The 144,179-nt window shown below is 47.7% G+C and overlaps 1 protein-coding gene and 1 long non-coding RNA gene across 3 annotated transcripts; one reads left to right on the top strand and one right to left on the bottom strand.

The window, feature by feature from the left end:
• Window positions 1-28,186: 28,186 nt before the first annotated feature.
• LOC120977977 lies at window positions 28,187-44,186 on the top strand. The gene is made up of 3 exons (XR_005774021.1): window positions 28,187-28,199; window positions 30,414-30,416; window positions 44,057-44,186. It is a non-coding gene; the product is annotated as an uncharacterized LOC120977977 (long non-coding RNA).
• Window positions 35,709-138,095, bottom strand: RBM27 (RNA binding motif protein 27). Of its 2 annotated transcripts, XM_040406166.1 has the most exons (23): window positions 137,794-138,095; window positions 129,804-129,922; window positions 114,767-114,903; window positions 111,141-111,229; window positions 110,736-110,771; window positions 109,437-109,609; window positions 97,241-97,504; window positions 95,981-96,205; window positions 94,775-94,912; window positions 93,125-93,274; window positions 92,851-92,995; window positions 90,499-90,501; window positions 82,013-82,166; window positions 73,685-73,933; window positions 72,272-72,406; window positions 69,898-70,011; window positions 69,479-69,553; window positions 68,067-68,222; window positions 58,149-58,253; window positions 55,091-55,282; window positions 45,809-45,895; window positions 38,071-38,181; window positions 35,709-37,873 (listed from the first exon to the last, which is right to left on the bottom strand). In XM_040406166.1, the coding sequence occupies exons 1-23, from the start codon at window positions 137,850-137,852 to the stop codon at window positions 37,790-37,792; spliced, it is 3,000 nt and encodes a 999-aa protein (XP_040262100.1). In that variant the 5' UTR covers window positions 137,853-138,095; the 3' UTR covers window positions 35,709-37,789. The 2 variants fall into 2 exon arrangements, with proteins under 2 accessions (XP_040262100.1, XP_040262107.1); XM_040406173.1 differs by lacking the exon at window positions 90,499-90,501.
• Window positions 138,096-144,179: the final 6,084 nt, after the last annotated feature.

The raw sequence follows: 144,179 nt of genomic DNA, 5'->3' as shown, positions 1-144,179 counted from the left end.
TACTGCCAATATTTGTGACCCAAGGCTATGACATTCTGCTCTTACATAGAAACCAAAAGAGGAATAAACTGTTGTCTGATGTATTCTCAGCCACAGGAGACCCTGCTGTGGTGCATTATAGTAAGATGTCTCCAAATAATTTTCACATGAATTACTAAAGTGCAAAATATGTATAATTTATTGGAATTTAAATAAATCACAGGGACAGAGTTTTGAGGTTATTGGCATAAGGTGCTCAGAATATTAAATTATAATTACATCAAACGGACAACAACCCAAGTTACATTACAATGACAATCTGAGCGAAAGAGCCCATCTTGAAAGAACTTAAAGGGGTTCTGCACTTTCATTTAACTGATGATCTATCCTCTGGATAGATCATCAGCTTCTGATCGGCGGAGGTCCGACACCAGGGACCCCCGCCGATCAGCTGTTTGAGAAGGCAGCGGCGCTCCAGCAGCGCCGCGGCCTTCTCACTGTTTAACGCCGGCCCACTGACGTCACGACTAGTATCAACTAGCGTGGGCGGGGCTAAGCTCCATTCAAGTGAACAGAGCTTAGCCCCGCCCACGCTAGTTTATACTAGTCGTGACGTCAGTGGGCCGGCGGTAAACAGTGAGAAGGCCGCGCGCTGCTGGAGCGCCACTGCCTTCTCAAACAGCTGATCGGCGGGGGTCCCGGGTGTCGGACCCCCGCCAATCAGAAGCTGATGATCTATCCAGAGAATAGATCATCAGTTAAAACAAAGTGCAGAACCCCTTTAATGTAGCACAATTTTGCTCCTTTTTATTGCACTTAATGAACCATAATTTTGCTCTTGTTTTATTGTTGACTACCCGTTCTTCATTAAATTTGTACATGGGGTAATTCAGTTAATATTAAAAGATAATACTGTGTATTTGTGGTTATATAGCTTTTTGACTAACCTATATATTCATGCACACATGTATATTAAATAGCTGATAAAACTATAAAACTCAAACCCTTCTAGACCAGTGTGCTTTATAGACTAACGATATCTAGAAATATCTATAGCACAACCTTTATTCAAACAAGCCATTGCAGATTGATGGGTGTACTAGACCATCCCCAACATCAGTCCAAAACAGAGGAAACCAAGGATGGAGGCAAGATGCAAATGAAGAATTTATTCCAGCATATCAAACATACAAATATGTAATACAGGCAATATTTTGACCATGCCAGATATTTCTCAAGCCCTCCCTGGGACTCCTATTATTTTTATTTATTTGAAAGTACCATTAATTCCATGGCACTGTACATCTAGGAGGGGGTATACATAAATAATGTAAAACACAAGTACAATAAGCATGAAGCTTATTAACAGACTAGTACATAGGGTGCAAGGACCCTGCCCGAGAGAGCTTACCGTCTACAAAGGAAAGGGGACACATCAGGTGAGGGTAAAAGCTGCTCATCTGGCTGTGTGGTGGCAGCATGCTCATAGCAGGTTGTAGACCTTCCTGAAGAAGTGAGCTTTCAGGTTCCTTTTGAAGGATTAGATGTTGGGGGAAGAGTCTGATGTACTGGGGTAGCGAATTCCAGAGATGTGAGCAATCTTGTAGAAAACTGTTCTCCTCTTCTGTTCATCGCACAAAGGCCTCATGCACACGACCATTGTTCGGGTCCGCATCCGAGCCACAGTTTTTGCGGCTCAGGGGCGGACCCATTCACTTCAATGGGGCCGCAAAAGATGCAGACAGCACTCAGTGTGCTGTCCACATCCGTTGCTCCGTTCCATGGCCCCGCAAAACAAATATAGTATGTCCTATTCTTGTCCATTTTGCAGACAAGAATAGGAATTTCTACAATGGGCCGCCCGTTCCGTTCCGCAAATTGCGGAAGGCACATGGGCGGGTTCCGTTTTTTGCAGACCGCAAAAAACTGAACAGTCGTGTGCATGAGGCCAAAGAAGGAGGTCCTGTGAGGATTGAAGATTACGAGTGGGGATGCATCTGGAAAGCAGGTCAGAGATGTATGGAGAGGACAGGTTGCGGACAGCCTTATATGGAGTTGTTAGTATTTTAAACTGAATTTGCTGAGAAATTGGGAGCCAGTGAAGGAATTGGCAGAAGGGGAGAGGCAGAAGACAAACAAGGGGAAAGGTGACATACCCGGACAGCAGAGTAAAGGATAGATTGGAGGGGTGTGATAATGCTAGATGGGAGGCCACACAGGATGATGCTGCAGTAGTCCAGGCAGGAGATAACGAGGCCATGCACTAGCATTTTAGTTGACTCAGGGATGAGGAAGGAGCAAACACAAGAGATGTTCTTAAGTTGAAAGCAGCAGGTGGCGGTAAGTGTAAGGCCGAATGCACACGGCTGTGAGCGGTCCGTGGTATCCCGGCCTGGCATCCTGCTGACAGCAGGAGCGCACGGCGTCATTGGTTGCTATGACCCCATGCGCTTCATGCCGCCGCTGCACTACAGTAATACACTCGTATAGATCATACCAGTGTATTACTGTAGTTCAGCGGCGGTCGTGTGCATTCAGCCTTACATGCAAACGACAGCTGTTTTTTGCGATCCGCAAATAGCGGATCCGTGTTCCTCTTTTTTTTACACCCACATCCGCTCTGCTTGTCCGCAAATTTTGTAGGTTGTGTTCCCGTGTGTCTTCATTTTTTTTTGCGGTCCGCAAAAAAAACCCTGAAGGCTTTAATTCTTGAAATTTTATATATACAGGTTTCCCAGCAACCATCTGCAAAAAAAAGGATGACATACATATGGCTTCTGTTGGTCATCCGCATATTTTGTGGACCCACTGACTTCAATGGGTCCGCAAAACGTTTATTGCAGACAAGAATAGGACATGCAATACTTTTTTTGCGGACAGGAAACACGGACAGCGGACGCGGAAAACAAATGGTTGACTACACCGCAATTTTAACGGCTCCATAGAAATGCATGGGTAACCATCCGATCAGCCAAAAAAAACAGAACGGACGCAGAGAAAAACAACTGTTGTGTGCATGTAGCCTTATAATAATGAAAAATTTTGCGCATTATTTTAGACAGTTTTAGCAATCCATGGTATATGATTCATACATTATTCTCCTATGGGGGAGAGAACTGTCAGGTAAATATTGTAGATATTTATTTTTTATGTTTCAAATTTTTTCCTTGAGGCTGCCATATTTGAAGAATACATTTCCTTCCTGTATTACCTGTATAAACAGTGTGCACTTTATGGCAGATGCAATAAGTCAATTGACAGAAAAAAATGCCATAAGCTATTACGCTATTCCGAATGTGTAGGAGTAAAGTCCTCTGCTCCAGTGACCAAAGTTGGGAAATACCCACTAAAACACCAATACCACAAAATCACCACTAATTGCGAAACACAAAAACGGGGCTGTCCTTATCTTCGTATAAGGTAGATAACCTCCATGTCCAGCAAATGGTCCCACAGAACATAGGTATTATCATAGATGAAAAGAATGGCACACTTACCCTGAGATCACTGAATGGTCACTGTATTGCTGAGCATGGGTTCCCTGCCTCCAATGGTAAGTTCAGGATGAAGCCTGGGTGCATTCTTCAGTAGCTGCAGAAAGCAGTGGTTAGAAGTCCCTGGAATGCCCTGAAACACAGATGAAGAGACCAATTAAGCCTTTACTAACACAGAGCACCCTTCCCCCACAACAATTGCGACCCCATCCAGAATGGGTACAGAGTTAGGGAATGACCAGGGCTAGTAAGTCTGAATTGGGTCAGATGCCCTTGTCAAAGTGGTTGCTCTGTGCTAGAAAGATAGGGCTTAATAGGTACCTTCACCTGTATTTCAGGTTATACCAGGGACTTCTATCCACTACCTACTGCAACTACCGGAATGAAAGGTCCTCCGAACTTGTCCTGAACTTACCACTGGAAGCAGGAAACCCATGCTCAGCGATACAGTGAACATCCAGTGATCTTAGGATAAGATTGTTCCATTCTTTTCATCTATGACAATACCCATGTCCTATGGGACTAATTGCTCGACCTTGAAGTTATCTACTTTATACAAGGACACCCCTGCTTTTGTGTTTCATGATTAGTGGTGATTTCGCGGTGTTGGTGTTTTAGTGTGTAATATTCACAGTTTTTTAGAGACATCAGTAAAAGTTAAGTTTTAAGAATTCCTGTCTCCAGCATGTACCAATTTTATGAGAATATAGTCTGGAGAGTATTTTGAGCACTATATCATACCAAGGGTACCTTGTATTTGTGTCTTATAGCCTAAGGGCTCTTTCACACTTGCGTTGTCCGGATCCGTCGTGCACTCCATTTGCCGGAGGTGCCCGCCGGATCCGTAACAACGCAAGTGAACTGAAAGCATTTGAAGACGGATCCGTCTTCAAAATGCGTTCAGTGTTACTATGGCACCCAGGGCGCTATTAAAGTCCTGGCTGCCATAGTAGTAGTGGGGAGCGGGGGAGCAGTATACTTACAGTCCGTGCGGCTCCCGGGGCGCTCCAGAATGACGTCAGAGCGCCCCATGCGCATGGATGACGTGATCCATGCGACACGTCATACATGAGCGTGGGGCGCCCTGACGTCACTCTGAAGCGCCCCGGGAGCCTCATGGACTGTAAGTATACTGCTCCCCACTACACTTTACCATGGCAACCAGGACTTTAGCGTCCTGGAAGCCATGGTAACCATTCAGAAAAAATCTAAACGTCGGATCCGGTAATGCGCCGAAACGACGTTTAGCTTAAGGCCGGATCCGGATTAATGCCTTTCAATGGGCATTAATTCCGGATCCGGCCTTGCGGCAGGTGTTCAGGATTTTTGGCCGGAGCAAAAGGCGCAGCATGCTGCGGTATTTTCTCCGGCCAAAAAACGTTCCAGTCCGGAACTGAAGACATCCTGAACGGAGTTCACTCCATTCAGAATGCATTAGGATAATCCTGATCAGGATTCTTCCGGCATAGAGCCCCGACGACGGAACTCTATGCCGGAACACAACAACGCAAGTGTGAAAGAGCCCTTAAACATTAAGCATTCTGTATGTACTGTATCATGTACAAATCTCCATCCCCACTGCAAAGTCTAAAGCCACTCATAGGGATCAGTGCCATAAAATGAAATAAAGATCCAGTGGGTAATGTCACCATGTATTCTTCATCAATACTTTGTATAAGCAACAAAAATTGCATTTTTTGAGGCTGCAGACAAGGTCACCATGTTTTCCACAAAATATTATGTTGCAAATGAAACAAATATGTTACACTCATAAGATTTGATGTTCTGTATGTCAAATCTCACAAAATGTACATTTACCAGGTCAGAAGAAATATTGGCAGAAAATATATTTATCTGTAAATTAACATAACTAAACAGTTTTAGATGCGGGTTCAATATAGACAATACAGATGAGATACACTTCTGTGAAATCCCATGGGAAGTAAATTACGAGGAGAACAGAGACGGGATTGGAGAATGCTGACATTTGATGGACACAAATAAAAAGCTTTAGCAAACAGTGACATCTCAGCTTGAGAACTGCATGGCTGCAATAACTGGAGCGGATATGCAGAAAATTGGAACGTCTGGTAAAGGAGTATGGGGGAAGGGATTCATCACAATATGAACACTGAAGCAGTAGACATTACAATCTTCAATTTTATCAACTACTATCAATGCACGATTACAGGTTGACTCGCTTCCATAGAGAGTGACCTTAAAAGGGGGTTTTAGCGGTCTTTGGGGGGGGGGGGGGCGGGGACAAAATATTAATATATATAAAAATTTATATTAAAAAAAAATGCTTACCTAAGGCTACGTCTACACGACAACATTTGTTGCGCGACAGATAGGGCACAACTACACTGCAACATTTGTAGCGCAACATTCTGTTGCACTAATGTCGCGCGACTATTTTTATAATGGCAGTCTATGGTGTCGCACTGCAACATGCAACATGCTGCGACTGCGACGCAACAGTCGCAGAAAAATCCATCTTGAATGGATTTTCTGCGACTGTTGCGTTGCATTTGCAGCATGTTGCATGTTGCAGTGCGACACCATAGACTGCCATTATAAAAATTTCACGCGACATTAGTGCAACAAAATGTCGTGCGACAAATGACGTCGTGTAGACATAGCCTAAATACTGCGCCAATGGTTTACATGCAAAATATGATTAATATCATTGTCACATCATCTGGCTGTATACAGAAAGAACAGGAACAGATAGGGAGCAGCATGACTTGTGCAGAATAAGGCCTTGTTCACATGTCAGTGTTTGGTCAGTGATTTCCATCAGTGATTTGTGAGCCAAAACCATGTGCAGGTCAAAACCACAGAACAGGTCCAGATCTTTCCATTATATCATATCTCTGTGTAGGTTTCACTTCAGGTTTTGGCTCACAAATCACTGAAGTTTGGACAAGACCTAAAAGTGGGTTATCAAGACTTTTAAACCTTAGGAGGGGCCATCAACATTAGATTGCTAGGGGCATCCTTCCAGATCAGCTGTATGAAGTGGCTAAGGTGCTCATGCAAGCAGTACAGCCTCTTGTTTACATGAGGCTTTATATTGGTTTGTGCTGCACATGCCAAACTTTTTGTAGCAGAGATGCTTGAGATTGCAGCTTCAGCACTCGACTCCCACTAGTCTAAAATTGATGGCCTATCAAAAAGATACGCCATCATTTTCTAAAACTTGGATGAACCATTTAAGAGCTGTCAATATCTATAGCTATAACTAATCAAACATGATATGAGACATATGGCCAGTCATAAGGAAAACACCTCTAAAGTCTATGTACACCTTCGGGGGTATTTTTTTAGGATTTCATTTTACTAATTTGTGGCTAAAATCATTTTATGAATGTCTTTATTAAAAATGTTCAGCCGTTTCTGAGATACAATGGTTAAAAATCCATCTGTAAGCCGTCATGTTTTCTTTGAATCCCGTCATCAGACAGCTCATGTGTAGCTATAAATGCCTAACCTCAAACACTTATTTAAGCTATATTCCTATTGGTTTGATAAGAATTTGAACTATAATGGGTGTTTATTAGCTCAGGAGGTCAGAGCTAGACATGAGCTGTCAGATGACGGGATTTAAAGAAAACAACCCGACAGCTTGCAAACTGACTAATTTTTAGAGACTGATGGAGTAAAAAAAACTAAAAAAAAATTTAAAAAAAATCACCAAAACTCATCTATTATCCTAGATGTTGAATGTCTATAATTGCTCAAATGGGAAATTTTTTATTCCCTCTAAAAACAAAAAATTGTATGTTCTATGAAAACATTATATTTAATGACCACTAGAACAGACATAGAGTTGTCACGTTTTCTTTATAGGGTGTGCAAGTTTATGACTGCTCAGTTATCGTGCTGCAGCTCTAAGATGAGGGAGATAAGTAACATTATACAACAATGGTAAGTACAGTATTCCAGAACTATAATTTATCACGATTGTCTGACAATCCACTCCAATTCAGCTGTCATAAGGCAAGAAGTGTGTGCCTGAACTATGACAGCTCTCAGGTAAGATTATAAAGAAGGGGTTCTCCTAGATTTATCACTTGATGACCTATCCCTAAGATAGATCAACATCAGGTAGATGGGAGGAAGATTGTCTCAGGAGGAAGAAAACTGGCAAAAGTAACAAAATGGAATAGACTGCCCCAGCAGTCTAAACTTGGGGAATGAGGGCTCTTATCACAGGAAATCTCAGAAATGATTTCATCTACCTGCTGCCAAACATTAGTACTGTGTAAAGGGTAAACAAGACAAGGTAAAAGTTGCATAAGCCTTGTCATCAGCAACAGACATTTGTGAATCACCACAATTACCTACTGCTTGAGAGGAGCACCTGGACAACTCCAGAGATACAGAACAGAAATATTTTTAGTCACGGTAATGTGGATAACATTGTCCACTCTTTCTTCTGACAGAGCCCCAGTGGGGGTCCCCTGCTTGAGCTGTTGTGGAGACAGCTTTGTAAAACCAAGTGTGTGAGAAATCTGGGTTGAGAGTTGATCAGACTATATACAAAGAGATAAAAATCCTCCTTAACCGCCTCCGGACCACCTAACGCAGGATCGTGTTCCGGAGGCGGCAGCTGCAGGCACAGTCACACATATATGCGTCATCTCGCGAGACGCGAGATTTCCTGTGAGCGTTCACAGGATCGGAAGGTAAGCGAGTGGATCTCCAGCCTGCCAGCGGCGATCGTTCGCTGGCAGGCTGGAGATGCGATTTTTTTTAACCCCTAACAGGTATATTAGACGCTGTTTTGATAACAGCGTCTAATATACCTGCTACCTGGTCCCTTTTGCTTGGATTGACCACCAGAGGACACAGGCAGCTCAGTAATAAGTAACACCAAACACCACTACACTACACCCCCCCTGTCACTTATTAACCCCTTATTAACCCCTGATCACCCCCCTGTCATTGATCACCCCCCTGTCATTGATCACCCCCTTGTAAGGCTCCATTCAGACGTCCATATGTTTTTTACGGATCCACGGATACATGGATCGGATCCGCAAAACACATACGGACGTCTGAATGGAGCCTTACAGGGGGGTGATCAATGACAGGGGGGTGATCACCCCATATAGACTCCCTGATCACCCCTCTGTCATTGATCACCCCCCTGTAAGGCTCCATTCAGACGTCCATATGTTTTTTACAGATCCACGGATACATGGATCGGATCCGCAAAACACATACGGACGTCTGAATGGAGCCTTACAGGGGGGTGATCACCCCATATAGACTCCCTGATCACCCCCCTGTCATTGATCACCCACCTGTAAGGCTCCATTCAGACGTCCATATGTTTTTTTCGGATCCGCAAAACACATACGGACGTCTGAATGGAGCCTTACAGGGGGGTGATCAATGACAGGGGGGTGATCACCCCATATAGACTCCCTGATCACCCCCCTGTCATTGATCACCCCCCTGTAAGGCTCCATTCAGACGTCCGTATGTGTTTTGCGGATCCGTGGATCCGCAAAACACTGACACCGCGAATCCGCAAAACACATACGGACGTCTGAATGGAGCCTTACAGGGGGGTGATCAATGACAGGGGGGTGATAACCCCATATACACTCCCTGATCACCCCCCTGTCATTGATCACCCCCCTGTAAGGCTCCATTCAGACATTTTTTTGGCCCAAGTTAGCGGAAATTATTATTATTATTTTTTTCTTACAAAGTCTCATATTCCACTAACTTGTGACAAAAAATTAAATCTCACATGAACTCACCATACCCCTCACGGAATCCAAATGCGTAAAATCTTTTAGACATTTATATTCCAGACTTCTTCTCACGCTTTAGGGCCGCTAAAATGCCAGGGCAGTATAAATACCCCACATGTGACCCCATTTCGGAAAGAAGACACCCCAAGGTATTCCGTGAGGGGCATATTGAGTCCATGAAAGATTGAAATTTTTGTCCCAAGTTAGCGGAAAGGGAGAGTTTGTGAGAAAAAAAAATTAAAAATCAAATTCCGCTAACTTGTGCCAAAAAAAAAAAATTCTATGAACTCGCCATGCCCCTCATTGAATACCTTGGGGTGTCTTCTTTCCTAAATGGGGTCACATGTGGGGTATTTATACTGCCCTGGCATTTTAGGGGCCCTAAAGCGTGAGAAGAAGTCTGGGATCCAAATGTCTAAAAATGGAATTTGGGCCCCTTTGCGCATCTAGGCTGCAAAAAAGTGTCACACATCTGGTATCGCTGTACTCAGGAGAAGTTGGGCAATGTGTTTTGGGGTGTCATTTTACATATACCCATGCTGGGTGAGATAAATATCTTGGTCAAATGCCAACTTTGTATAAAAAAAATGGGAAAAGTTGTCTTTTGCCGAGATATTTCTCTCACCCAGCATGGGTATATGTAAAATGACACCCAAAAACACATTGCCCAACTTCTCCTGAGTACGGCGATACCAGATGTGTGACACTTTTTTGCAGCCTAGGTGGGCAAAGGGGCCCACGTTCCAAAGAGCACCTTTAGGATTTCACAGGGCATTTTTTACAGATTTTGATTTCAAACTACTTACCACACATTAGGGCCCCTAGAATGCCAGGGCAGTATAACTACCCCACAAGTGACCCCATTTTGGAAAGAAGACACCCCAAGGTTTAAGCCCCCATAGCTTAAACACCCTGAAAGACCAGGCCACTTTTTACACTTCTGACCTACACTACTTTCACCGTTTATTGCTCGGTCATACAGCTTACCACCCAAATGAATTTTACCTCCTTTTCTTCTCACTAATAGAGCTTTCATTTGGTGGTATTTCATTGCTGCTGACATTTTTACTTTTTTTGTTATTATTCGAAATTTAACGATTTTTTTGCAAAAAATGACATTTTTCACTTTCAGTTGTAAAATTTTGCAAAAAAAACGACATCCATATATAAATTTTGCTCTAAATTTATTGTTCTACATGTCTTTGATAAAAAAAAAATGTTTGGGTAAAAAAAAATGGTTTGGGTAAAAGTTATAGCGTTTACAAACTATGGTACAAAAATGTGAATTTCCGCTTTTTGAAGCAGCTCTGACTTTCTGAGCACCTGTCATGTTTCCTGAGGTTCTACAATGGCCAGACAGTACAAACACCCCACAAATGACCCCATTTCGGAAAGTAGACACCCTAAGGTATTTGTTGATGGGCATAGTGAGTTCATAGAAGTTTTTATTTTTTGTCACAAGTTAGCGGAAAATGATGATTTTTATTTTATTTTTTTCTTACAAAGTCTCATATTCCACTAACTTGTGACAAAAAATAAAAACTTCCATGAACTCACTATGCCCATCAGCGAATACCTTGGGGTGTCTTCTTTCCAAAATGGGGTCACTTGTGGGGTAGTTATACTGCCCTGGCATTCTAGGGTCCCAAATGTGTGGTAAGGAGTTTGAAATCAAATTCTGTAAAAAATGGCCGGTGAAATCCGAAAGGTGCTCTTTGGAATGTGGGCCCCTTTGCCCACCTAGGCTGCAAAAAAGTGTCACACATGTGGTATCTCCGTATTCAGGAGAAGTTGGGGAATGTTTTTTGGGGTGTCATTTTACATATACCCATGCTGGGTGAGAGAAATATCTTGGCAAAAGACAACTTTGTATAAAAAAATGGGAAAAGTTGTCTTTTGCCAAGATATTTCTCTCACCCAGCATGGGTATATGTAAAATGACACCCCAAAACACATTCCCCAACTTCTCCTGAATACAGAGATACCAGATGTGTGACACTTTTTTGCAGCCTAGGTGGGCAAAGGGGCCCATATTCCAAAGAGCACCTTTCGGATTTCACAGGTCATTTTTTACAGAATTTGATTTCAAACTCCTTACCACACATTTGGGCCCCTAGAATGCCAGGGCAGTATAACTACCCCACAAGTGACCCATTTTGGAACGAAGACACCCCAAGGTATTCGCTGATGGGCATAGTGAGTTCATGGAAGTTTTTATTTTTTGTCACAAGTTAGTGAAATATGAGACTTTGTAAGAAAAAAAAAAAAATCATCATTTTCCACTAACTTGTGACAAAAAATAAAAAATTCTAGGAACTCGCCATGCCCCTCACGGAATACCTTGGGGTGTCTTCTTTCCGGAATGGGGTCACATGTGGGGTATTTATACTGCCCTGGCATTCTAGGGGCCCTAAAGCGTGAGAAGAAGTCTGGAATATAAATGTCTAAAAAATTTTACGCATTTGGATTCCGTGAGGGGTATGGTGAGTTCATGTGAGATTTTATTTTTTGACACAAGTTAGTGGAATATGAAACTTTGTAAGAAAAAAAATAATAATTTCCGCTAACTTGGGCCAAAAAAATGTCTGAATAGAGCTTTACAGGGGGGGGTGATCAATGACAGGGGGGTGATCAATGACAGGGGGGTGATCAGAGAGTCTATATGGGGTGATCACCCCCCTGTCATTGATCACCCCCCTATAAGGCTCCATTCAGACGTCCGTATGCGTTTTGCGGATCCGATCCATCTATCTATCAGTGGATCCGTAAAAATCATGCGGACGTCTGAATGGAGCTTTACAGGGGTGTGATCAATGACAGGGGGGTGATCAATGACAGGGGGGTAATCAATGACAGGGGGGTAATCAATGACAGGGGGGTAATCAGGGAGTCTATATGGGGTGATCACCACAGTCATTGATCACGCCCCTGTAAGGCTCCATTCAGACGTCCGTATGCGTTTTGCGGATCCGATCCATCTATCAGTGGATCCGTAAAAATCATGCGGACGTCTGAATGGAGCTTTACAGGGGTGTGATCAATGACAGGGGGGTAATCAATGACAGGGGGGTAATCAATGACAGGGGGGTAATCAATGACAGGGGGGTGATCAATGACAGGGGGGTGATCAATGACAGGGGGGTGATCAATGACAGGGGGGTGATCAATGACAGGGGGGTGATCAGGGAGTCTATATGGGGTGATCACCACAGTCATTGATCACGCCCCTGTAAGGCTCCATTCAGACGTCCGTATGCGTTTTGCGGATCCGATCCATCTATCAGTGGATCCGTAAAAATCATGCGGACGTCTGAATGGAGCTTTACAGGGGGGTGATCAATGACAGGGGGGTAATCAATGACAGGGGGGTGATCAGGGAGTCTATATGGGGTGATCACCACAGTCATTGATCACACCCCTGTAAGGCTCCATTCAGACGTCCGTATGCGTTTTGCGGATCCGATCCATCTATCAGTGGATCCGTAAAAATCATGCGGACGTCTGAATGGAGCTTTACAGGGGGGTGATCAATGACAGGGGGGTAATCAATGACAGGGGGGTGATCAGGGAGTCTATATGGGGTGATCACCACAGTCATTGATCACACCCCTGTAAGGCTCCATTCAGACGTCCGTATGCGTTTTGCGGATCCGATCCATCTATCAGTGGATCCGTAAAAATTATGCGGACGTCTAAATGGAGCTTTACAGGGGGGTGATCAATGACAGGGGGGTAATCAATGACAGGGGGGTGATCAGGGAGTCTATATGGAGTGATCACCACAGTCATTGATCACGCCCCTGTAAGGCTCCATTCAGACGTCCGTATGCGTTTTGCGGATCCGATCCATCTATCAGTGGATCCGTAAAAATCATGCGGACATCTGAATGGAGCTTTACAGGGGGGTAATCAATGACAGGGGGGTGATCAGGGAGTCTATATGGGGTGATCACCACCATCATTGATCACGCCCCTGTAAGGCTCCATTCAGACGTCCGTATGCGTTTTGCGGATCCGATCCATCTATCAGTGGATCCGTAAAAATCATGCGGATGTTTGAATGGAGCTTTACAGGGGGGTGATCAATGACAGGGGGGTAATCAATGACAGGGGGGTGATCAGGGAGTCTATATGGGGTGATCAGGGGCTAATAAGGGGTTAATAAGTGACAGGGGGGGTTTAGTGTAGTGTAGTGTGGTGCTTGGTGCTACATATTGCTGAGCTAGGGGTTAAAAAAAATTACATCTCCAGCCTGCCAGCGAACGATCGCCGCTGGCAGGCTGGAGATCCACTCGCTTACCTTCCGATCCTGTGTGCGCGCGTTCACAGGAAATCTTGCGTCTCGCGAGAGGACGCGCCGGCGCGTCCAGGCGGAATCAATCAACCACCTCCAGGACGCGTCGCTGTGTACGGCGGTCCGGAGGTGGTTAAAGGGCTTCTGTCAGCCCCCTATAGTCATTTTTTTTTTTTGGGCTCCTTAAAATCCTTATGCTGGAATTTATCAATATATAGGGCTCTTACTCATTTTCGTTCAGTAGTTTCTTAAAAAAACGGACTTTTATAATATGTAAATTACCTCTCTACCAGCAAGTAGCGCGGCTACTTGCTGGTAGCAGCCGCATCCTCCTTTCATAATGATGCCCCCTCCTCATGTTGATTGACAGGGCCAGTGAGCGCTCTCGTCCTCTGGCTGGCACGGTCTGCGTTTTAAATCCCGCGCCTTCGCTGTACCGGTCTTCAGTCGGCGCAGGCACACTGATAGGAAGACGCTCGCTCGGCCGCTCCTTCCTGATGTGACGTCGGCCGCTCCTTCCTGATGTGTAGATGTGACGTCATCGGCGCAGGCGCATTGAGGAAGGAGCAGCCGAGCGAGCGTCCTCCTCTCAGTGCGCCTGCGCCGACTGAAGACCGGTACAGCGCAGGCGCGAGATTTTGAACGCTGACAGGGCCAGCCAGAGGACGAGCGCGTTCGCTGGCCCTGTCAATCAACATGAGGGGGCGTCTTTATGAAAGGAGGATGCGGCTGCTACCAGCAAGTAGCCGTCCTACTTGCTGGTAGAGAGGTAATTTACATATTATAAAAGTCTGTTTTTTGAAGAAACTACTGAACGAAAATGATATATATTGATAAATCGCAGCATAAGGATTTTAAGGAGCCCAAAAAAAAATATATGACTATAGGGGGGTGACAGAAGCCCTTTAAGTGGGGGTATATTCACCCACTCTTCATTTAAAGTTCCTGAGGCCTCACTGCATAACACCATGTTGTGGTACTTGGGCAGGCAGTAATAACAGCTAGCGCAGGGTTGGCCAAGCCAAACATTGCTAATCAGTTTTATCTTGGTGTCACTAGAAGCTATAATTTTTAGTTCTAGTTTAGGTTTTCTTTGTTTTAGGTTGGGGAAGCAGGAAGGGTCCCTTCATTCATAAACTTCCAGGCCACAACTCAGGAATTGATCAATTCTGACTGCCCCTTAACCTTATTGGAGATGATGCTCTAGCTCAGGGATGGCGAACCTGCGGCTCTCCAGCTGTTGCAAAACTACAACTCCCACCATGCCCTGTTATAGGCAGTCTGGGCATGCTGGGAGTTGTAGTTTTGCAACAGCTGGAGAGCCGCAGGTTCGCCATCCCTGAGCTAGAGCATCATCTCCAATAAGGTTAAGGGGCAGTCAGAATTGATCAATTCCTGAGTTGTGGCCTGGAAGTTTATGAATGAAGGGACCCTTCCTGCTTCCCCAACCTAAAACAAAGAAAACCTAAACTAGAACTAAAAATTATAGCTTCTAGTGACACCAAGATAAAACTGATTAGCAATGTTTATATGCAAAGCCCTCATACTTAGTATCAGCCTCCCAGTGGCAAGGCCTACAGGTGCATCTAAATAAATTAGAATATCATTGAAAAGTTACTTTGAGTAGTTGAATTCAAAAGGTGATACTCATATGGATGCATTGCACACAGAGTAATCTATTTCAAGTGTTTATTAATGTTAATGGTTATGGCTTAGAGCTAATGAAAACCCAAAAGTCTGTATCTCAGAAAATCAGATTATATAAAACCAATTAGAAAAATTTTGCATGAATTACTGCATGAATACGGAAGGGCATGGAGGCGATCAGCCTGTGGCACTGCTGAGGTGTTATGGAAGCCCAGGTTGCTTTGATAGGGGCCTTCAGCTCTTGACAATACCCCATAGATTCCCTATGGGGTCTACGTCAGGGGTGTTTGCTGGCCAATCAAGCACAGCGATTAAGTGGTTATTAAACCAGGTACTGGTACTTTTGGCAGTGTGGGTTGGTGCCAAGTCCTGCTGGAAAATAAAATCAGCATGTCCATAACGCTTGTCAGCCACGGGAAGCATGATGTGCTATAAAGTTTCCTGGTAGACAGTTGCACTGAGGGCATGGCACACTAAACCACTACTGTGTAAACTTTACACTGGACCTGAAGCAACTTAGATTGTGTACCTATCCACTCTTCCTCCAAACTAAGGGACATTGATTTCCAAATGAAATACACGATTTACTTTCATCTGAAAACAGAAAATGCGGACAAGAATAGGACATGTTCTATTTTTTTGCAGAGCCGTGGCCTGGAAGTTCAGGGCAGAAGCCCGGAAGTTCGCGGCCACGCTCCAGAAATGCGGATGCAGAGAGCACATAGTGTGCTCTCCGCATCCTGTTCTGCCCTATTGAGAATGAATGGGTGCACGCTCGTTCCCGATATTACGGAACGGATGCGGACGTCTGAATGGAGCCTAAGTCTGTATCTGGTGGCCCTTGAAGCACTGACTCCAGCGGAAGTCCACTGCTTGTAAATATTCTTAATTGGCCTTTTCTTGACAATCCTTTCAAGGCTGTGGTTATCCCAATTCAATAAAATATCACAAATTGAAGGAAAAAAAGCGTGGTAGAAAAAGGTGCACAAGCAAGCACCTTTTTCTACCACGCTTTTTTTCCTTCAATTTGTGATATTTTATTGAATATTCGTTATATTCTACATTCTTTTTATTTTACTCGAAAATCGGCAAGATAATGACCACATAATATGCAAATATTACACGATTAATACAGGCGTGGGTCAAAAATGAATGAATAGCACTATAGAATATAGTGCTATATATTTGTTTTTAGAATATTCGGCATTTTTTCCATCTGAACACATGATTCCCCCCTGCTTCTTGCTTGTGGGCCAATGAGTCATTGGCCCACAAGCAACTTAAGCAGGGAGGAATCATGACTTCAGATGGAAAAAAAAATGATGAATATTCAAAAGTACGAATATATACAAACCGGATTCCAAAAAAGTTTGGACACTAAACAAATTGTGAATAAAAACTGAATGCAATGATGTGGAGATGGCAAATGTCAATATTTTATTTGTAATAGAACGTAGATGACAGATCAAACGTTTAATCCGAGTAAATGTATCATTTTAAAGGAAAAATACGTTGATTCCAATTTTCACGGTGTCAACAAATCCCATAAAAGTTGGGACAAGTAGCAATAAGAGGCTGGAAAAAGTAAATTTGAGCATAACGAAGAGCTGGAATACCAATTAACACTAATTAGGTCAATTGGCAACATGATTGGGTATAAAAAGAGCTTCTCAGAGTGGCAGTGTCTCTCAGAAGCCAAGATGGGTAGAGGATCACCAATTCCCACAATGTTGCGCAGAAAGATAGTGGAGCAATATCAGAAAGGTGTTACCCAGCGAAAAATTGCAAAGACTTTGCATCTATCATCATCAACTGTGCATAACATCATCCGAAGATTCAGAGAATCTGGAACATTCTCTGTGCTTAAGAGTCAAGGCCGTAAAACCATACTGGATGCCCGTGGTCTCCGGGCCCTTAAACGACACTGCACCACAAACAGGAATGCTACTGTAAAGGAAATCACAGAATGGGCTCAGGAATACTTCCAGAAACCATTGTCAGTGAACACAATCCACCGTGCCATCCGCCGTTGCCAGCTGAAACTCTACAGTGCAAAGAAGAAGCCATTTCTAAGCAAGATCCACAAGCTCAGGCGTTTTCACTGGGCCAGGGATCATTTAAAATGGAGTGTGGCAAAATGGAAGACTGTTCTGTGGTCAGACGACTCACGATTCGAAGTTCTTTTTGGAAATCTGGGACGCCATGTCATCCGGACCAAAGAGGACAAGGACAACCCAAGTTGTTATCAACGCTCAGTTCAGAAGCCTGCATCTCTGATGGTATGGGGTTGCATGAGTGCGTGTGGCATGGGCAGCTTGCATGTCTGGAAAGGCACCATCAATGCAGAAAAATATATTCAGGTTCTAGAACAACATATGCTCCCATCCAGACGTCATCTCTTTCAGGGAAGACCCTGCATTTTTCAACAAGATAATGCCAGACCACATTCTGCATCAATCACAACATCATGGCTGCGTAGGAGAAGGATCCGGGTACTGAAATGGCCAGTCTGCAGTCCAGATCTTTCACCTATAGAGAACATTTGGCGCATCTTAAAGAGGAAGGTGCAACAAAGAAGGCCCAAGACGATTGAACAGTTAGAGGCCTGTATTAGACAAGAATGGGAGAGCATTCCTATTTCTAAACTTGAGAAACTGGTCTCCTCGGTCCCCAGACGTCTGTTGAGTGTTGTAAGAAGAAGGGGAGATGCCACACAGTGGTGAAAATGGCCTTGTCCCAACTTTTTGGGGATTTGTTGACACCATGAAATTCTGATTCAACATTTTTTTCCCTTAAAATGGTACATTTTCTCAGTTTAAACTTTTGTTCCGTGATTTATGTTCTATTCTGAATAAAATATTAGAAGTTGGCACCTCCACATCATTGCATTCAGTTTTTATTCACAATTTGTATAGTGTCCCAACTTTTTTGGAATTCGGTTTGTAGCACTATATTGAATACAGTGCTATATATTTGTTTTTTAGAATAATCATAATTTTTTTCCATCTGAAGTGAACAGTGTTCACTTCAGATGGAAAAAAAATACGAAATAAATATTCGTGAATTCTCGAAGTGCCAATATTCACGGAAAAAATTTGATTTTTCGAATATTCGCATTCAACACTAGTTAAAAGTACAATTATTCTGCCGTTTATGAAGTTACAGACATGTCAGATACAGTATCAAGCGACCACATAATTACTCCTTCATGAAAGTAGCTAAACAGTAGGTCTGATGCATGCATAAGCATGACAGATACAGCATCCTTTGGAAGGAGTCATGTATTTGCCTGCAACTAGCCATACCATCATTATCTTATTAGATGCTGAATGCAGCATCAGGACAATTACACCCCCCCCATTACTGGGGAAAACAAGATTTTTGTGGACTCGCCTGCAAAATATCTTTCTTGCAGAGTTCATTGGGGAGCACAGGTCCGTGGGTATAGCTGCTGCTACTAGGAGGTGACACTAACCTAGAAAAAGTGTTAGCTCCTTCTGCCAGCTATACCCCGTCCACCCTGGAGAGAGTTGATCAGTTTGTGCAATAGCAGTAGCAGAAGAATCAAAAAATTATATAACAGAACAACCAGGAGGTCCGAACCTAGAACGGAGGACCCAACCAGCCGCCGCCTCAATGGCAAAACCGGAGAAAACACAATGAGTGGGAGCTGTGTCCTAATTAATATAACAAAACAATAACAAGGACAGGTGCACTCTGCAGTCTCACTAAACCCTCAAACTGATTTTAAAATTGAGAGATTAGTCAACATGTCCTACGGTGTAGGACATGTCTAAGCCCGGGCATCCTCCACCGTATGCATTTTGCTGGGGATTGCCATTAGCAACGGGCCACAAGTGCAGGATTTGCTCCCCTATATATATGCAGGGCTGTGGAGTCGGTAGATAAATGTTCCGACTCAGACTCCTCAGTTTTATGTACTTCCGACTCCTCTGTATTAATATGCGAATGTATTTTATACATTCCTTGAGGGAAAGAAACGCAACCTACAACAGGACTACTGGCTGGGAAGCTGCTTTCTCCTTTGTGTGCTGATCTTCTGCTGAAGATAGGGCAGTGGGAGGATCCAGGAAGGGGCATTTATTCTAAAACATGATTTTCCTAGGAGAATCCCATAGTCATGTTTAAAGTTTAAGCTAACAATCAGAGTTTACAAGTTTTTATAGCCTTAGCTAAATGACAGCAGTTTTTCCAATGGTTTACAGCTTCAGTCTTGAACTATTGGCCCTCCATTCCCTTCACTTATACAAGTGTCTCACTCTCTAGTCCTGCAAAAAACATATTTTTTTAATCCCTTATCAGTGAGAGGCTAGGTTACACATGGACGCTGCGTTCCCTGTAAAAGCAGAACACAACACTATGGAAAGTATAAGTATTGCAGCTCCTAATTGTGCGTTGCGTGCCATATAGTGAAGCACATGAAAAGCATGCTTCTTCACGGTCACTTAACGTGTTCGTTTTGCAGTTACGTGAGGCACTGCATGCATTGGTCTTTATTCTTACAGTAGAGAAGTCATTAATTATAACTTTTTGTGAATTGGGACATTTAAACTTGCTTTTTTTTTTTTTATTCCAATCTAAATTTAGTAGGAGTAGGAGTCGGAGTCGGTGCATTGTTTGCCGACTCCAGGTACCCAAAATTTCCCCCGACTCCACAGCCCTGTATATATGCACAACTGCATGTGGGTTTGAGCACATCCTGCTAATGCCAACCTGTCTTCTTAGTTTGTATATATAGATTCCTGGAGGTGTATAAACTCCAATTTAAATGTGCCTGTTTTCCATCTACAGGCCACATTTAGGTGCACCTGTGAGGCCTGGGACATATCAGCCAGTCTTGAGTGGGACTCGCAGACTCCTCCCTCCTCCCAGTGCAAGCATGGCTACATGCTGGAGGTAACTGGTGAGCTGTTTGTGAGTCGGCCTTATGCTCCTATAATTTGCCCACTGGCTCCTGGTATTGCCCATACGGCTCAGGTAGGAGAGTGTTAGGTCCCGGGCTACTTGAGAAACCTTGGCGTGGTGCCCGGGCTTAGACATGTTCTACACCGTAGGACATGTTGACTAATCTCTCAATTTTAAAATCAGTTTGAGGGTTTAGTGAGACTGCAGAGTGCACCTGTCCTTGTTATTGTTTTGTTATATTAATTATGACATCCGCACTTGTTACCTTGTGTAGGATGTCTATTGTGGTACTTGTGGTTCGCCGCGGGCATCCTCCACCGTATGCATTTTGCTGGGGATTGCCATTAGCAACGGGCCACAAGTGCAGGATTTGCTCCCCTATATATATGCACAACTGCATGTGGGTTTGAGCACATCCTGCTAATGCCAACCTGTCTTTCTTAGTTTGTATATGGGAGCTGTGTCCGCCAATGAACTCTGCGAGAGAGATATTTTACAGGGGAGTCCACAAAAATCTAATTTTCTTGCTCATATCATTGGGGGACACAGGACCGTGGGACGTTTCAAAGCAGTCCACGGGAAGGGAAAGAAGTCACATGCCCACGGAAGTCACAGTCTCTGGAGCCTAGCAAACCGCAGCCCGCAAAACCTTGTGACCCAGAGCAGCATCAGCTGACACAAAGGTATGCACCCGGTAGAATTTGGTAAACATGTGCAACGAAGACCAGGTAGCTGCCTTGCATAACTGAAAGCGGAAGCCTGGTGAAAACGGGCCCAAGAAAAGCTCATCTCCATGGTCGAGTGAGCCGTGATACAGAGAGGTAGTGCCCTGCCCAGGGAACGATATGCCTCTGCTATGGCTAAACGAATCCACCTGGCAATCGTAACCTTGGAGGCTGCCAGACCGTTGCGAGGACCCTTAGGAATGACAAACTGAGTAAGTACGTTGAAATGACTCCGAAGCGAACAAGTAAATCCGCAGGGCACAAACTACGTCTAGCCGGTGGAGGTCCCATTCCCTAGGATGCGAAGGTGAGGGAGAGAAAAAGGGGAGGATAATGTTTTCGTTGATATGGAAGGCGGAGACCACCTTTAGAAGAAAGGAGGGCAGTGGGCGAAGCTCAGCCTTAAGAAAAAGCTCCCTGCAGGAGAGAGCCACCAATTCCGAAACGCGTCTGCTGGATGATTGCCACAAGGAAGACCACTTTTCAGGAAAGAAGGCAGAGAGAAACAGCATCAAGTGGCTCAAATGGTGCTGACTGAAGAGAGCAAAGCACAAGATTCAAAGCACAAGAAGGTAAAATGGGGTGATAAGGAGGTAGGGTACCCCTTTGAGAAAGGTCTTTAACAGAGCCTTTTGCACCAGAGGCCACTGGAAAAAGATTGACAGTGCTAACACCTGCCCTTTTAGGGAACTAAGGCCGAGACCCAAATCCAGACCCATTTGTAAGGACAGGATTGTGGGAAGGGAAAATCGGAGTGGAGGGAGGTGACGGTCCGCAAAGAAACAAAGGAAAGACTTCCAGGTCCTATGATATATCTTAGATGACGCCAGCTTCCTGGCCTTCATCATGGTGCAGATGACTGTCAGAGAATCCCTGCCGCTTCAGAATGGCAGTCTCAATAGCCACACCATCAAACATAGCGACTCTAAACGCTAGTGGAAGACAGGTCCCTGAGAAAGAAGGTTGTCCCTGAGTGGAAGAGGTCACAGAGTGTCTTCTAGTAGAAGAATGAGATCTGTGTACCAGGCACAACAAGGCCAATCCGGGGCGATGAGAAACGTCTGAATGCCCTCTCTCTTGATTCTGCGCAGGATCTGGGGCAGAAGAGGAAGAGAAGACATACAGGAGGGAGAAGCCGTCCCATGGGGCTACCAGCGCATGCCCAGGGGTCTCGTGTCCGAAAGATGAAGGTGGGAAGCTTGTGGTTCATTCTGGACACCATCAGGTCCACATCCAGATATTCCCAACAGAGACAGATTGAGTTGCACACCTATGGGTGCAGGGCACAATCGCCTGTGTCCACGGTCTCCCGGCTGAGGAAGTCTGTTGTCCAATTCTCTACTCCCGGAATGTGGACTGCCGATACAGGTGGAACATGTTCCTCCACCCACTGTAGAATCTTGGATGACTCCGCCATCACCGCCGGACTGCGGGTTTTCCCCTGATGATTGAGGCAGGCCACCGCTGTGGCACTTTCAGACTGGATCCGGACCAGCAGGCTACTCAGGAGAGTCCAGTGAAGCAGGGACAAATAGATGGCACAAAGGTCCAGGATGTTGATGGGCAGTCTGGGTTCCAACGGAGACCATTTGCCCTGGACTATCTGAGGTGGTAAGACTCCACCCCTTCCATGGAGGCTGGCGTCAGTGGTGATGACTGTCAATGAGACCGGGAGAAAGGATTTGCTGGAGACCAAGGCTAGTGTGGAGAGCCACCACATGAAGGCCGACCGTACTCGTGAAGGAAGGATGATGGCACGGTTCAAGGAACCCAGCTTCTTGTCAGGATCACTCGCTGGAGAAAGCAAGTGTGAAATTTAGCAAATGGAAGAGACCATCATCCCCAACACCCACATGCAAAAATGGATCGATGAATGCCTCCGCCGTAGATGATGACAAACTGATCGCTGAAGGGATAGGCGCTTGTCCAGAGGGAGAAGGACTTTTGCCGAGGCAGTGTCGAGGACCATGCAGAGGAAGGTAATCCGCATGCTAGAATGCAGGGATGACTTCTGGAAGTTCTCCAGCCAGCCAAAATGTGTCAGGGCATCCAGGGTGATGTGCAGACTGTCCTCGTTCTGAGAAGGTCGGAGCCTTGACCAGGATATTGTCCAGATAGGGAATCAGAGTGATGCCCCTGAAATGAAGAAGGGCAAGGAGGGGAACGAGTACTTTTGTGAAGACGCGTGGTGCTGTGTCCAGTTCAAAGGGCAGGGCAACAAACTGGCAGTGGTGAGACGCTACTGCAAAGCGAAGAAAACGCTGGTGTGCGGGAGCAATGGGAACATGCAGGTACGCGTCCCGAATGTCCACCGTGTAAAAGGAACTCACTACATAAAAGAGAGGCAACCACTGAGCGGAGGGACTCCATCCTGAAACATTGGACCCTGATGAATCGGTTCAGCAACTTTAGGTCCAGAATCGGGCAACCTCCTTCTTGGGTATAACAAACAGGTTTGAATAGAAACCTGTGAAATGCTCTGAAAGGGGAACCAGGGAGATCACCCTCTGAGAAAAGGCGGTGGCCCGAAGTCGATTCCTTGGAGGCTGGGAAAGGAAGAAACGATCCAGCAGAGTGGAGGCTAACTAGATCTTGTAACCTGAGGTTATGATCTTGAGTACCCAGGAGGAGTCGACCCCCCACCCAAAAGAGCGGGGATACCCCTTAATGCAGAAGATTGGCTATTGGCTGGGGCACAGGCAGGCTGGGCCCGTGGGTGCCAGGCCAGCTGGGGTTTGAAGGAAGTTTTTTTTCTTTTGCTCTTGTGTGGAGGCCCTGGGTGGTGCCCCTGCGGATGGGCATGTGCCAGAGAAGAGTCAAAAGGACTGGAAACGGGAGTTTGAGGTCTTAGAACGAAATGAGCACCTGGGGTTGTTCTGTGGGAAGTGAGTACTTTTGCCGTCCATGGCCTCGGAAATCATCTCGTCCAACCTGGAACTGAACTGACGAGGACTCAAAAAGGGCAGGCCCATAAGAAAGCACTTGAAGGTAGAGTCCGCAGCCCAGACTTTGAGCAAAACCTCACGCCCTAAGTGCGGATGAGCAGGCAACAATAGCACCCGCATCCAAAGCAGCCTCACAAAGGTACTTTTCCGCCTGAGAGATTTGCAGGGCCAAGGACTGCTGGTCAGCCGGAGGAAGATCAGTCGCAATGTCCTGATGCAGATAAAGGGCCCATTCGGACGCAGCGCAGAGCCACCTGCCGCAAAGGCGGACTTGGCAAATGACTCCAGGCGAAAATCCACAGGGTCCTGAAAGGAAGCACCATCGGCCACGGGGATGGCGGTATGCATGGCGAGACGCGACCGGAGGGTCCACTTTGGGTGGGGATGACCATTTTGCAACCAAGTCCGCCAGGAAGGGATACAGAAGATCGAGGCGCTTGGAAGCAACGATCTGGATGGACCACGACCAAAAAAATCGGCATGCAAGGGAAAAGCATTAGGGGTTTTCCTGGAGCAGAGGAAAGACACCCCCATAGCTCCCCCCCCCCAATGAACTCAGCGAGAAAGAGATTTTACAGGAGAGTCCACAAAAATCTCCTTTTCCTCAGTCGTCTCCATGACACCACATCCTGAGACTGACTTCCTCTGATAGGACAGGAAAAAAACACAGGTTTAAAAACCCCACCCCTTCCCTCCATCACCAGTGTTTTTTCCTGTCCCATCAGGATAGGAAGCAGGAGAGGTGCATGGAGGCTCTATACGGGCCCCCCTGTAAAGCGATTCTTCAGGCCTAGGTCAGATCCGCAAGTTCAGCTCTCCCTCCTCCCCTCATGGCCTGAGCACGGACGCAAACAGTTGCACTCCCTGTGAAGATTCCCCTCTGCATGAAATCCCCCTGGACCGCCGCAGAGGGTAAAAAAAAAAAAGATGGCGGCCAGAGCAGCACGGTGATGTGTTCCCTCCGGTCGCCGGCACATGATGTCAGACGCTGGGGGTGGAGATGGACGTCATCCCTGAGCGCCGCAGATCCTGGTAGGGCAAAGGAGAATATAAAAACTCACAGGACCTGCACAATGGCGTCCAATCAGAGTCTCTCTCTTGCCTGATTGCACAGATTGGGAATCTATCTCCAGAGTGGACAACCCAGTAGCAAAGGTTTCAAAACATACTGCCCTACCCTTTGAAGACTCGGCACAACTCAAGGACCCCATGGACAGGAAGGCCGAAAGCCTTCTAAGAAAAAGCTGTGAGGCTACAGCGGCCCTTCTTAAACCTGGGGTGGCCTCAACATGCGTAGCTAGAAACCTAAATTTATGGTTAGAGCAACTAGAAATGCACCTAGTCAATAAAACAGAGCGGGATCAAATCCTTGAGAGTATTCCCCTGTTAAAAATGGCAACCAGTTTTCTAGTGGACGTGGCTGCGGAATCCGTGAAACTCTCAGCCTGTACGGCAGCCTTATCCAACACGGCAAAGCAGGCTTTATGGCTTAAGGCTTGGTCTGGGGATATGTCCTCCAAAAACAAGCTTATTTCCCTTCCTTTCCACAGCCAATATGTCTTTGGACCAGATCTAGACAAAATTTTAGATGTTGCCACTAATAAAAAGAAAGGTTTCCCAGAAGAAAAATATAGGCCAAAAAGACAAAATTTTCGTGACAGACAGTATCAAACGGAAAATAAGAGGAAAACCGGGATATGGAGTTACGTGAAAGGGGGTAGAGGAAGGAATTTTCTTTTCAACCCTAACAGAGGAGAAACCTCCTCTACTAACCACAAACAATGACGCCAGGCAGTTAGGGGGGAGACTCAGCTCCTTTCTAAAAACATGGGCGCAAGTAACATCAAAAACATGGCTACTAGACATCATAAAAGAGGGTTACAGGATAGAGTTAGATTCTTCCTCTCCACAAAAATTTGTCATCACCACCCTTCCAGCTATGTACCTTAACCACTTCAGCCCCCCCTAGCTTAAACACCCTTAATGACCAGGCCACTTTTTAAACGTCGGCACTACACTACTTTCACTGTTTATTGCTCGGTCATGCAACTTACCACCCAAATGAATTTTACCTCCTTTTCTTCTCACTAATAGAGCTTTCATTTGGTGGTATTTCATTGCTGCTGACATTTTTACTTTTTTTGTTATTATTCGAAATTTTTTGCAAAAAAATGACATTTTTCACTTTCAGTTGTAAAATTTTGCAAAAAAACGACATCCATATATAATTTTTTCTCTAAATTTATTGTTCTACATGTCTTTGATAAAAAAAAATGTTTGAGTAAAAGTTATAGCGTTTACAAACTATGGTACAAAAATGTGAATTTCCGCTTTTTGAAGCAGCTCTGACTTTCTGAGCACCTGTCATGTTTCCTGAGGTTCTACAATGCCCAGACAGTAGAAAACCCCCACAAATAACCCCATTTAGGAAAGTAGACACCCTAAGGTATTCGCTGATGGGCATAGTGAGTTCATAGAACTTTTTATTTTTTGTCACAAGTTAGCGGAAAATGATGATTTTATTTTTTTTCTTACAAAGTCTCATATTCCACTAACTTGTGACAAAAAATAAAAACTTCCATGAACTCACTATGCCCATGACGAAATACCTTGGGGTGTCTTCTTTCCAAAATGGGGTCACTTGTGGGGTAGTTATACTGCCCTGGCATTTTAGGGGCCCGAATGCGTGAGAAGTAGTTTGAAATCAAAATCTGTAAAAAATGGCCGGTGAAATCCGAAAGGTGCTCTTTGGAATGTGGGCCCCTTTGCCCACCTAGGCTGCAAAAAAGTGTCACACATCTGGTATTGCTGTACTCAGGAGAAGTTGGGCAATGTGTTTTGGGGATGTCATTTTACATATACCCATGCTGGGTGAGATAAATATCTTGGTCAAATGCCAACTTTGTATAAAAAAAATGGGAAAAGTTGTCTTTTGCCAAGATATTTCTCTCACCCAGCATGGGTATATGTAAAATGACACCCCAAAACACATTGCCCAACTTCTCCCGAGTACAGCAATACCACATGTGTGACACTTTTTTGCAGTCTAGGTGGGCAAAGGGGCCCACATTCCAAAGAGCACCTTTCGGATTTCACCGGCCATTTTTTACACATTTTGATTTCAAACCACTTCTCACGCATTCGGGCCCCTAAAATGCCAGGGCAGTATAACTACCCCACAAGTGACCCCATTTTGGAAAGAAGACACCCCCAGGTATTTCGTGATGGGCATAGTGAGTTCATGGAAGTTTTTATTTTTTGTCACAAGTTAGTGGAATTTGAGACTTTGTAAGAAAAAAAAAAAAAGAAATCATCATTTTCCGCTAACTTGTGACAAAAAATAAAAAATTCTAGGAACTCGCCATTCCCCTCACGGAATACCTTGGGGTGTCTTCATTCCAAAATGGGGTCACTTGTGGGGTAGTTATACTGCCCTGGTATTCTAGGGGCCCTAATGTGTGGTAAGTAGGTAAATGACCTGTGAAATCCTAAAGGTGCTCTTTGGAATGTGGGCCCCTTTGCCCACCTAGGCTGCAAAAAAGTGTCACACATTTGGTATCGCCGTATTTAGGAGAAGTTGGGCAATGTGTTTTGGGGTGTCTTTTTACATATACTCATGCTGGGTGAGAGAAATATCTCGGCAAAAGACAACTTTTCCCATTTTTTTATACAAAGTTGGCATTTGACCAAGATATTTATCTCACCCAGCATGGGTATATGTAAAATGACACGCCAAAACACATTGCCCAACTTCTCCTGAGTACGGCGATACCACATGTGTGACACTTTTTTGCAGCCTAGATGCGCAAAGGGGCCCACATTCCTTTTATGAGGGCATTTTTAGACATTTGGATCCCAGACGACTTCTCACGCTTTAGGGCCCCTAAAATGCCAGGGCAGTATAAATACCCCACATGTGACCCCATTTTGGAAAGAAGACACCCCAAAGTATTCAATGAGGGGCATGGCGAGTTCATAAAATTTATTTATTTTTTGGCACAAGTTAGCGGAAATTGATTTATTATTTTTTTTTCTCACAGTCTCCCTTTCCGCTAACTTGGGACAAAAATTTCAAGGACTCAATATGCCCCTCACGGAATACCTTGGGGTGTCTTCTTTCCGAAATGGGGTCACATGTGGGGTATTTATACTGCCCTGGCATTCTAGGGGCCCTAAAGCCTGAGAATAAGTCTGGAATATAAAGGTCTAAAAAAATTTATGCATTTGGATTCCGTGAGGGGTATGGTGAGTTCATGTGAGATTTTATTTTTTGACACAAGTTAGTGGAATATGAGACTATGTAAGAAAAAAATAAATAAAAATTTCCGCTAACTTGGGCCAAAAAAAAAGTCTGAATGGAGCCTTACAGGGGGGTGATCAATGACAGGGGGGGGGGGGGGGTGATCAATTACAGGGGGGTGATCAGGGAGTCTATATGGGGTGATCACCCCCTGTCATTGATCACCCCCCTATAAGGCTCAATTCAGATGTCCGTATGTGTTTTGCCGATCCGATCCATAAAAAACATACGGACATCTGAATGGAGCCTTACAGGGGGGTAAACAATGACAGGGGGGTGATCAGGGGTGAATAAGTGACGGGGGGGGGGGGGGGGTGTAGTGTAGTGGTGTTTGGTGCTACATATTACGGAGCTGCCTGTGTCCTCTGGTGGTCGATCCAAACAAAAGGGACCACCAGAGGACCAGGTAGCAGGTATATTAGACGCTGTTATCAAAACCGCGTCTAATATACCTGTCAAGGGTTAAAAAAAAAATCGCATCTCCAGCCTGCCAGCGAACGATCGCCGCTGGCAGGCTGGAGATCCACTCGCTTACCTTCCGATCCTGTGAAATCTCGCGCCTCGCGAGATGACGCATTTATGCGTGACTCTGCGCAGGGCTGCCGCCTCCGGAACGCGATCCTGCGTTAGGCGGTCCGGAGGCAGTTTAAAGACGACATAAAAGATTTACTAAACTTAGCCGCAATAGAACCTGTCCCAGAAAATAAGCTAGGACAGGGCCATTACTTCCGTCTATTCATAGTAAAAAAAAAAAAAAAAAAAAAAACACAAACGGAATTCACGGGTCATAATAAATTTAAAACCCTTGAACAAATACGTCACGTATCAAAGATACAAGATGGAAACTCTAAGATCGGCAGTAAAATTAATAAAAAAGGATGCAGTAATGGCCTCGATCAATTTAAGAGATGCGTACTTAAGCCTGGTAGTGATGAATTGTCAGTTGCTTGAAAAAGACAGTCTAGGTCGAAACGTCACATGTATTTGATGGAATAAAGGAATTAATGAGACAAGAGAGTGCTGCGGTTCTACTACTTTTTCGGTTGCCAGCCTTCAGCGTTGGGGAGCTGTAACTCAACACGAAACCTACCAGGGAAAATGAACAGTTTCCATAAGACAGCAATCCTCAAATTTCAGGGAATTGCAAGCAATTTGGGAGGCGCTGAAGGAAACACATCTGTCAACACATAGTCACGCCCGAGTTTACTCGGACAACTCAACAGCAGTGTCCTTCATTCAGCACCAGGGAGGGACGAGACATCGCTTACTTCAAAATCTGTCAAACAAAATATTTTCGTGGGCAGAGAAAAATATACAGTCAATATCAGCAGTTCGCCTAAAAGGTTCATTAAACATAAAAGCAGACTGAGCCGTCATACTCTAGATCCGGGGGAATGGAGACTATGCCCGGAGATTTTCCAGGTGATAACACAAAAGTGGGGCAGGCTGTCAATAGATCTTTTTGCATCACGAGAAAAATCACCAAGTGAATCCATTCTTTTCTCTCAACCCGAGGGATTTCCCAACAGCAGGGGACGCATTCCATCAAGACTGGACAACACACCTAGTCTATGCGTTGCCACCCATTCCTCTAATTCCCAGGGTCCTTCAAAAATTCCTGAAAGAGAAACGCACCCTGATCTTGGAGGCCCCCTTCTAGCCCAAAAGGAGCTGGTTTGCATTAATGAAGTCGCTCAGCCTAGAAGCCCCTTTTCTTTTACCTCTGAGATCGGCTCTACTACACCAAAGGCCCCATTCCTCATCCAAAAATATATAACATGTCCTATTCTTGTCCGTTTTGCCGAAAATAGGCATTTCTACAATGGGCTGCCTGTTCCATTCCGCAAATTGCGGAAGGCACACGGGCGGCTTCCGTGTTTTGCGGATCCGCATTTTGCAGACCGCAGAAACGGAACGGTCGTGTGCATGAGGCCTTAGATCCAACCTTTTTACCAAAGGTGGTTTCTACCTTTCATAGGTCACAGGATATCGTACTTCCCTCCTTTTGTGCCAAACCCCAAAACGACCAAGAGGCTACCTTCCATACCTTAGACGTTAGGCGAGCTGTCCTAATATACCTAGAAACAACTAAGGAGTGGAGAGTCAACAAGAATCTCTTTATCCAATTTTCCGGGCCAAATAAAGGAAAAGGGGCAGCGAAAAGTTCTATTTCCAGATGGATAAGAACAACCATCTCAGAAGCCTACAAAATCAAAGGAAAAGAAGCCCCCCTTCTTCCCTTAGAGCGCATTCGACAAGAGGCATGGCCGCTTCTTGGGTGGAAAAGTCATCAGCCTCCCTACAACAAATTTGTAGAGTGGCAACTTGGAAGAGGGTCTACACCTTTACCAAACAGTACAAGCTAGATATTTTTTCTAGCAAAGACATGGCTTTCGGACGCAAAGTCCATTGTGCCGTTGTCCCCCCCTAATATTTTCTTTGTTATTTCTCAGGATGTGGTGTCATGGAGATGACTGGGGAAATGAGTCCACATGACACCACATGCTTCCCACGCATTTATTTTAGTATGTGGATTGATTATTGTTTTCCATTAATAAAAACTACATTATCCCTTCATCCTGGGGTTGTCTCGTTAAAATACACTGGTGATGGAGGGAAGGGGTGGGGTTTTTAAACCTCTCTGTTTTTTTCCCTGTCATATCAGAGGAAGTCAGTCTCAGGATGTGGTGTCATGGAGACTTCCAGGAAACCGGATTACCGGTGAGTGTAATACTCATTTCTCGCTCATATCATTGGGGGACACAGGACTGTGGGACGTCCCAAAGCAGTCCATGAAGAGGAAAAACCAAAACTCACCCATGTAAAAACTGCCCTTGCAGACGCTCAGGACACAGCTGCCTGCAAGACTTTATGGCCCAGGGCAGCATCTGCCGACTCCGGGGAGTGCACCTGGTAGAATTTCACGAACATGTGTAAGAAAGACCACGTTGCCGCCTTACACAACTGGACAGCTGATGCATGATGGAAGCGGGCCCAGGAAGCGCCAACTGCTCTGGTTGAGTAGGCCGTGATTCCAGAAGGTGGAGTCCTGCCCCGGGAACGGTATGCCTCGGTGATTGCTAAGCGTATCCACCTGGCAATCGTCACCTTAGAAGCGGCGCATCCCTTTACGAGGACCATCAGGAAGCACGAATAACGCATCCATGCGGCGAAAAGAGCTAGAGATTGACAGATTCTCAGAGCTCGAACCCCGCCAAGCTTGTGAAGAGAATGCTCCCTAGGATGCGACGGAGCTGGGCAAAATGAAGGAAGGACAATGTCCTCGTTAACATGGAAGGCCGAGACTACCTTCGGTTGAAAGGCAGGTATGGGACGGAGCACCGCCTTATCCTGAAGAAGGATTAAAAAAAAGGTGCCAACTCGTAGACACGCCTGATGGACATGACAGCCACCAGGAATGCAACCTTCCAGGAAAGATAGCAGAGGGACACTGTCCTTAGCAGTTCAAACGGAGCAGATTGGAGTGAACTCAGCACGAGGTTCAGATCCCAAGACGACAAGCGGGGGCCAATAGGGGGGAATAATATGAGCCACCCCTTGGAGGAAGATTTTAACCAGGCCTTTCAAAGTCAAAGTCAAAGGTCGCTATAGCAAAACTGACAGCGCCGACACTTGACCCTTTAAGGAGCTAAGGGCAAGTCCAAATTCTAAACCAGATTGCAGAAAAGAGAGAATAGTGGAAAGAGAGAAGCGTAGTGGAGGGAGATTACGTTTCTCACAGAAGCCCAGATAGGACCTCCAAGTCCTGTAGTAAATTTTGGATGAGGCTGGTTTCCTGACTCTGATCATGGTGTGAATACCCTATCAGGGAAACATCACTGTTTTAAAATGGCAGTTTTAACAGCCACGCCGTCAAACGTAGCGACTCTAGATGCTGGTGGAAAGCAGGTCCACGAGAGAGCAAATCGGCCCTGAGTGGAAGGGGCCACAGAGCGTCCCCTAGGAGGAGGACGACGTCGGAGTACCACACCTGACGGGGACAGTCCGGGGCGATGAGGATCGTCTGGACACCCTCCGTCCTGATCCTGCGTAGAACACACGGCAGGAAAGAGGCGGGAACACATACACTAGAGAAAACCAGTCCCACGGTGCTACCAGAGAGTCTGCGGCACATGCCTTGGGATCTCTTGTGTGAGAGAAGGTGGGAAGTTTGTGGTTTAACCTGGACGCCATCAAGTCCACCTCCGGACGACCCCACCGGAGACAGATCTGTTCGAACACCTCCATCCGGCAGAACCAGCAGGGTCACCCCTTCAGCCACTGGCACCTAGGTGGCAGGAAGCTAAAACAGAGGGCTTGGAGATATGGGTGACCCTTAGGCGGGGGGGAGGGGATGGTCGGTGAGGGAATCCGACACCGTTTTATAAACCCCGGGAAAACAGAGGCTAGGCGACTGTTTCACATCCTAAGGAGAAAGAAAAAAGCAAATAAATAAATGAGAATTAAATAAATAAAAAAGGGAGGTCTGCCTCATATGACACCAAGCTAAAAACTGATATGCTCTCTCCTGGCTGGGGAGGAGCTATCACTTTCTTGCCAAATGTCGCCTCCAAGCAGCTATACCCACGGTCCTGTGTCCCCCAATGAGCGAGAAATAAAAGCCAAAATCAATCAAAACACAACCCGTCCCAAAGTAATCTCGCACACATACACAGACACACGAAAACTGAATAAAAAAGTGTGACACAACAACATGTTTAGCTGTAAACTTTCTGGAGTGGTTCAGAGTTATTCCAAATTCAGAGAATGTGTAATATATGTTTGTGACAATTTTTTTCTTTTTCAGTCTTTTTTTGTTTTTCATTGTCTTTGTTTTGAACCACTGAACCATGTTTCTTTATTGCAAAAGTGAACATGCTTTAAGAAATTCAGCTTGGAAAAAAAAAAAAAGTTAATAAAACAAACATTACATAGGATGATTCTTAAATGTATAAACAATTAGAAATTCAACAATATTGTCTATCATACTATAACACAAGAACACAATATTGTAAAAACTATAATACAAGTATACTGTACATCAGAAGAACCAAACCTACCCACGCAATCTTTTACACAACCTCTCCGAGGCTGGTTTCACAGAAGCATAATACAGGCACATTGTTTGCCCCCCATATTATGGGCCTCACTAATGTCATCGATATCCATAAGGCTACCTGCACACGGGTGCAGGTCAACATGCAGAAGATCCTCACAAATTTTCACACGGATTTCTGCACCCAAACAGCATTTCTTACACTTTATTAGAAAAGGGTAAAATCCGTAAACATAATTGGCATGCTGCGGATTTCTAAACCCACAGGTCAGGTCAATTTCCGCATGGGAAACATCCGCAAAGTGTACATGAAATTTTATTAATCTGGTGCTGTACTACATTGTGGTTTTCCCGCACAGGAATCCGTGCTGAAAAACAGTTTATTCCGCTATGTGTGCAGGTAGCCTAATTAGTCAGAAGGTAATGCCACCATATTACCCTTGTGTGAAAGCAGCCTAAGAGTTTTTTTTGCCCAATGTGCACCTGAACGGTGTTTGAATTCAAATTAAAAAAGCAGGGGGTAAAGTCCCATTTTAATAAATGCCCTTGTTTTATTAAGCTGGAACAATATTTTCTGCCATCAAGAAAGCAGGACACAAGGATATCACACACAGTGGGCAAACTTCTAAGTTGTTTATGACTGTCCATTTTTATAAAAAATCTAGTGATAAAACATACAGTAATTAAAGAGCAAAAACATGTTTTTCTAACACCCAGACCTCTTTACAGCACAAAACTGGCAAGTATGAATACACGCTAACAGAGTATCATGAGCTGAGAAAACGTAAAACAGGTTTGATAAGAATTCGGACCAAACAGTTGGAATTAATCATTTTAGTGCCATAGGCATAAGGTGGAGTTATCAAAAAACAGTATAGAGGAAGAATGTCCTAAGCTAATCCTAAGTGTTTTCTTTTTTTCACACTGGATTTACATACACATGTAGTGTTTGATGAAGTTGCGATCTGTTTTTGTCAAAGCTCCCCCCCCCCCCCCCCCCCCAAAAAATTTTTTTAAGTCAGTCATACCCTTATACATATCCACCTTTTAGGATCCATGCATGCTTCTGGCTGAGAAAAAAAAAATGTACCAAAAACTGGATGTGTGAGCCAAATTTTTTTAATCTATTCATCTATAATCAGGAAAAGCATTTCCTTTTTTTTTTTTATAAAGAAAGGCTTTCTTGAAATTCATTGACTTTAGATTGAAATATTTGGCTCACACACAGTACCACAGCAATCTGAATTGGGTCTTAGTCACTTCACGGCATGCACATGATAATCTCAGCAGTCGATGTCTGCATGTATTTTATCAACTGTACTAATTGATGCAATAAAAGGGAAGACTAGACGGCATCTTACCTATGAAGGTAACCGTTTTTACTTGGTCCCCCCTAATTTACAGAAAGTGTAACTTTCACATTGGCCAAAGTTTACACTAGAACTGGTATAGGGTGATTTTTAAAGGGGTTCTTTGGGAATTAAAAAAAATGAAAAATACTTAATTACTTCATTTTAAATATATTCCCAAATACCTTACATTAGTTATAATAGCTTGTTTTGTCTAGGGAGCAATCATTAGGAGAAACAAAATGTCCACTGTCCTATTAGTACACACAGAACCTGTCCTAATCACACAGGAGGACAAGTTACTTCACATCACTGAGATAAAGAGCTGCCTCATCCTCCTCTCTGCTTGTCAAGGTTTATGATCCTGAATACAGTTTAATATGATCTTCATCTGAATCTCTATAGGAATGGAGTTCATGAGCAGATGTGGCTAATGAGCAGCAGCACTTGTATGCAGTCTCCATTACCACAGTCTGTCCTGTCCGTCCTCTCTGTACTTTGTCTCCTCATGAACTCCATTCTAACAGAGATTCAGCTGAAGATCTTCTCATCTGTATTCAGGATCATAATCCCTGACATGCAGAGCAGAGAGGAGGATGAGGCAGCTCTTTAGCTCAGTGTTGTGAGGTAACTTGTCCTGCTGTGTTATTAGGACAGGTTTTGTGTGTACTAATAGGGCAGCGACCATTTTGTTTCCCCTAATCATTGCTCCCTAGACAAAATAAACCATTATAACTAATTAAAGATATTTGGGAATATATTTATAATTAAGTAATATTTATGTATTTTCATTTTCTTAATTCCCAGAGAACCCCTTTAATGTAAGGCACTCTACGTTGCAACTGTGGCAGTGGTCTGTGTGCATACATACAAACATACATATTGCCCTCTGGCTTAAAAAGGCCAAGAAACAGTTGCTGCCCACACAATGAAGTAGCACTTCCATGCTAGTGATAGGCCCCTTTCAGACGAGCAAGTGTCACATTCCGGAATCGCAGAGTGTGTCAGGGAAAGCAAATGTCCTGAACTCCGGAGCACTGCCGGGGTCATATATCATCATATTGATTTATGATGCTATGTAACCCTTACAGTTCTGGAATGTGCTCTCCCTGACACTGAGTCCGATGCGTAGGACTTGCTTGTGTGAAAGGGGCCATAAAGTACCAATATACCTAACAAACCAGTAGCAGTCTGTTTCAATAGTAAAATTCAAATTTTTTAAAGGCAACTAATCTTTAAAGAAATGTAGAATAAATGACAGTAAGACATTTCAATAAAGCTCCATCTAAGAGGGTTGAGGACTTGACATGGGTCCTTATGTTAACTCCTCAAACATGCCACAGTTTAGCAACACATTATCCTGAAAAACCATACAATGAGTTGGTTTACCCTAGTTTACAGTATAATCTTCCAAACATGACCACTAAACAGGAAGAAAGCTGTAAAAGTGTACACTTAAGTGAAAACTATAGGATAATATGTCACAGGTTGATGCAGCTGTGGACACAGTAGAACTTGCTGCTTTCAGTCAATTATTTGGTTGGTCTTCACTCTCCCTATTGCTGGTAGAAAAATAAAACTTTTAGGGCATCTATTCAACTCTATCTTCGTACACAGAAAGAAGAAAGTTCTGTACAAAATTATACATCTTAAGAAAAGATCTGTACATAATATATAAATCTCTTGTCCCATTCCTTTGCCCTGTGTCATATATAAAGATCTCGGCATTGCCATTGAGGGCCTGGCAGTGACCGTGGTTTAAAAAAAAACAAAAAAAAAAACAAGCTTCCTAAAAGCAATAGGTTTTTTAACACATGAAATGTAGTAGAAACAAAAAAAAAAAAAAAAAAAAAAAAGAGAAAAAAGCAGCCAATCATATCACAGCTTTGATTTACCAACTTGTACTATAAGAGCACTAGGCACATGACTTGGATTGGACCTGGCTACATTTCTAGAGATCCCCTAAGTGAATTGGTTACTTTATATGCTCTTTCCATCTCCTGATAAATACATTCTAGAAGTGAAGGGAGAATTTGCAATGTTTTCCTCTGCTAATTTTTGCCATGGTGGGTCTATCAGAGTAGAGGAATCAGTCACACAGGCTCAGCCTCTGTGCCGCTTATCACTTTGTCATGGGCTGTAAAAGTGGTGTGCAATCTAATATTTGTTGTATTTTCAAAAATATCACACCAGCCTTCAAGTTTATACCTCGACCTTAGCTCCCTTAAAATGGTGACAGTCAAAGCATTTTCAAGTACAAGGTATAAACCACCCAAAAACCATGCAAAAGGCCAATCTTTCATCATTAAAAAGACACTTAAGGCCCTTAAACACAGTCTGAGGATTAGGGCAATTATTGGAAATATGTATGAATGCTCATCCCTGTGTGCTGCCTATCGAGTAAACACCATTTGTCAGGTGGTCGCATATTGTATACAACTGGACCTGGTCTAGATCATACTTGCTTCCTATGAGATGCCTGACAAGCTGGTTCAGGTTTCCTAGATGATAAAGATCTGTATTAAATAGTAAATGCTTTGCCATAGCACTCATATTAAAAGAACTATCTGCTTCACTTATTTACTCTCAATTATGGAAAAAATTATCCTTTGGCAGATACGTACCCAAAAAATGTAGTAAATTTTTTTTTGGACTAGAGTAATACACTCCGATCCAAAAAGGCTTTCTATCCTCTCACAGGTAGCAAATCCAACAACTCTAGCTCAAAGTATTGCAGAAAGCCAAGTCTGGCAGAAGTTGTCAGGTTATTGGTTTTCACTCCAAAGTCTTAGGTGCAAGTGGTGGCAATGATGCGGTTGAATATTATAAAAGGGTATTACTGAATGTTAACCAGGTCATTTTTGCACATCACCAAAATTTTAATTTGCAGACTATAGTTGAAAGAAAGATTGCACTTTAGGGGATGCATGGCATAAATACTTAGGTTACTGAGAATCTGCTCAAAGTAGGTAGACCTTTAGCAATTTAAAAAATAAAACTATAAAGACTTCCAAAAATATTTCTCACTCTACTCTCCATGTAGGACCATGTATATTAAAATAAAATACAAAACAACAAAAACACAAACAGTCTCTAGCCTTTGGCTTTCATAGAAAAGCATTCAATTGGATGATTTACACAATCAATGTATTTACTTCCTATGAAAAGGAGAAAATAATTGGCTCATTTGGGTTCAACACATTCTTTCTTCCTTTCTCATGTCACTATAGTAAAAATGTCAGTACACACGTCTTAAAAAAAATTAAATTTTATGTACATTTTTCTTTTTTATTATTGGTGCTTTCATCTTCTCCAGGAACGAGACTCATCTTCATCTTCATCCTCATCATCATCTTCATGTAGTAATGTATCTGAAGTCTCTACTTCCTGGTTAAAAAAAAAAAAAAAAAAAAAAAAAAGAAATGTGGGAGGTTAGATGCAAGACTTTACTTTAGTACAATTTTGTATAGGGCCCATTCTGAGAATGCTAGAGTCTACCAACTATTGTGTTAGAAACCCAATAATGTCTTCTATGTTTCGGTATGATGTCAGCACTGTCATGTTTTAATGAACATCTGTCATACCTCTTCCTTAGGCTCTTCCTCCTCAACCTCTGTGGACATGGAAGGCGTCTTCGGTTTGTGCCAGCATACTGGAAGCTTTCGACCCTTAAATTTTGAACCTTGGTTAGCAGCCTAATTCAAAACAAACAAGATAAAATTAATTGAAACCTTTCAAAAACAGTAATAAAAGGACCCATCTCTTCTGGGTGGGTCCCAAGGTTGTACACAATTATGTTGGTCACCGTACTGAAAATCCCTACTGTACATGTTAGATTTAGGTAAGGATAGCAGTAAGCGTTATCAATAAATATGGGATACAATCTTTAAAAATGTCTACTTTTTATAATTTTCTTTCAGTCAGCACAAAGACCCTAAGCATGCATGCCAGAACATTCATAGTTGAATCTTTTCACAAATCCTTTCAGCAACATGTCTTCTTCATATGCCTACACAAATATCTCAAAATTAAAGGATAACCATGCTAAACTGCTAACAGCCCTGGGCAGGGGCTGTGGAAAAAACCCATACCTTTTGTGAACCTTTTATTAGGAGTAGAGTGCATATGAACTTACATTCTGCCAGGTTCTGCTACTGCAAGTGCCCTGGATGGGGAATTTTACTGTGAAGTGCTCCCTGCATTGAGCATTACAACCCCTCAGATTTAAATGACAGGAGACCAGCACATCTGTCACTCAGAACAGAGTGGAGGGGCTGAGAAAAAGGGTTAATAACTCTTACCGGTAATTGGATTTTTCCAATACCCTCCCCAACAGCACTGACAGAAGGGTGTCCCCGCCCCCTGGACAGGAAACATAGAAGTTGAAGTTTAAAAGGCCTCCTCTCCTTACCTAAATCAGTAAATAATAAAGTACACGGTAGAGATGCCAACATTTTTTAATTTTAATTCAAACAGAAAATTGAACATAATCGACTGAATCTCAGAAAAAACATAAGGGTGGGAAATACCCCAGTGCCGTTGGGGAGGCTATTAGAAAATCCAATTACCGGTAAGTGTAATTAACACTTTTCCAGGCGCCTCCCCACCGGCACTGACAGGAGGATTAACAGAAATAAACTAGGGAGGGACTACTGCAGAAAGAATTCTGCGTCCGAAGGAGAGGTCCTGGTTATGGACCACATCCAATCTATAATGGTTAAAGAAAGTTTTGGATTCGCCCAAGCAGCCGCTCTGTAGATCTATTCAATAGTGATAGAGGCAGATTCAGCCCAGGAAGCTGACACCGCTCTTGTCGAGTGGGCTTTGAGACCTCTTGGAGGATCTTGATTCTTCAGGACATAGCATAAGGCAACAGTGTCTCTAATCCATCGTAGCTTTACTGGCTGCCCGACCTTTATTAGGCCCCTGGAATTGGAGAATATGATCTGGATTCCTGAACTGTTCCGAAATTCAAAATTTTCAGGTAGGCCAGCACACACTGCCTTACATCCAAGTAATAGAATTTTCTCTCCTGATCAGATGAAGGAGAAGGGCAAAAAGATGGTAAGGTGACTTCTAGATTACAACAAAACCTCGATACCACCTTCGGGAGAAAAGACGGGCAATGCCTCAGTACAATGTGGTCTTCCAAAATTATAAGATCAGAAGGACAGCAGGAGAAAGCTTGGATTTTGCCAACCCTTCTGGCCGTAGTAATGGCAAGAAGGAAGGAGGTCTACAGAGTTAGGAGCTTTAGAGAGATATCCTCAATGGGCTCGAACGGAGGATCCATCAGAACCGTAAGGACTAAATTTAAGTCCCAGGGAGGGACAGAAGAACAGATGGAAGGGGAATCTCTGATTGCTCCTTTAATAAACCGCCTGATTAGGGGATGCTCCAACAGTTTGGTATCCATGAAGACCCCTAAAGCTGAGATCTGGACTTTAAGGGTGGAAGGCTTGAGATCCCTGTCCAGACCTGCTTGTAGAAAATCCAAGTTCTTAAGGATATTTTCCAGGCCTTCCTGATGTATTTCTCATCCAGCAAACAGAAGGAAGGCCTTCCAAGTTCTGAGGTAGATTTGAGGTTATCATCTTCCTACTCTTCAATAAGGTGGAGATCACCGCGTCCAAGAGGTCCTTCCTCTTAAGACTTAGCCTCTCAATCTCCAGGCAGTCAACCTTAGATGAGAGACCCCTGGATGAGGGACCGGACCTTGTTGCAAAAGACCTGGAAACACAGAAAGAGTCCAAGATATTCCGAACGACAGGCTGAGAAGAGGAGGAAACCAGGGCCTTCTGGGCCAGTAAGGAGCTATCATAATTTGCGCTTTCTCCTCTGCCACCTTCATCAGGGTCCTCTGAATCAGGCTGAAGGGGGGGGGGGGGGGGGGGAATGCATTTAGGAGCCCTTTTGGCCAAATGCAGGACAGTGTCCAAGATGTCCGGATGATCTTGAGGAGATAGGGAGCTAAATATTTTCACCTTCCTGTTGGTTCGATTTGCAAACAAATCCATGACTGGAATGTCCCATTTCTCCGTAATCTGTTGAAATATGTTGGTGTTTAGCGCCCACTCGTCCTCTTTCAGGGTCTGCCTGCTGAGAAAATCTGCTACTAGATTGTTGCTTCCCTTCAGGTGAATCACTGTAAGAGATAGTAGGTGTTCTTCTGCCCAAAGAAAGATCCCTCTTATTACCGCTGTTACTCCCTGCCTGTTCAAATAGGCCATGGTGGTGGTATTGTCCATGAGAACTTTTACATGACCAAGAGGACTGTTTGCATGAAGCGCCAGAAGGACTGTGGACTGCATTGAGCTCTCTTGGATTTGAAGAGGCGTTTGACATGGAACGTCCCCAGATGCCCTGAACCACTAAGTCTCCTGCGTGACTTCCCAACCACAACTGCTGGCATCCGTAGTAACCACCAGTTGATTTTCCTGGCACCAGAAGACTCCTGTCTGGAGATTTTTTCTTGCACTCCCTAGCCTGGTGGAAGGTTTTAGGAAGAGTGACCTTCCTGTCTAGGGAACTTTTGTTGCCGTCCCAGGAATCCAATAGAAAAGTCTGTGTTTTTCTGGTGTGGCTTTGCGCCCACCTGTCGGCAGGGATTGTAGCTGTTAGAAATCCCAACATAGTCATCACATTTCTGATAGTCGTGGATCTTCGTTCGCAGAATTGATTTACGTTCTGATACTGTTTTATCTGCTTCTCTTCGGGGAGAAAAGACATTAGTAAGCGGGAGTTGAGGACTCCTCCTAAAAAGATCTTTTGCTGGGAAGGAGCAAGGTCGGATTTTTTTAAATTTACTATCCATCCTAGCTCTAAGAAAGGTAGCTTTTAAACGATACTTAGAAGGGACAGAAGATGGTCTTCCGTGTCGGCTGCAATTAAAAAAAATCATCCAAGTATGGGACTATGAGGATACCTTGCATATGAAGATGAACATAAAGACTGCAATTCTCAGGAAGCTCTGGTGGTCCTCGAATATGGGCACATGATAGTATGCATCTTTTAAGTCCATTGTCACCATATAACAAAACTGAGGCAGTAGGTTTACAGTCGACCTGATAGTTTCCATTTTTAACTTCTTGTAGGTTAGGCACTTGTTTAGACTTTTCAAGTTTATGATCAGCCTGAAGTAGCCTCCTTGTTGAATCAAAAACACTGGGGAATAGAATCCTTGCTGACGCTGGTCTTTTGGAACAGGAAGCAGGACTTCTTTCTGAATCAGGCTGGTTAGCTCGGATTCCAGAGACAGTTGCTCTTTTCTTTTGGCCAGTGGTTTATTTACGACAAAGTGAGTTGGTGGGTAAGAGTTGAATTCCAGTTTGAACCCCTCTTGAATGGTGGCAAGAATCCAAAAGGGAGGTTCCCATCCTTTCCCAGCTTGGAGCAAAAATTATTAATCTTGCTCCAACCCGACCTCTGGCATCATTGGGTGGACTTTGATGCCTTATCCGGATTGAAGAGGAATCCTTTACCTCTTCCTCTTGAAGACTGCCATCTTCCTGAGAACTCCCTTTTTTCTGGTCCACTCTAGGTTTGTTTGGGGAGCAAAAGGAACGTCTTTGGTGGAAATTGTTGGGTTCAAGAGGAAATCCTTTTTTCCTGTCGACGCCTTCTCTAATATGTAATCTAAGACTGACCCAAAAAGTCTATCGCCTTCAGGATAGAACAAAGAAGTTTTTTGGATCCTGTATCCCCCGACCAGGACCAAGGCATATGGCTCTGCAGGTGGCGTTAGATAAGGCAGATGACCGTGCAGAAAGCTTCACCAAGTCTTCTGAGGCATCCGCTAAGAAGTTGGATAGTTGTTTGAGCATTGGCAGAGATGCTAGGATCTCTTCTCTGGGAGTACCTGCTGCCAAACTATCTTCTAGCTGGGACAACCATATAGACAAGGATCTGGTGGCACAGGTAGCAGAAATACTAGGCCTAAACATAGCCGTATTCATCTCCCAAGCGCTTTTAAGCAGGCTCACACTCTTCTTGTCCATCGGGTTACATAGTAACCCCATGTCCTCAAACGGGAGTGACTACTTCTTTAAAATGTGAGCCACAGGTGCATCAATTTTTGGTTATTTATCCCAGAGGCTAGTATCAGCACCTGAAAAAGGAGATTTCCTTTTAAAAAGGAATTTGAAATAGGAGCACACATTTTAGGATCTTTCCATTAATTAGATATAAGTGATTTTAAATTATTCTGAATCGGGGGAAGACATATCTTTAGTTTCCCCCAGACCCTGGAACATCTGGCCCTGACTCGATACACTCTCTTTGGCATCTTCCAGGTTCATGGTGGCTCTTATAGTTTTTAAGAGACCCTGGGTGTCTTCCGGAAGAAATAAAAGGTCTGTCAGACCCATCTTCTGAGGAGTCTGAGTCATCACTAGAGGCAATCTCCCCCTCATCTAAATCCAGCCTATATAACTGAGAACTATGGCATCTATGGGATGTAGAGGCCTGCGGGGATGAATGCGGTATCCTGGACTCCACTGCTGCATTGACTTCTTCCTTAATAATGCTCCGCATGGAGTCCAAAAGAGAGGGAGACTCTTCGGACACAATCTTCTCTGTACACTTAGTAGGGCATAGGGCTTTCTTGGCCTTAAAGCAAAAGGATTTTCGGCAAATAGCGCATTTCTTTACCCTAGCGCATTTCTCTACCCTATAAGTAATCACATTTATGAATTTTAGTAGGATCCAAGCCCATACAAAAAAATCCTACCAGCACCAAGCACCCAGGGTGAATGAAGGGAACCACAACCCCACCAATATAATAAATCGACATTTTGGATAGGAGGTTTACTGGGCTGAGGGCGACTGAGGCACAAATCATAGGAGCCATCATAGGATCAAATGAGGCACCGCTGAAAACGACGTTCCCGGCTCTTTTAACGTCGGCATTGGCGTGACGCTGACGCCATGACCCACACTCAGTCACGTGACACAACGCGCCTTCGCCGCCCACAGCCAGTAACAAGACTCCATTCCCAATAGCCCGGGGAGTCTCCGCCCAAAGTACGCTGGGTAAAGATATTTCTTCCTTGCTCTGGAACCAGGAGCAAGCGACTGGAGCCCGGGGCTGCCTTCCAGCGAAGGACTTATGCCAAAGCATGGGGAAGGGAGGCAGCGCGTCCCCGAGGCCCCCTATCCTCTGCATGGCCCTCCCAGAGACTGGAGAAAAGAATCCTGTGCATCTAGAATCCTGAAGCACACAGGAGGAGCTTCTGCGCGACCTAGGGACAAGAAACAACACTGATTTAGGTAAGGAGAGGAGGCCTTTTAAACTTCAGCTTCCGTGTTGTTTCCTGTCCAAGGGGCAGTCAGTGCCGTTGGGGAGACGCCGGAAAAAAGCAGAGAACAGAACAAAACTTCATATTTACACTATTCCTGATGAGAAAAGCTCCACATACCTAAAGCTCCAATACCTAAGGTTGTCAATAGTTTAGTATGGTCCAAAGGTGGCTGACAGACTCACAGTTCAAAAGCTTCTTTTTATAATTACCACCATATGGTAATCTGGAAAGGGTTACTCCACCATCCAGGGGTGGTAATTATAAAAATAAGCTTTTGAACCGTGAGTCGTTCTGGATCTTCAAAATGGGGTCCACTGTACCAAGTGGACTTAATCGGAAACACGACTTGATGTTACATTATTGAATTTTTGATCCATGAGCTGTGTGTGTTCTTTTGTTTTTATTAATCATGCCTTTTAGCATGTGTTGTTAATTTCATTTAAGGAGGAGCTTGCAGTTAGTGCGTCCACCTGTTTCTAGGTGGAGGCGCTATATATCCAACCTCCTCCTCAGTATGTGTATGTCATGAGGAAGGATCGCTATTGTTCCTGATCCGAAACATGTAACTGGAGTGTAACTGGCTTTTACCCGCACTGAAAAATAAAAGGTAACATTTTAAATCGAGCTGGACCCCTTCTTCCTTTTTTGCTTTGCTAACGCCATGTTTCCTGGCTTGGTCCGTGCTCGGTGTGGCGGGGTTTGAGCACACCTACATTTTTTCTTTCTGCCTACCCATGGTATTAAAGGGGTTGCCTCACAAATACAACCCTTTTTTTTTTAAATAAAAGCAGAGCCGATGCTTGGCTTATCATGATGGGCCTGAGTTTCTGTAATTCTCTGGTGATCTGCTGTTATCACAAGGGAAAACACATTAGGCCATTAATTTCCCCAGCATTTACCCCCTCCATGATGTGTATATGCCCCAACACTTTCAGAAAATATCTATACACAGCATAATTTAGGAATATTCTCCTACATATCACTTCACTGATGTACTTAAGTGACTGAGTTGATACTGAAAACCACAGAAAAGGTCCAAAGAGCGCTCTCTAGTGTTTGAAGGTGAAAATTAACCTTTTATGAAGTTCTATTTTTTAATATAGTATTAAGTATTTAAATATACTTCAGAAACTGTGGGATTTTGCAGTATAACAAATTGTTGTAAAAGGTCATATAAACTGCAGGTATTCTAAAGTAGTTTCACAGTAAGGCAGCAACACGGATGAATACTACATTAGGGAAATGCAGAGGATGTAGTCGATTTTTCAGGCCGTTTTCCACTCTGAAACTACATATACAAAGTGCTGTGAACTCAGTGTGCCCAAATAAAACTAGATTAAACAGGTTCAAGGGTTTCAGTCATGAGATATAACGTAACGTAGCTGACGGACATTAGCACATCGTTAATCTCAGCAGAACATAACTGTATGACATATCTCCCTGCCTGCCCCTGTTCCCTCAAAATAAAGACTTGCATAATATGCTAATGAGCCTCTAGGTGCTAGTGGGGTGTTGCTGCTGCACCTAGAGGCTCCGTCTTCTCACCCTTTGGCACGCCCAGGTCCAGTTGATTGACATCCTAGTTCTCCACAGGGCCCCGTAAATACCGCGCTTGCACTGTCCTGTTTAGTATTCGGCACAGTGAGTGAAGCCGGCAGCAGGAGAGCGTCCTTCACTCACTGCACCTGCGCCGAAAAGTAAACGGGACGGTGCGGGATTTATGGGGCACTGAGGAGAACTAGGATGTCAATCAACTGGACCTGGGCGTGCCAAAGGGTGATAAGACGAAGCCTCCAAGTGCTGCAGCAACGCCCCACTAGCACCTAGAGGCTCATTTGCATATTATAAAAGTCATTATTTAGCGTGAACGGCAGCAGGCAGGGAGATATAACTCATACAGTTATGTCCTGCTGACATTAGCACATCGCTAATGTCAGCCAGCTACATAACTATTTTTCTGACGACAAACCCATTAACTACAGTAAAGAGCAATTATTTTGCCTGATATAATATCCTTACTTACATTTTCAGCCTCTTGCCTTGTTTTGAAAGTTAAAATGACCGTTGGTGGAAACTCTTCTTCCTTCAAGTCATCAATGTCACCAAATTTCTGCAAATGACAAAAAAAAAAGAGCCTATTGAGAACAGCCTCCTCCCATTAGAACGATTTCCTTTCCTATTAAACTTTATGGAAGCTACTCCTCTAAAAACAGCCCATACCCTTACTCAATAAAAGTTCACTTTTTTAGCACATTTTCTTTGAAAAGACCATATATGTGCTATGAAATGTCGGAATGTGGGTCCTTGCTGTGTCGCATCACCAGAATAAAGCGAGCATAAGCAAGAGACCAGGGAAGAGAAGCTTGCCATAGTCACGAGATTAGAGCAGAGAGCAGTTGGAGGACCACTCCCAAGATCAAGAAACATCATACACTACTCACAAAAAGTGAATATTTGGCTTGGGGATTACATTTTTAGGATGAACCTGAAATGCACTCTAACCTTTACAGGTGAACTTAATGTGACCTTTTGAATGCACATGTCCAACTGTTCAGTGTTTCAGTACTTTTTGCACAACTTTCTGCTCTCTAACAAGGAGCTTAATGGCAAAGTTCACAACAGGTGTTTGATTCATGAATTGCCCAATAAATCTACTGGTTCAATTAGAATTGGTATTTGCACAGTCCTCCTCATCATGCTGTTCACATTTTGACATCATGGAGACCAAGACGATACCCAACAATTAATCAGTACCTCGCCATTGCGAGACTTCAAGCAGGATGTTCTGAGACGGAAGTGGCCACTGAGCTTAGTGTCATCAGCAGGTTGCACAGAGATACAGAGAGACTGGAAGAGTCACAGAAGTAGATGTCCTTTGGGCACATACCACACTGATAACCGCTTCATTGTGAACAATGCCCTGCGGAACCGGATGATGAATGCCACACAACTCCAGGCACATTTAAGGGAGCAGCCAGCCCTCGTCTCGGTCCCTCTGGAATGACGAACATAGAATCCGTCCATCGAAAAGATGATGCCTGGGACAGATAGACGTGAACGGCTTGTACCAAATCAAGAATGTGGAGAGAGGAGGAGACTGGGCAGGACAAAAGGAAGGTAGAATGATTTCTTCATTGAGATGGAATGCAGACACAACCTTCGGAAGGAAGGACTGAACAGGGCAAAGGACTACTTTGTCCTGATGGAGGATCAGGAAGGGCAACAGACAGGAAAGAGCCGTGAGTTCCGATACCCTACAGATGGAAGCGATTGCCACCAAAAAGTCCACGTAAGACAGGAAGCAAAGGAACACCTGCTGCAAAGGCTAAAACAATGAAGACTGGAGAGCTCTGAGCAATAGATTAAGATCCAAAGGATTTAACGGAGGACGTAAGGGGGTGCAGTGTGCAACTCAGAAAGGTCCGAACCGCAGAGAGCAAAGCCAAGCTCCACTGAAAAAGAATAGAAAGAGCTGAAACTTGCCCTTTGAGGGAGCCGAGAGCCAGCCTCAAGTCCATGCCTGACTGCAGGAAAGACAAAAGTTGCGGCAACGAGAAAGTAGGACTTCCAGGTCCGGTGGTAGATTCGGGAGGACGACTGCTTTCTGGCACGAATTATGGTCTCGGCAACCGCATCCGAGAAACCCGGAGCCCTTAGTACGGCAGCTTCAACAGCCATGCCGTTAAATGTAGAGACCTTAAATCCGTGTGAAGGTCAGTCCCTGCAACAAGAGGTCCTCCTAAAGACCGCGACGACGAAGTTCTCAACCTTGTGGTTGAAGCGGGAGGCCATGAGATCCATGCTCGCAGATGGCTAGAAAAACTTGCAGGTGAAGAGCCTACTCGCCGGGATCAAGAAGATGGCAATCCAGTTGTCGATGCCGGGGATGTGGACTGCCGACATCTGTGAGAATCAGTGCTGTTTCCGCCATGGCTGCCGGGCTCCGCCCTGGTGTTTGAGGTACGCCACAGCCATGGAGTTATCAGACTGAACTCGAACCAGAGGACCTCGAAGATGGTCGGTCCAATTAAGCAGTGAGAGACTAATCTCCCTCAATTCCAGAATGTTGATTGGAGAGATTTTCCAACACTGCCCCCCAGCCCCAGATGCTTGCATCTGTCAGCACCATTCAGCAGAGGAGAAGGAAAAGGAGGCCCGACTTCAGCATCGAAGAAACCAACCACCTGAGGGCCCGGCGGGTCGGGGCAGGGAGACGTATGAGCCGATCCAGGTTTGTTGGGGACCGGTCCCAATTGATTAGAATGGCTCACTGAAGAGTCCTGGTATGGAACTGAGCATAGGGCACCGCTTTCGAAGGCAGAGACCATGAGACCCTGAACCCGCATGCAGTGACGAATGGGAGGAAAACGGGGCCACAATAAGGGGAGAATCTGAAGACGGATAGTGGATAGCTTTTCCGAGGGCAAGAGTACCATGGCCTGAAAGGTCTCAAGTAACATGCCCAGAAAGGTTAGCCGCCGAGATGGATAAAGACAGGACTTTGGTCGATTCAGGATCCATCCGAAGTGTTCCAGGGTGTCCAGGACTATGCATAGGCTGTCCGCTGTTGCCAGGAATGACGGATCCTTTATCAGGATATTGTTCACAAAACCCCTGGCATGAAGCAGGGCCATAAACGCCACCAGAATCTTCGTAAAGACTCTGGGAGCTGTGGCCAGTCCAGTTTGTAACCCTCTTAAAATGACCTCTCTCACCCAGGTATCCGAGACGCGAGCTAGCCAGACATGACGAAACAGAAGACGGAAGCCCACTCGACCAGAGGGTGCTGAAAGCCGCACGTCATGCAGAGGTCTTGGAACCTTATTCACAGGGACACCAAGAAGGATGGGGTTTGAAGGAAGGCTCGCATTTCCGAGTCGGGGTAGACTTGTTGATTAGCCGCTTGGGGCTGTAAAAACTCCGAAAGGGGCGAAAAAGAATAAGTCTACGCTTTTTTGATTTGTTAAAACAAGCCCTGCTTTGTGGTAAATTAGTGCTTTTACCACCTGTAGCATCTGAAATGATCTTGTCCTGGCGTTTGCCAAAAAGTCTGCTGCCGGTAAAGGGGAGGGCCATCTAGGCCCGCTTTGAAGCACTGTCTGCCACCCAGCAGGAGAGCCATAAAGTACGGCAAATAGCCACTAAAAAGGCTGATCAGTAGGCCTTTAGTCTGGCCGCGTCCAGAGAGGCTTCACAAATATACGAACTGGCATGGGAGAGCTGCAAGGCAATATCGGAAAGTTCCTCCGAGGCTTCCCCCGAGGAGAGACCCTGACGTAGTTTGTTTGCCTGCTCACCCATGTAGAGGCAAAAACTGAATCGCAGTGTAGTGCCCACTGCTTCAAAGGATGATTTTGAGAAGGATTCCAATTTTTTATCCCTGATATCAGAGAAGGAAGCCCCATTCGCTCTTGGCAAAGTGGTATGTTTTGCCAAGCGGGACACTGGCGGGTCAACTATAGAAGTGGATGACCAGTTCTCAGCCAGATCCTCCGGAAATGGATAAAGGACGTCTAAGCGTTTTGGTAAAGCAAAACCTCTATCAGGAAAATCTAAATCCGGATGGTTGGGGAAACATTTGGGCGAGCGATGGGACCGCCTGAAAGAAAAGCTTGAGCTGGCCGATGAGGGTGCAGGGTCCTCCACCTGTAAGGTTTCTACATTGCCTGTCCAAAAAAAATAAAAAATCCCCACCAAAAAAAAGATACTCAATGGGGTTAAGGTCTGGACTTTGTGGTGGCCAATCCATGTGTGAAAATGATGTCTCATTCTCCCTGAACCACTCTCACAATTTGAGCCTGATGAATCCTGGCATTGTCATCTTGGAATATGCCCATGCCATGAGGGAAGAAAAAATACATTGATGGAATAACCTGGTCATTCACTATGTTCAGGTAGTCAGCTGACCTCATTCTTGGAGCACATACTGTTGCTGAACCTAGACCTGACCAACTGCAGCAACCCCAGATCATAGCACTGCCCCCACAGGCTTGTACAGTAGGCACTAGGCATGATGGGTGCATCACTTCATCAGCCTCTCTTCTTACCCTGATGCGCCCATCACTCTGGAACAGGGTATATCTGGACTCAGACCACATGACATTCTTCCATTGCTCCAGAGTCCAATCTTTATGCTCCCTAGCAAATTGAAGCCTTTTTTTCTGGTTTGCCTCACTGATTAGTGGTTTTCTTATGGTTACACAGCTGTTCAGTCCCAATCCCTTGAGTTCCCTTCACATTGTGCGAGTGTAAATGCTCTTACTTTCACTATTAAACATAGCCCTGAGTTATACTGTTTTTCTTCGATTTGATTTCAAACGTTTATCGCCAATCACGATTATTCAGGATTTTTTTCCATCCACATTTCTTCAACGAAAACGATGGGTCCCCACTATCCTTCCAGTTTTTAATAATGCATTGGCCAGTTCTTAACACAATTTTAGTGGTTTCTGCAATCTCCTTAGATGTTTTCTCTGCTTGATGCATGCCAATGATTTGACCCTTCTCAAACAGACTAACATCTTTTCCATGACCCCAACCAATGTATCTTTCGACATGGTTGTTTAAGAAATGAGAAGCAACTCATTGCACCAGTTGGGGTTAAAGGGAGTCTTTCATGCAGATTCACCCTATTAACCTAATAACAGTGTTATGTCCACGGTATCCCCCCTATTAAAACGGTGCTTACCGTTTGTTCCTTGCTAGCATCGTTGTGGAGAAAAGCACTTTTAATCCGCATGCAAATGAGTCTGTGAAGGTGCCCAGGGGCGGTGTTACAACGGCCGGTGCTCAGGCCCCTGGGTCACTTTAATACGAAGGCACTCCCCCTCCGCCGCGTCTGCCCGCCCTTAGTCTCTGTTCTAACCTCCCTCCTCCCATCCGTAATCCCGCGCATGCGCACACTAAACTGCGATGGCCCGACAGTGCTCATTCAATGCTCTCGTGCCGATATCACTTTCATCGGCGCATGCGCGGGATTACGGACGGGAGGAGGGAGGTTAGAACAGAGACTAAGGAGCGGGCAGACGCGGAGTGCCATCGTATCAAAATGATCCAGGGGCCTGGGCACCGGCCGTTGTAACGCCGCCCCTGGGCACCTTCACAGACTAATTTGCATGCGGATTAAAAGTGTTTTTCTCCACAACGAAACTAGCAAGGAACAAACAGTAAGCACCGTTTTAATAGGGGGGATGCAGTGGACATAACACTGTTATTAGGTTAATAGGGTGAATCTGCGTGAAAGACTCCCTTTAAATAACTTGTTGCCAGCTGAAAGATAATCGCTCATGCAGTAATTAATTAATAGGAGGCTCATACCAATTTGCTTAGTTAAATCCAGGTGGCGACTTTTTTGGGACAGGCAGTGTATAACAGCTGTAATGAGATTATCCACCGTGGAGGACAGTTTGGAAGACTGGTCCTCAGGAGAGAAAGTCCGCATCTGACAACCTTTCCTCGGAACATGCATCTTCCCAGGAGGACACGTCGGAGTGAGACTTTCTGGGAGGTGGCGGAGAGGCAGAGGAAACAGGGGACGCAGACACCCTTTTGGGAAAGGGTGGTCTGGCACGTTTAGCGGGACGGCCGCGATGGGAATGAGCCACAGGATCCCCAGTCGGACTGGTTAGAGGATGGCCTTGCGGACAAACGCTCCAGTATTTCCACAATGCCTTTGTTGGTATGGGTGACGTCCTTTACCATCTTTGACAGGGAGCATGCCCACTCCAGTTCTACCATGGGCTGGACAACAATGACGACTAGGTCAGGGGAAGAGCCACTTGGCAGTGGAGCAGAGCACGAAGAGCAGAGGGGATCGAACTGACCCGAGGAAAATTGTGTGTGACTAGAAGCACAGGCAAAATGCCACACAGAAGTCGCCACCTGTTTTGGGGCCTGGGCTCAGACAGACATAGTGTGTACCCTGTACTGACAGGTAGAAGGATGAAGGGGATAGGTTAAACCCTGTAGGAAGGGAAGACAGAGCTTACCCAGCCTGTGACCGTCAATACAGGTTGTCCGGAGGTGCCTTGAATCAGCCACAAAATGTCCTACTGAAGCAGTCGGTGGGAATAGCGCAGAAAAGGCGGTAAGAATTTGCACCAGGACACAGAGGAAGGAGGGGGAAGCGGAGGGAACTTCAAGCTCCACCCCCAAAATGGAGTCTGTCCCAGGCTATAAGGCGGGGAAGCGCAGGCCCGATCCCTCTGTCCCTCCTAAAGAGGCCACCCCCCGCGTTCCAATATAGTGGTACAGGCGCTAGTAATCCCGGCCGAACAGAGATGCCGGCTGGGTGTGAAGAGCACGCAGGGAGCCGGAGTAGGCCGCAGAGAAGCCAGGGCCTCAATTACAGATGGCCCCGGCGGAGGACAGGATCGGAACGCCACAATAAGGAGAGAAGGACCCATAAAAAGGAGGGCTTCTCTTCACCACCCCGCTCCCGACAGGAGATGACGCATGGAGGGGACAAGGCGTTGGTTGGGGTCATTCACTAAAAGGTAACCTGAGGAGGAAGGGGATTTTGGCCAAAAATACTCCACTGTCTGGCGTGTTCTGTAGCTGTAGGGAGGAGCTCACGCTTTTGTGCTTAGTGTCCGCCTCCTAGTGGCAGCAGCTATACCCATGGTCAAGCCTGTGTCCCCTAATGATACGGATGAGAAATCATCACTGCAGTATAACTACCCCACAAGTGACCCCATTTTGGAAAGAAGACACCCCAAGGTATTCGCTGATGGGCATAGTGAGTTCCTAGAAGTTTTTATTTTTGTCACAAGTTAGTGGAATGAGACTTTGTAAGAAAAAAAATAAAAAAATAAAAATCATCATTTTCCGCTAACTTGTGACAAAAAATTAAAAATTCTAGGAACTCGCCATGCCCCTCACGGAATACCTAGGGGTGTCTTCTTTCCAAAATGGGGTCACTTGTGGGGGAGTTATACTGCCCTGTCATTCTAGGGGCCCTAATGTGTGGCAAGTAGGTAAATGACCTGTGAAATCCTAAAGGTGCTCTTTGGAATGTGGGCCCCTTTGCCCACCTAGGCTGCAAAAGTGTCACACATGTGGTATCGCCGTACTCAGGAGAAGTTGGGCAATGTGTTTTGGGGTGTCATTTTACATATACCCATGCTGGGGGAGATAAATATCTTGGTCAAATGCCAACTTTGTATAAAAAAAAAATGGGAAAAGTTGTCTTTTGCCAAGATATTTCTCTCACCCAGCATGGGTATATGTAAAATGACACCCCAAAAAACATTGCCCAACTTCTCCCGAGTACGGCAATACCACATGTGTGACACTTTTTTGCAGCCTAGGTGGGCAAAGGGGCCCACATTTCAAAGAGCACCTTTCGGATTTCACCGGCCATTTTTTACAGATTTTGATTTCAAGCTACTTACCACACATTTGGGCCCCTAGAATGCCAGGGCAGTATAACTACCCCACAAGTGACCCCATTTTGGAAAGAAGACAGCCCAAGGTATTCGCTGATGGGCATAGTGAGTTCATAGAAGTTTTTATTTTTTGTCACAAGTTAGTGGAATGAGACTTTGTAAGAAAAAAAAATAAAATAAATCATCATTTTCCACTAACTTGTGACAAAAAATAAAAAATTCTAGGAACTCACTATGCCCATCAGCGAATACCTTAGGGTGTCTACTTTCCGAAATGGGGTCATTTGTGGGGGTTTTCTACTGTCTGGGCATTGTAGAACCTCAGGAAACATGACAGGTGCTCAGAAAGTCAGAGCTGCTTCAAAAAGCGGAAATTCACATTTTTGTACCATAGTTTGTAAACGCTATAATTTTTACCCAAACCATTTTTTTTTCCCCAAACATTTTTTTTTTTATCAAAGACATGTAGAACAATAAATTGAGAGAAATTTATATATGGATGTCGTTTTTTTTGCAAAATTTTACAACTGAAAGTGAAAAATGTCATTTTTTTGCAAAAAAATCGTTAAATTTCGATTAATAACAAAAAAAGTAAAAATGTCAGCAGCAATGAAATACCACCAAATGAAAGCTCTATTAGTGAGAAGAAAAGGAGGTAAAATTCATTTGGGTGGTAAGTTGCATGACTGAGCAATAAACCGTTAAAGTAGTGTAGGTCAGAAGTGTAAAAAGTGGCCTGGTCATTAAGGGTGTTTAAGCTAGGGGGGCTGAGGTGGTTAATAACCATTTCCCCCCTTAGGGGCTAGAACCTGGGATCTTTTGATCCCTTGTCCTATTCACCCTAACAGAGCTCTATTAGGGTAAATAGGACTTCACTCTCCCTGCTGCCCTGGGCTTTGTGCACACAGCAGCAAGGAGATTACCATGGCAGCCAGGGCTTCAGTAGCGTCCTGGCTGCCATGGTAACCGATCGGAGCCCTAAGATTACACTACTGGGGCTCCGATCAGAAGCTGCCACTGCACCACCAATGAGGAGGTGGGGAGGGGACCCTGTAGCCAGTGTCACCAATGATTTTGATACTGCTGGGTGGGGGCGCACTGCGCCACCAATGATAATTAACATTTAATACAGCGCCCGTCCCTTTCTTCTCATTTGTGGCAGTGGCAGCAGCGGCACAGGGGGGAGGGAGAGAGTATTTCCTTCTCCCCTGTGCTGCCGAGGAGAACACTGAGCACGCTGAGAGCAGGGTGCTCCATGTTCTCTGATACTAGACTGAGCAATAAAAAGCCTAGTATGGAAAAAAAGGCAAATCCCGGTTTCGAGGTAGATACCAGACAAAAGTATCGATTGGGTATCGAAAATTCGATACCTGAAACGACCCTTTTCCATAATATCACTGTAGTGTGAACTTTTTGCATTTTCCATAAATTTCACCCGAAAACCAAATATCCCTAACCTTTTGTGAGTAGTATATGTGGGTATCTCAGAAGTGAAGGGTGCAGCCCATATCATGCTGCACTGAACAGCCCACATAATTGCTAAAGAACGGAGCATTCTAACAGAGGGAAACCATGATGGGGACCAAGAATTAGTAAGGTTGCCATGCTGAGGTCTAGAAATAAAAGGGATGCCATGCTGAGGGCCAATATGCCATGCTGGAAATTAATAAAGGGGTGTCCATCTGTGGACCAGACTGATGTGGCCAGCTTGAACTAGGAAAGGCAGGGTCACCATGGAAACTGAGAAAGAGAGGAGGGGACATCTATGGTTATGTGGTGTGAGCTGGGAATGTACAGCACTAAGGCTGTTTTATTAGTCCTACAATACATACAAATTTAGATAACAGATTATTGAAGTTAGAAACTATAAAAAAGACTGAACCGATCAACTGTGGAAGACTATCTTCTTCTTTACTTACAGCAAAGTGTTGCAACAACTCTTCTTTTTCTTTCTCATAAAAGCCTGCAATAGATATTGTTTTGGGGCGATGATCCACAACCATGTGACTAAGGGAGCCCCTCCCTCTTCCGCCACGTCCACGTCCTCTGCCCCTGCTCTGCACAGGTATAGTCTTCCCCCGTCCTGCAGGCAAGATACCTAATCGAGCAGCCTTGAATACAACAATAAAAAAAGTGTCACTGAGGGTTAATTTGTAAGCAGATATACTGTACAAGCTATAAAGTCATGTCAAGTGAAAACATAAAACCTGTAAGGATGTGACTATTTTGTGCCTTGAAAAGGCTGTCCAAATTAAAACATTTTACTAAACAGTTTCCTAACATACTTGTATTTCTGCTCACTTTCCTTCGTAGGATCAGTCCTGTGTAATGCATCCCATGGTGGAATAATGATTATTGGGGTTATTGTCAAATAAGTGGCTCTCTCCGTTTCAGATACTGTTATGCTAGATCTGTATAGCTCTTGGTAAAAATGTGCGAAAGTACGGACAATTGCTTCCTGTGTGCAGTGTTCTTGTCCTGCGGCGTTCCTGATTGCTAATATTGCTGAAGAGGGAGAGTCATGGAATTAGTTGAGCTAGTAGTTTAGCTGACTGATTACCTAGCTCACACTGTCTGTTTCATAAAGAACAGTTTCCTATCTGCTTTGTCCTTGAGAATTTCTAGGTATTGTCTGCCCGCCTGGAGCCAAACCGTCCTGTTAGCATCAGTTGGATGACAGATATATTGTTGCTCCAGAGTGGTTCACTGCCATTCCAGCTCCATCTCTGAGTGCTTAGTGTCTTTTTTTATATAGGATATGCTCGAATGTAAGGACCCAAGAAGAATCACCTTTAAAAAGGTGTCCCATACAAGGGCCAGGTTGGCCTGTGTTTTCAAAAACTCATTTAACTGATATGGAATCCCCTGCTCCTAGAGGCTCCATTCTCCCACCGCTACACTACTAGATTGACAGGGCCAGGCAGCCTTCACCTCCAACTGCCGGCCCTGTGCGCTGGGGAAATCTTGTGCAGGCGCAGTGAGGAAGCCGGCGAACGCCCTTCACTCACTGCGCCTTCGCCGAATACTGAACGGGATGGCGCGAGATTTACACGGCAGACAGTGGAAGACCAACGCTGCCTGGCCCTGTCAATCTAGTGTAGCAGGGTGTGGCCAGAGGTGGCACGTTGTTTCTGCAATTCCATGGAGAAATCTGGAAAGATGGAGACCCTAGCATTATCATATTTAATTTCTTGCCGTCTTCTGGCTAGGGCCAATATCCTGCGCCTATATTTGCAATTGATAAACCGTGCCAAGATGGGACGAGGTGGGGCCCCAAGTGCGGGAGGTTTTGCTGGACCTCTGAGCCCTTTCTACCGCATATGCAGAGGAGAAAACCACATCTGGGAAAAATTATTTTATCCGGTTTTCTATAAATTCATCCGGTGTGCGGCCCTCTGCTCTTTCAGGCAAACAGATGATTCTGATGTTGTTATTGCGGAGTCCATTTTCTAGGTCATCTGCTTTCTGCCTCCAGAGTTCCACTTTGGCATTGAGATCAGATATGGATCTAGAAACAGATGCAGTAGCGTCTTCTATGCGTGATATACGCTCTTCAGTGTGCTGAACTCTTTCTCGCAGGTTATATAGGTCTTGGCGCAGTAGTCCCAGATAAATTTTTACTGTTTCCCTGTGAGAGATGTCTTGCCTGCAGTAATGGCTTCCAGGACTTGGGCTGATTCTTGTTTAAGAGGGAGCTCTTCCTGACCCTCCTCAAGGGATGCTATAGGGGCTGTTAGAGCCAATGAGGTGCTTGCCCTAGTGTGCACATTTTGCTGTGGTAGAGGTGACCGCGTACCTCCCTCTGGTTTTCTAGCGAATTCTCGCAATTTTTCAGCGGCGCTTTTTGCAGCCCCATTGTTATATCAGGACAGTAGCCATTTTGTAGTAGGTGAGGCCGATTCCAGAGTTCTGGAAGGCACAATGTATGGTCTCATAGTGAAAACTGCTAGTGAGGTCAGAGGATATTTTCCTGAATGTGTCTTGTACTTTAATAAACGAGGCAGCACTCTGCATATAAAGTCAGACTGACTGTTTGCTTCACTGGTGAATTTCCACAGGTGGTTATGGCAATATTATGTAAGACAGGGGGGATCTGCAAGTGCTTCTGAAGCCAGAGCCTGCGTTTATCAGGGCTCCTTCCCGGCGCTGCAGGAAAACTGAAGGGGCTCGTGAGTACTACTGGACTCCTTTCTTCCCCTGTGGATCTCTTGCTTGCCGATTCACGCTCTCTTCCCCTTGTGTCTCACCGGGTGGCATGCGGTCAGGTACTTTACAAGTCCCCGTCCGGTCTTCACTTACTTTGCATGCGGTCCTGCTCCCAGCACGGCTCCCTCTGTACACTATGTAGAGGTAGTTTTGATGTGTGCACGCTTCTTATGTGCAGCAGGGCTCAGGCAGGGGTCTGATTTAGCGCTAAATGGCTGTGTGAAGTCAGGATTTAACCTGCACTGTAGGGCTAGAAACTGAGCTCCCCTTTAGACACGTTCAGCCATCTTGGCTGCTGGCCAATCCCCCCATTTCTCAACTATTTTTTAATTGTTGGAGAACCCCATTTAACCTCTTAGGAACCAAGCCAATTTCAGTGACAATTTTTATTTATTTATTATTATTTTTTCCCCCCTCGAACCTTTCGAGAGTCATATCCTACCATGAACGGAGGTGGTCCTGCTCCCAAGCCAACTTCATACACTAACTTGACCTGTGATGTAAAGTTATGTCAAAACAAACAGTAGACCTCACCACTGGCATCAATAGGCAAGTCTCAGGTTTGGGCCTGTAACTTCTTGTGATCTTATAGAAGGTATTGGAAAAATTGTTTTCATCATAAAAAAATAAAAAATAAAAAACATTATAAAAATCCTTTTGGTATGTGTTATATTAAATATATCCCAAGCCATAGTTCAATTAACCTAATAACATGTTCAAAGTAAAAAATAAAATAAAATTATAGATATTAGTGAAAAAAAGGGTAAATACCTCAACTTGTAACTGATTGAGCTTTTTCCTCAATTCTGTTGTATCTTCTCCTGAGGAAAGTCGTTTGTGGAAATCCATCTCTGCGTCCAAAAGCTCCTTCTGGGCCTATAGGCAAGAGCAGATCATTAACACACACAAAATATATATATATATATATATATATATATATATATATATATATATATATATATATATATATATATAAAAATATAATTTTCTTATGCTGAAAATCTCCAGATTCTTGTGTATGTATCTTAAAAGTCTAGGAACCTTTTTATATAATGGAAAATAAAAATGAGATTTTGTGAAACTCATCTGTAAAATCTGTTTCTCGCTTGATTCATTGGGGGGTGGGGGACACAGACCATGGGTATAGCTGCTTGCTGCCACTAGGAGGAGACACTAGGCTGAAAACTGTTAGCTCCTCCTCCGCCAGCTATACCCGCTCCGGCCAGGAGAGAGCTCTCAGTTCGTGCAAAAGCAGTAGGAGAAGCAGAAGGATATTACAAAAACCAAATGCACACGGTCAACGGACCCAAACAGGGGTGGGTGCTGTGTCCCCCAATGAATCAAGCGAGAAACAGATTTTACAGGAGAGTTTCACAAAATCTCGTTTTCTCGCTTATATCATTGGGGGACACAGACCATGGGACGTCCCAAAGCAGTCCCTGTGGAGGGAATACAAAAACAGAGTGAAGAAGGTAGAGAACCTTGTGACAGTCATCACACCGCGGACTGCAAGACCAGGCGGCCCAGAGCGGCGTCCGCAGAAGCAAGAGAGTGTAGACCCTGTAAAACCTCGTAAAAGTGTGGAGGGAGGACCAGGTCACGGCTTTACACAACTGAGCCGCTGACGCCTAGTGGAAGTGAGCCCAGGAGGATCCAAGTGCCCTGGTAGAGTGGGACGTGATCCCCGGAGGGGGCGTCCTGTCCCGAACACGGTAACATTCCAAAATGGTGGAGCGAATCCATCGGGAGATAGTCACCTTCGAAGCTGCCAATCCCTTCCTAGAACCCTCTGGAAGGACGAACAAGGCGTCCGTGCGCCGGAAGGGGGCACGGCTGAAAAGTAAATTCGCAGAGCCCGCACCACATCCAAACGGTGCAACAACACCTCTCTCGGATGGGAGGGCCCAGGACAAAGGGACAGCAGGACAATGTCCTCATTGAGGTGAAAAACCGACACTACCTTGGGAAAAAAGGAAGGGACCGGACGGAGGACCACCTTGTCCTGATGAAAGACTAGGAATAGTTCACGGCATGACAGAGCTGCCAACTCTGAAACTCTTCGTATGGAAGTGATGGCCACCAGGAAGGCCACTTTCCAGGACAGCAGACGGAGGGAAGCCTCCCGCAGGGGTTCGAAAGGAGAAGCTTGCAGAACCTCCAATATCAAGTGGAGATCCCACGGATGAAGCGGGGGACGGTAAGGCGGAGCAGAGTGCGCAACGCCCTGAAGGAAGGTCTTAACAGGACCCAGTCCCGCCAAGGATCGTTGAAAGAAAATAGAAAGGGCCGACACCTGGCCCTTCAAGGAGCTGAGCGCCATGCCCAGTTCCAGTCCAGACTGAAGGAAAGCCAAAACAACCGGCATGGAGAAGGATCTGGGAGATAGGTCCCGCTCTTCACAGAAACAAAGGAAGGACTTCCAGGTTCTATAATAGATAGGTTTCCTGGCCCGAATGAGCGTCCGAACCACCGCATCGGAAAAACCCCACTGCTTCAAAAGGAAGGTTTCAAGAGCCACGCCGTCAAACGTAGAGTATCTAAACTCGGGTGGAAGACGGGCCCTTGCGACAGAAGATCGGGTCTGAGAGGGAGCGGGTATGGAATGTTCCCTAGTAGGAGGACAAGATGCGAAATACCATGCTTGGCGCGGCCAGTCCGGAGCGATCAGCAGGGTATTAACGCCCTCCCACTTGATCCTGCGGAGAATCCGAGGCAGGAGGGACAACGGCGGAAAGACATAGAAGAACGTGAACCCGTCCCACGGCGCCATGAGAGCGTCCACTCCGCAAGCCGCGGGATCCCTTGCACGGGCGAAGTAGCACGGAAGCTTGCGATTGAGGCCGGAGGCCATCAGATCCACGTCCGGCCGTCCCCAGCGATGACAGAGGGCGTTGAATACTTCCGGATGGAGAGACCATTCCACGGGGTCTATCGTCGTCCGGCTCAGGAAATCTGCCGTCCAATTGACCACGCCGGGAATGTGAACCGCCGACAGGGCCGGAACATGGGTCTCCGCCCACCTGAGGATCCTTGCCGCTTCCGACATGACGTTCGAGCTGCGAGTCCCCTCCCTGATGGTTGACATACGCCACAGCTGTGGCATTGTCCGACTGGACTCTGACATGAAGGCCCGCAGGAGGGGAGACCAATGGCGCAGTGAGAGGAAAATCGCATGAAGCTCCAAGACATTGATGGATAGTCTGGACTCAGACGGAGACCATACGCCCTGGGCAGTCCGAGTGCCGAAGACCCCTCCCTAACCCTGAAGACTGGCGTCGGTCGTAATGACCGTCCATCTGATCTGAAGGAAAGACTTCCCCACCTCCAGGTAAGTTTGGGAGAGCCACCAATGGAGGTCTGACCGAACCTGTTGAGGAATGGAAAACAGACGATCCAAGGACTCCTGGGACCTGTCCCAGGTCGAGAGGATCGCTCGCTGAAAAGACGGTGTGTGAAATTGAGCGAATGGCACCACCTCGAATGAGGCCACCATAAGACCCAACACCCGCATACAAGCCCGGATGGAGACTGTGCGCTGCCAAATCAACTGGAGCACCGCGCTGCGAAGGTCCTTCACCTTGTCCGCTGGAAGATGCACCCGAGCTGCCCCGGAGTCCAGAATCATACCGAGGAACCGAATCTGAGTGGACGGGACCAGGGAGGATTTCCAAAGGTTCACTATCCACCCAAAGCGGGCGAGAGTGTCCAAGGTGATCTGCAGACTCTCCTCGCACTGCCGGAACGACGACGCTTTGATGAGAATGTCGTCCAGGTACGGAATCAAGGTGATGCCTCTGGAGCGAAGAAGGCCCATAAGCAGAATGAGCACCTTAGTAAACACCCTCGGCGCAGTCGCCAGACCAAACGGCAGGGCGACGAACTGGTAGTGGTCCGAGTGGACCACAAAGCACAAAAAACGCTGGTGGGCAATGGCGATGGGGACGTGCAGGTAGGCGTCCTGGATATCCACGGAAGTCAGCCATTCCCCTTGCGCCAAGGAAGCTATCACGGAGCGAAGAGACTCCTTGTGAAAACTGCGCACTCAAAGGTAACGGTTTACCATCTTGAGGTCCAACACGGGCGGACCGCTCCCTCCTTCTTGGGCACAATGAAGAGGTTGGAGTAAAAACCGGAAAACCGCTCCCTTGCCAGAACATGGGAGATGACTCCCCTGACCAGCAGATCTTGAACCACCTGAAAGAAGGCTCCCGCCTGAGACGGGACAGAAAAAAACTGTTTGGAGGCATGGAATTGAACTCCTACTTGTAGCCCGAAGTAACCACCTTGAGCGCCCAGGTGTCTGAGATGTGGGCCTGCCAAACCTCCTGAAAATGAAGGAGCCGACCCCCCACCCAGGAAGGTGGGGGCGCACCTTCATGCTGGGGATTGCTTGCCAGAGGAAGAGCGCTGGGGCTGGGCTCGGGAACGCCAGACGGGCTGTGGCTTAAATGAAAAGGCTTCCGCTGTTGCTCCTGGGTGGGCTGCCTTGCAGTCGAGGGAGCCGCCGGGCGGGTGCCCGTGAAGCTGCGGAAGGACTGGCGTGGCACGGAAGGACACGGTCGGGAAGAACGCTTGGGTTTGGGCTGCGGAAGATGGGTGCTTTTGCCACCCGTGGCCTCAAATGATTTTGTCAAGTTTGGCCCCAAAAAGACGAGAACCAGCGAAAGGAAGGGAGAGAACGGAACGCTTGGAAGAGGAATTGGCCTGCCAGGCCTTTAACCAGAGTTCCCGCCGAATGGAGACAGCAAAGGCAGAGGACCACGCGACCATGGAGCCCGTGTTCAGAGCCGCCTCGCAAAGGTACTTACCCACCTGGGATATCTGGGCCACCAGAGCCTGGAGTTCTGTACAGGAAAGGTCCGAGTCTAAGTCCTGATGTAAGCGCAGGGCCCATTCAGAAACCACCTTAGACACCCACACTGAAGCGAAAATGGGACGGAGTGCCGAACCGGTGGCAGAAAATATCAACCCGCCGGTCCACAAGAGAGGAGCCGCCCGCAACCGGAATAGTGGTATTCTTGGCCAGGCGAGCCACCGGCGGGTCTACCATCGGAAGGGAAGACAACTTACCCACCCAATACGGGGGGAACGGATAAAGAAGATCCAGCTGCTTGGGGATCAGGAAACGTGAACCTGGCTGTTCCCACGCTTTAGCGGTGAGAATGGAAAAGTAGTCATGTACCGGGAATGACTTGGGAGCCTGCTTGTTACGCGGGAAAGAAACTCCCTGGTGACTGGAGGAGTGGCCCTCCTCTTGAAGTTGAAAGGTGTCCCGGATTGCCGAGACCAGACGGTCCACTAAGGCGGTCATGTGGGATGAGCGGTCCGGATCCAGATCTGTATCCGACTCGGCGAGTTCTCCTCCGGACGAAGGGTCCCCAACCAACGAGGATGCCCTGGACAGCGAACCGGGGGGAGGCGAACGCAATGCATCCGAGGAGGGGAGGCGTTCCTGCCGGGGACGCTTGCTGAGGTGTCTGCTCCTGGATGGGTCACCCTGGGAGAGAGCAGGTTGCGCAGGTGACTACGTCTCCACCAAGCGACCCATTAAGGAAAGGGTGGATTGGGAGATCTTAGATAGATCAGTCACCGCCCGGGACAGGGATTTGACCCATTCCGGTTCCATACTTTCAGCAGAAGGGTGCACGTCAGTGAACTGCGACTGAGGCGGCACGCTCTGGGTGGCCTGGCATGAGGCACAGAGGGGGTTCGCCTGACCCCTAGGAAACTTCACATTACATGAAGTGCAGGCATAATGGGTAGCCCTACCAAGGACCTGGGGCGTGGGATCCGCTGGGTCCGACATGACCTGTGTCAGGGAGCCAGAGAGGGTACAGGAGGAGGGGAGCAGCGCTGGTCCTACCAGAGTGGAGCAGTTTAACCCTTGCTGGAAAGTGTCCCCAGGAGTAGGATGCGGTGGGGAGGTGGTCTGAGGCGAGAAGACGTTCCTCTCAGGCTGGAAACGCACGCACGGCCGAGGTGCTTCCGGATGGAGCAGGCAGGAAGGGAAGCGTGGCGGGAAAATTAGGCTCCATACAGGAAAATAGGACACAGCACTCTATTCGTAGAATGGCAAGGGTGGGTGCACGTCCAGGTTGTGTTCTAAAGCTCCACCTCCAGAACTGTAAATGTCTCAAATATTTAGACAGCACTCCTTAAGTAGTGATAATAAATGATTTTATTTCATGTTATTTCCGCCGGAATAGGTGGTATGTCAGTTGCAACGTTTCAGGCTTAATAATCGCCCTTCATCAGGCTGACAAGACATAATATACAGAAAGAAAAAAATTAAATAAAAAAAAATTATATTCATATGCTGGTCCTCATGATGATATAAATAGGTGCACAAATACATGATTATACAGCTAAAAATATACAAAACATGACACGAGGGCTATCCGGAGGATACATATGATAATGTTACAGTCACATATTCATTCCAAAGAGCTAATTTATATTCAGTAGCACTGCTAAGTACATAAGTGCTAATGCTGTGTGTGGTGTAAACTGCGGCCAAGAAGGGAAAATTGGGCTCCGCCCCCCTCCAGCCGCCCGGCGGAAGAACGGACCGACGGCACGAAGCTCCGTTCCCCCCGCTGCTGGGATTCCAGAGAAGGGGTCCCAGCCAAGTTGAATGTATAAATGGGAGATCTCTCCCAGGATCAGAAAAAGAGGGGGGAGGGCGGCGGCAAGCGCAGCGCCGCCGCCCGCGAATCGCTGAGGCTGGAAGAGAAAAAGCCGCCGCACATGCTGAATTAACTCCCCCCTGTGTCGGCGGTGCCCTGCAGACAGATCTCTAGGTATAATCTGTGTCTCCCAATAATAGAGAATCCAGTCCCTTGGTTACACAGAACACAGACAGACATACTTACCTGCCTTCATCTGTGTTCTTCACCCTTCTGATATGGACCAGTGGGGCCACCTCTTCAGTCCCTGGCACAAGTGACAGGCACTGGGTTGAAGGGCGGGAATAGGTGGCCCCATTGCTGGGGGGAGCAGGAAGGTCAAGCCCTCCTGGTCCACTTTGTCTTCTTGTGGGAGGCAGAGCGGTGGAATAAGCGTCACCGGTCTACTCACCGTGGGTACTAAAAATACACGCCTAAAACCGAGGTAAAGTGGCTGCATGTTGCACACTAAGGAGGGTGGAAACAAAGCCACAGCATCCAGGAATGCGACCGCATTTGGAGGGTACAGGTCCTCAACCTGTAAGGTAGAAATACGGCTGTGTAGTGCAGAGATACGACCAGAGAGGTGCAATGGGTACAGCATCTGGAGATGGCTGAGGTACTAGGTCTAAGATTAGAGCGATGTGGCCGCATGGAGCACCCTAGGACCAGAAGTGCAACGGCTGCCACGTAAGCTATGGCACCTATATTTCGCTCGGGAAGGGAAAAATAGGGCCGCACGGTACCACAAGGAACGACAGGTGCACACCACAACTAGGTAAGTGCAATGGCAACTGAAGAATGCCCTCTATTTCACCTAAAAAGAGGGAAACAGGGCCGCATAGTACACCATAGAACCAGACAGGTGTAACGGCTGCATCAGGAGATGGTGTAGGGACTCTACCCATGAAGGGAGCAAGGTGGCTGGAAACAGACCAGTGCAATTGCTACGGCAATTGAAGGCGGCCTGTATATCTCGCCCGGTAGGGGGAAATAGTGCCGCATGGAACACCATAGCCAGTCAGCAGGAACTCTACCTATGAAAGTAACAAGGCAACTGGAAACAGACAGATGTAATCGCCACGGCATAGAAGCCAGCCTGTATTCTCTGGTACAGGCATTACAAAAGAACCTTTAGAGGCCGAGAAGGGTTGCCAACACTACAAGTGGCGTTTGCCTCAATTATCAGCTTGCCTAGAACATAGCCCCTGGATAGGTGGAACCGGGAAGGTCTGTCGTGTACAGCCGACGAGGGCATACATACCAGAGACACCGTGTAGGTGTCCCAGTTGCTAAGCACGGTGACGGCTGCCTTACCAGTGCGGAAATTACCTGTGCAGGCAGGAGAGCGCCATCCGAAAGTCCACTAGAGGGGCACCAAACCTGGTAGGGTAGGTACCACCATGCACGTTTGACTTGACCACGCAGAGGGATTCTGCATGGTGGAAGACCGCCTGATGCTCTGTTCCGAGGGAATCGGTGCAGAGGTGTTCCCCAGAGGCAACTGACAGAGAAGGCTTCGTCACCAGCCTCAGGCCCGTCCTGGGGGACCCGAGGAGAAGTGGAAGCTAGTTGAGACCACCCGAGGTTGGTCCATGGGCTACTCCTTGCGTGACCCTGTATCTGAGCGTGAGCGTGGCTCAGGGGGGGAAGGAGACCGCAATTTGTAGGTAGCGCTCCAGCGACTCCGCCAGGATTGCAAGGTTCCCATGGATCGACATGGAGGGAGCCCATTCAGGGGGGACCTACACACAAAAGGGTGGGAAGGGGGACAAGGCGACCACGTGGAAACCTCCGTAGACAACGGACGCACGTAAAATACGTGGCGAGCCGGTAGGGAGTCTGGGATAGGAGGCCCCATAGAGCAGCAGGGCTGACCTATCTGACCCCGGATGCCACAGTTCCCAAGAGGTGCTGCAGCAGCTATATAGCAGGTGGCAGGGCTGCAGAGAATGCAGCAATCGAGAGGGGAGAGAGGGAAAGGAGCCTGCGGAGCAATTCAGCCAGAGGCTGCCTACCGGACCCCAGGAGCTGTGCAGCGCATCCAGAGCAGAAGATGGCAACCGGAGAGAGCAGGAGCCGACAGCCAGAGGAACAACCGCCCCTCAGAGAGAGCAGGGAACCTGGGGCCGACTTGGCAGGCAGAAGAGGCCCCTCCCAGGCTCCCCCCATGGAGGGGAGGAGACGGAGTAAGATCGGGAAGGGAGAAAGTGGGCAGGGAGTTGCGGCCTAGTAGGCCCGAAAAGCCAGGGACTAAATTAGTGGAGCGCGGCTGGGAGCGAATGGCCGCGATCGCGATAGTGCCCCAGAACTGCAGCGACAAACGGGGGCCAGGTGGGGGAGAGAACTGAAGAAGAGACCCCCAGGGAGAGAAAAAAACGGAAGGCCAGGGGGCTTCTGGGGCCAGGATACAGCTGAGAGAAAGAAAAAAAAAACAACCTATAACAGAGGCAAGGCACTTATCAGAGTCAAGGCATTTACCCACACAGCAATGAGAGCTGTATTAGGTATCAGGGAAGGGAGTATGAGGGGGGAACGCACCCAGGCCCGGGAAGGAGGGTGGGATCCCTAATCTAACATACTCACCCTCAGAGGTCTTCAGGCGCAGCAGTAACCACCCCCTCGGCGGACTCAACACGGGAACCGTGGGACTGCCGGAATGCCACTGCGGAAGCAGTTTGGGGACTGGGTGGCTGCCAGGTACCTGAGTACGCGCCCGCAGGGGGGCAATTAAAGTGGAACACGATGGAGCCACCCCTGCAGCAGGCCGGAAGCTGCAGAGAAGAGAAAGAAAAAATGATTGAAGAAAAAAATAAAATAGTAGGATGACCTGCACAAAAACGCAGGTCAGGTCTGCCTCCTACGGACACTAGAACAAGACTGAGCTGCCTAGTGTCTGTGGAGAGGTTATAGCCCAACGGGGAGGAGCCAACACTTATGTCTAGTGTCGCCTCCTAGTGGTAGTTGAACATACACCCATGGTGCTGTGTCCCCCAATGCCATGCACGAGAAATAAAAATAAAATTTTAAATAAATAAATAAAATAAGATAAAATAAAAATAACAGCCACCCTGCAGAGAAGGGGGTCTGCCTCCTACGACACTAAGCTAAAAACTGAGAGCTCTCTCCTGGCCGAAGGGGGTATAGCTGGCAGGGGAGGAGCTAACAGTTTTCAGCCTAGTGTTGCCTCCTAGTGGCAGCCAGCAGCTATACCCATGGTCTGTGTCCCCCAATGATATAAGCGAGAAATATATTTACTTATGTTAGTAGTTATTTTAACTTAATGGAACCAGTCAACAGGTCCATGCTGCCCAAACCACAGGCAACATGAAAACAGACAGTGTACCTCATGACAGAAAGCAATGCTTTACTATTTTCTTTTCCACAGATCTTTTCTCTTTTCTGCTGACAGACACTGATGCTGTGCATAGCAAGTAATTACACTTTTACACAGCTTATCCAATATGTGTGTACTGCCCCCCTTTGAAAAGATTTCTCCTCTCTCCACACTCTGATCTGCCCTGTATAACATGCTCCCCCTCACAGCTGCTATCAGTAACACACAAAGCGAAGGGAGGAGCAGAGCAGAGAGGGCCAACAACCCAATAGTAGTGTGCTGTCACACCTACCAGAGATTTAACAGGACAGCCAGCTAAGCGGAGTTCCAAAGACTCCACAGTATCACAATGGCAGGAAATTGTTAATGAAAACTATGAGAGATTTGCGTTTAGGAAGCTAATGAACAAAAAAAAATAAAAAAAATCAGTGCAAAGGTGTCCATAGTCTTTTTTTGCTCCCTTAGGCACTAAAATACATCATGTGTACTCAAGATGCGCATGTTAGTACATTTTTTTCAGCAAAATCTGTTTATTATTATTATTATTATTATTATTATTATTATTATTAAGTTTAGATCACTAACTCACACTGTGTAGTCAAAGTACTACAATACATCATCTTAACACAAGCCTTACAAACATAGAAGGGATTGGAGATAAATTGACACTCATTCTGAATACATTACCTCAATTTTAGACTTGACTTTAGATGGAGTAGCTAATGTCTTCAACTCATCTTTGACCTGAGAAATTTTCTCATCAAGTTCTTTCAGAGTTTTCATAATCTCTGTCCTTTCTTCTGCTTTCATGCTTTTGTTTTTTTCAAGCTTTGATATCAACATCTTATGGAGTTAAGAAAAAAAAAAAAATCAGATCAAGATAAATATGTTTTCCAGGTTTATTATAATGAGGCCATCAATATCTGATTGGTGGTGGCCCCACACTACCAGCTTCGGAAGTATACATTGGAACTACATAGCTCCGCTCACTGCATATTCACTTGAATGGGGGTAGCGTTGCAGTAACCAGCGTCATTGATTACACAATGGACAGAGCTGCATAGTTCCAGTGCTGGGTGTAGGAACATCACCAATCAGATATTGAAGGCCTATACTGAAAATTTTTTTTTTTTAATAATTTGGGGTGCTAAAATTGCTTATGGGATGCACAGGTTACAAAAATCGAATCAGAATGTTACAGGAAAAATGTATACTCAAACTTATTTTCCAAAATCACGTGAGCTCGTCTACTACTACTTGAGATCTGAAGACTGAAGTGTGTAATAAATGACTTTTCAACTAACAAAAACTGCACAGCAAAATTGCTATTCACAGTAAACACAACCACTATGCACTAAAGAGCATGCACTCCTGTGAGCGACCTAGTCTTTCCCAGGCCAGTAAAATCCTCTAAGCCTCTGCAGATGCTGAGTGGAGCAGTCAGGTTACTGGGCGATACATCGTGAAAGGGGGACAATCTGTTAATACGGGTGCATTCCCAAGTAGCACCCACGGGGTGAGCGTGCAAAACAGTGTGACCATCATTTAAAGGTTATTTCCATCTCTCAAGGCTGGAACCGCCTCCTCCTTTTTGCCATGCTGCTGCTATGACCTCCTTGGAAAAGCAGGACACAGCAGCAGTGCAGTAAGCAGGAGGAGGCAGCGCCAGCTGTGAGCCCTACACAGAAGGTCCTGACATAAGGCTAGCGCCAGGACGTTATGAGCACTGACGACATTGAAATCCAAGGCCGGGCCTGCGACGGTGACAGGGCCTCTGCCCAAGGGCACATCAGCCTATATGCAGCTCAATCCCATTCAATTGAAAGGACTGCAATACCAAACACAGCCACTATACAATGTACAGGTACAGTGCTTGGTAAACTGTCCGGAGATTAGCAGCCTCTTTAAACAGCTGAACGACAGGGGTGCTGGGAGCCAGACCCACCACTGATTAGATACAGATGACCCATCCCAAGGATAGCCCATCAATACCACACCAAGAAAACCCCTTTGGGCAACCACAATACACAAGAAGCTGGATCCTTCTGAACAAACAGGACAATGTCCAGTATCACCAGGTTGGCACATGTAGCACATACCTTCTGATATTCAATTTGCTTTTCTAACATTTCTTGTTTCTTTTTCCTCATGTCTTGTTGGAGCTTTAAGGCCTCCTGGAAGTAAAGTTAAAATGATGTTAAACTAAAATAAAGAGGTTAAAAGGGGTTGTCCAACTTGTAAAAGCCAGGTAAGTATGAATCTTCTGTTAAGAGGGGCAGGCTGTGGGTACTTGCTAAAAATTCAATATTAACGGAGAAATGACCGAGATTCTAGAGAATATTACCGTAAAGCAAAGCCATTGAGACGATGTGTGGAAGAAAATATAAGGGCAGGATTTGTTCACACAGAGCATGTAACTGAAGCCATGGTAAATGGAAAGGGGTGACAATTTATATTTCAGGTTCTCACAATGCACACGTAATCAGTACCATTACAGCAGAGGAGGCATATACTATACCTGCTTCTTCTTCAGAGCTTCCTGCACATCCACAGGTTTGGATCCTGTGGGGTTCTTATTTGCTACCTTTGAGCCGGCAGAGCTGTAAACCATTTTGGAGACAGGTGGGAGAGTCTACATAAACAAATGGCAAACGTAAAGAAATCTGAGTATGTATATACGGTATATTATGCTCAACAACAAAAACCTTAATGCCATAAAGCAATGTGGCACAGTGCCATGCTCACTACCATCCGCTTGCCTTGGTGGGCTTTCTGCGTGTGCTACAGCCCTTAAGGCTTCATTCACACGTCCGTGGAACACGGTCCGTGACATTCCAGACTGGCATTCTGCTTAGTGCAGGAGCGGATGGCGCCATTGGTTGCTATGACGCCGTGCACTTTGTGCCGACGCCGCTGTTCAGTAATACACTGGTACTGATCAACAAATGTATTACTGTACTGCGGCGGCACAAAGCGCACAGCGTCATAGCAACCAATGACGCCGTGCGCTCCTGCACTAAGCAGGATGCCAGTCCAGCATCTCACAGACAGTGTTCAACGGACGTGTGACTGAAGCCCAATACTTGCAGCAAGCTTACTTATGTACTATTTCTGATGACATATATTGGAAAATAATAAATACATACACAGGTGAACATTGACTTTTATTTGCAGTTTGACATTTTAAAAGCAAGATTGGAAACTTAAAAGAGTATTCCCATCACATACAATGGGGGCATATCGCTAGGATATCCCCTCATTGTCTGATAGGTGCAGGCCCCACCTCTGAGACCTGCACCTACAAGGAGAACGGAGCAGGGATAGCTGTGGCTGGAGGACCCCGGGACGCCCAGCCCCTGCTTCCATTTATTTCTATGGAGCAAACGGAAATAGCCGAGCCAGAGCTCGTCTATTTTAGGCGGCCCCATTGAAATGAATGGAGGGAGGGCGGCTGCGCATGCATCCATTCATTTCCCCGCTCTGTTCTTATTGTAGGTGCGGGTCCCAGAGAAGGAACCCGCACCTATCAGACATTGGGGGCATAACACCATTGTATATGATGGTAAAACCCCTTTAACTTTTGCTAAAAGAGAGCGTGCCTAGTATGCTGAGAATTCCTTAAAAGGGTTTTACCATCACATACAATGGGGGCATATCGCTAGGATATGCCCCCATTGTCTGATAGGTGTGGGTCCCACCTCTGGGACCCGCACCTACAACAAGAAAGGAGAGGGGAAATAAATGGGGGACGCACTGCACATGCGCAGCCGAAAATAGCTGAGCCCTGGCTCGGCTATTTCAGTCTGCCCAATAGAAATGAATCGGAGCAGGGGCCACACGTGCGCAGTGAGCTCCCATTCACTTGTATGGAAGCAGCAGGGAGCAGAACTTGGTGGTGGACGAACCCAGGGAAATCCAGGGTCCTCCAGCCACAGCTTTCCCTGTTCTGTTCTCCTTGTAGGTGCAGGTCCTAGCGATATGACCCCATTGTATGTCATGGGAATACCCCTTTAAAGGGAACCTGTGAGCTCCCATATGCTGCCCTCACTGACATCAACATAGTGAAACAGCAGTCTATTACTCTTGTGAGAGCATTCAGTACTTTTAGATTTCTCCCCTGCAGAAGCCCCCTACCTCCAGACAATGACAGACAGTTTTCTTTGTTTTTGTGCATGTCAATCATGACCTGGAGCAGGGGGCTGCGTATGGAATCGAATTCATCTCTCTTCCTGTGCTACAGCAGTTCAGTAATCTGAAAGTACTGAATGCCATTACAGAAGTCTAAATCAGCTTGGTCTGTCATGACACTAGTTGGCGCCCTGAGTGCAGCTTACAAGCTCACAGGTCCCCTTTAAAAAAACACTTTTTTAAAGCTTTAATTTAAGACATCCCAGTATACATTTGTGTCACTGACTTTATGGGTTTTCCAGGTTTATGGACATTTTTAATGAGCTCCCAGAATGTGTAGAACCTATCCTCACCACTCCATTGGCTGCAGAGGCGTATATGACCCTATGACTGGCGTCAGCCGAGAAGTGTCCCCAAACAGCATGTGACCCAGCAGTGATGTGCTACTTGGGGACACATCACCGCTGAAACGATACTATGCTGGCAGGAATTAAAGAGGCTGGAGACTAGAAGATCACCAAACTGAGCCATGGTGCCAAAACAGAATGGCAGAAGCAGGCGAGCATGATTTGCTTTTAGGACCAAAATCCTGGAAAACCGCTGTAACTGTACGTTGAGATTTTGTATGCTTCAAAAATAAAAAATACAATAACTTTGCATAGGTAGCACTTTTCTACAGGTTGAATCAGTGAAGACATTATGGGGTCAGTCTGTAAACACGAACTTCCTTATCAAATACATGCAACAGGTTACATTGCACTTACCCCAGGTTCCTCTCCCGAGTTGTTCTGGTTAGGAGTTCCAAATGTTGAGTCAGGCTGACTGGCGACTGCTCCAAGCCGATGTTTTGCAGGTAGTTTATTATTAAGAACGTAGGAACCCTGGTTAAGAGGTTTGGCCTGTATATTGTGAAGTGAGATATTACAATATTTAATACGTGTACCATTAAGACAAAATTTGATAAATTAATGTCTAGAAATAGCAAATGGTTAAAATAATAACAAAATGTGAATTAAAAAAAGTCTATACAGTGAGCATGAAATATTTTACAACCAATGTGGTTCGCAAGCAGAACAACTTCTTTGCAGGTCAAAAGGGAAAATTAAAAAACGGAACTTATTCACTTATGTTAGAACCGCAATGTGAATGATGTCCCAGCTTCACAGGTTGTCTCAGCTAACTCAGGCGATAAGAGGCTTAAAAGGGTCTTCCGAAGGCCATAGTGGTACTGCATAGGCCGGTGCCTTCTCAAACAGCTGATTGGCGGGGGTCCCAGGTGTCAGACCCACACCAATCAGGTACTGATCACCTATCCAGAGGACAGATCAACAGTATAAAAAACCCTTTAAAGAGTACAGACAGGCAATGCATGAAAAAAATAATCTCCAGAAGTGAGTAATTGAAGGACAATACACATTTGGAATACCCCAAAAAGTTTTTGCTTTGCATATTTACCATTTAGTGAACCTTATGAAGAAAAAAAAATAAGACCTTAAAGGGGTTTTCCCACAGATTTTTACTGACGTGTGGGTTTGTCACCTGGGACTCCTGCCGATCATCTTATCAGGCACAGCTCTGTACATTCCCTTCAATGGGGCTGAGCTGTGGCTAGGTCATGCGACACACGAATGTGACGTCACTTGGACTAGGTAAAAGCTGTTAAAGGTTGGGGCACTACTGCAAGCACAGATGACTTCTCAAACAACTGATTTGTGGGGTCCCCGGTGTTGGCCCTCCACTGACCAGATACTGATGACCAAGTTCAGGTAAAAGGTGGGGGGAGAATTTCACTGGCTGCAGCGGTGATCTGCTCCTCTTGCATCATGTGACCATTTGCTCCAATTGCGTCATGTCAGAGGCCAACGATGGCTGCAGCATCAAACAGTAAGTTTACAAAGAGGAACCCAAGACAAATAGTGGAGGCTGGGGAGTGAAAGAGCTAGGACCCAGTGATGAGGATCAAGTAAGAATGATTGCCAATGTCGTTTGCGCCAGTCTTAAGCGTCTGGAAATCGGTGTACAACCCCTTTAATGGAAATGACTTTCAGGCACAGAAATCTGCTGCCTGTGAGTCTAATAATATAGCCTGCTGTAGTGATAATATTAACCATAACTCCTTACATTTCTAACATGAGATATGGTGCCAGTAAGATTACAGAGCACTCATACATAGATACCTTCTGCAGATGCGCCTGCCCAGCAGCCGGAACGGATGACTGGGTGGTTGGTATAGTATGCGTTAAATGGTGGGGCGTCAAATGCTGTTGAAGCTGCTGAGAACCCTGCTGCTCAAAATTTTCCCTGTGCCACAGAACTCGAATAAACCTGTTGTTTAAAACTGCTTCTGTGCTGGAAATCGCTCGCCTGGCCTCTTCGTTTTTCAAGTACTGGATCAGAGCACCTTCTGGATCTCCTTGGAAAGCAACCTAAAACAAAAAGCAAGAAAAATCAACTTTAAATTATCACAGTGAGATAGCAGTGAAGTGAACAATGTTCTATTATAGTCAAATTATTCAAGACATTATTTAACATTTTGATATGCAACATCCAACCTAAAATAGCCAACTAAAAAACAAAAAAGTCTAAAAAAAAAAAAAAAAAAATCCTAACCCGTCAACCACCCACACAATGATGGACACATTATACATGGACGTCATACACGCGTCTCTAGCGGTGGCCGTATCAGCTCAAACCTACAAAAGAACATGTACACGGCTGCTCTGTGCAGAGGGCATGCTAGCAAAAATGGTGATCTTTGTTCTCTAATCATGCAGTTTGGGCAAAGTATGGTTATACCCAGGAAAGAGTGGAGATTATTTTATCTCATGAACAGGCTGGCTAAGCCAATACAAGAGAAAAATTTGCACTATCCCCCCATTTTTACCTATATAAAACTTAAAGGGATTATACAAGATATACATTTTTCTCATCTTGCAACCCTTTGATGTGCATTACAACCACTGCATTGATGATGTTTCAAAATTTCCGTACCAGGCAGCGCTGCACTCTGGTCTAAATAAAATGTGGGCACTTCCGGGACCACGTGCCATATATTGTGCTATTGAGTCTATTAGCATAACTTTCCATATGAAACCATATGCAGACAGTATTAAAAGCTGTATCTTTATTATGTTCATCTGTTGCTGCATTCCCCCCAAAACAACTTAGTTCCAATATGCAAATTAGCGGTTTCAGTGCACCGAAGACCGGGCCTAGTCTGTTTGTGTATTGTAGCTCTCACGCTCTACACAGGATGCCCCTCATCACCTTGGTCGATTGACAGGGCCAGGCATCTGAATTCTGATCTTGCGCCTGTACCAGTAACCTCTACTGATATGTCTGTTTGAGCAACTACTTCCATTTCCTACACAACAACTCTGGAGCATCTATTCTTATGACTATGTAGTACAGTTCCTTCATTATTCCTTTTAGATATTAGGAATTAATAACTAGCAGTTTTCTATGAAGCTCCAGATGGGTGTTACCAGTGGGGGAGGGGTTACCAGGTAATAATAACATCCATCTGGACCATTAATGCATAACTTCTAGTAGGAATAATAAAGGAACAGCACAACACCGTCATACGAATAGACGCTCCAGAACTGATACTACATGGAGAATGTAAGTAGTTACTAAAACTGACATGTCAGGAGAGGTGACCAGTTCTCCTTAATGTGAATCTATCACCACGATTCAGGACTATTTGCAGTGATAGACTAGTAGTACTGCATATAGAGAGATCGCCATTTTTATTTTCCTACTTCTCCCCATTCCGCAAGGCAGAAGGGTGCAGTATGAAAATAAAATGGATTCCTTAACTGTCGTACTACGCATGTAATACTGCAGATAACAGTCCAAAACCTGGTGGCAGAGTCTCTTTAACTCCGTCAAGACCAAGCCCATTTCAGTTTTTGCATTTTTATTTTTTTCCTCCACACATTCCAAGAGCTATAACTTTTGTAATGTTCCATTCACATAGCCATGCGAGGGCTTATTTTTTTGCGGGACAAGTTATAAGGAGACTTTTGTATTACTTACCAGTAAAGTCTCTTTCTCGCTCTTCCTTGGGGGACACAGGAAACCATGGGTATAGCTCTGCTCCCTAGGAGGCGTGACACTAAGCGAAAGCTGTAAGCCCCTCCTCCATCAGCTATACCCTTCAGCCTGGAGAAGAGACTGCCAGTTGCGTGTCCAAGTAGTGAAAGATAACCACCAACCGGAAAAAGAACTGTCGAGCCCCAACGGGGGCAACCAAGCCGGAACCACAACTGTAACCCAATGAAGGGCGGGTGCTGTGTCCCCCAAGGAAGAGCGAGAAAGAGACTTTACTGGTAAGTAATACAAAAGTCTCCTTTTCTCGCCCATATTCCTTGGGGGACACAGGAAACCATGGGACGTTCCAGAGCAGTCCCAGAAGGGAGGGACCAGAACAAACTCAACCAACGCCAGAGGCATCAATCAACTGCCGCCTGCAACACCAGACGGCCTAAAGCAGCGTCAGCCGACGCATGAGTATGCACCCTGTAGAACTTGGTGAAGGTGTGCAAGGAGGACCAAGTGGCCGCCTTGCAAATCTGCTCCGAAGAAGCCCGATTTCTCTGAGCCCAGGAAGCCCCGACCGCTCTAGTGGAGTGAGCGGTAACACCAAGGGGAGGAACCCTGCCCTTGGCGAGATAAGCCTCAGTAACAGCCATCTTGACAAAACGAGCGATAGCAACTTTGGATGCCCCCATCCCTCTGCGCGACCCTTCCGGGACCACAAAGAGCGAGTCAGTATGCCTGAAAGAGCTGGTTACTTCCAGGTAAATCTTGAGCGCCCTGACAACGTCCAGGCGATGAAGCTTCCTCTCCCGCGGATGGGAAGGGGAAGGACACAAAGAGGGGAGAACGATGTCCTCGTTCAGATGAAAGGCGGAGACCACCTTAGGAAGGAAGGAAGGGACCGGACGAAGAACCACCTTGTCCTGGTGGAACACTAGGAAAGGTTCCAGACAGGAGAGTGCAGCCAATTCAGACACCCTCCGAAGAGAGGTGATGGCTACAAGGAAAATAACCTTGCAGGACAGAAGTCGCAAGGAAACCGTCCGCAGAGGCTCGAAAGGAGAAGCCTGGAGCGCTGAGAGAACCAGGTTCAGGTCCCAGGGCGGTACCGGAGGGCGATACGGGGGAACCGCGTGAGCCACGCCCTGAAGGAAGGTCTTGACAGGACCAAGGGGGGCCAGTGGGCGCTGAAACAAAATGGACAGCGCAGATACCTGACCCTTCAAAGAACTAAGGCCTAGACCTTGGGCCAGTCCGCTCTGCAGGAAGGACAAAACGGTGGGGAGAGAAAAGCGGAGCGGAGGAATCCCCAGATCGGCACAGAACCCCAAAAAAGTCCTCCAGGTCCTATAATAGATCCTAGAAGAGGACGGCTTACGGGCGCGGATCATGGTGCGGACGACATCCGCAGAAAAACCCCTACGTGTCAGGACGGTGGTCTCAACAACCACGCCGTCAAACGTAGGGACCCTAAACGCGGGTGGAAGATCGGTCCCTGAGAGAGAAGATCTTCCCTGGCGGGCAGTGGCCAGGGCGCGTCTGCCAGGAGCAGCATGAGGTCGGCATACCAAGACCGGCGGGGCCAGTCCGGAGCGACCAGAATCACCGAGACGCCTTCCGCCGCGATCTTCCGAAGGACCTTGGGCAGGAGAGGGATGGGAGGGAATATGTATGGGCGCGCGAAGCCTCGCCAAGGAAGAACGAGGGCGTCGGCTCCGCAAGCTCCCGGATCCCTGGCCCTGGACAGATAGGCGGGGACCTTGTGATTGAATTTTGAGGCCATGAGGTCCACGTCCGGAATGCCCCAACGAAGGCAAATGGCCTCGAATACCTCCGGGTGAAGAGACCACTCGCCGGGGTCGACGGTGGTGCGACTGAGGAAGTCCGCCGCCCAATTGTCCACCCCTGGAATAAAAATTGCAGATAGGGCCGGGACGTGGGCTTCCGCCCAACGGAGAATGCTGGTGACCTCCCGCATCGCTGCGAGTGCCCCCCTGGTGGTTTATGTACGCCACGGCCGTGGCGTTGTCTGATTGTACACGAACTGGATGACCCTTCAGCAGATGAGTCCAGTGTCGTAGAGACAGAAGGGCCGCTCTCAGTTCCAGGACATTGATCGAGAGTTTGGACTCCGATGGAGACCAAATGCCCTGGACGGATCGGGGAGGAAACACGCCTCCCCAGCCCGAGAGACTGGCATCGGTTGTAACCACCAACCATTTGAGTGGCAGAAAGGACCTGCCCAGAAGAGGGGACTGTAACCACCAGCGGAGAGATGACCGCACCGGAGGCGACAGATGGAAGGGATGATCCAGAGACTGCGGCGATTTGTCCCAGGAGGAGAGGATCGCCCGTTGGAGAGGGCGGGAGTGAAACTGCGCAAATGGGATCGCCTCGAAGCAGGCAACCATCTGCCCCAATACCCGCATGCAGAAGCGGAAGGACGGTCGACGGTGGAGAAGGAGACCCCGAACCGCCCCACGGAGGATCAGACGTTTTTCCGAGGGAAGACGTACCTCCGCCGCTCCCGTGTCTAAAAGCATTCCCAGGAAGACGAGTTGTCTGGAGGGGGGAAGGGAGGACTTGGGGAAGTTGATGACCCAACCAAACCTCGCCAGAGTCTCTAGAGTGAGATCCACGCTGGCAACCGCTTGAGAAAGGGACGGAGCCTTGATGAGGATATCGTCCAAGTACGGTAGCAGAAAAACACCCCTGGAACGGAGTAAGGCTAAAACCGGGGCCAGGACCTTGGTGAACACCCGGGGGGCTGTTGCCAGTCCAAAGGGAAGGGCGACAAATTGGAAGTGGAGGTCCCCCACGGCGAATCGAAGGAAGCGATGGTGACACTGGGCTACCGGAACATGGAGGTAGGCATCCTGTATATCGATGGAAGACATGAAATCTCCCTGCTCCAGGGAAGCCACCGCGGAGCGGAGGGACTCCATCCGAAACCGTCGAAGGAGGAGAAAACGGTTGAGCTTTTTGAGGTCCAAAATGGGCCGCACCGAACCTCCCTTCTTGGGAACTACAAAGAGGTTCGAGTAGAACCCTTGGAATCTTTCCTCTAGAGGAACGGGGGTAATCACCCCCCTGTCCAGTAAAGCTTGAACGGCCGCGGAGAACGCGGCCGCGTCTTTCGGGTCTCGCGTGGGGCGGGAGCGAAAGAACCGATCCGGAGGGAAGGATGCAAATTCGATTTTGTATCCGGAGGACACAATTTCGAGGGCCCAGGCGTCGGAGACGTGAGCCATCCAGACGTCCTTGAAAAGGAGGAGCCGGCCCCCCACCCGGGTGGGTGGGGGCGCGCCTTCAGGCAGAGGACTGTTTTGCTGCGGGTGTGCGGGCAGCCTGCGGCTTGCGCCAGGAGGGCTGCGCCCGAAAAAACGGCTTCCTACGCTTGTCCTGGGGAGGAGCCGAAGCGGCAGCTGTGGTGGGAGCCCCAGAGGCCCTGCGGGAGGACCGAAAACGAGACGCACCAGGGCGTCCGCGGGGGGCGCCCCTGGCTTGGGGTTGAGGAAGATGGGTGCTTTTACCACCCGTGGCCTCTGAAATAAGTTCGTCTAAGCGGACCCCGAAAAGGCGGGAACCCGCAAACGGTAGCCCCGCCAAGGAACGTTTGGAGGCAGCGTCCGCTTTCCAGACCTTCAGCCAGAGCTCCCTCCTGACGGCAACTGCCAGGGCGGAGGAGCGCGCAATAAGGGCTCCCGCATCAAGGGAGGCCTCACAGACAAAATTCCCGGCCCGAATAATAAGCTGGGCCAAGGAACGTAGGTCCTGGATGGGGATGTCCGAGTCCAACTCCTGTTCCAGCTGCGTACCCCAAGCAGAGATTGCTTTCCCTGCCCAAGCAGAGGCAAAAACCGGTCTGAGGGCAGAACCGGAGGCAGCAAAAATGCCCTTGGACAGGGTCTCCATGCGACGGTCCTCCGCTGACTGAAGAGAGGACCCGTCGGGAACAGGGATGGCCGTGTTCTTTGACAGCCGGGCCACAGGGGGGTCTACCTTGGGTGGGGAAGACCAGGTGGCCACGACATCGGCTGGAAAAGGATAGCAAATGTCCAGCTTCTTTGGGTTGACAAAACGGGCGTCCGGGCGAGCCCAAGCCTTAGACACCACGGAGGAGAAATCAGAGTGGATTGGAAAGACTTTTGAGGCCTGCCTGGGTCTGATAAAGGAGACGCTAGCTGCGTCCGAGCTAGGGGGGTCATCCTGCACCTTAAAGGTGTCACGTATATCAGAGATGAGTTGACCCATCGCTGAGGCTAGCTTGGACGGCAGGGCCGAGTCCATTTCCAAATCTGAAGCCGCCAATTCACCTTCAGAGAGCGAATCCTTTGGAGAGGAGAGGCTCGTCTGGGTGCGCACGCGTGGCGGGGAGAGGGAGGCATCCGAGGAGGAGGCTCGCTCTACTCTAATACGCTTCTGAGAGTGCCTAGCTCGGGAGGGGTCACTAGGAGAGGATGAACCCGCTGCAGCGGCAGAAGCAGTGGACCCGGAGGGCGCGACAGTCAGAGTGGCGTCCTGCGGGGTAGGTGGCCTGTCTATTAGGCGGCCCACGACATGAGTGAGGCTTTCCACGGCCTGGGACAGGGATCTAGCCCAGTCAGGCGGGTCAGAGGAAGCAGGGAGCGACACAGCGGGCGACTGAGGCTGCGGTGGAGCTCGGCATGCAGTACAGTGCGGATCAGACTGCCCCCGGGGAAAGGGTTCCCTACAAGCGGTACAGGCATGGTACCATGGCTTGGCGGCTGCAGAAGGGTCTGACATGGTGGAAAGATGTTGCACTTTAAAGCAACAGTACTGTGGCACGGAGGGGGTTAAACAGTCCTACCAGACCCGATGATACAAGCGGCAGCTGTAAGGGGAACAGACTGAGGAGGCTGTGGAGGAGAGGCAGCAGCACGGAGCTGAAAGGCTTCAGGATCGCACGGCAGAGAGATGAACCCGGAAGTAGCGGAGCGCAGCAGCACGGAGCTGAATGTGTAAGGAAGCTCCGCCCCCCCCTCTGCCGCGCTGAAGCCGAAGCAGAGCCGCGCGCGCGCGGCAAAATGATTTTAACCCCCAAGGATGTTGAAGTGCCGGCCATGACATGGCGCCGTTCATGCCAGGAAAATGGCTCCCACCGCGCCTAGATGTAGCAGACGGCTTGCATGTCTGCAGCCGTCCCCTGTAAGGCAGCGTTCTAGGACTTGCCCAGATAGACTGCCCTCCAACTATGCCCGGTAACGTCCCGATATGCGGGGGGGGGGGGGGGGGGGGGGGGGGGGGGGGGGGGGGGGGGGCGGGGGGGGGTTGTCCGTAGCAGTGGTCATGTAACAGTGGCCATGTTGGTAGCAGCGGTGGGAGGGAGGAAGGGGAGGCTGGAGCAGCCACTCTCACCATACGCTGTCTTCGCCCTCAGTCCATCCAGCGGGGTCGCCCCTTCAGCTCCTGGCACCGCGGTGGCAGGAAGCCGGGGGAGGGACTTGGCGTGCGGGCGACCCTGAGCTGGCGGGACGCAGGGGAGCGAGGCTGCCCTGGTCCACCTTGTCTTCTGTGGGGGAGGCGGCAGTGCGGAATTACCGGCACTGGCGCAACTCAACCCCGGGAGAAACAGAGGGGTCTAATGCGCCTCTGTTGTCCCTGTAGGTAGAAAAAAACCGAGTTAAAAACAACAAATACGTAAAAAATAAAAATCATAGGATAACAACCCTGCATAAGCAGGGGGTGTCTTGCCTCCTTGGACACTAAGCAAAAACTGGCAGTCTCTTCTCCAGGCTGAAGGGTATAGCTGATGGAGGAGGGGCTTACAGCTTTCGCTTAGTGTCACGCCTCCTAGGGAGCAGAGCTATACCCATGGTTTCCTGTGTCCCCCAAGGAATATGGGCGAGAAATTTAAATTTAGTATTGGAAAATGGGGGAAAAAATTCCCTGTGAGGTGAAAGTTTTCACATTACAGCATTCACCATGTGCTAAAAATAACGTCTACATTCTGTGTGTCAATACCATTACGGCGATACCAAACTTGTAGTTTTTATTTTGTTTTACTACTTAAAAAATAAAAATCTTTGCATCGCCATTTTCTGACAGCCATAACTTTTTGAAATTTCCATCCACAGAGCTGTATGAGGCCTTGTTTTTTTTGCAGAAAGGACTGTAGTTCTTATTGGTACCATTTTTGTGGTACATATGACTTCTTGATCACCGTAATTCCGTAAGAGTGTTTTGTTTTGTCACGCACAGCTCAGACAGATTACCATTACAGCCCTGGGAAACCTCAGACTGTGTCATGGTAACCGATTAGAGCCCCCGTGATTTCACTGCGGGGACTCTGATCAGAAGGCAGAGGGAGCAGCATCTGAAGGGATAAATAGCGGGTTTCAGCGTGATCTGTGTTCCCCGTCACTGCGGCCCGCTCTATACAGAGTAGGCGATAATGCAAAGGGGTTAAGAACTTGCCAAATAATTCTGAAGCTGTAGCTCACCTGAATATTCACTATGGTACCAAATTTGCTGAAGTGCTCATTCAATTTGGTAATGTTATTAAGGTCCTGAGGAATTTTTCGGACTTCAAGTTTGGTATTCGTGTACTGTATCTTCTTCCCAAAACCAAGTTTGTTATGGTTGTTGTTTCCTTGCCTGGAAAAGAGAAGCATTATAGTACAACTATATACGGAAATATGACTAAATAATATATAGCTCTGCCCTCAGACAATTTCCATCATCTACAGAACCAGAATGGAAGTCTTATCAAAGCGGGTTTTTTATTGCTTTTCCTCTATCTAGGTTTCCAGCAGATGCAGTGAAAAAGTCATTTAAAAAACAAACAAAAATAAATACTTTTACACCACATATATACACACTACAGATGCTGAATATCTATAAAGTTACCTTGCTTTACATTTTTTGAATTGCTTTGCAACTGCATGACATTTTGTGCTAAAGTTATCATTTTGCTGGTTTTTGTGTTAGGCCTCTTTCACACTTGCGTTGTCCGGATCAGTCGTGCACTCCATTTGCCGGAAGTGCCCGCCGGATCCGTAACACCGCAAGTGAACTGAAAGCATTTGAAGACTGATACGTCTTCAAAATGCGTTCAGTGTTACTATGGCACCCAGGACGCTATTAAAGTCCTGGCTGCCATAGTAGTAGTGGGGAGTGGGGGAGCAGTATACTTGCCGTCCGTGCGGCTCCCGGGGCGCTCCAGAATGACGTCAGAGTGCCCCATGCGCATGGATGACGTGATCCATGCGATCACGTCATCCATGCGCGTGGGGCGCCCTGACATCACTCTGAAGCGCCCCGGGAGCCGCACGGACGGTAAGTATACTGCTCCCCCGCTCCCCACTACACTTTACCATGGCAACCAGGACTTTAGCGTCCTGGCAGCCATGGTAACCATTCAGAAAAAGCTAAACGTCGGATCCGGTAATGCGCCGAAACGACGTTTAACTTAAGGCCGGATCCGGATTAATGCCTTTCAATGGGCATTAATTCCGGATCCGGCCTTGCGGCAAGTGTTCAAGATTTCTGACCGGAGCAAAAAGCGCAGCATGCTGCAGTATTTTCTCCGGCCAAAAAACGTTCCGTTCCAGAACTGAAGTCATCCTGAACAGATTTCTCTTCATTCAGAATGCATGGGGATAATACTGATCAGGATTCTTCCGGCATAGAGCCCCGGCGACAGAACTCTATGCCGGAACAGAACAACGCAAGTGTGAAAGAGCCCTATGTAGATTGAAATGATCAGGCGAGCTCAGACGACACAATGCATTTGGAGCTAAGGTGTTAAAGGGGCACTCCAGTTTTTGCGTTTTTGACCGCCATGTGACCTCAATATTCAGCTGCCCCTGACCAGGTATATAACAGGTGAAGAGTGCTTCATTGCTGAGCAGAACATAAGGCCGATTACTGCGACCTGCCACAGTTTCTCACAGCTACAGTTCAAGCACACAATTTTTATATGTTCCATATGTACTTGCCGCTAAACCACTGTGGATTTACAATGTGGCACACTACAGCCCTGCACCCACCACATGGAGACTCGGCCACACAGTATTGCTATCTGGGGAAGTGCAGGCATCTTACATAAGTAAATACATGAACAGTGAAGTGGGTATGTGACGCTGCTGCTCATGGACATATCACTGATAACATGTTGACTACGATGTCAATGACTGACACCATGTTTAGTCCAATTCAGTTACTTCCACGGAGGTGTCATTCATAGGCTATACCACTCTACTGACTGAAAAAGGCTGAGAAGCCAAGAGGTTTGGGCATAGAATGAGCAGAACTCAGAACAAGCTCTAGGATGAATGAAAGCTGAACAGACTGCGCCACAGGCACCTGTAGAACCACAGAAACATGCCACCAACAAGAGAAATAGCTGCAGTGGAGATATCAAGAAGGAGAGGAGTGACCTCAGAGGAACACAGATGGTCTAGACCAGGCATGCTCAACTAGCGGCCCTCCAGCTGTTGCAAAACTACAACTTTCATCATTCCCGGACAGCCTACAGAAGGGCATGGTGGGAGTTGTAGCTTTACAACAGCTGGAGGGCCGCACGTTGAGCATCCCTGGTCTAGACAAAGGAAAAAAATCCACCCACCATGGAAAAACCTCTATGCAAAAACCACAGAAGCAGACCCTGCTGTGGAAAATCTACAAACCTGGAATAGAAAGAAGAGGAGGCAAGAACACAAACCAAAACCCATGCTCCGTCCCTGAGGAGACAGTCACCAAATAGACCACGGCAGAAGGAAGCACTACAGACAAAGGAGTCTCCAACCATGGTTCCATAGGATTCTGGTAGGTTGCTGGATGTTGATCCCGACTGAATAGTGGTAGGCGCATTAAAAACAGGACATTAGAGGAAAAAAAATAGAGATGGCCCAGGGAGACCAGAGAACAAACTAACAGGCCAAACCAGAGAATTGCCATGCATGTTTCAGAGAGCCTCAGGATCCCAGCAAAGCCGGAGTACACCGTAGTCCAAAATGCCACTTCTGGACATTTACATCAGAGAAAAGAAAGTTTGAGATAGAAAGATGGACCAAATAGAGACTGGAAGTCTGGGGGGGGGGGGGGAAATTGGAGAACAGACCTGATAAGCCTGTATTCTAGTAAAAAGGAGATTTTTGTATAGCTTACCAGTAAAATCTCTCTTTCTCGCTCTTCATTGGGGACACACAGAGTCCGTGGGTATAGCCATGTCCACGTTGACACTAGTAAAAGCTGTTAGATCCTCCCCTGGCAGCTATACCCCCTCCAGCCTGGAGAGCGAGCTTCAGTTTGTGAAAAGCAGTAGGAGAAGCAAGCCAACCAAAGAGAAAACAGGTGGAAAACAAACTATGTCAAAGGACCCAACGGGGTCCAAACCAGCAACTGCCCAACAGTGGCCAGACAACAATACTGGGTGGGTGCTGTGTCCCCCCAATGAAGAGAGAGAAAGATTTTACTGGCAAGTTATACAAAAATCTCCTTTTCTCGCCCATATTCATTGGGGGACACAGAGACCGTGGGACGTCCGAGAGCAGTCCACAGGGAGGGAAAACCACAGACCCATGGAAGCAAGCGTCCCTGCAGGCATCTAAGAACTGTCGCCTGCAAGACCCGCGGCCCCACGCCACGACCGTCGATGCATAAGTATGCACCTGGTAATTTCTTGTGAACATGTGTAAGGAGGACCGGGAGCCACCTGACAACTGTGCAGCCAAAGCGCGATTCCTCTTAGCCCAAGAAGCGCTCACCGCTTTGGGAGAGTGAGCCGTGACACCTAAGGGTGGAACCCTGCTCCGGGCACGTCATGCGTCAGCACATGCCGACCGAATCCAACGTGCAATTGCCCTTTGGAGGCCGCCAATCCCTAGCAAGGACCCACCGGAGAGAAAAGGGGATCCGTACGCCGAGAGGGACTGGAGGCTGCTAACAATAAGAAGAGTTCTGACAACGTCCAATAATATAGCTCCCTTCCGTAGGGTGCGAAGGAAAGAGACAGTGAAGGAAGGACAATTCCTTCATTGATATGGAAGTCAGAGACCACCTTCGGGAGAAGGAGGAATGGGCCGGAGAACTGCCGTATCCTTGTGAAGAACCAGGAAGGGGATCTTGCAAGAGAGCACCCCCAATTTAGACACCCGCCTGATGGATGTGATAGCCACAAGAAAAAACTACCTTCTAAGACAGGAGCCGGAGTAAGAACTCCCGCAAGGGCTTAAGTGGAGAAGACTGAGAGAACTATATACAGATCCCAAGGCTGTAAGGACAGTACAGAGGAACCGTATGTGCCCTTCCCAGAAGGAAGGTTTCCATGGGCACCAGGGAAACCAGAGTACGCTGGAAGCTGCCCCAGGATAGAAGCGCCAACACCTGACCCATCAAGGAACTAAGGGCTAAACCAAGGTCCAACCCTGAATGTAGAAGGATAGGACCGTGGGGAGAGAAAAAACAGTAAGTGAGGGGATGTCCCGGCGTTCACAGAAGCCCAGGAAGGACCTCCAGGTCCCACAACAGATCCTGGGCGATGCAGGCTTCCTGGCCTGAATCATAGTGCGGAAGACATCCGCTGAAACCCTTTCCACGTCAGAATGGTGGTCTTAATATCCACACCGTCACCGAAATGCTGATGTAAGACATCTGAGTGGCAGTGACCAAGGGATGTCTCCAGGAAGGAGAACGAGGTCAGCATACCAAGCGCGACAGGGTCAACTCGGAGCGACTAGTATTTGTCGGAATGTCCTCCATCTGGATCCTCCGTAGAACCCTGGGAAGGAGGGGGGAAGAAACACGCAAGGAGGGAGAACTCCCGCCAAGAAGAATCAGGGTGTCCACGTCACATGCTTCCGGAACTCTGGAGCGAAAGGTGGGAAGCTTTGTGTAGATACCGTTAGCACACCCGGAAGAATGGAAGAGTCCCTGTAGAAGGAGGAGTGTGGAGGGTGCCATAGCCCACCAGTCGGGACCGGATCGTGCCTGGAATGGAAGGCCACCAAACTAATACCCTTTGCAAATGCAGATGAGGGAAGGTAGCAACGTAGGAACTACAAAGGCATGCGGGATGGCAATGAACCCTGAGCCAGAGGAGGAAAAGACAGGAGAAGAATAGGCTAGGTTTAAGCCCATTCCCCGTCTGAGACCGGCGCTATACAAAAGTAGCCAAGAACTAAATGGCTGTGCAAAAACACCGCCCGAGGAGGAAGCCAGACAAGGGGAGCCACACTGTATTGCTAGCCCCATACCACAGCAGAGGAGGGGGTCACCCGCAGAGGCCACCGAATTCAGTGCTAACAGAGTCCACCGCCTGACGAAAGAGCTGTGCAGTAAGAACCCAAGCATGTAGTTGTAAGCAACACCGCTCCCACTTGTTGCACCTAAGTAAGGGGGTAATGCATACAGCACACAATGTAACAGTGACAATGTCAACGCGCCATGAATGGATATGCATATAGCAGGTCCCGAAACCCATGTCATTGTACTTAGTCCACCCATGGCAGGATAATGTATAAGACAGGTACTGTATCCTGAAGTAGTGCAATTACTCCACCTAAGGAAGGGTTAATGCATATGACAAGTACCACTGGCCACCTTAGAAGCAATCTTAGGAGATTGCTTCGGACTCATGTATACGGCGAGTCCTTGTCTGAGCATGACCCAGGGAGGAAGGGTGGGGTTTGCGAGGAAAAAAAATTGATTTTTTGTACTCACCGTAAAATCCTTTTCTCGTAGTAGGCATTGGGGGACACAGCACCATGGTATATGCCCAGCTGCCACTAGGAGGCTGACACTAGAAACAAAAAAGTGTTGGCTATGCCCCTCTGCAAGAGCCGAGATACACCAGTCGGTACAAAAGCAGTAGGAACGCCACACACCTGAACAAACAGAAACTGAACGCCAACAAGTCTTCAACTGGGGAACCCAACGACCACAAATCGCCGGGACCACAACAAGAAGAAACTCAATAAGAAAATGGGCGGGATCTGTGTCCCCCAATGCCTACTACGAGAAAAGGATTTTACGGTGAGTACAAAAAATCCATTTTTCTCGTGCATGGCATTGGGGGACACAGCACCATGGGACGTCCCAAAGCAGTCCCTGAGGGAGGGAAGAAGAACGCCATGTCGCCAATCTAAAGCACAGCTGCTTGCAGAACCTTGCGCCCCAGGCTAGCGTCAGCGGAAGCCAGAGAATGAATGTGGTAAAACTTAGAGAAAGTGTGAACTGACGCCCAGGTGGCGGCCCGGCAGACCTGGGAAGCAGATGCCTGATGACGCACTGCCCAGGAAGCCCCAACTGCCCTAGTCGAATGAGCGGTCAACCTGGAAGGGGGAGCACGGCCCTTTGCGATATAGGCCTCCTTGACAGCCGACCGAACCCAGCGAGAGATGGTGGCCTTGGAGGCAGGCAAACCCCTACGAGGACCCGCCGGGACCACGAAAAGGGAATCCGAACGACGGAAGGGTTCCGTGAGGCGAAGGTACAGGCGAAGGGCCCGAACAACATCAAGGAAATGGAGGGATTTCTCCCTAGGGTGAGAAGGATTAGGGAAGAAAGAGGGAAGGACGATCTCTTCATTGATATGAAACGAGGAAACCACCTTTGGAAGGAAAGAGGGAACGGGACGCAACACCACCTTGTCCTGATGGAAAACCAGGAAAGGCGAACAGCAAGAAAGCGCCGCCAGTTCGGAAACCCGGCGGATGGAGGTGACTGCCACTAAGAAGGCCACCTTGAACGAGACAAAACGACAGAGATATCTCTGCCAAAGGCTCGAAGGGAGAAGACTGAAGGGCGTCAAGGACGAGATTCAGGTCCCACGGCTCCACTGGAAAACGAAAGGGAGGGGCTCGGCGAGCGACACCCTGTAGAAAAGTCCTAACCTGAGCCCGCGAGGCCACGGGACGTTGGAAAAGGACTGAGAGGGCCGAAATCTGTCCTCTGAGAGAAGCCAGGCGAAGACCCTTCTCAAAACCGGCCTGAAGGAAGGCCAGAACGTTAGGGACGGAGAAATGGAGAGGGCGGAAACGCCCAGACTCGCACCAGGCAAAATACGCTCTCCAGGTCCGGTAGTAAATACGGGCTGACTGGGGTTTGCGAGCGTGAAGCATCGTCTGAATGACAGAATCCGAGAGGCCACGGGACTTCAAGACCGCGGTCTCAACGGCCACGCAGTCAAACGAAGCTGAGGTAAATTCGGGTGGTACAGAGGACCCTGTGAAAGGAGATCGTGGCGCAGAGGAAGTCGCCACGGGACGTCGGCGAGCAGAAACACTAGGTCTGCGTACCACGCCCTGCGGGGCCAATCCGGAGCCACCAGGATTGCCGAAACCCGGGCTGCCTTGAGACGCTTGAGCACTCGGGGCAGGAGGGGAATGGGGGGGGAACAGGTACAGAAAGTTGAACTGAGACCAAGGCAGAACTAGGGCGTCTACCGCGAAAGCCTGAGGGTCTCTGGACCGCGCGACATAGCACGGGATCCTGTGGTTGAGACGTGACGCCAAAAGATCCACGTCCGGAGTTCCCCATCGGTGACAAAGTTGGATGAACACCTCTGGGTGTAGAGACCATTCGCCCGGGTCGACTAGCTGACGACTGAGGAAGTCTGCCGCCCAATTGTCGACCCCGGGAATGTGCACCGCGGAAAGGACGGGAACGTGGGTCTCCGCCCAGCGCAGGATATGGGAGGCTTCCTGCAAGGCCATCACGCTCCTGGTGCCCCCTTGGTGGTTCAGATAAGCCACGGCGGTGGAATTGTCTGTTTGAACCCGGACCGGGAGACCGCGAAGACGTGGGGTCCAGTGAGACAGTGCCAGGAAAATTGCCCTGAGCTCGAGCACATTTATCTGCAGGGAGGACTCCTGAGCAGACCAAAGACCCTGGACTGTGAGAGAGTCGAGGACCGCTCCCCAACCCGAGAGGCTGGCGTCCGTCGTGATCACCCGCCAACTGGGGGGAAGAAAGGAACGGCCCAGGGACACCGTCCGAGGAAGCAGCCACCAGGAGAGGTCCTGGCGAAGCTGGAGAGGGAGACGAACCAGGCGATCGAGACCTGCTTGGGACTTGTCCCACCTGGATAGGAGAAACAACTGAAGGTCCCGGGAGTGGAATTGGGAATAGGGAATGGCTTCGAAGGAAGCCACCATCCTCCCCAGGACGCGCATACACGTCCTGATAGTCAAGGTGGACGGGCCGCGGAGAAGCGTCACCCCCGCCTGAAGGGAGGCAATCTTCTCTGGGGGGAGAAACACCCGCCCGAGGAGAGTGTCGAAAATCATGCCCAGGAAGGGCATCTTCTGGCATGGGACGAGGGAGGACTTGGAGTGGTTGACGAGCCACCCGAACTGAGCAAGAGCTGAGAGGGTGATGTGCAGGGTGGACAGGTTGTCCTCCAACGACGGGGCCCGAATCAGAAGGTCGTCCAGGTAAGGTACCAAAGCGACCCCCCTGGCACGTAGAAGGGCCATGAGAGGCGCCAACACCTTGGTGAAGACCCTCGGAGCAGAGGCCAGGCCGAAGGGCAGGGCTACGAATTGGAAATGGAGAACCTACCGCGAAGCGAAGGAACCTTTGGTGGGAGAGGGCAATGGGGACGTGGAGATAGGCGTCCTGAATGTCGATGGACGACAGGAACTCGTCCACCTCCAAGGAGGCGATCACCGACCGGAGGGATTCCATACGAAAGTGACGGACCCGGACAAAGTGATTCAGCGCCTTCAGATCCAGGATAGGACGGAGTGAACCGTCCTTTTTGGGAACCGTGAATAGATTCGAATAGAACCCCCGAAAGCGTTCTGATTCTGGAACCGGAACGATGACCCCTAGAGAGCGAAGGGAACGAATGGCCTGAAAAAAAATCTTCTGCCCTGGAGGGGGACCTGGGGGCGACGTCAGAAAGAACCGTCCCGGCGGAAGATCGGAAAATTCGATCCTGTATCCGGAGGAGACTACCTCCAGAACCAAGCGTCTTCTACACTTGCTTGCCAGACGTCCTAAAAAGGCGAGCAGACGCCCTCCCACCTTGACAGAGTCATGCGGAAGGAGGTTTAGTGGACTGGGGGCGAGCAGGTTTGGGCTTGGCATGCCAGGAGGGCTTGGCCTTAAAGGAAGGCCTGGAGGACTTCTTGTCAGATCGGGCAGGGGGGGCCCGAAAGGACTGCGCCCAAGAGGACGACCCAGGAAAGCGACGGCGGCGAGGCTGATTCTGGGGAAGAAGAGAGCTCTTACCGCCAGTGGCCTCCGAAATGAGCTCCTCCAAACGCTTCCCAAAGAGCTTCCCACCGAGAAAGGGAAGGGAAATCAGGGCCTTCTTGGAGGCGGAATCTGCCGCCCAAGAACGAAGCCAGATGGTGCGGCGAATGGCCACAGAGTTAGCGGCCGCACGGCCGGATCGGTGGGCCGATTCCATAGAGGCATCGCAAAGAAATTTGGACGCCTGGTAAATTTGAGAGGCAAGCATTGCCAGTTCCCCTTGATCAGAGTCTGGGGGTAAGGCGCGAACAAGCTGTTTTGCCCAGATAGCGCAAGCCTTAGCCACCCAGGAGGCGGCAAACGCAGGGCGGATGGCGGCACCCGCTGCGATGAAAAACAGACTTGGCCAAAGAGTCGACCCGTTTGTCAGCAGGATCCGACAAGGAAGCCGCGTCAGCCAGGGGAAGGGTAGTAGCCTTCGCCAGGCGAGCAACCTGAGGGTCCACCAGAGGAGGAACCGTCCAGGTGTTGACAGATTCCTCAGAAAAAGGATAGGGGACGTCAGAGGCCTTGGTAAGATGAAGGCGCCGATCAGGATGACGCCACTCCTTAGCCAGAAGCGCGTCCAGATCCTCGTGATTCGGGAAGACCAGAGTGGAACGTCTAGCCCGGCGGAAGGACACCGACTCCAGGGAGGAGGAGGAGGAGGGAACGTCCTGCACATGGAGCGCGTCACAGGCGGCTTTGATGAGGTCCTGAATGGCCGCAGACACCGCCGAGCACCGCTCTGATTCAGAATCAGAAGCGGAGGAGTCCCCAGGAACGGCGGAAGCGGCTGAAGAAGAAATTTCGCCCGACTCAGACCTAACCGGGGAGTGATCCGGGGTAGCTGAGGAAGAATGGGACCCGGCCGAGGCTGTGCGAGGTCGCTTGCTGGACCTCGTACCAGAGCGGGAACGGACTTCCCCGGCAGGGGGTCCCTGGCCGAGGCGGCCGCAATCTGAGCGGGCAAGCGGTCCAAGGACTGCGCTAGGGATTGGGAGAGGCTGGCAAGGTTACCTATGGCCTGGGATAGGGTAGCAGCCCATTCCGGAAGGACCGACAAGGAGGGGGCCGCAGGGGCGGACTGGGTGGGCCCGGGGGGAAGGCACTGCACGCAGAGAGAGGAAGACTGACCACATGGGAACTTCCTATTACACACAGAACAGGCGTAATGAGTGGAAATGGCGGCAGGGGGAGTGGGGGCCCGACCAGAAGAAGACATGAGGTGGGCAGTGGGCAGTGTTTATTCACACTACGCAAGCCAATCACTGATAGGACAGCCATTTGGACTCTTAAATGAATTAATTATAAGTCTATTTTTCCACAAATCTATATAAATCAATCTGCTCAGCTGCTCCTGCTCTACAACATTGTGCCCGCTTATCAGACATCATGTACACCTTTGGAGGCAATTTTTTTTTTTTTAGGATTGCGTTTCTGATTTTGGGCTAAAAGCTATTTTATTTAATTGGTCTTTATCTTTATTAAAAATATTGATCCATTCTGTCACAAAGGGTTAACTGCAGGTAAAGCGCTGCAGGCAGCGTTTTGGTGTCCGCCTTCAGAGCGGAATGGAGACTGAACGGAGGCAAACTGATGCATTCTGAGCGGATCCTTTTCCATTCAGAATGCATTAGGGCAAAACTGATCCGTTTTAGACCGATTGTGAGAGCCCTGAACGGATCTCGCAAACGGAAAGCCAAAACGCTAGTGCGAAAGTAGACTTACTTTCACTTTGTGCAGGTCATCTGATAACCCGTATCTCTAATTTACTAAGAGGTCATAAACACTTATTTAAGCCACCTTCTTATCAGTAAGATCAGAACTGAGCTATATTAAGGAGTCTGGTCTGCTCCTCAGATGACAGAAAATCCACAGACAGCTAGAAGAGCATCTCAGCTTAGTACACAAAAAAGGATTCCATATACTTAATGAAGAGAAATTAAAAAAAATTAAAAAAATTTGCTCAAAAAAGGACAATGCAATAATAAAAAATAAAAAACATTGCCCCCAAAGGTGTACATAGCCTTTAAACGTGACAGCTTCCCTTTACCAATATAGCTGTAAAATACAAAACATGCTTTAATGTCCTTACTTGTCTATCCAGGGTTTCTTTGCAAAAGGCCCATCATTGGTATTACCGAGTGCTCTTTTCCTGTCCGGCTCCACCACCACTCTGTTGAGGTTACTATTTACAGGCGTAGAAGCTGGTGGCTCCGTTTGTATGACAATATTAGCAGCTAGACAAAAGGACATACTTATCACTACATAATTCTGCTTAATGTCCAATAATAGCTAACATCCAGCAAAAATGTGATAAAAAGCCAGTGCTAACTGCCTCACTCCAATACAGGAGGCTGACCACCAACCTCTCGGTGCAGTATCCATGTCACAAGATGTCAGCCCAATTAAATTTGGCCTCTGTGTTGGCGCCCGTGTGAAAAACTGCCGGTATCCAGTTCTACCAGTGTTTGTAAGACTAGGTGCTTCAGGATTGTACCCGTCAGGCTCATACGTATCTAGAAAAAAAATAAAATAATAATAAATTATTGTATTAATAAAGACAGAAATTACAGCCGAAGTCTACAGAATATATTAGGGGAGGAATCCGGTCTAAATAAGACCTTCCACACACCTTCAACAGCTGTAGGGTGAACCCTCTTTCAGCTGACAGCTATTCCATACACAAGTGGACTGGGTGAAAGTTAGAAGGAGGCCCCCTTTATACATTAGTTGGATGGTCAGGCCAAAACCATTGTGTTCCAACTTCCAACAACAATAATATAATAGGTGTCTTAAAAGGGTTTTCTAGTTATATTAAATTATAGACAGGGGATAACTATTAGATTGGTGGGGACCTAACCGCTGGGACTTGCGCTGATCAGGAGAACGGAGGCCCCCATACCCAGCAGAGCACCCTCGAAATGAAGAGTGGCCGGTCAGGCATGCGCTCAGCAGCCATTCATTTATATGGCAGTTCTCGGTTATCTCCAGAACTCCCACAGAAATGAAGGGGGCGGCTGAGTGCATGCGTGACGAATGCTCTGCCCATTTCGGGGCAGCTCCAAGGGGTATGGGGGCCCCATTCTCATAAATCAAGTGGGTCCCAGCGGAAGGACTCTTAACTGTTCTAATAGTTATCCCCTAAACCTTTGGATAGGGAATAACTGAAAGAGTTGTGCAGCAATTTATATTGATCACATATCCTCAGGATAAGTTATAAATATCTGATCGGCGGGGGTCTGACACCTGGCAACCCTGACTATCCACTATGAAGTGCAGTGTGATACAAGTACCGGTTCCATTCACTTGAATGGAGCAAGTACTTGTAATTACACAGGAGAAGACACGTAGTGTAAAGACCAGGATTCTGCGACCGCTTGGAGCACGGACTCCTCGTCAAACAGTTGATCGGCAGGGGTGCCATATTGCACTGTCGAGTGGCTAGTCTGGAGGGGTAGCCATGCATGTGTGGCTCTCCATTCATTTCTACAGGACTTTAGAAAACAGACTAGCACACCGTTTGGAGATTGGTGAAGGACCAACATCTATGGACCACTGATGACATCCTATGGATACGTTGTAAAAGGTTTATGATGAGTTGGCCAGGGTATGGAAACAGACCAGCATGGTGTGCAACACAGTTTCCCTCACTCCCATAGATGTGAATGGGAGCTACAGAAACATGACCGAATCAAAAAGATTGAGAATGACAGTCTCTGATTTCTTTATTTTTTATCTTAAAAGGAATTTTTTTTTTTTTTTTTAAAAGCTACGAACAACCCCCAAGCCTTGATGTTCAGTACTAGACTACAGGAGCTAGGGGTACCTTCCTCTAAACCTTCCTCTAAACCAGGAGGAAGATCATTTGACCATATCTTTGCTCACTGAAGGCCAAGGTCATTACTGCTATGGGTAAATGTCAAGACCTATTCTAAAGAGCTAACCGATGAAATACCATGAGAGACGTGCGGATATTCTGATGACAAAGAGAAGGGTAGTGAGAAAGTGATGCTTACGTTCTGAAACTGAGTAGAGCAGATTCTGAGGAGGTAATGGAGGTGGTAGTCTTCCTCCTACTGGCGCAAGACTGGGCACAGTACTTGTTCCTGGCTGTTCACGGTTATTTACAAAGCCTGAATGCGTTAATGGAAGTCCTGCATGTTTGGAAGCAAAATATATTTATATATCAGGGTAAATTTTCCCCAGAACCAACAAAGTACATACAACGGTCAAAAATCTGTGGTAGCTGTATCTAAACTGGTGCCAAGGAAAAGTGGAGTAGTTGTCCAAGGCAGCCAATCAGATTTCACCACTCAATCGTGAAAGCTCCATTGGAAAATGAAAGCAGACATCTAATTGTTTGGCATTTTCCTCTGCACCAATCTAAATACGTTGACCCTTCTACGTCCTAAACCACGTTTTGCTTCTTATCACTCGCGTCCCAATGTCTACTCTATACAGTATGTAAATAATCAGATTTTTTTTACTATGTCCAGCTGCAAAACAACAAGGCATCCAACTACGATGACTCCGTATAATGGCCACATACATGAGACCGCGCTCTCTTACATGAATATGTGCACATGGATTGGCTGAGTTACCAAGTCAGTCATGTCAAGCAATGGTTTTTGTACTGTGAAAAAGGATCAGCATACTGAAATTGAATACGTTCAATCCTTCCCACTTCCTGCCCACTAACAGTAGAAATGAGGGGCTCAGTCGACTTTTATCTAATGAATTTGGCCTTGTTTACACAGTTGTATCACTAAAGTGGTTGTGCCAAGTTTAGAAGTTATCCACAGGACATAACTAATTAATTGCAGGAAGGGAGTCCGACTCCTAGGTCCCCCACTAATCCTAAGAATAGAGCTGCTCCATTTGATCTCTATGGGTCCACTGGAAATGGCAGAGTACAGCGCTTGGCTATTTCCGGTGGTCCCATAGAGACTAAATGGAGCAGCAGAGCCCACATGCATCCTGTTCTCAGGATCGTAGGGGTTCCCAGCGGGCAGACCCCCAGTGATTGGTTAGTTAACCGCTATCCTGTGGGTAGAGGATAAACTTGGCACAACCCCTTTAATCATTAACCTCATATCCCGATTACAACTTTCAGGTGTATTACAGAAGGAGACCTGTACTGTGGACTGTGAAAAGTCGTGTTAGAACACAAAAAAAAAAAAAAAAAAAAAAAAAAAGAGATGATCCAGACATCTGATACTTACTTGGACCAGGATGGACAGCAGGAGGAGGCTGGGTCATCGGCCGTGGAACTGGCATTCTCATATTATGAGCTGGGGTAGGCATGGGAGGCATGAGAATACCAGGTGGTGGAAGTCCGGGTGGAGGAGGGAAAGGAATCATGCTGGGCAATGAGACCTCATCAACTATCAAAGGGTCATTTCCATGATCAAATTGGCAAAGGTCACCAAGAACACAATATCCTCGTTCTGAAAGATAGAATAAAAACAATAAAATTGCCTTTAAAAATATCTGTTATTTTAGGACTAAAATATGGTAATTGACTGATTAAGGGCATCCTCTAAAATAATTATTTTGAGCGTGGGACATGTAACAATACATTTCTGCTAAGGGTACTTTCACACTAGTGTTTTTGTTTTCCGGTATTGAATTCCGTCACAGGAGCTCAAATCCGGAAAAAAAATAAAAAATAATAATTCAGTTTTATCCCAATGCATTCTTACGTTTTTTAGACGGAGAAAATACTGCTGCATGCTGCAGTATTCTCTCCGGCCAAAAATACTGAACACTTGAAGTGCATTAGAGCCGGATCTGGCATTAAGTGTTCCGGCAAAACTGATCCAGCTTTCTGGTCTGCGCATGCGCAGACCTTTAAAAGTAAAAAATTTATACCGGATCCGTTTTTCCGGATGACATCGGAGAGACGGATCCGGCATTTCAATGCATTTGTCAGACGGATCAGCATCCGGATGCGTCTCACAAATGCCATCAGTTTGCATCCGGATTGCCGGATCCGGCAGGCAGTTCCGGCGACGGAACTGCCTGCCGGCATCCTCTGCCGCAAGTATGAAAGTACCCTAAATCAATCACTTGCAGCAGCCAAATAGTTTTTCATCTATTGCAAATGAGCGCTATTATTTTCCTCCAATACTTTCGACGGGCTGCTGCTTGTGTAAAGCTTGCCCAGTGTTAGTGTCTTCTCTAGAGTGCTGGCAGTCATTGCATCTGTAGTGCGGAAGGGGCTGCAAGTGACAGCAGCAAGAAACAACACAGTCTGTTAGCGCCCTGTAAAGCCTTAAGATACTTCTGTCCATGTTGCCACCCCACCTGACCTAATGCCACCTTGTAAAGTGCTAGGTGGCATTATCACAATTTGACAATATATGAGCATGGGTTGCAAATAAGATTTATTTTTTGTTTTATTTCTGTATGTTAAAGGTGTGAAAACTGTCGGCGAAAGGGTTACTAAAGAGAAAAAAGAAGGGTCTAAAACCATTGCTTACCATCGTAATCTCTGCAGCGTCGTTTGGGGGGTGGGTTTCTAGTAAAAGAATTGGGAGGGTTGTGGTTGTTATAGTAATTAGACCAGATCTCTGTTGTGCTCTCGGGGTGGTGAGCAGGTGCGATGACAGTCACAGTGCTGGGTATAGCCTGCCCACCAGAGGAATACTGCGGCTCGTTGGAGATGCTTGCAGGCTGTGAAGCTGGAGCGTAGGTGGACTCCAGATTGCTTCTTTCAGACTCAAACTTCGACCTCTCCCGGTGATCTAGGGAAAGGATTTGTCTGGAGTTTATTTTTTGCCATTCAACAGGGTTACACATACAGAACATAACTTATTGTTGCGCCATAATGCAAGATTTAACAACCAAGCTGCAATCTATGGAGGGCATGTGCAAATCTACTGTATCAAACCACAAGCACCGCATGTACATACCGCTGTAAGAGCTTCAGCCTGTCATGTCCTCTAGAACCTGACTGTACCCGCTGTTGCAGTGTACTGGTTCCGCTACTTTCAGCATCCGATATGCTATCCAGGCCGTGCACTGGTTGACTGCCTGCTGCATGTTCCGAAAAAAAAATTAAAGAAAACTCTCCAGTTCTGGAACCGGTGGCAAGGCAACTACAGCGCCAGGTAACAGTGGTTGCCCTTTCTAAAGCGTGTCACAAGATCCTCTTTAATGGGGGTCTATAAATGAATGGAGTGTGTGCGTCTCCTACATATAGTCCACTGGGAACTCTATGGCATTTTGTATAATTTCCTTTCACAATCCCCTCCACATTGTAGAATGCATTCAGCAGCAATCTCAGAAACAAAGGTTCAGCAAAAAGATGTACAAAAAGGGATTTTTGGCCTGATTTTTCAATATCACTATGCCCCCCCCCCCATCCCCCTGTGATCATGGCCCAATTTAGCAGACATTACCCATATGATTTTAAACTCCGTTCTAAAAAAAAAAGTGGCGTGCCCTGTCCAAACTCGTCACAAAGCGCATTCACAAACCACAAACTGCCTTTTCTAACAGGAACGTATTTGAGCACAGAACAAATGCTGGAATGACATTGCTTTATATAGCACTTTTTACCCCCGCACTCCCAGCAAGCGTTCCCTATAAAAAAAACAGCCACCTGGCGTCAGGAGAAAGGTGCGGAACGAAGATTACTACATTACAGCAAGTGTCCAGTAAAATAAAATTTATCTATAGAAAATATATAACTGAACAATACATTACTTGTCCACGCAATCACTTGGGTAACTTGATTCATTTGCACGCAAGACCACCCATTGCTGCTGTACCAGTGGTCCATTGGAGCCAAACTGGCCCCTGCATCAGTGGCACATAAGAGTGTTGTGTCTTCTTATACAGGCAGCACATGAAAATCTCTGAACAATACCTCACACCTATGAAAATGCTCACATTTGCAGCAATACACTAGTGAATAATTAGACAAACTAGGTTATATTTGGCCAAACTCCCCAAGCTGAGGCTTCATCTAAAGGGGACTTAATTGCTATAAAAGCAAAAGTACTCCTTCATACTAAATGGGAAAGATAACAAATACAGGCTACGGGAAAGGGAACAAGAAACACTTGGGGGGGAGGGGGGTGTATCAAAAAGTCGAGACCAGTGGGTGAGCCGAATTTGTCTTCTTTTACGGCACTTTACTGGTGCAAAAGACTGAAGCGTGGAACTGCGGTAGATTTTAGACCTGGCCAGGACCGCTGGGGGATTGCACCTAAATTTATGAGCATGCCTGTGCATCATAAATTAGGCGCATCTTCCGGGTGCACAGAGGATAATGTATGATAAATCCCCCCAATGGTGTAGCCTACCTGAACAGCATTTCCAAATAAATGAAAGAAATCAAGTATATTTAAGTCAATGTGTCATGTGAAAAATTCTACGCAGCCGTTTCTAAGGGTTGTGACTTCCTGCAGTATATTTGCGGCAGTCTTCAGTGCTGTATAAGAAACATCAGACCCCTGATGGACCACATTAAAGACAGTGGGTCTGTCGGTGACTGCTTGGATCTGACGCAGCACGGCTTCTAGCTGGGTCTCTTGTAGAATTGCTTTGTTAGGTATTTTGTACTTCTAAATACTACGTTTCTTACAATGTACACAAAACATAATTTCCACCCCACTTATGCTAAAAGGGGACGTTTATAGGACAAATTGTCACAATTATGCAGACTAGTCAAAACTGTGCAGTGTCCAACTTTCTTAAGGCCTCATGCACATGACCATGGTTTGGGTCCACATCCGAGTCAGATGCGCACTTTCGTTCCACAGCCCTGCACAAAATAGAATACGTCCTAATCTTGTCCGTTTTACTGACGAGGTTAGGACAGCTCTATTGAGGGCACTTTGCGGAATGCACACGGCCAGCATCAGTGTTTATCGTATTCATCCCCTAGATACTGAAAAAAACCGTACTGTTGCATGCCATAATAAACTACATATTTTCCTTCTATCTTTATGGCCTACAGTCTCCCCCCCCCCCCCCAATTCTCTGTATTCACTAGGCCCCTTGGGTCTCCTCAAGGTTCCCTGTACTCGTGTGTGCCAAGGAAAGCCGAGGGGATGCAGCAACTGGGCAAGCAGCAAAATCATACATGTCACACAGCACTGAGGAACACTATAGTAAAACAGCGGCTGGATTTAGATTTGCTAATCTATATTACAAAAAAAAAAAAGCCACAATGAGCGATGCCTGATATTATGGGAGTTCCCTTTTTAAGTCACCTCTGGAAACGCCTATCTCCTTGGGCAGTGATGGCTGCTCTCCGTCACTCCAGCTGTGGAAAATCTACCACTCCCAAGATGTACACTTGCTTGGCTGTTCTCAGAACTCCATAGAAATGAATGGAGCATGCTGGGAGTCGTAGTTTCACCACATCTCAAGAGGAAATTTCCACCTGGGACATTTATGGCGTAGTCACAGGATATACCATAAAAGTGTCCAATAGGCACAGGTACCACTTCTGGAACCAGTGCTCATCTCCGGGTCTGTGGTTCTCTCCATTCAATTCATAAGCTGAGTCAGTGTGCTTTTATTTTCTAAAGTGCCATTGCAGTGAATGGATAGAGCCGAGCATGCACAGCCACCCCACTGTTCTCGGCTGGACGAAGACAGGAGAGGTTCCCAGGGGGTGAGACGTACATAACAGACCACTTAAGGCATATGGAACATCTCCTTTAAGGTAAACTGGTGTAAATATGTCTATTTTAGGAGTTGATTCTCACATTTCATTAAAATGAAAAAACTTGATTTTTGTATAACTTACCAGTAAAATCTCTCTCTCGCTCTTCAAAACTGTTAAGCCCCTCCTCCACAGCTATACCCTCAGCCTGGAGAGAGAGAGACTGCCAGTTGCGTGTCCAAGTAGTGAGAAAAGGCAATGACCAACAATGTGGAACCAACCAGCCAACTACCTAACGGGGTAAACAAAGTCTGTAACCGTGTAGAAAAAACAAATGGGTGGGTGCTGTGTCCCCCAAGGAAGAACGAGAAAGATTTTACTGGTAAGTTATACAAAAATCTTGTTTTCTCGCCCATTTTCCTTGGGGGACACAGGAGACCTTGGGACGTCCGAGAGCAGTCCAAGAGGGGAGGGACCACGGCTCAAGAACCGCCACACGCAAAAACCAGGCGGCCCAAGGCAGCATCCGCCGATGCATGAGTATGCACCCTGTAGAACTTGGCAAAAACATGCAAGAAAGACCAGTGGCCGCCGTGCACAAATGTTCGGCTGAAGCCCGATGTCTCTGGGCCCAAGAGGCACCTACCGCTCTGGTGGAATGAGCAGCGACACCGAAAGGCGGAACCTTGCCCCTGGTGCGGTAACCTCAGCAATAGCCAATTTATGAAGCGGCCGAAAGCCACCTTGGAGGCCAGCAACCCTATGCGCGGACCTTCCGTTACCACAAAAAGAGTCCAAGTGCCGAAAGAAGCCGGTGATCTCCAAGTAAATCTTCAAGGCCCGAACAACGTTCAAGCAGCGCAGTGTCCGTTCCCAGGGGTGGAAAGGACGATGGCCTCGTCGAGAAGAAAGGCAGATACCACCGTCAGAAGGAAGGAACGAACGGGATGAAGAACAGCCTTCTAGTGGGGAAGGACCGAAAGGCTCGGAACAAGAAAAAAAGCAGCTAATTCAGACACCCGTCTGAGAGACATGATGGCCACAAGGAACAGGACCTACAGGACAGAAGGCGTAGAGAGATCTTCTGTAACGGCTCGAAGGGGGAAGCTTGGAGCGCCGAGAGCACAGTATTTTGTTCCCAGGGCGCTACCGGGGGACGGTACAGAGGAACCAATGACCGTTCAAGGAACAGAGTCCCAGTCCCAGGCCTACTGGAGAAAGGACCGAACCGCGGGGAGAGAAAGGCGGAGTGGGGAGGGGGGACTCCTCGCTTCACACAGAACCGCAGGTAAGATCTCTAAGTCGGATAATAGTTCCTGGACGAAGCACGGCCAAGAGTGAAAACCAGCGAGCCCGCTGGAAATCGCCTAGGCAAGCGAGAGAAAAAAACAGACCTGATCAGGCGCAGACCAGTAGCACGGGCGGAAGAGTCCGGCAAAGCTGGTCCATCGGCCCACGAGCAACTTCGTCCCGTAGCCACCCGGAGTGGGGGAGAAGAAGAGCGGACGGAAGGAACCGAAAGGGGTCCGTCCAGTAGCCGACAGATGCCAGGACAAGTCAGGCTAAAGTCCATGTCGATGGTGCCACCGGAGGAAGGGGTTCTTCCATTCCTGTGAGGGAGATTTAAGGACAATCATTGACCGAAGAGTAGGGTTGGACGATATCAAAAATATTCCCACGATAACTATATTAAGAAATTTATCGCGATAACGATATATATCGCGATAAATGCCCATTTAGAAGAAAAAAACACTTGGGGCCACAATGAGACATCATACTGTATGGGGGCAGCCGGGCAGCCACAAGGAGACATCATACTGTATGGGGGCAGCCGGGCAGCCACAAGGAGACGTCATACTGTATGGGGGCAGCCGGGCAGCCACAAGGAGACGTCATACTGTATGGGGGCAGCCGGGCAGCCACAAGGAGACGTCATACTGTATGGGGGCAGCCGGGCAGCCACAAGGAGACGTTACACTGTATGGGGGCAGCCACAAGGAGACGTTACACTGTATGGGGGCAGCCACAAGGAGACGTTACACTGTATGGGGGCAGCCACAAGGAGACGTTACACTGTATGGGGGCAGCCACAAGGAGACGTTACACTGTATGGGGGCAGCCACAAGGAGACGTTACACTGTATGGGGGCAGCCACAAGGAGACGTTACACTGTATGGGGGCAGCCACAAGGAGACGTTACACTGTATGGGGGCAGCCACAAGGAGACGTTACACTGTATGGGGGCAGCCACAAGGAGACGTTACACTGTATGGGGGCAGCCACAAGGAGACGTTACACTGTATGGGGGCAGCCACAAGGAGACGTTACACTGTATGGGGGCAGCCACAAGGAGACGTTACACTGTATGGGGGCAGCCACAAGGAGACGTTACACTGTATGGGGGCAGCCACAAGGAGACGTTACACTGTATGGGGGCAGCCACAAGGAGACGTTACACTGTATGGGGGCAGCCACAAGGAGACGTTACACTGTATGGGGGCAGCCACAAGGAGACGTTACACTGTATGGGGGCAGCCACAAGGAGACGTTACACTGTATGGGGGCAGCCACAAGGAGACGTTACACTGTATGGGGGCAGCCACAAGGAGACGTTACACTGTATGGGGGCAGCCACAAGGAGACGTTACACTGTATGGGGGCAGCCACAAGGAGACGTTACACTGTATGGGGGCAGCCACAAGGAGACGTTACACTGTATGGGGGCAGCCACAAGGAGACGTTACACTGTATGGGGGCAGCCACAAGGAGACGTTACACTGTATGGGGGCAGCCACAAGGAGACGTTACACTGTATGGGGGCAGCCACAAGGAGACGTTACACTGTATGGGGGCAGCCACAAGGAGACGTTACACTGTATGGGGGCAGCCACAAGGAGACGTTACACTGTATGGGGGCAGCCACAAGGAGACGTTACACTGTATGGGGGCAGCCACAAGGAGACGTTACACTGTATGGGGGCAGCCACAAGGAGACGTTACACTGTATGGGGGCAGCCACAAGGAGACGTTACACTGTATGGGGGCAGCCACAAGGAGACGTTACACTGTATGGGGGCAGCCACAAGGAGACGTTACACTGTATGGGGGCAGCCACAAGGAGACGTTACACTGTATGGGGGCAGCCACAAGGAGACGTTACACTGTATGGGGGCAGCCACAAGGAGACGTTACACTGTATGGGGGCAGCCACAAGGAGACGTTACACTGTATGGGGGCAGCCACAAGGAGACGTTACACTGTATGGGGGCAGCCACAAGGAGACGTTACACTGTATGGGGGCAGCCACAAGGAGACGTTACACTGTATGGGGGCAGCCACAAGGAGACGTTACACTGTATGGGGGCAGCCACAAGGAGACGTTACACTGTATGGGGGCAGCCACAAGGAGACGTTACACTGTATGGGGGCAGCCACAAGGAGACGTTACACTGTATGGGGGCAGCCACAAGGAGACGTTACACTGTATGGGGGCAGCCACAAGGAGACGTTACACTGTATGGGGGCAGCCACAAGGAGACGTTACACTGTATGGGGGCAGCCACAAGGAGACGTTACACTGTATGGGGGCAGCCACAAGGAGACGTTACACTGTATGGGGGCAGCCACAAGGAGACGTTACACTGTATGGGGGCAGCCACAAGGAGACGTTACACTGTATGGGGGCAGCCACAAGGAGACGTTACACTGTATGGGGGCAGCCACAAGGAGACGTTACACTGTATGGGGGCAGCCACAAGGAGACGTTACACTGTATGGGGGCAGCCACAAGGAGACGTTACACTGTATGGGGGCAGCCACAAGGAGACGTTACACTGTATGGGGGCAGCCACAAGGAGACGTTACACTGTATGGGGGCAGCCACAAGGAGACGTTACACTGTATGGGGGCAGCCACAAGGAGACGTTACACTGTATGGGGGCAGCCACAAGGAGACGTTACACTGTATGGGGGCAGCCACAAGGAGACGTTACACTGTATGGGGGCAGCCACAAGGAGACGTTACACTGTATGGGGGCAGACGGGCAGTTCCCCAGCCTCTGATCAGCCCCTCATGTGCCTCCCAGCCTCTCCCTCTTATCAGCCCCATCTGGTAACCCCCCCCCCCCCCCCCCCTAGTATTAATCATTGGTGGCAGTGGCCACAGGGTCCCCCTCCCCATCATTGGTGGCAGTGCCCCTTCCCCCCAGTATTAATCATTGCTGGCAGTCGCCACCGGGTCTCCCCCAGTATTAATCATTGGTGGCAGTGGCCACAGGGTCCCCCTCCCATCATTGGTGGCAGTCGGCCCCCCCTCCTCCCTCCCCTGTATTAATCATTGGAGGCCACAGGGTCTTCCCCCGATCATCGGTGGCAGTCGGTCACCCCTCCTCCCTCCCCAGTATTAATTATTGGAGGCCACAGGGTCGTCCCCCCATCATTAGTGGCAGTGGGCCCGGGCCCCCCCCTCCTTCCCCAGTATTAATCATTGGAGGCCACAGGGTCGTCCCCCCATCATTGGTGGCAGTGGGCCCGGCCCCCCCCTCCTTCCCCAGTATTAATCATTGGAGGCCACAGGGTCGTCCCCCCATCATTAGTGGCAGTGGGCCCGGGCCCCCCCCTCCTTCCCCAGTATTAATCATTGGAGGCCACAGGGTCGTCCCCCCATCATTGGTGGCAGTGGGCCCCCCCTCCTCTCTCCCTCCCCAGTATTAATCATTGGAGGTCACAGGGTCATCGTCCCCATCATTGGTGGCAGTTTGCAGTTCCGATCGGAGTCCCAGCAGTGTAATGCTGGGGCTCCGATCGGTTACCATGGTAGCCAGGACGCTACTGAAGCTCTGGCTGCCATGGTATGTTAGTGAGCAGCATTATACTCACGTGCGTCGTGGCCGCCGGGCGCTCCTTCTTCTGTCTGTGCGGCGCATTGCTAATGCTTCTAGCATTAGCAATGCGCCGCACAGACCTATGAGAAGGAGCGCCTGGCGGCCACGACGCACGTGACTATAATGCTGCTCACTAACATACCATGGCAGCCAGAGCTTCAGTAGCGTCCTGGCTACCATGGTAACCGATCGGAGCCCCAGCATTACACTGCTGGGACTCCGATCGGAGCTGAAAACTGCCACCAATGATGGGCGGACGACCCTGTGGCCTCCAATGATTAATACTGGGGAGGGAGGAGGCCCTGCCCACATTCCCAGCACCCGACCTCTGAGAGGACGCTGTGATCACCTGAGGGGTTAATTGCGTGGATCACAGCGTCCTCTCAGAGGTCGGGTGCAGGAAATGCGAGTCACAGAATTCCTTCCCTCCCCCACGCTGGCCGAACTGCTGAGAGAGCCGCCGCAAGCGGCCAGCAGGTATCAGGGGCATTTGCACGAGTACAAGTACTCTGCAAATGTCCCGTATCGGTCCATGCTGGGGCGGGCGGCCGCAGATTTAGAAGCGGTCAGCGCCCATGACCGCTTCTATGACGTCACGAAATACCGCGGTATTTATGAAACGGCAATATCGCCATATCGCCGTTTTTTTAATACCGCGGTATATCGTGATACCGGTATATCGCTCAACCCTACCGAAGAGTAGTCCTCAAGCAGGGACAACAGCAGGAAGGGATGTAGAAACGCAATGCGGCTACCCCCAGTACAACAGGAAGATAGTAGTCGCGGAACAAAAAAATGGCAGGTAAGGCAGACACAACTAACCTCGAGACGGATGAGGTATAATTGAGGGCATCATCACTACCTCAGACCCGAGCGAACGGACTACCAGTACAGGGAGTGAGACTACGGCCTACCATTTAAGGGCCAATATGGCAAGGAATAGAAGGTAAGTGCCGGAAGCGCTACCGTTACCACTGTAGAGACCCAGATTCAAGCCTGGGGGTCAACTTACCGCGAAGGTACGTTTACAGCAGGAACCCCGCCTAGAACAGAGAAACGCAATCTGTCACCTAAGCGTGAGGACAGAACACGGTAGGCACGGCAAGTTGGCACACGGCCAGTACAGCTAGTGTGAGCGAGGGAGACGGTCCGAGGTCACAACAGGAACCATCCAAGTCAACAAATATACTCTACCGAGGAGAGGGCTGTGAAGGAACAGCCTCTGAAGCCTGACCAGGGCAGAAGCCACATCGGAGGGATATGCTCTGAGCAGGAGCCAAAACAGAGCCGGTGAGAAGAAGCAGTCGAGGCAGACGCCGGCATAACTCCTCCAACCGAAAGGAGGAGTGGGTAACAGGGTAGTCAGAGTAGGACAGCTCAAAAGGCAGAACACCCAATACTCTGTATGTCGCCCGGCTCACCGGCTCGCAGAAGGCGAACACCCCGAAGAACCCAAGGTGGAGGTCCCCGGACCTGGCATAACCGAAGCACCCAAGAAAAGTTGGGTGACCTTCCAAAGGAGAGCGACCCAAACCTGGCAGCAGAGCGGCACTAAAGTGCAGAGGGCGCCTATAGGAAGGACTCATACCACACCACATCCGAAGAGGAGGGAATGGTAGTAGGTGACGGAACCGTAGTCCTGCCAGAGCCAACTTAGAATTCGAAGGGCGCTGCAGACAGCCCTCTCGTCCATGAGACCGCAGGGAAGCAAAGCAGCAGGAGGGCGTAATGGCTACGCATCCAGCAGCCATGAACACTCCACGGGCGGAAGGGCCAACGAGCATGGTCGATACTGCCACAAGCAGAACCGCAAAATACTGTCCAAACCCGAGAACGAGCGCCGCCTAGCTCGGTGCAGGCAGAGAGCAAGTAGACCGCGTCCGGACCAGGTGGAAGCAGAATGATCACTCCGGAGAAAAGTGTAAGGCATGCGGCTAGCATCGTAACCCAAAGGAAACACGTATGTCGCGGGAGGAAGGGGGACATACGTACGGTCAGCCCCGTAAGCAGTGAGAATGCCAACCCACCTACGGAAGGAGAAGGCATACACAGCCCATACAATGCACAGAGCGCGCATGAATGTTCACCCACTGTAAATATTCACTCTGGGAAGGGGGCCACAAGACTAGTACAGTACGCGATGTAACGCAAGCAGTCCGCCTAGAAAAGGGGGATATGCACCTGGCAGACACTGCATTCGGCAAGAGTGTAAAGGCCCGCCTAAGAAGGGGGTGATGCTCAAGACCAGTACCTACTTCAGAGAAGTAGGGCATACCATATTCCGACCAGAAGGGGGTGATGCCCAAGACCAGTACCGACTTCAGAGAAGTAGGGCATACCATATTCCGACCAGAAGGGGGTCATGCACATGGCCGCACTGAATCCAGTAGGAACGCAGGAAGTCCACCTAGGGAAGGGGGACATGCACATGGATACCATCGCATTAAGTTATAGTGTAATAATCCACCTAACACCATATCCCGTGAGAGTGCAACTACCCCGCCAATGAAGGGGGACATGCACGAGGCCAGCACAGCATGTACAAGGTCAGCCTTGAGTCCCGTGAGTGTGAAAAATTCTGCCTATGGAATGAGGGGTGGTCATGCATATGGCCAGCACCGCATGCAGTGGGAGTGCAAGTCCAGTGAGAGTGCAAGCACCCCGCCGATGGAAGGGGGTCATGCACATAGCCAGCAACGTACCAGCGAGAGAACAACCACAGGCAGTGAGAGCGCATTATGCCGCCTTAGGAAAGGAGGCATGCACATGGCCAGCAGCGAATCCAGTGAGAGTGCATAATTCCACCTATGGAAGGAGGTTGTGCACGTGGCCAGCACCTCCAGTGAGAGTGCAGTATTCCGCCTATGGAAGGGGGGCATGCACATGGCCGGCAGCGGATCCAGTGAGTGCAGCATTCCGCCTATGGAAGGAGGTCATGCACATGGCAGGCAGCGGATCCTGTGAGTGCCGAATTCCGCCTATGGAAAGAGGTTGTGTACATGGCCAGCACCGTAGCCGGTGAAAGTGCAGTATTCCGCCTAAGGAAGGGGGTCGTGCACATGGCCAGCCCGCAGCCAGGGAGAGTGCAGTAGTCCGCCTAGGAAGGGGGGGTCATGCACAAGGCCAGTACCGTAACCGGTGAGTGCGGAATTCCGCCTATGGAAAGGGGACATGCACCTGGTCGACACTGTACTCGGTGGCGGGGTGCAAGATTCCGCCCAGGAAAGAGGGCATGTACTTTAGCCAGTGCCGTGTCCGGGGAGCGCAACATGCCGCCTATGGAAGGGGGGCATGCACATGGCCAGCTCCACCGAGATCAGGCTGCAGCGTCCAGCGCAGCCAACAAGAATGCCATAGCGTACAAACTTGATACGGATATTATTATTTTTATTTTTTTATGACAGCCTCTGAGAGGTAGGAAGGGGCTACCATACAGGCCCACGAGGAAGGTCTGGATCTCAGAGGGCCTCCTCTATACGGGGACCGGCCCATGGAGATGGCCGGTACCTAAGGGGTTAACTGGGATCCGGCATGGGGGCGGTGCAGCGATCCCCTGGGGGAGGAGGAACCTCCAGGCGGGAAGAATTCGCGCCTGGGAGAAGTTCCCTCCCCCTGCGTTGGGCTGGAGAAGCCACTCTCACCATCAGCTATCTTCACCCTCGGTCCGTTCCAGCAGGGTCGCCCCTTCAGCTACTGGCACCGTAGTGGCAGGACGCTGGAAGAGGGACTTGGCGTGCGGGCGACCCTTACACGGGCGGGATGCAGGGGAGCTAGGCTGCCCTGGTCCACCTTGCCTTCTGTGGGGGAGGCAGCAGTGCGGATGACTGGCACTGGCGCAGCTCGACCCCAGGAGAAACAGAGAGGTCTAGTGAGTCTCTGTTGTCCCTGAAGAGAAGAAAAAAAAAAAAATAAAAATTATAAAAAGGAGAGAAAAAAACAGCCCTGCAGAGCAGGGAGTGTCTTGCCTCCTTGGACACTAAGCAAAAACTGGCAGTCTCTCTCTCTAGGCTGAGGGTATAGCTGCTGGAGGAGGGGCTTAACAGTTTTCACTTCGTGTCACGCCTCCTAGGGAGCTGAGCTAGACCCAATGTCTCCTGTGTCCCCCAAGGAAAATGGGCGAGAAAAGTAATTATGAAGCAGCAGGTTTTCAATGCCTCCGAATATTGTCATTACCTCTATTCCTGGTAGACTCCTGGTCCCTGCTCCTTCCTCTGCTGCGGCTCCTACTCCGATTTGTAGACCTGCTTTTGAGAGGACTTTTACTTCTTGCCCTTCTCCAGTCATACTTGTCTCTATGTCTCTCATAGTCCCTCCATTTGCCATCTTCTCTCTTTTTCTCTCTTGTCCTACAAGCACCAAACAAGAATATATACTATAAAGACTTCCACATAAATAAGCCATGACATGAGCATCTGCTTACACTGCTGCTATAAATCATGGATCAGCAAAAACATTTCCGTTACTGATAATACAACCATCTGCATCAGTTATGAACGGATTTAAAATTGCCAAAACGGATCAGTCATGAACTCCATTGAAAGTCAATGAGTGACGGATCCGTTTTCTATTGTGGCATATTGTTGCAGAGAAAACGGATCCGTCCCCAATGACTTGCATTTGGGGTCATGCCAGATCCGTCTTGCTCTGCATCCCAGGACGGAAAGCAAAATACAACATGTTGCAGTTTGCTCTCCAGTATGGGAACACAACTAAACGGAACGGAATGCATTTTGGAGCATTCCGTTCAGTTTTGTCCCCTTTGACAATGAATGGGGACAAAACGGAAGCGTTTTTCCAGTATTGAGCCCCTATGACGGATCTCAATACCGGAAAACTAAACCACTAGTGTGAAAGTAGCCTTAGCATTTCATGTGGACTATAGCATGCGTATCTAACGTGAGCTTCATTTTTATTACTCCTTCTTGTGGAGTGTGTAATCGGTGTGAGGAGTCTTGCAGGCCAGGCAACAAGTCCCCCATATGCCCGGGCGCCTCACACTAAATCTACTTACTTGGCTCCATGCCCCACTCCCGGTCCCCGCACCGCTTCTCCCCATGTGCAAATGCCCAACACCGGATGTTTTCATTGGCGCAAAGGGAGAAGCAGCAGTGGTGGTGTGGAGACCGGGAGCGGTAAGTAGATTCAGTACATTCATATGGGTGGGGCCATTTTTTAGTCTCTAATAACTCTTTTCATTTTGTGGGAAAGATGTGATTAGCTAGAGCATTTATCCAACTTTAACAAAATGTCAAGTTGGATGTCAAGTTGGATGACGATGCTTGAGTGTAAAGGCTTCTGCTATCATACTATATGGGTTTTGGAGTTTGCTCACTAGAGGCTGGACATCTTCTAAATAATCACTACAGAAGAGTAGGCAAAGGGGAGTCAGGCATCAATGCGATAGGTTATCAATGGTAGAGTAATAAATGCTAAAGGCAGCATAGTAAACATGAGATGATTTTTAGTAGTCACCTGACAATCCGCTCCTCCTTGCTTTCATTGAGAGGCCTATGAAATAAGAACAAAAATTAACTATGTAAAAACCACCTTTTATGGTTATTGTTTGGGCAAGACAAAACAGAGCAGCCACGGGAATAACTTCTAGCTTCCACAATAATGAAAAGAAATCTGAACATAGGATGGTTTACAGAACACAAGTGAAGAAGGAAAGACTAAAAAATTCTGTCAGTTGCTCCTCAGCAACAGACAGGCAACTGATGATTTTTGAGGACATCGTGCTAATCTCTGAAACATTGGGGACACAAACCCTATTGGTGACCTATTTGCCGTTACTACGCATAGAATTTTATCTCGTCTTTTTTTCGGGCAACCCCAATAATAAGTCTTCCTGTGACTAAGCAGAGCAGACATTCTCACCTTCTCTCAGTAGAAGCCGATCGATTGCTCTGAGGACTTGGGAGCTTCTTTCTCCTCACTTCTCGCTCTTCGTCATAGCTCTCCTGAAGCTGGAGGTATTCGGATAAAGAAATGTTAGCATTGGATGGCAAATTTCAACAAGAATCAATATCAAAATTGGTTCCACCAACATTTCCTATGCACAAAGCAGCTTTTAAATGGGGTCATGATGAGCTACAGATCAGTCTCAAATTGAGAACGTATAGACAGTAGTTTGAAAATTTACTTCAATTCCGAAATAATAATTTTTTACACGGAGGTCTACGACTATGACTACAAATACATTGAAAGTCAGCAATGCTGGAACACTGCTTGGTGCATGTGGTATTAATAGAACAGTTCTTCACCATGAACCAGACAAATTAGTAGAAGTCTTCATTTAGGCTGGTCACCAAAGGGTGCCACAGCACAGGCAGAATGTGCTGAAACAACCCACATCTTTCGTTGTTTTGTAGACAAGTAAACCTCTAGAGCAGGGGTACTCAACTGGCGGACCGCGGTCCAAATACGGACCGCGGCCGCCAGTTGTCCGGACCCCGGCCATCCTTCAGAGCGCTGCTCCTCTCCTGCACACTGTGCCGTGCAGGAGGAGGAGCTTACCGGCGCACTTCCACCTGTCCCACAGCGCAGTGAGACAGGGCTCCCTCCACATGTAGCGCTCCTCCTCCTGCACACTCTGGCAGCTCTGCTCCATACAGCGGCGGGCACAGGAGCTGATAGTTCTCAGCAGCGCAGGAGGAGTCTCTCCCTCCCCCCTGTGCTGCTGCTGTCCCCACCGCTGCCAATAAGAAGAGGCAGGAGGAGGAGGGGAGGGGCTGTGGCCACTGCGCCACCAATGAAGAAAACTGACCTGAATACAAATACAGGAGGCGGGTGCCGGAATCAAATAGCCGGCACCCGACCTCTGTGACAGGGAGCTGCGATCAGCTGCAGTTGAGTTAACCCTTCAGGTGCGGTACCTGAGGGGTTAATTGTAGCTGATCGCAGCCCCCTGTCACAAAGGTCGGGTGCCGGCTATTTGATTCCGGCACCCGCCTCCTGTATTTGTATAAGAAACGTTGGTGGCACAGTGCGCCCCCCCTAGTATAAGAAACATTGGTGGCGCAGTGCGCCCCCCCCCCACTTCCCCATTATAATAAACATTGGTGGCTCAGTGGGAAGTGCCAATGAGGGTTAAAAATAATAAAAGAAAATTAACTCACCTCCTCCAGTTGATCGCGTAACTGCCGGTCTCCAGTTCTTACTTCTTTCTTCAGGACCTGTGGTGACGTCACTGAGCTCATCACATGGCCCATTACCATGGTAATGGGCCATGTGATGAGCTCAGTGACGTCACCACAGGTCCTGAAGAAAGAAGTAAGAACTGGAGACCGGCAGTTACGCGATCAACTGGAGGAGGTGAGTAAATTATTTTTTAACCCTCATTGGCACTGCCCACTGCACCACCAATGTTTATTATATTGGGGGGGGCGCACTGCGCCACCAATGTTTATTATTTTGAGGGGGGGCGCACTGCGCCACCAATGTTTATTATATTGGGGGGCACACTGCGCCACCAATGTTTATTATATTGGGGGGCACACTGCGCCACCAATGTTTATTATATTGGGGGGCACACTGCGCCACCAATGTTTATTATATTGGGGGGCACACTGCGCCACCAATGTTTATTATATTGAGGGGGGGCGCACTGCGCCACCAATGTTTATTATACTGGGGTGATGGGGGGGCACACTGCGCCACCAATGTTTATTATACTGGGGTGATGGGGGGGCACACTGCGCCACCAATGTTTATTATACTGGGGTGATGGGGGGGCACACTGCGCCACCAATGTTTATTATACTGGGGTGATGGGGGGGCACACTGCGCCACCAATGTTTATTATATTGGGGGGCACACTGCGCCACCAATGTTTATTATATTGGGGGGCACACTGCGCCACCAATGTTTATTATATTGAGGGGGGGCGCACTGCGCCACCAATGTTTATTATACTGGGGTGATGGGGGGGCACACTGCGCCACCAATGTTTATTATACTGGGGTGATGGGGGGGTGCACTGCGCCACCAATGTTTATTATTTATTATATTGAGGGGGCCGCCAGACGAAAAAGTCGGACATGTAGTACTTTTAGTCTGGCGGCCTCTCACCGTGCTGCGCCGTAACTCTGCCCCCATCCCCATTATAGTCGATGGGCACAGAGCAGCGGCACGGCGAAGTAGTGGCAAGATGGATCTGACAGGGTGAGCAGCCTGTCGGATCCATCCTGCTGCAAGTGTGAAAGTACCCTTACTAATGAGCGCTTCCATCATGGAACGCCCATTAGTACAGCCTTTACCTCCACCGCTACTTGTGCTAGTAAAAAAAAAAAATATATATTACGGCAGTGTTTCCCAACCAGTGTGCCTCCAGCTGTTGCAAAACTACAACTCCCAGAATGCCTGGACAGCCTTTGGCTGTGCGGGCATGCTGGGAGTTGTAGTTTTGCAACAGCTGGAGGCACACTGGTTGGGAAACACTGTATTACGGTACCTCCACCTCCATTTGCTCACGCTGTGGAGAACACTCCCTGCTGACTAGAAGCTCAGGACAGGACCTACAAGACGCCATCACGTTAGAGCACCGGTCCTGAGCTTGCAGTCAGCAGCGAATGTTCACCGCAGCCAGGTGAATGCAAATTTTTTATTTTTTTTTGCAAAAGCAGAGAAGGGGGGCAATACTCTTACTGGGGGCACTAATGGGGACATTAATCTTACTGGGGCACTAATGTGGCTATTACTAATTCTGGGACTTACCCGGGGCGCTCCACTATAACGTCAGAGCGCCCCACGCGCATGTATCACATGATCGCATGGCATCTTTACTGTTGGCGTTCAGCTCGGACCTTCACCTGACTGCAGACCCTGGTATGTGGACCTTTAATAAAACTAGTTAAGTACCCCTGCTCTAGAGAACCGCTGGCAGACAAGTCGGTAGAAGCAGCCTATACTTGGGAACCTGAGGGAACTCAGCTAGTCAAAAAGACCGTACTACATAGTGAAACCAAGCAGAATTTACTGAAAGGGGTACAAAGCAGCATAACAAGTGTTAGACAATTTGTTTTCATGTTATAGAAGTGCTTTATAGCAGGGGGTATCATCTATGAACCTGCAAGGATAGACGATAAGGTGCAAGTCAATTACATGGGTGACCATTAATATGAATGGTCAGCATACAATACTCTGCAAAAACAGGACCAGCATACATACAAGAGGGATTCCCACCTATATTTAAGGAATATATACATGATATACCACAGTTTTAAAGGCTCTGCTCAAATCTGGGTCATGGATTCCATTCATCAGGTAGTGCCTTACAGGAAACCATTGCCTTACAATGCGGTATCTGATGTTCTGATGAGAAGTAAGGCGAATAACATTCACGTGGTTAGCAGGAGGTGGTCCATAAGACGGACAACCTGGCTGCCCTCTTCCACCTGTCCATGGAGTATCTGGTACTGCAGCTCCAGTGGACAGGATGCAACCTGTGGACACGAGGACCAGCTCTCTAGGGCAAACGGGCAATTACACACAAATATACAAACCTGCTCTGTTCCAGAGACGGATACATGGCACTTTTCAGCTATCTCCACCTTTTCTTCATCTTTTACAGTTTCTTCCGGAGGGAGATAGCTCTTTGTGTGCAAACTTTCAAATAGTTTATCCACAAAGTCATTTGTTTCTGAGAAGAGAAGAAAAGGAGATGTAAATGGTATCTGTAAAGAACACAAAACTAGACATGCACGGGCCTTAGCTTTTTTTTAAAATTTATATCCAGACATCCACTGACAAAGTTACGTGTATCCAAAGGGTTGGCGGTGCACGTGTCAGCGGGCAGGAATACAAATAGTCAATATGTGAAGGAAAGACCGACACTCGCACTGTAGATATATTGAATGTGTTCAATATAGCTACAGTGCAAATGACGGTCTTTCCTTCACATATCCACTGACAAAGTCTTACAAGAAAACAAATATATTAGTTAGAACCCATGAGGATACAGTGCAGAGGTCATGTGCCTGGTCACTCCCTGGCACACGTATGTCCTGTGAATCTGTAGCTCAGGCCAACTTCCTGGATCAAGGAGATTTATCATCAGAGGTCGCAATAACGCCTGTACAAGCGTCATAAACGCCTGTTCAGGCTGTTTTACTCTTTGGAAAAAGTCTAAGGCGTACCAATACGCCTTAGACTTTTCCCCTACATTCAGCAGCACAGGGTTCCTGAAATAACCAATAGCAAAGCTCCACACAGTAAGGAGCTTTGCTATTGGTTAGTTTGAACGGGCGCCAGAGCGATACAGCGCCCTGCAGCAGAGGAAGCCAACGGGAGCTGAAAGGAGGAGGGGCCGGTGTCACGGCTGTATGTGAGCAACAATAGTATACACAGTAAAAGAGCTAATGACCGGACCCAAACTAGGGAGGATAAAGGGTGACCCCTGTCCGACCCTCAAAGCTCTCCCTATTCTGCTAAAGCACATGCCCGGATCCAAATGGCGGAACGAGGCATGCCCACGTGCCTAAGACTGATGACCACTGTAACCCCTACAATAGTGGAAGGGGCACGGCCACCGGTGCCCTACTCAGTATATGGAGGGAACCAAGGCCACCTCAGATCCAGTCAGAAAATAATCAGGTACACAACAATGTCTGTACACTTAGCTGAAGGTGTTGCAGCCGCAGAGAAGACTGATCCAAGGACAGCTGGCAATATCCGGAGTGCTTGCTGCAGCAGAACACAGGTCCAGTGAACTGATAGCTACAAGTGAAGATACTAAAGCAAGAGCTACAACTGAAATGAGAACTATAATCCACACCCTACAATAGGAGGAGGGGTGATATAAAGAGAGGGAAATCAAACGCATGAGGAACAGCTGGGAGGAAGGAAACCAAAAGTAAACAGAGCAGTGAGAACTCCTCCCAGCTCTAGTAGTGAAATCATCGCAGGGGTGGAGAAACAGAGCTGTGAGAACGTCCCAAAGCTCTGGTAGTGACAGTACCCCCCCCCCCCTCTACGGGTGGACTCCGGACACTCAGGACCCACCTTCTCAGGATGAGCCCTATGAAATGCCCTGATGAGGCGAGTGGCTTTAATGTCCGACACCGGAACCCACATCCTCTCCTCAGGACCATAACCCTTCCAATGAACGAGGTACTGAAGAGAACCGCGGACAATGCGAGAGTCCACAATTCTGGAAACCTCAAACTCCAGATTGCCATCAACCAAAATCGGAGGAGGAGGCAAAGAGGAGGGTACCGTGGGCTGGACATATGGTTTTAAGAGAGATCTGTGAAATACATTATGTATCTTCCAAACCCGTGGAAGATCAAGACGGAAGGCAACAGGATTGATGACTGACAAGATTTTATAAGGCCCAATAAACTTGGGACCCAATTTCCAGGAGGGAACCTTCAGTTTAATGTTTCTTGTAGACAACCACACCAGATCACCCACATTCAGGTCCGGACCAGGCACACGTCTCTTATCAGCCACACGCCTATACCTCTCACTCATCTTTTTAAGATTACTCTGAATCTTTTGCCAAATGGTAGACAAAGACGAGGAAAATCTCTCCTCCTCAGGTAAACCAGAAAGAGCCCCTCCCGAGAATGTCCCAAACTGCGGATGGAACCCATATGCACCAAAGAATGACTTATCAGAAGATTCCTGACGACGGTTGTTCAGAGCAAACTCAGCAAGAGGGAGAAATGAACACCAATCCTCCTGGTTCTCTGCCACAAAACAGCGCAAATATGTCTCCAGATTCTGATTGAGGCGCTCAGTCTGACCATTCGACTGCGGGTGAAAAGCAGAAGAGAAGGACAGCCGAACCCCCAGGCGAGAACAGAAAGCCTTCCAGAACCTGGACACAAACTGCGTGCCTCTATCGGAAACAATATCAGAGGGAATGCCGTGCAATTTAACAATCTGGTCGACAAAAGCTTGCGCCAACGTTTTAGCATTGGGTAAACCAGGGAAAGGTACGAAATGAGCCATCTTGCTAAAACGGTCCACCACCACCAGGATCACCGACTTCCCCGAGGAACGAGGAAGATCCGTGATAAAGTCCATGGACAGGTGTGTCCAAGGACGGGAAGGTATGGGTAACGGGAGAAGGGAACCTCAAGGCCGTGAACTAGGGACCTTAGCGCGAGCGCACGTCTCGCAAGCAGCCACAAAACCCTCCACCGACTTACGAAGAGCCGGCCACCAAAATCTCCGAGCAATGAGATCTACCGTGGCTCTACTCCCGGGGTGACCAGCAAGAACCGTACCATGATGCTCCTTAAAGAGTTTGTGACGTAGCTCAGGAGGCACGAACAACTTCCCAGAAGGACAACGGGCAGGTGCCTCAGTCTGGGCAGCCTGGACCTCGGCCTCCAAATCGGAATATAGAGCAGAAACAACTACCCCCTCCGCCAAAATGGGACCCGGGTCCTCTGAGTTTCCTCCTCCCGGAAAACAGCGAGAGAGAGCATCAGCCTTCACATTTTTTTATCCCAGGTCGGAATGTAACAACAAAATTGAATCTGGAGAAGAACAGAGACCATCTGGCCTGTCTCGGATTCATACGCCTGGCCGACTCCAAGTATGCCAGATTCTTATGGTCGGTAAAAACGGTGATAGGGTGCCTGGCCCCCTCCAACCAATGGCGCCATTCCTCGAAAGCCAACAACTCCCTATCTCCCACATCATAGTTTCTCTGTGCCGGGGAGAGTTTTTTAGAGAAAAAGGCACAGGGTCGCCATTTGGCAGGAGAAGGGCCCTGGGACAAAACCACACCCACACCCACCTCGGAAGCATCCACCTCAACAATAAAAGGTAAGGAAACATCGGGATGCACCAAGACGGGAGCAGACGCAAAACTCTCTTTAATCTTAGAAAAGGCTGCAAGCGCCTCCTCCGACCAAGAGGAAAAATCTGCCCCCTTTTTTGTCATGTCAGTGAGGGGTTTGACAACAGAGGAATAATTCAAAATGAACTTTCTGTAATAGTTCGCAAAACCCAGAAAGCGCATCAATGCCTTCTGATTCTCAGGAAGCTCCCACTCAAGTACAGCACGGACCTTCTCCGGATCCATGCGAAAACCAGAAGCAGAGAGGAGAAAACCCAGAAATTGAATCTCCGATACCATAAAAAGACATTTCTCCAGCTTGGCGTACAGTTTATTTTCCCGCAGAATCTGCAGAACCTGAAAAAGATGATCCTGATGGGTCTGAACATCAGGGGAAAAAAATCAAAATATCATCAAGATACACCAATACAAATTTCCCCATTAAATGGTAGAAAATACTATTAACAAAATGCTGAAAGACGGCCGGAGCATTCATCAGGCCGAAAGGCATAACGAGATTCTCGAAATGCCCGTTAGGGGTATTAAAGGCCGTTTTCCTTTCATCCCCCTCACTGACCCTGACCAGGTTGTACGCGCCTCTCAAATCCAATTTGGAAAACACCTTGGCCCCAACAATTTGGTTGAAGAGGTCCGGGATCAGAGGAAGGGGATAGGGATCGCGAATCGTGATACGGTTCAGCTCCCTAAAATCTAGGCAAGGTCTCAGAGAGCCATTTTTTTTTTAACAAAAAAAAAAAAACCCGTGGCCACAGGTGACTTTGAGGGACGAATATGCCCCTTCTCGAGACTCTCGGATATATAAGTTCGCATTGCGATTCTTTCCGGTTGTGAGAGATTGTAGAGGCGTGCTTTTGGCAGCTTGGCGCCGGGAATGAGGTTAATGGGACAGTCAAACTCCCGGTGAGGAGGTAGCTCCTGAACACCGCTCTCGGAAAACACGTCCGAGAAATCAGAGAGAAATGATGGCACAGTTTTAGTAGACACCTCTGCAAAAGTCGCTGTGAGACAATTCTCTCTACAAAAGTCACTCCACTCATTTATTTGCCTTTCTTGCCAATCAATAGTGGGGTTATGTCTAGTGAGCCAGGGTAACCCCAAAACTAGAGGAGAAGGCAATCCGTTAAGGACAAAACAAGATATATCCTCCACATGAGTGTCACCTACAGCTAGCCGGATATTGTGAACAATGCCCTTCAGAGATCTCTGCGAGAGTGGAGCAGAGTCAATAGCAAAAACAGGTATATCCTTTTCTAATGTGCAAACCTGAAAACCATGCATGGCTACAAATTGAGTGTCAATAAGATTGACGGCCGCTCCACTATCGACAAAAATCTCACAAGAAATGACTTTGCTCTCTAGCGCCACCCTGGCAGACAGGAGAAAACGGGAACTGCAGGTCAGAGGAAAAGCATCAATTCCTACATCAACTTTGCCCAAAGTAGCAGATGAAGCAGAACTTGATGATTTACCTTTTGAGGTTTTTCTCTTATTATCGCTCTTAGTACAGTTCAAGAATCTCCTAGACGGACAAACATTTGCCAAATGACCTATGCCCCCACAACAAAAACACACCATACTCTGAGGACTAAATCCTCTTTTATCAGGGGCAAGTCGACCTAGCTGCATGGGCTCCTCCTCAGAGGGGAGCGAGACAGGATGAGGCCCCTGCACACTGAATGAATCCGCACCACTGCCCCTAGACTGACAATGGCTGGACAGAGAGGTCTCGTTTCTTTCTCTTAGACGCCTGTCAAGGCGTACCGCCAATGACATGGCAGAGTCTAAGGACGTTGGTCTCTCATGGAAAGCAAACGCATCTTTCAATCTCTCTGAGAGACCATGACAGAACTGACTCCGGAGTGCAGCATCATTCCAACCCGAATCAGCTGCCCATCTCCGAAATTCAGAACAATAAAGCTCCGCAGACAGTTTGTTCTGGCATAAAACACGTAAGTTAGATTCGGCCAGAGCAACACGAGCGGGTCATCATAAATCTGCCCCAGGGCCACAAAAAATCTTTCCACGGATCGAAGGGAGGGATCCCCTGATGGCAGCGAAAAAGCCCAAGTCTGAGCATTACCCCTCAGCAGGGAGATGACAATCCTCACCCTCTGCTCCTGATTACCAGAGGAGTGGGGACACAAGCAAAAATGGAGTTTGCATGCCTCTCTGAAGCGAACAAAATTCTCACTGCCCCCGGAGAACGTTTCCGGAAGCGAGACCTTTGGCTCGCAACAGACTCCATGAGCCACAGCAGAGCCCAATGCTTGAAGCTGAGTCATAGATTGACGGAGATCCGCTACTTCCAAAGAAAGACCCTGCATGCGGTCAACCAGGCCAGAAAGCGGATCCATGTCAAAAAAGGACGGTTTTGGTGGATTATAATGTCACGGCTGTATGTGAGCAACAATAGTATACACAGTAAAAGAGCTACTGGCCGGACCCAAACTAGGGAGGATAAAGGGTGACCCCTGTCCGACCCTCAAAGCTCTCCCTATTCTGCTAAAGCACATGCCCGGATCCAAATGGCGGAACGAGGCATGCCCACGTGCCTAAGACTGATGACCACTGTAAGCACTACAATAGTGGAAGGGGCACGGCCACCGGTGCCCTACTCAGTATATGGAGGGAACCAAGGCCACCTCAGATCCAGTCAGAAAATAATCAGGTACACAACAATGTCTGTACACTTAGCTGAAGGTGTTGCAGCCGCAGAGAAGACGGATCCAAGGACAGCTGGCAATATCCGGAGTGCTTGCTGCAGCAGAACACAGGTCCAGTGAACTGATAGCTACAAGTGAAGATACTAAAGCAAGAGCTACAACTGAAATGAGAACTATAATCCACGCCCTACAATAGGAGGAGGGGTGATATAAAGAGAGGGAAATCAAACGCATGAGGAACAGCTGGGAGGAAGGAAATCAAAAGTAAACAGAGCAGTGAACTCCTCCCAGCTCTAGTAGTGAAATCATCGCAGGGGTGGAGAAACAGAGCTGTGAGAACGTCCCAAAGCTCTGGTAGTGACAGCCGGCTCCCGAGTCCGGATGTATGAGGAGAGCAGGGGCAGCGCTGCGCTGGCAAACATGGCGTGGAGCTGAAGAGGAATGGAGGGCTGGACCACTGCAGGGGAGCACGAACATCCAGTCTGACCTGCTCCACAAGGTGACAGCACAGCAATGTATCCATATGTGTAATGTATGTAGTGCAGTGTGTAGTAAATTCACAGCCGGCTATTATAACCAAGTAATAAACTACAGGGAAGATCCGCCATATTGGACTGGACTTTAACACTTTGCCATGTTTACTTCATGTTATTTAGACCAGTAATGGTTTCCCTGCATACCCACCGGTTCACACCACCACTATTTATTTCTGTTCTGCTCCGTTAGACGAGCAGAACAATGAAAATAATGGAAGTGTTGGATTTTTGCCATATGTTTAACGTGTACAAAAAAAACCTATGTTAATGGTCGCCTCAGACAGATGCCATACTGTGGTATCCATCACCATAGAGTTCCATTGAGGCCACACCAGATACTGACTGGTTTTCTAACGCCCCTCTGGGCACCTTGGACACTCATTTGCATAACATAAAAAGTGGATTTTATCGCTAATGAAACCATGAAAAAAAAAAAATTAAGACTACAGCAAGAAATAAGGTATTTTATTGTACATGGCAGTAGTAACACCTTAATATGCTCAAACCAGGTGACAGATTCCCTTTAATCTATGCATCCTTTCTGACATCAAAAGGAGTACCCCTTTAAACCCAATACCGTGCATTGCTCATCTATTCTGAGCCACCTGGAGCCTCCGACTCCTAGCCTGTTTGACACTGGAGGCCAGCAGTTACAGGAAAACTTACTATGATCTGCTCTGTATTCACGCCGTTAAGGCTGGGTTCACACAGGCATTGCGGGTGACATGCGTGATTTTTCCCTGTGAGTGCAAACGTTTTAATGCGTTTTGCACGCGCGTGAGGAAAATAAATCGGCATGTTTGGTACCCAGACCCGAACTTCTTCACAGAAGTTCGGGTTAGGTATTCTGTAGATTTTATTATTTTCCCTTATAACATGGTTATAATTGAAAATAATAGCATTCTTAATACAGAATGCTAAGTAAAATAGGGCTGGAGGGGGGGGGTTAAATAAAAAATAATTTAACTCACCTTAATCCACTTATTTGCGCAGCCCGGCTTCTCTTCTCTTCGCGGAAAAGGACCTGTGGTAACGTCACTGCGCTAATCACATGGTCTGTCACATGATCCATCATGTGATGAGCGCAGTGACGTCAGCACAGGTCATTTTCCTCCTGGACAGCAAAGATGAAGACAGAAGAGAAGTCGGGCTGCGTGAACAAGTGGATGAGGTGAGTAAATTTAATTTTATTTTTTTAACCCCTCCAGCCCTATTTTACTATGCATTCTGTATTAAGAATGCTATTATTTTTCCTTATAACCATGTTATAAGGGAAAATAATAGTGATAGGGTCCCCATCCTGATCATCTCCTAGCAACCATGTGTGAAAATCGCACCACATCCGCACTTGCTTGCGAATGCTTGCGATTTTCACGCAGCCCCATTTACTTCTATGGGGCCTGCGTTGCATGAAAAACGCAGAATATAGAGCATGCTGTGATTTTCACGCAACGCACAAGTGATGCGTGAAAATCACTGCTCATGTGAACAGCCCCATAGAAATGAATGGGTCCGGATTCAGTGCAATGCGTTCACCTCATGGCGCATTGCACCCGCGCGGAAATCTCGCCTGTGTGAAAGAGGCCTAATCCTCCATCATTCAAACCTAGTACAACTGAGCTATTGTCCCAACAGTGAAAAGTTAGGGCAGACGAGGCTGGAATAAGTGTCAGGTCACAAGCGCCTCCATCAGCAGCGATCTTATGTCTATGTGCATGCCACAGAACACTTGCAGAAAATGGGAGAGTGGCTTATGAAATACACTACTCACAGAATGTTAGGGATATTTGGCTTTCGGTGAAATTTATGGAAAAACGTAAAAAGTCCGCTACAGTCATATTATATCATGAAAGTAGGGCATTTAAAGTATAACTGTCATATATATATTTTTTTGGAGTATTGGATTGTGGTGATTAATATCTCCTTGGTGGCCCCATTTCAACTTTTCACTGTGTATTCAATTACCCCTTAATTCCCCATTTTTGTTCCCTGTACTGCCTACTTTCACCTGTGCTTAAAATAGGGTTGCTAGGCATGGTCCGTCTATGTGTTGAAGGACGCAGAAGCACGCAGCGTGCAGGCTCACATTACTGACAGCCAGGGACTGTAAGTAAATTATTAAAGCCAGGTCCTCCCCAGCAGCTGATAACAGTGCCTGGGCTGTGTGCACTTCTCCCTGTCCCTGCGCTTGGCAGACGCTCCCTCACTCAGCAGAGCTGGAGAAGTAGGGTTGAAGCAGCGCAGACCAGGGAAGGGAGATCTGCCATCTGCTCAGTGTATAAATGAAAGCAACGTGTGGTAAGAGGACCCCTTTGTGCTGCAGGAGATTAACCCTTTAGGGGGAGGGCTCTGGTTACTGACACTTTTGGGGGGCTATTGTTACTGGCTAGTAAGGGCAGGAGGGATTAGCCTCAGGGTGAGGGCAGTGGCGGCCATCTTAACTGAATAGTGAAATTGCAGTTATGCAGACTGGTTGCTAAGGGCTGAATCTTATTAAATATGGGGTAAGTCAGTCTAATAGTAGCTGATTCTGGAATATCATGTTATTAGTAACTACATATATGAAAATTGAAATTAGGGTCCAAGTGTGACAGTTATCCTTTAAGTAGAAGCATACAATGGTGATTTCCTCATCTCAAACTATTTATTGTAACAAAAGCCAACAACAGTTGTAGGTATACCCTACAAAAAAAAACGTCTCAAAAACTTGTCATGTGGACTTCAGCATCCATAACAGCTTGACAACAACGTCTGATCCTGTTCACAAGTTGACTTATTGTCAAGGGCGGCCCTCAGGTCATTCAACTTCTGGGGTACCGAGTTACAAGCCTCTGTGTGGCATTCATCATCCGGTTCCGCAGGGCATTGTTCAATGAAGTGGTCATCAGTGTGGGATGTGGCCAAAGGATGTCCACTTCTGTGCCTTTCTGTGACTCTGTCTCTATGCATCAACCTATTGATGACACTCTGACACTAAGCTCAGTGGCCACTTCCGTCTGAGAACATCCTGCTTGAAGCCTTGCAATGTCGAGGTACTGTTGACCAATTGTTAGGTGTCGTCTTGGTCTCATGATGTCAAAATGCATGATAAGAACGCATGATGCATGATAAGAATGACTGTTTAACCACCTCAGCCCCCATAGCTTAAACACCCTGAAAGACCAGGCCACTTTTTACACTTCTGACCTACACTACTTTCACCGTTTATTGCTCGGTCATGCAACTTACCACCCAAATGAATTTTACCTCCTTTTCTTCTCACTAATAGAGCTTTCATTTGGTGGTATTTCATTGCTGCTGACATTTTTACTTTTTTTGTTATTAATCGAAATTTAACGTTTTCTTTTGCAAAAAAATGACATTTTTCACTTTCAGTTGTAAAATTTTGCAAAAAAAAACGAGATCCATATATAAATTTTGCTCTAAATTTATTGTTCTACATGTCTTTGATAAAAAAATGTTTGGGTAAAAAAAAAAAATGGTTTGGGTAAAAGTTATAGCGTTTACAAACTATGGTACAAAAATGTGAATTTCCGCTTTTTGAAGCAGCTCTGACTTTCTGAGCACCTGTCATGTTTCCTGAGGTTCTACAATGCCCAGACAGTACAAACACCCCACAAATGACCACATTTCGGAAAGTACACACCCTAAGGTATTCGCTGATGGGCATAGTGAGTTCATAGTTCACTTTTTATTTTTTGTCACAAGTTAGCGGAAAATGATGATTTTTTTTTTTTTTTTTCTTACAAAGTCTCATATTCCACTAACTTGTGACAAAAAATAAAAAGTTCTATGAACTCACTATGCCCATCACGAAATACCTTGGGGTCTCTTCTTTCCAAAATAGGGTCACTTGTGGGGTAGTTATACTGCCCTGGCATTCTAGGGGCCCGAATGTGTGGTAAGGAGTTTGAAATCAAATTCTGTAAAAAAAATGACCAGTGAAATCCGAAAGGTGCTCTTTAGAATATGGGCCCCTTTGCCCACCTAGGCTGCAAAAAAAGTGTCACACATCTGGTATCTCTGTATTCAGGAGAAGTTGAGGAATGTGTTTTGGGGTGTCTTTTTACATATACCCATGCTGGGTGAGAGAAATATCTTGGCAAAAGACAACTTTTCCCATTTTTTTTATACAAAGTTGGCATTTGACCAAGATATTTCTCTCACCCAGCATGGGTATATGTAAAAAGACACCCCAAAACACATTCCTCAACTTCTCCTGAATACAGAGATACCAGATGTGTGACACTTTTTTGCAGCCTAGGTGGGCAAAGGGGCCCATATTCCAAAGAGCACCTTTTGGATTTCACTGGCCATTTTTTACAGAATTTGATTTCAAACTCCTTACCACACATTTGGGCCCCTAGAATGCCAGGGCAGTATAACTACCCCACAAGTGACCCCATTTTGGAAAGAAGAGACCCCAAGGTATTCGCTGATGGGCATAGTGAGTTCATGGAAGTTTTTATTTTTTGTCACAAGTTAGTGGAATATGAGACTTTGTAAGGAAAAAAATAAATAAAATAAATCATCATTTTCCACTAACTTGTGACAAAAAATAAAAAATTCTAGGAACTCGCCATGCCCCTCACGGAATACCTTGGGGTGTCTTCTTTCCAAAATGGGGTCACTTGTGGGGTAGTTATACTGCCCTGGCATTTTCCAGGGGCCCTAATGTGTGGTAAGTAGGTAAATGACCTGTGAAATCCAAAAGGTGCTCTTTGGAATGTGGGCCCCTTTGCCCACCTAGGCTGTAAAAAAGTGCCACACATGTGGTATCGCCGTACTCAGGAGAAGTTAGGGAATGTGTTTTGGGGTGTCATTTTACATATACCCATGCTGGGTGAGATAAATATCTTGGTCAAATGCCAACTTTGTATAAAAAAATGGGAAAAGTTGTCTTTTGCCAATATATTTCTCTCACCCAGCATGGGTATATGTAAAATGACACCCCAAAACACATTCCCCAACTTCTCCTGAATACGGCGATACCAGATGTGTGACACTTTTTTGCAGCCTAGATGCGCAAAGGGGCCCACATTCCTTTTATGAGGGCATTTTTAGACATTTGGATCCCAGACTTCTTCTCACGCTTTAGGGCCCCTAAAATGCCAGGGCAGTATAAATACCCCACATGTGACCCCATTTTGGAAAGAAGACACCCCAAGGTATTCAATGAGGGGCATGGCGAGTTCATAGAATTTATTTTTTTTTGGCACAAGTTAGCGGAAATTGATTTTATTTATTTTTTTCTCACAAAGTCTCCCTTTCCGCTAACTTGGGACAAAAATTTCAATCTTTCATGGACTCAATATGCCCCTCACGGAATACTTTGGGGTGTCTTCTTTCCGAAATGGGGTCACATGTGGGGTATTTATACTGCCCTGGCATTCTAGGGGCCCTAAAGAGTGAGAAGAAGTCTGGAATATAAATGTCTAAAAATTTTTACGCATTTGAATTCCGTGAGGGGTAGGGTGACTTCATGTGAGATTTAATTTTTTGACACAAGTTAGTGGAATATGAGACTTTGTAAGAAAAAAAAAAAAAATTCCGCTGACTTGGGCCAAAAAAATGTCTTAATGGAGCCTTACAGAGGGGTGATCAATGACAGGGGGGTGATCAGGGAGTCTATATGGGGTGATCACCCCCCTGTCATTGATCACCCCCCTATAAGGCTCCATTCAGATGTCCGTATGTGTTTTGCGGATCCGATCCATGTATCCGTGGATCCGTAAAAATCATACGGACATCTGAATGCAGCCTGACAGGGGGGGGTGATCAATGACAGGGGGGTAATCAATGACAGGGGGGTGATCAGGGAGTCTATATGGGGTGAACACCACAGTCATTGATCACGCCCCTGTAAGGCTCCATTCAGACGTCCGTATGCGTTTTGCGGATCCGATCCATCTATCAGTGGATCCGTAAAAATCATGCGGACATCTGAATGGAGCTTTACAGGGGGGTGATCAATGACAGGGGGGTAATCAGGGAGTCTATATGGGGTGATCAGGGGTGATCAAGGGTGAATAAGGGGTTAATAAGTGACAGGGGGGGGGGGGGTGTAGTGTAGTGGTGCTTGGTGCAACATATTACTAAGCTACCTGTGTCCTCTGGTGGTCGATCCAAACAAAGGGGACCACCAGAGGACCAGGTAGCAGGTATATTAGACGCCGTTATCAAAACAGCGTCTATTATACCTGTTAGGGGTTAAAAAAAAAAATCACATCTCCAGCCTGCCAGCGAACGATCGCCGCTGGCAGGCTGGAGATCCACTCGCTTACCTTCCGATCCTGTGAACGCGCGCGCCTGTGTGCGCGTTCACAGGAAATCTCGCGTCTCGCGAGATGACGCATAGATTCGTGACTGTGCGCAGTGCTGCCACCTCCGGAATGCGAATCTGCGTTAGGCGGTCCGGAGGTGGTTAAATACCAATTCTAATTGAACCAAAAAATGTATTGGACGATTCATGGATCAAACACCTGTTGTGAATTTTGCTGTTAAGCTCCTTGTTAAAGAACAGCAAGTTTGCAAAAAGTACTGAAACATCTAACAGTTGGACATGTGCATACAAAGTTTAGAGAAGGTCACATTAAGTTCAGTTATAGTGCATTTAGGTTCATCCTGAAATTTGACCCATAAGCCAAACATCCCTAACTTTTTGTGAGTAGTGTATGTATGTAAAAAAACAACTCAGATACGGAACAACGCATCCGTAAAAAACGGACTGCAAAACAACGGTCGTGTGCATGAGCCCTAAAAGGTGACCACTAATAATATAAAAGCTAACAAGGCTAGATAATGTCTCAAACAGTAAATGGGAGATACTCAAAGATTTTGCTCAGGTTTCTGAAACAAGCAGTCTTGTGGAAATCTTGCAGAAAACACAGGCTCTTCCTGCCAATGTCTTCCATGTTTGGCTACGTGCAATTGAGGGGCCTATAGGGCGGGCTTATCCTTTGGATTGCTACTTCAGCCAGACAACAGGATTGTAAATAGGAGAATGGCTCCTATTCATTTTGGGCTAAAAAAAATAAATCATTTCTCCACAGGTCTTTATTAAACATTTTCCACAGTTCTCCCCCTATAGCTTTCATTTTCAGCGTATCTGAAGACTGATGCTTCTGCTTCACAGTGAATCTCTGTCAGAGAGCTGCTCTGATGGTTCGCTCTGTAACCCTTATCTATACTTTCCTAACATTACAGCTAAATTCGTATTAGGCTACTTTCACACCTGCGTTCGGGTGTCCGCTTGTGAGCTCCGTTTGAAGGTGCTCACAAGCGGCCCCGAACGCAGCCGTCCAGCCCTAATGCATTCTCAGTGGATGCGGATCCGCTCAGAATGCATCCGTCTGCCAGCGTTCAGCCTCCGCTCCGCTCAGCAGGCGGACACCTGAACGCTGCTTGCAGCATTCTGGTGTCCGCCTGGCCGTGCGGAGGCAAGCGGATCCGTCCAGACTTACAATGTAAGTCAATGGGGACGGATCCGTTTGAAGATGACACTATATGGCTCAATCTTCAAACGGATCCGTCCCCCATTGACTTTCAATGTAAAGTCTGGACGGATCCGCTCAGGCTACTTTCAGACTTAGAAATTTTTCTAAACTATAATGTAGACGGATCCGTTCTGAACGGATGCAAACGTCTGCATTATAGGAGCGGGTCCGTCTGATGAAACATCAGACGGACCCGCTCCGAACGCTAGCGTGAAAGTAGCCTTAGTTTGACAAGAATTTAGCTTATACGAGTGTGTGTATAAGCTATCAGAAGTTCTGAGATAAGGGCTAAAGATCCAGCCTTCAGAGGAATTCATTGAAAAGAAAGGGACAGTCTGGAGATACACTGAAAGTGAAAGCTGTAGAGAAAAACCTGTTGAAAATTTTTAATAAAGGCCAACTGAAAAATGATTTTAGCCTAAACCGAGTAGAATGCAATTGTCTGTAACAGGGATCCCGCATTAGTGTCAAGACTCAGACAGACAAATACCGCTGAACTTTGTCCAGCTGAACTCCAGCACTAATGCCGGAAACAGGGGGCGACTCCTATAGTCATTGGGGCCAGGCGTTGCTCCGGCACTTTCCAGCTATGCCAGTTGTGATGAAGTACGGCAGGCTGTTCCTCTACCGGAACAGTTTAGCGCTAGTGTGAACCTAGCCTAATCTTACCAAAACAACCAAAGAAAACTTCTTACATCTCAAAATATATCATGGTTATAAAGCTGGATACTTTAGAGACTTTAATGGGGTTGTCTAGAATTTTGATAGTGATGGCCTATCCTCAGGATAGGTTGTTAATAAACTTGCAGGCATTCGACCGCTGGAACCCCCCACCGATCACCTGTAGCATCTGTGTCAGAAATACACAGCGCCATCCATATTATAGTGGACAGAGCCGGTAACTGCAGCACTGCTCTCATTCACTTCATTTGGAGCAGCGCTAGAGTAACCAGCTTCTTGTTGGAACCATTTCAGTCTTTGGCCTATCCCCACCATGTGATTCACATCCAAGCCCACCTAGTGAGGAATACCTTTCTGCAGGAAAACATCCAGCTGGTCAGCACATATGGCCTTTAATTCCTTCTCCGATTTGTCCTTTCGCACCAAAGCAATAACATAGTTTGCTAAAGCTGAAGGGTCGGCATCACATCTGTCAGGGAAAGAAAAAATGTGTTAAGCTGAACAGGTATAAAAAATAAAAATAAATAAATAAATAAAAATCAATCAAATACATTAACCACAGGAGCGGTCTCAAGTAGTCCGAGCTATTATGGAGACAAACTAATGTGAAAGATGGAGCCTACCCTAGAAATTGCCAGCTGCGGACCAACTGCTGCTCACTTATTATTATAAAAAAAAAGAACATAAAAAGAGGCCAGAAAACAATGTAACGTGGGATGTGTTTGCCATAAAGCTCCATAAACAATACTGTATTCCAGGCCCAAATCGTCTGACCACCTAGCGTGTATTGGGGTCCCCTAGGTCTCCCTCGACAGATGATGTTTGGGGAAAGAAGGGTGGTGGGACCAGATCCTTCTGTTCTCCTGTAAGACACTGCTGCCAGAGGTGTCCTCTTTCCCTACAGAAAACACGTCTATGTACATGGGGGATTCGTTCAGCAGACCAGGGATTTCACAGTGGGTACAATGCCTCATAGCCTAGCTCAGCCCAACGGAATGACACCTTTCATTCTGGAGAAAGGAGGCTGCATTCAGGTCTTTGGATGGAAGCTGTATCTGCCCTTAATACTGGCTCTTTGCATTGAAAAGCCAGAAAACGCATCAAAAAAGGATGCAGTTTTTGGAACACATCCACATTTATCCTCCATTTCCTATTGGTAAATCACACACAGCAAACCTGGAAGGAAACGCAGGTGTGTTGTTAGAAAAACTACATGTGTTTTTAAAGTTTTTTGTTTGTTTTTGATGCATTCAAAATGCAACACCACAGTGACATGTGGCAGTACCCCAAGCGTATCATCCGATGGTACGGCAGTGTGAATCCACTGGCTGTTGTAAGTGAGTGCACCTTGGCCGGCTGTACCCTTCATCCATATGAACAGTTACGTGCACCGAGAGCAGGTCCATGCCACCCAGCGCACCCTGGCTCCTCCTGCTTCCTCTGCAGGCTCCTCCCTCTCCTCCTTGATTGACAGATCAAATGGAATAGAAAGTGCCTTTTCTCCAGAATAAAGCCACATGTCACTAAGTGAAAGCTATCAACCCATTCAGCTGGGCTAGAACAAGGCATTGGGGGAGATTTATCAAAAACTGAAAACTGGCTTAGTCGCCCATAGCAACAAATCAGATTCCACCTTTCAAGTTTCAGAGTTCCTTTGGAAAATGAAAGGTGGAATCTGGTTGCTATGGGCAACTAAGCCAGTTCTACTTTACACTGGATAAATCTCCATTGTTTCTGGTTTAACAATGAATTTCCTGGGGACAGATTCCCTTTAAAGGGGTTGTCCACCATTCTTAATTGTCCTATGCTCAGGATAGGTCATCACTAGCCGATTGGCATTAGCTCCATCTACTTCCACTGACGGTAATGGCTCTTTCACACTTGCGTCCTTGTGTTCCGGCATAGAGTTCCGTCGTCGGGGCTCTATGCCGGAAGAATCCTGATCAGGATTATCCCAATGCATTCTGAATGGAGAGAAATCCGTTCAGGATGCATCAGGATGTCTTCAGTTCCGGAACGGAACGTTTTTTGGCCAGAGAAAATACCGCAGCATGCTGCACTTTTTGCTCCGGCCAAAAATCCTGAACACTTGCCGCAAGGCCGGATCCGGAATTAATGCCCATTGAAAGGCATTGATCCGGATCTGGCCTTAAGCTAAACGTCGTTTCGGCGCATTACCGGATCCGACGTTTAGCTTTTTCTGAATGGTTACCATGGCTGCCAGGACGCTAAAGTCCTGGTTGCCATGGTAAAGTGTAGTGGGGAGCGGGGGAGCAGTATACTTACCGTCCGTGCGGCTCCCGGGGTGCTTCAGAGTGACGTCAGGGCGCCCTACGCTCATGGATGACGTGTCGCATGGATCACGTCATCCATGCGCAAGGGGCGCTCTGACGTCATTCTGGAGCGCCCCGGGAGCCGCACGGACTGTAAGTATATTGCTCCCCCGCTCCCCACTACTACTATGGCAGCCAGGACTTTAATAGCGTCCTGGGTGCCATAGTAACACTGAACGCATTTTGAAGACGTATCCGTCTTCAAATGCTTTCAGTTCACTTGCGTTGTTACGGATCCGGCGAGCACCTCCGGCAAATGGAGGGCATGACGGATCTGGACAACGCAAGTGTGAAAGAGGCCTAAAGCAGCAGCTCTCTGGCCATCAGGACACAGTAGTCTGCATACCACATCTGGTAGGACTTGCCCACTTTCAGTCATGAGAAATAACGTAACGTAGCTGACTGACATTAGCGATGTGCTAATGTCAGCAGAACATAACTGTATGACTTATATCTCCCTGCCTGCCGCTGCACTAAATAAAGACTTTTATAATATGCTAGTGGGTCGTTGCTGCAGCACCTGGAGGCTCCGTCTTCTCACCCTTTGGCACGCCCATATACAGTTGATTGACATCTGAGTTCTCCTCAGTGTCCCGTAAATCCCACGCCGTCCTGTTTAGTATTCGGCGCAGGCGCAGTGAGTGAAGGACGCTCTCCTGCTGCCGGCTTCCTCACTGCGCCGAATACTAATCAGGACGGCGCAAGCGTTGGATTTACGGGACACTGAGGAGAACTCAGATGTCAATCAACTGGACCTGGGCGTGCCAAAGGGGGAGAAGACGGAGCCTCCAGGTGCTGCAGCAACACCCCACAAGCATATTATAAAAGTCTTTATTTTGAGGGAACAGCGGCAGGCAGGGAGATATAAGTCATACAGTTATGTTCTGCTGACATTAGCACATCGCTAATGTCCGTCAGCTACATGACGTTATTTCTCATGACTGAAACCCTTTAACAGACAATTCGAGGAGAAAGTATGATATGTCAATCATATGTGCAAGTCCCGTGGGTGCTCGGCCCACAAACACACAGCGATTGCCGATATTTGGAGGGAGCGGTCATGCGGGTGCAGAAGGTGATCAGCAATGAGATGAACGTGCCATCCACAGTAACAAGGGTACACTATGGAATAAATTACCACAGATATCCAAGGCTACTTTCACATTAGCGTTGTTACTGGATCCATCATGGATCAGCAAAAACGCTTCCGTTACTGATAATACAACCATCTGCATCCGTTATGAACGGATTTAACATAGCCAAGATGGATCCGTCATGAACTCCATTGAAGGTCAATAGAGGACGGATCTGTTTTCTATTGTGGCAGTGAAAACGGATCCATCCCCATTGACTCGCATTGGGGGTCATGCCGGATCCGTTTTGCTCCGCATCCCAGGACGGAAAGCAAACTACATGTTGCGGTTTTCTCTCCGGTATGGATACGCAACTAAATAGAACGGAATGCATTTTGGAGCCTTCCGTTCTGTTCAGTTTTGTCCCCTTTGACAATGAATGGGGACAAAACGGAAGCGTTTTTTTTTCCGGTATTAAGACCCTATGACGGATCTCAATACGGGAAAACTAAACCGCTAGTGTGAAAGTAGCCTTATACATGCCTACTTTTCTACTAACTGCTGCCCTCAGAAAGCAGAACTGTACTGTTTGCAAATTGTGGATCTGAAAAACACGGATACTGGTCGTGTGCATTGCGCATCTTCTGGTTCCACACGCCCCGTTCTATGTGAAAGGTGTTTATTCTTGTCTGCAAAATAGAACGTGTCCTATTCTTGTCTATCTTTTACAGACGTGCAGATGCAGACAGCACATGGCCCTGATGAAATGGGTCTGCAGGCTCGGACTGGCCCACAGGGGCACAGGTGAAACCCCCGGTGGGCCCCTAGCCCCCCACCCCCTACACAAGTAGCATATACCACAATAGACTTACTGCACTACATATAGACAGGCGGTGTGCAGCACCTCAACCAGCCTAACTTTATACAAAGAACTGGGTATAATCTTTAAGAAACTCCCCAGTTTATTTTATTCTAGCCAGTGTCCTCCCCTCCCAGGGACCCCCATAATCACCTTGTAGCGTCTTGCTGCTGTCTTCAGCTGTGTGAACAGGTAATATTTGGATGTACCTGTACGGTGGGCCCCCTAGACAGCCCAGTCTGACACTGCGCATCAGATGTGCAAAAATGGGGTGGTGTGCATGGGGCCTTACTGTTAAGTATACCTACATATTTATTTGAATTACTGCAAATTTCATACTCGTCCTTAAATAAAAAATACCCCCCAAAAATGCCTAAGAGGAATATTTTTTGACAGAAAAAACGTAGCACGACCTCTGCAGGCTCGCGTCTGAGCCTTGGGAGCCCACTGCTGCCCGTTGACTGGTTGTCCCTTCTTGAACTAGATTTGACCACTACAAAATACCCATCATTTCGGCTTATTAGTTAGGTCTCATGCACACGACCGTGCCTTTTTTGCGGCCCACAAAAAAACCAAAGCCGTCCGTGTGCCTTCCGCAATTTGTGGAACGGGCGGCCCATTGTAGACATGCCTATTCTTGTCCGCATCTTTTGCGTCCCCATCGGGCTCGGAAGTAGACCATAACATGCAGCTCGGATGTGGACCATAACTACGGTCGTGTGCATGAGGCCTGAAAAAGAGACTTCGAGAAAGAACGGTTTTCAGAGACTTAGGGCTCATGCACATGGACGTGTGCCGGCTGTGCCTGTGCTGCGGACCGCAAATTGTTCTATCTTTTAGTGGTGCAGAGGCACGGACTGAAATCCCACGGCAGCGCTCAGCTCTGTATATGGTGTGCACACGGCTGGTGCCCTTATATTGTGGCTGTTTGCGGGCCTCAAGCCCTTAAACGGGTGTTCTGAGATAGGTCATCAGTATCTGATCAGTGGGAGTCTGATACCCGGGACCTCTGCCGATCAGCTGTTTGAGAAGACAGTGGTGCACACAGTAGCTCTGCAGCCTTCTCTCAGCTGTTCCTAGGCCAGTGACTACATGTTCATCAGCCATGTGGCCTAAACGCAGCTCAGCCCCATAGAAGTGAAAGGGGCTGAGCACAATACCAAGCACAGCCGCTGTATAATGTTCGGCGCTGAGCTTGGTGAGCTGAGAGAAGACAGCGGTGCACACAGTAGATCTGCAGCCTTCTCTCAGCTGTTCCTAGACCAGTGACTACATGTTCATCTGTCACGTGGCCTAGACGTGGCTCAGCCCCATAGAAGTGAAAGGGGATGAGCACGATACCAAGCACAGCCGCTGTATAATGTACGGCGCTGAGCTGAGAGAAGACAGTGGTGCACACAGTAGATCTGCAGCCTTATCTCAGCTGTTCCTAGACCAGTGACTACATGTTCATCTGTCACGTGGCCTAGACGTGGCTCAGCCCCATAGAAGTGAAAGGGGATGAGCACGATACCAAGCACAGCCGCTGTATAATGTACGGCGCTGAGCTTGGTGAGCTGAGAGAAGACAGTGGTGCACACAGTAGCTCTGCAGCCTTCTCTCAGCTGTTCCTAGGCCAGTGACTACATGTTTATCAGCCATGTGGCCTAAACGTGGATCACCCCCATAGAAGTGAAAGGGGCTGAGCACAATACCAAGCACAGCCGCTGTATAATGTTCGGCGCTGAGCTTGGTGAGCTGAGAGAAGACAGTGGTGCACACAGTAGCTCTGCAGCCTTCTCTCAGCTGTTCCTAGGCCAGTGACTACATGTTCATCTGTCACGTGGCCTAGACGTGGCTCAGCCCCATAGAAGTGAAAGGGGCTGAGCACGATACCAAGCACAGCCGCTGTATAATGTACGGCGCTGAGCTTGGTGAGCTGAGAGAAGACAGTGGTGCACACAGTAGATCTGCAGCCTTCTCTCAGCTGTTCCTAGGCCAGTGACTACATGTTCATCTGTCACGTGGCCTAGACGTGGCTCAGCCCCATAGAAGTGAAAGGGGATGAGCACGATACCAAGCACAGCCGCTGTATAATGTACGGCGCTGAGCTTGGTGAGCTGAGAGAAGGCCGTGGCGCACACAGATGCACAGTGCTTTCTCACACAGCTGAACAGCGGGGGTCCCGGGAGTAGGACCACCACCAGATACTGATCACCTATCAGAGCATAGATCATCAGTTTTAAAGTCTCGGAAAACCCTTTTTGCACTGTTGCTTTGCAGCTCAGGGTTCTAGGTTAAAATCTGACCGAGGACCATATCTGGATTGGCATCCTCTGTGTACACGTTCCTCCCATACTCCAAAAAGAAGAGGCAAAGTGGCTTCCTATAAAACTGACCCTAGTGGGTGTCGTCTATGTGCACCTATAGGGTAGCCACAGCGGGGGTCCCTGGTGTAAGTCCCTCAATGGACAGATATTAATGATCTATCCTGAGGATGGGTCATCAATATCAGGAGCCTGGAAAGCCCCTTTAACTCGTCCGTGTTGACATCTTGGACACGTAGTCAGTGGTCCGTCCTTGAAGAATCCAGGTTTAGTCCGTGTGTCAGTTTTTTACCCTCCGTGTATCATCTGTATTTCACGGACAACGCTAGGCTGAGCGTTCATTTCCAGAGCATCTCCTACCAATGATCCATCCTTGTTGTGTCAGCACTTTTCACTGCCTCATAGACTTTAATGGGCTTGTCTAAGTGGAAATGAACACATTAAAATCCACGGGTACATGGACAGCACACATCTGTGGAGGAGGCCTACCAGGAGCTATGGGCACAGGATAATCAATGTTGGCTGACTGGTGTATATACCAGAATAGTGCAGCTTGGCACAGCCTTAGGCTGGGTTCACACTTGAGCGTTTTACAGCGCGTTCAAACGCGCTGTTAAACGCTCAACACATGAAAACCAATGCTTTCCTATGGCCCTGGTTCTCACTTGAACGTTTTACAGCGCGTTTGAACGAGCTGAAAAACGCCCTACGCTCAAACAAGTTCTTGAGCTTCTTTGGGGCGTTTTGACACGCGTTTGTGGCCATAGGACACTGCAGTCAATCACACAAACGCGCGTCAAACGCGCGTTTACTATTGCAAAAAACGTGCATAAAAACGCGCGACAAAAATGCGCGTTAAACGCGCATATCAAATACGCTCAGGTCTGAACCCAGCCTTAGTGTGAGGTTATTAAACTGGATGTCAATCAATTAGCATAATGAAGGTCCCATGACAAGGAGCTGGTTGCAAGACCCCCACCGACCCCCACACTAAACGACATGTGTATTGGTTGAATGCCCCCCTCGTCCCCAATTCCAGCCGACCCTGTAAAGTGTATGATGTCAGAGGAGATAAGGACTGAACACAATGGATTTCAACTGGCGATCCTTTCGATCCCAGGAAGGCGGCGTTTAAGGAGTGCGCCAGCGGCCTTCTCCCCATTCACTATACATGCATGCTTGGCAGGGCAGAGCATGCATGTGTACGGGAGGACAGAAACAGCCGTCACGTCAAAAACTCATGTTTACAGCCAGCGGTGGGAATGAGGTATTGCGTACACAGACCCTATGGTTTATCCACATGGATGAGGGCACCTCCCTGGCCTGGCTAGTATGGGGGTCTTCATATTTGGGAGATTCTCCTCCTTCATCCAAGGTGGTGCTCAAACCTGCAGAGCTTACTGTAGTCCATGGGGTTCATCCATCCCCAGCACAGACGTGAACGGTCCCCTAGGCACAGCAGTTGTGGCCCCCGGCCAATTCCTGCCATCTTTCTATGGGGGCGCTGCAGGTAGACAGGTGACAATGACACATATGCCACTGCGTCTCATAACATCTGCAGAATTTGGCACCACACTGTAAAAGTGACTGGGCTGGAAACACATACTGGGTTGCCACAGGCAACAGCTCCACTTTGGCCCAGTTTAGGATAAAACATGCTTACAGTGTGGCCCCCCTCACCTGTCACCCCTGGGCACAAGGCCATGCAGTCACCGCCCCCTCCCCCAGACTTGTTGCCACAAGGCCCGGTGCCCACGTCCAGTACTCACATTGGCTCCAGTAACTTGGCCAGCCACGTCTTGAAGGCCTCCACATTCTCTATCAGCATGTCGGCGGCTGAGGCAGGCCTGGGGGGTGTGGGGGACCACTATCGTGCCAGCACCGCGATCCCAGCGCTCATCCTCGTCTGCCCGGGAGTCCCGCCTCAATCTGACCCTCTATCACGCACGTGCAGAAGCTTCCCGCCAGGCACTCTCTCCGTCGCGGCACCAAACGTACACCAGTTACCGGCTCAACTCCCGTCCCAAGCACGGCACAACTTAGGCAGGCATTAGGGCCTACGAGAGAACCGGAAGACGGACAGCTCGACGCAGCCAATCGCGATACTGGACGTGACGTACGGTGACCAATAGGCTCCTTGCGGGGCGGGACTAGACGGTCTAGGTCATTAGTGGGAGGAGCCGTGGCAGCAGGGGTTTGTAGTACCGCATGGTGACTGAGTGCGGGAGTAGTAGTAGTGCGGGGCACAGGGCTGTAGCGTATGGTTACTGTGGGGCAACTAATGCTCAGGTGTGAGCAAGGGGCGTTCAGTCTTAAAGGAGGCCTCCAATAATAAGACAATCCCTTTCTGAAGGGCCTTCATACTGAAGAATACAGTTTGTATACCTATCTGTGAAATGTTGCTTTGCCCCGGCCCCCACTGCTTGGATGGAGCGTATTCAGGCAGTGCAGTGGAAACAGCATCAGAAAACCTGCATGCAGTTTTTGCTTAAAGGGCTTGTTCAATTTTTATAAGGTTTCAAATTCTCCCTCCCCCGCCTTATCTGCTCCTTGCTGTGCTATGGCTTCTTCGGTCCACCATTCTCCAAGTGTGAACGCTCACATGGACTGCTGTTCTGTGCACCGCTGCAGCCAGTGACTGTCCACAGGGGTGACATCCCCAAGTGGCATGTCACAGGGTCATATACTGCTTTGGAGATGTGTCATTGGCTTCTGGAGCACACAAGGCCCCGTCCGTCACTGTTCACTGAGAAGAACTTAAAAGGTGTTATCTGACTCTTTGTAAGGGCTCATTCAGACGGCCGTATGCTGTCTACAAAAATGTGGATCTGTTTTTTTGCGAACAGCATACGGCCGTCTGAATGAGCCCTAACTGATGACTAGTGATGAGCGAACTTCTGTTTTCAAGTTCGACATACAAGGTTCAGGTTATCTAAGAACTCCGTTATGGATTCTGCTACCATGGACCACAAATCCGGACTCGAAAACAGAAGTTTGCTCATCCCTACTGATGACCTGTTCTCTGGATTGGTCATCAATATTTGATCAGTGGGGGTCTGACACCTGGGACCCCCACCGAGCAGCTGTTTAAGAAGGCCCTGGTGCTCCTGCAAACACGTGGCCTTCTCGCTCCTTACCCTAGGCCAGTGACATCGCAAATATCAGTCACCGATGGTTGCAATGTCCCTAGCCTAGGGTAAGCAGCTCTCAGGGGAGCGCTGGTGCCATTTGAAACAGCTGATCGGTGAGGGTCTCAGGTGTCAGACCCCCACAGATCAGATACTAATGACCTATCCTGAGGATAGGTCAGTTACAAAAATTCTGATAATCCTTTTAAGGGGTTTTCTCACTGATGACCTATCACGGAGGTGAGCGACGTTCTGCACTCCAGCTGTTGTGAAACTACAATTCCCAGTAAGCTCCATTATTTTCTATGAGAGTTCTTAGAAGAGCAGTATGCACGCTGTTGAAGAGAACACAGCGCTGCTTATCAGCTTGCCGGTCGACATTGCAGCGGCTCCATCCAATTCAAGTTAATGTGTTCTCATCAAACAGCTGATCTCTGGGGGTCAGACTCCTGCCAACCTGGTATTGATGACTTATCATCAAGGAGAAAACTTAACTCCTCCTTTCATTTCCCGCCGGCTTCTCGTACAGCAGGGCGCTCTATCGCTCCAGTGCCTGCCCAATCTTACCAATCAGTAGCGTAGCTTGAAATGACTGGGCCCCATAGCAAAAAAAATTATGGGCCCCCCCCTCCCGGATCTCCCACCTCTTCCAGAGCTCCCACCCAAACACCCCTCTAGGACCTCACACCCCAATCTCCCCACACCCCTACCTAGATCCCCCTAAGTGTCATCCATAGATCCCCAGTAAGTGTCATCCACAGATCCCCCGTAAGTGTCATCCACAGATCCCCCGTAAGTGTCATCCACAGATCCCCCGTAAGTGTCATCCACAGATCCCCCGTAAGTGTCATCCACAGATCCCCCGTAAGTGTCATCCACAGATCCCCCGTAAGTGTCATCCACAGATCCCCCGTAAGTGTCATCCACAGATCCCCCGTGTCATCCACAGATCCCCCGTGTCATCCACAGATATCCCCCTCAGTGTCATCCACAGATATCCCCCTCAGTGTCATCCACAGATATCCCCCTCAGTGTCATCCACAGATATCCCCCTCAGTGTCATCCACAGATATCCCCCTCAGTGTCATCCACAGATATCCCCCTCAGTGTCATCCACAGATATCCCCCTCAGTGTCATCCACAGATATCCCCCTCAGTGTCATCCACAGATATCCCCCTCAGTGTCATCCACAGATATCCCCCTCAGTGTCATCCACAGATATCCCCCTCAGTGTCATCCACAGATATCCCCCTCAGGGTCATCCACAGATGTCCCCCTCAGTGTCATCCACAGATGTCCCCCTCAGTGTCATCCACAGATGTCCCCCTCAGTGTCATACACAGATATCCTCCCCATCAGAGCCGCTTCTTAGCTAATTTATTCACTGCACTTGCCTCTGTATAATTGAAGAGAAGTGCCGTAATCTCGCACAGGCGCACTGGCAGAGGCCAGGAAGATGGTGCATGCTCACTTTGATGCCTCTGCCAGTGCGCCTGTGCGAGATTACTTCGCTTCTCTTCAATTTCACAGAGGCAAGTGCAGTGAATAAATTAGCTAGGAGACGGCGCTGGGCGGGGAGATTGCAGGCACAGGCAGCATCGCTTTGCTGCCTGTGCCGTTCGCAGCGCGCCCTGCGCTGATAAAGTCCTTTTACTGCGCGGGCCGCATGACACGGCTTCGCGGGACGCATTTGGCCCGCGGGCCGTAGGTTGGGCATCACTGCCCTAGGTTCTTTAAACATGGTGCCCTCTCGTGCGTGCAGGGGGCACCATAGTCGGTGGATCTCTGCTGTTTCAAACAGCAGAGGCCCGCGGCTAATGTCTGCAATTGGCAATAATGCCGATTGCAGTCATTTAAGCCTTTAGATGCTGTGGTCAAGTGTGGCAAACATAGAACATCTGCAAAATCAGCTTGTACTGTCATGCAAAGTTGAAATAAATCTGAGTACTGCATATTGTAGCCTTCTAGAGGGGCTATAAAAAAGTTGAAAAATAAAAAAATATATATATAAAAATTCAAATCACCCCCCTTTCCCTAGAATAAAAAATAAATACATAAACAATGAAAAAATTTGATTTTTGTGGACTCACCTATAAAATCTCTTTCTCACTTAGTTCATTGGGGAACACAGGACCGTGGGTATAGCTGCTGCTGCCACTAGGAGGCGACACTAGGCTGAAATGTTAGCTCCTCCTCTGCCGACTATACCCCCTCCAGCCAGGAGAGAGCATATCAGTTTGTTCCCAAGCAGTAGGAGAAAAAAACATACATGAAATAAGCCAGAAAATAACTAATAACTAAAGGAAGGGCCGAACCAGACTGAGGACCCACCGGCAAACAAACCGCTAGCACCTGCGGCAATAATGGAAAATAATGGGTGGGAGCTGTGTACCCCAATGAACTAAGCAAGAAAGAGATTTTACAGGTGAGTCCACAAAAAACTTGTTTTCTCGCTCGTATCATTGGGGGACACAGGACCGTGGGACGTTCAAAAGCAGTCCACAGGTTGGAAGAACACACCCCCATGGAAAACTGCCTCGCGGAAGCTCAAGACACTGCTGCCTGCAAGACCTTGCGGCCCAGCGCAACGTCCGCTGATGCAAAAGTATGCACCTGGTAAAACTTGGTGAACGTGTTCAAGGATGACCAAGTCGCTGCCTTGCACAGCTGTGAAGCTGAAGACTGGTGGAAGCGAGCCCAAGACGCGCCCACCGCCCTGTTTGGGTGGGCTGTGATACCGAAGGGCGGCGCCTTGCCCCGGGAGCGGTATGCCTCAGCAAATGCCAAACAAATCCACCTGGCAATTGTCACCTTGGAGGCCGCCAAAACTTTGCGAGGACCTTCCGGAATAACAAACAGAGAGTCCGTACGGCGGAAAGTGCTCGAGACAGATAAGTAAATCCTGAGAGCCCTAACCACATCCAGCTGATGGAGAGCACGCTCCCTAGGATGCGAAGGAGAGGGGCAGAACGAAGGAAGAATAATGTCTTTGTTGACATGGAAGGCAGAGACTACCTTCGGCTGAAAAGAAGGTATAGGTTGGAGCACCGCCTTATCTTGGTACAGAATAAGGCCTCCTGCACACGACCGTTGTGTGCACCCGTGGCCGTTGTGCCGTTTTTTTTTTGCGGACCCATTGACTTTCAATGGGTCCGTGGAAAAAATGGAAAATGCACCGTTTTGCAGCCGCATCCGTGATCCGTGTTTCCTGGCCGTGAAAAAAATAGGACCTGTCCTTTTTTTTTCACGGCCAACGGTTCACGGACCCATTCAAGTCAATGGGTCCGTGAAAGAACACGGATGCACACAAGATTGGCATCCGTGTCCGTGATCCGTGGCCGTAGGTTACTTTTTATACAGACGGATCCGAAGATCTGTCTGCATAAAAGCTTTTTCATAGCTGAGTTTTCACTTCGTGAAAACTCAGAACCGACAGTATATTCTAACACAGAGGCTTCAGGTTAGAATATACTAAAATAACTGTGTACATGACTGCCCCCTGTAGTTAACACATTGGTGGCCAGTGGGCCCCCCCCCTGTAGTTAACACATTGGTGGCCAGTGCGGCCGGCCCCCCCCTCCCTCCCCTGTAGTTAACTCGTTGGTGGCCAGTGGGCCCTCTCCCCTCCCTCCCCCTCCTAATTAAAATCTCCCCCCCTATCATTGGTGGCAGCGGAGAGTACCGATCGGAGTCCCAGTTTAATCGCTGGGGCTCCGATCGGTAACCATGGCAACCAGGACGCTACTGCAGTCTCGGTAGCCATGGTTACTTAGCAATTTGTAGAACCATTATACTTACCTGCGAGCTGTGATCTCTGCGTCCGGCCGGGAGCTCCTCCTACTGGTAAGTGACAGGTCATGTAGACGAAGATCATGCTGGGTGAGAAAAATATCTTGGCAAAAGACAACTTTTCCCATTTTTTTATACAAAGTTGGCAATTGATCAAGATATTTCTCTCACCCAGCATGGGTATATGTAAAATGACACCCCAAAACACATTGCCCAACTTCTCCTGAGTACGGCAATACCACATGTGTCACACTTTTTTGCAGCCTAGGTGGGCAAAGGGGCCCACATTCACCGGCCATTTTTTACAGATTTTGATTTCAAACTACTTTGCACGCATTTGGGCCCCTAAAATGCCAGGGCAGTATAACTACCCCACAAGTGACCCCATTTTGGAAAGAAGACACCCCAAGGTATTTCGTGATGGGCATAGTGAGTTCATGGAAGTTTTTATTTTTTGTCACAAGTTAGTGGAATATGAGACTTTGTAAGAAAAAATAAATAAAAATCATCATTTTCCGCTAACTTGTGACAAAAAATAAAAAGTTCTATGAACATGAGCGAATACCTTAGGGTGTCTACTTTCCGAAATGGGGTCATTTGTGGGGTGTTTGTACTGTCTGGGCATTGTAGAACCTCAGGAAACATGACAGGTGCTCAGAAAGTCAGAGCTGCTTCAAAAAGTGGAAATTCACATTTTTGTACCATAGTTTGGAAACGCTATAACTTTTACTCAAACCATATTTTTTTTACCCAAACATTTTTTTTTATCAAAGACATGTAGAACAATAAATTTAGAGAAAAATTTATATATGGATGTCGTTTTTTTTGCAAAATTTTACAACTGAAAGTGAAAAATATCATTTTTTTGCCAAAAAATTGTTAAATTTTGATTAATAACAAAAAAAAGTAAAAATGTCAGCAGCAATGAAATACCACCAAATGAAAGCTCTATTAGTGAGAAGAAAAGGAGGTAAAATTCATTTGGGTGGTAAGTTGCATGACCGAGCAATAAACGGTGAAAGTAGTGTAGGTCAGAAGTGTAAAAAGTGGCCTGGTCTTTCAGGGTGTTTAAGCTAGGGGGGCTGAGGTGGTTAATATATGCTAATGTTCAATAACATTTTTCCTAATTGAACTTGCCCAGACCATGCCTATTTTTCTCAGCAGTCTTTGGCCAAACATTTGCAAAAAGCTCCTGGGTTATCTCCAGCCAGACTGCTTCCTTCTTGTACCAGTCATG

Source organism: Bufo bufo, chromosome 1 (genome assembly GCF_905171765.1).
Source record: "Bufo bufo chromosome 1, aBufBuf1.1, whole genome shotgun sequence".
NCBI classification, from domain to species: Eukaryota; Metazoa; Chordata; class Amphibia; order Anura; family Bufonidae; genus Bufo; species Bufo bufo.
The sequence above is the reverse complement of the archived record's forward strand: the minus strand, read 5'-3'. Positions and strand labels throughout refer to the sequence as shown.

Excerpts from the sequence above, each read along its gene's own strand:
- RBM27 (XM_040406166.1), bottom strand. The coding sequence starts at position 137,852 with ATGCTGATAGAGAATGTGGAGGCCTTCAAGACGTGGCTGGCCAAGTTA. Across the intron at positions 110,772-111,140 it reads TCGGCTTCTACTGAGAGAAG|GCCTCTCAATGAAAGCAAGG; the intron begins GTGAGAATGTCT and ends CTTATTTCATAG. Across the intron at positions 93,275-94,774 it reads GCTCTACTCAGTTTCAGAAC|ATACGTATGAGCCTGACGGG; the intron begins GTAAGCATCACT and ends TTTTTTTTCTAG.